Source organism: Gouania willdenowi, chromosome 19, assembly GCF_900634775.1.
Source record: "Gouania willdenowi chromosome 19, fGouWil2.1, whole genome shotgun sequence".
Lineage (NCBI taxonomy): Eukaryota > Metazoa > Chordata > Actinopteri > Blenniiformes > Gobiesocidae > Gouania > Gouania willdenowi.
The window spans coordinates 16,416,268-16,560,446 of NC_041062.1; the positions used below are offsets into that span (position 1 = coordinate 16,416,268).

Genomic DNA, 144,179 nt, shown 5'->3' on the forward strand with positions numbered 1-144,179 from the left:
GTCACCGCGAACACTTCCATTTGCTATTAATTTGTACACTTGATTGAAATGAGTGACGGTGACGGTCACATCTGCTGTCGTGAGTTGAAATGTGATTACTAGGTGATAACTTTGTTCCTCTTTTGCCTTTTTGTCACGAGGATGAACTGTTGCATTGATCAGAAATCCCACAGTGGACAGTTTGTGTTCGAATACAGATGAAGGAAAAAACCAAGTCATTGGGTTTGCATTTTATTTCAGATTCAGAATCAGAAGCCATTGGTTTATCATTGGGATTCAACCAAATAAAACTTTACTATAGGTTTTGGGGGCGAATACACCACACGTATTAATAAAATCCATTTAGAATAATTACTCGTTTTATTTGTAGTCCACGCTTTTATAGTGACCAATTAAAGAATAAGTTAAAAAAAATGATATACTCATACTCTTATTTTGAAGGGAAAAACCAATAATCAAACTTAATTAATTACTTTTCAATACAAGTTTTTTGTTGGAATTATTTTAAAATCTGTGGTTTAACACTAGTGAAAACTGTTATAAAAATCTACCTTTACTTTATCACCTTATGTTTAAACTGCAGCTTATTTTATATTTTTTAAAGGGTGATAAAGGGTCTCAAAAAAGGATTTGTGATTTCAGGCCTTAAATAAGGATCACATAGCCTTAAAAAAAAAAAAAAAAAAAAAAACTTTTTTCTAGCATTTCATTAAATAAGTTATTTCTAAAGTGGTTGCTAGCATGATAAGGGTGAAACTTCAAACACTCTTTCTAAAACTATAAAACTACAACTTCCATAATCGAAATCTTGCCAATGTTTGGCAAGGACCTGCTAACTCTTACTGAAACCATTTAGCACTAAATATCTTTCTGCAACAGGAACAGATTTAAACGCAACATTTAGACACTTCTGAGCAACAAGCAGAGTAATATTTAAAAAAGTGTGGCTTTTTTTTTATGTGGATTTAACATTAGTTGAGGCTTCAACTTCCCATTTCTGGTCCAACTTTCTTTATCCCACTAGGTTATTTAGCAAGAGACAACTCTGCAGTTTATGTTTAAAACCACCTCTAGCTCACTAAAGAAATTCTACAGCTGGAATTGAAATAAATCAACGTCAAACATATAATGAATACACAACTATTTCGTGGTGAAACATCGTCTCTATGACTGAGCTAATTAGCACATGTCACCTGCAGCTTCACTAATTGACTAAGCTAGTCACCTGTGTGTAAAGACAGCAGCTGTTAGCATTTAAAGGCAATCAAAAATTCAGTTATGAAGAGAAAAATCCATAAAAACACAAATTGCATCGAGTAAGCGTGGAGATGTTGGTCATTTGGCTCCACAAATGAAAAAAAATAATAATAAAGGTTTCAAAATGCCATTTTTGCATTGACTTCAATTGTGCATGAGAGAGAAATTAAAAGTACTGTAAGAACTCCAAAATTTTGTGATTTTTTTTTTTTTAAATGAAACTTTAAGAATGTATTGATTAAGTATTTGTATTTATCTTACTGTTTACGGTGAAACATTTCAATGCGCTCTATAGCCTCCATTTTTGATAAATCAAAGATACATTCATGTGTGGATTGTTTGTGTCAGAGGTCAGTCAGCTGTAGCAAGTTTGGTGTCAATTGAAAGAAATTGAAAAAAAACAACAACAAAAAAAAACCAGATGTAATGGGGTTCACAATTTGCACTCGGTTTAAATGTAAAAAAAAATAAAATAAAAAAAATAATATATATATACATTTTGATGAAATTTGAAAAATCTGTAGGAAATGTGGTTTATTTGTTGTGAATTTAGAAAATGTTAAATTATAGAGGAAGAAATAAAGCTATAATAATAATAATAAACAATAATTTATATATATATATATTTTTTTTTTTTTCTCGATGGGAAATTCTCAGTATCCAAATCCTCCAATGTGCAATAAACAGGAGCATAAAAACAAAAATAAATACAAGTTATTATTATTTATTTATTAATATTAATATAATAATATTTTTTTATCCGGTGTTTCTGGTCACGTGACTGTGAGCTCTGCCAACATGGCGGCCAGCGGTGAGACAACAGACAGCTCAGTGAGGAGGAGACGTGTGAACAAGAGCGAGACAGACACCGACACAGGCTCAGACTTGTCCCCGGGTGAAGCGGACCATGGAGCGGACTCCCGCCTGGAGCCTGACACGGAGAAGCCGCTGCTGTCCGGCTCTTACTGGCTCACTCGTATCGTGCTGCTGCGCTGCGTCGCCTTCATTTACTGTGAGTCTGACTGACAGACAGAGGTTTGATGTGTTCCTAAGGACTGCCTTATGTGTAATGTGTTATTCTTCCACTCCACTTAGTGGTGGCAAGCTACTATTGTAGCCACAACTGCCCTGGGGCAGACTGACAGTTTTGATGCTGCCTCAGTCGGCTTTACCGACTACCACACACTCATACTAGTGCCTAAGGACACGAAAATGACAAATGCCACTAGAACAACTTTTATTTTGAAGGAACCGGAAGTACAAATCAAATCAAACTTTATCTATAAAAAGTGCTTTTCATACAATAAAATATAGCTCAAAGTGCTTTTACAAAGATAAAAATGAATAAAACATCCACCCCGTACAGACCCCGTCCACCGCACACAGACACAAGTTAAAATAAGGACAAAATATAATGTGTTGACGTAGACATAATGAAATGTTGATATGTTATAACCTTTAAAAAATAAATAGAAAATGACAGCTTTCAACTTACTCTCCTATCTGAAGCAGCACATATTGATAACGTCATATATATTTCCCGTGTTTTCTGGGGTTTTATTAACTAAAATACTTCATCATAAGGCACAGACAGCACGCAGACATACCATTTTTCAGAAATTATTATTTTTATGATATTCTATATGATGCTAATGGGAATTTTTTAGGTACAGTTTGAAAGATGGCTGCTGCATGGTTAATGCATTCACAAATGAAGTAGGCTACGACTTTAGCTGTGTTTGTTTTCTGTGCATGTGTTAAGTTTGCAGAGAGAAAAGACAAGGTGAACATTTGTCCTTTGTACTATTGGCACATTTCTATATATTCTGAGTCGTTTTCCTCAAAATAAAGACAAAAACAGGCCTGGCTAAAGGAACTGTTGACACTTCTACTCACTCTAAGATCTTTAAGCTAACCGTACTATAAAGTTGCTTCAAACAGGTCTGAGTCAGACACCGAATGCACTTTTTTTCCTCTTCCCTTGTTTGTGCAGTGGTGGCGTTTTGCGTGGCCTACAACCAGAACAAGCAGCTGATCGGTGAGCACGGCCTGATGCCGTGCAAGAGCTACCTGAACAACGTGAAGCGCTACGTGGGTGGAAAGATCGGTGCCGCGGCCTTAGCGTACACCCCCACTATAATCTGGTTCCTGGACTGGAGTGACATGGATACCAACCTGGATGTCATGGCCCTGGTGGGGATGGCCCTGTCCCTGTTTGTCCTGGTGACGGGAATGGCCAACATGGTGATGATGATCACCCTGTGGGTGCTTTACCATTCACTGGTCAGCGTGGGGCAGCTGTGGTGAGCGAGCTGAAACTAAATATCATGCTTTTAACTGATACGTGACCAGAAATAATTTTAAGATAGATTTGAATTTGTTTCAGGAAAATATTGTTTTCTTCCACCAATTAGTTGGACATTTTTAACTATTTTGTCTTGTGTTTTTGTCCTCACAGGTACTCTTTTGGTAAGTCTTTCCACGTTATTTGACACGTTAATAATTCATTGTTATGTTTTTTGTTTCCATTCCAGATTTTCGCAAAATAAAAGCGATATTTCTAAATGTCGACAAAGTATAATTGCGCTTTGAACGTGTTTCCAGAAAGACGAACGCTCAGAACTTTTTTTTATAAAACTCTGTATTCCTTTGTTGTTTCACGACAAATGTGGCAGTAATAATTTACAAGCATAATGCTAAGAAATGTCCCGGTTTCCTCTTCTGTTTACACGTACCGCGCCACGTTTTCTTGGAGAGAAGTGGTCATGTGACGTGTATTTGCCAGAAAAAGTGTTTCCATAGCGCTTTTGCAACACATTTCAGTATCATAATGCCTGAAATTCCTCCTCATGGAAGTGTAAAAACGTTTGAGCGATATTTGAGTGTTTTTTCTTAATTCAGGTGTTTCCATGACCAGTTTTTATTGCTCTATTTAGAGTTCGATATACCAACATTCTATCCGTACACAGCGCCCCTCACTGGCCAGTTTAGATCACGTACCTCACTTGCATGTCAATATTACGCATTTACACGCTATTTTCCCCAGGGAAACGGGTGACTCAATGTTTAGAAATGTCAAATTTAGCTCCTAATTTCTTTCAAAATTTTGCACTACGTAATCGCGAGGCTGACTTTGTACAAAATGAAATTGAAATTGAAATTAAGACACTCTTAACCCTCACTTTGATATTTTGGGACCATTTCACACATTTCCTTGTATAGCAAACAGACGTCAAATTTCTCGTGAAACAATCCCACGTGATTTTAACATAACTCTTTGCTAGATATAAAATTAACAACAGTAGTTGACTCTATTAACCATATATATCATGTTTGGTATGAGTTCAGGATGTTTCTTAGCCAGTAAAGTCATCTAAAAAGGGAAAAACGATAAACGTTATTAAAACGTAAAATGGTAAAGTGACGCTGAAATCGGTAAACCCTGAAACGGAATTGGAGGAATTTTGAAATGGGAAATCGAAGCCTCTAAGTGAATACTTTTTCATTCCAAAGTGGGTTTTCTATGGCTGTCATGTTTCCTCATTCGCCAGAACATCTAGTGATAAACTTTCTATTTAGTGTCCCGACCCCGGCTTTATTTCTTATAAGATACAGATTTACAACATTTTTTTTTACCATTTCGTCATCTTTTAGTACAAGCATTGCAACTGGTGGTCCAAATATACTGTACATTTTGAGCGGCCCCTGAAGTAAATACAAAAAATGAGTTACGCAATGAAAGTACAAAAAATGACTCCAAAAAACACACAATGGCAACACAAACAAAAAAAAACAATTCCAAATGAGAGAAAAATTATGAAATTACAAACCGAAAACACAGAAAATGAATACGCAAAAATCGTCTCTAAAATCACAAAATGACAGCAAAAATACACAAATTGGATCATAACACAAAAAACAAATGAAATGAGAGGAAAATACGCTAAATTACTTCAAAAACAGAAAGCGTAAAAAATGAGAAAAAAATTGCACATAACGACCACAAGAAACAAAAAAAAAAAAATTACACCAAAAATCCATGAAATGACAACACAAACTTATTGTTCCTGTATTCGGATCAGAAAATTCCTTCTTTGTGGCCCCGCTGTGATAAAAGTTGCCCACCTTTGTTCTAATATCACCTATTTGAAGTTGAACGTGCTCATTTTTGATTTAAATAATGTTGAGAAATAGCAAACATGTAGCTCTGTTATTATTAGCTAATAACACTTAGTATTTGGTGACGCCGTGACTGCAATCTGATCATGTAACTATCAGCTTTTATTTGGAGGTCAGCTTTGTTGCATCAGTTTCTTGTTGGGTTCATGCAAATATTTGTTCTGACATGTGACACACACACACACACACACACACACACACTCTATGTGTGCAGGGTGGGAGAGTCAGCTGTTAGAGACGGGTTTCCTGGCCATCTTCCTGTGTCCGTTGTGGACCCTGTCCCAGGTCCCCCGCCGCTGCCCCCCCTCCATCATCTGCATCTGGACCTTCAGGTGGCTCATTGTTCGCATCATGCTGGGAGCTGTGAGTACTGGTTAGCTCTCCATGCTACCCTTTTAACTTAGGAAAACAGGCTCAAGACTAAAGACTCATTTCAGATCAAATGTGTAATAGGGCTGGGCGATATGGACCACAATGAATATCTACATAACTTTTTTCTTAAAATGGGGATACACGAGTTCTTAAAAAGATGAGAGGCCTGTAATTTTCATCATAGGTATACCTCAGCTATGAGACATAGTGTACAAATGTAATTACTACTAATGTGAAAATATATTTTTAACATGTCAATATTGTATTCCAGATATCTGAAAAATCCTCTTTCCTTTAAATTCTCATTAATTTTAGTACTAATAAACTGATCCAGAATCAATATATTGATATGAATGTAATGGAATATTCCATGGTGTAAGGTACAGCATATCGTTAATGATTCAGATTTCCATTGATTATTCCTTTTTGTTATTTTGTTCTCAACACATTCCACTAATTAATGGATAAAGATTTTCAGCAGGAATATTTTCAGAACGAGGATGTGTTGTTTGTGTTCCCTTATTTTTTCATTTTTCAGTTTCAGTCCTATGATCTTAAAATTAGTTGTTTTTCATGTGTCTTCTTCAAAATAAATCAACAAGTGCAGGTCACTTCTAATGAATACTGCGTCAGACGCTGAAATATAGAAACCTGGAGGAAAGTGAAACCTAATGAGATTGTTCTGCTGATTTCAGGGTCTGATTAAAATCCGAGGGGACAAATGCTGGCGTGAGCTGACGTGCATGGACTACCACTATGAGGTGAGTGGACTTTAACTGGGCTTCTCCAGATGACACACACTGCTTAGTCTGTCGTCTTGTTTGGTTGTCTAAAGCAGGGGTTCTCAGCCTTGCGGTCAGAACCCCATTTGGGGCCGCGAGACACTGGGTGATGCCTTCAAGGAACTAAGAATATTTATTTGTAACAATTTGAGCCCATTTTTTAAAAATATTTTTACCCTTTTTCTGCAACTACACCAAACTGGCCATATTTTAACCCATTTTCATCACTTTTTCTTGCCATATTTTAGCTTCTTTTAAAGCATTTTTGCGACATTACTCCCATTTCTGCCACTTCTACATCACATTTCAATGCCTTTTCTGCTAATTTTTTCCACTTTCGAGACATTTTCAGCAATTAAAAAAAAACCCTTTCCACCACTTTTCCACCCCAATGTTGCATATGTTGACCCACTATTGTCACTTTTAACATTTTTTCATGCTTATCTTGACGAATTTAACCACTTTCACGATTTGTCATGACCATTATTTGCCAGTTTAAACTATTTGTTCCAATATTGACACTTTGAAACCTTTTTACCACTCATTTTTCAGTTTTTAGCCCAAATCCAATAACTGTTGTTTTTAAAATTCCATTACACCACCTTTTGCACCATTTTTGGTCACTTTCAACCCATTTTATTTCTGATTATGAATATTTTTCAGATCAATGAATAAATGTGGTTAACACAGATTGATAGAACAATGGACCATCATTTTGCTGATTTTAAGGATGGGCCCTAAAAATCTCTCCCCTTTATTCCCCCTTATCGATGGCCCTGTCTTTACATGGCTGTTCTTTAATGTTCATGTCTGTCTTCAACCACCTTCAGGTACAGTGGGGGTCCCCGGTCTGTGGTAGCTTTATTTTGGGGCTGAATATGATGAGAACCACTGCTCTAAAGTGACAGCACTTTATCCGTCATCCTTGGTCAGGGCATAAACTTCTCTTCCTGTGCAGACCCAGCCTGTTCCAAACCCCATGTCCTACTACATGCATCGCTCTCCGTGGTGGTTCCATCGCTTCGAGACTCTGTCCAATCACTTCATCGAGCTCATCGCTCCGTTCTTCACCTTCATGGGACGGCGGATGTGTATGATAAACGGGGCCCTCCAGATCCTGTTCCAGGTAAACTACTAACTAAGCTGCATTATTTTCCTGCACAGAAAAAGCCTGATGATGAACTATTCCTGCTCGATGTGAGAAAAGCCAGACGCACAAACTTTACAACCTTCAGATGCTTGTTTTTTTACTGTAATGTTTTATGATATATTTTTGGATGAATCAATAATATTCAGTTCTTGGTGACCCTGCTGAAATAATCTACTTTTTTGTCTTAACTGTTGTTCAATGGTTAAAAAGTGTATATGTCATACTCATAGTTAGGGGTCACAGTGGCAGAAGCAGACTGATGAAATTAGCTACTATAAATAGTCACAGTTCACTACAGTTCTCATAGTTTCCACTCACTGTTGTTCCTCTCAGGTGGTTCTAATATTGAGCGGTAACCTCAGTTTCCTCAACTGGCTGACCATCGTCCCAAGCGTGGCCTGTTTTGACGACGCTTCGCTGGCCTTTTTGTTCTGCTCTGGGGGCGGAGCTAAGAGAGCCGTTCTGAAGATCCAGAGCGAGGACGCATCGGGGCGCACCATCAAACCAACCAAAGGTGAGGAAACATGAGTTCTAGGTTTGGTCACATTGGTCCAGATTTATCAACCTTGCGTGAAAAACAAATTTTAATGCACATTTGGTCCAACGACAGGACCAACGTGTGATTCATGAAGCATTTGCATCTGGCCAATCCCAGCGTACAAATGATCAGGTGTTAATGAATGCGGCGGCTGAATTCGATCGTCATTGACATGTTACGCCCTCCTGTTTTGAAGGCCCCGCCCACTGAGGTCAAACAAGATGAAAATCAGTGTCCTCACATCTGAGGTGGAGCAAAACAAAGATGTGCTTTTTGACAGTGTGAAAACCGGGATTAAAGAATCTCAATTAAAAGCTCTGTGGGAGAGAATCAGCTGCTGAGCAGGTGAAGTCTGCCCCCCTGTGTGCTCTGCCGACAACTTCACAACAGAGGTCCTGGAGGCACACACGGATATGATGTTCATATTGACCTCAGTCCACACGCTTTAGGCAATAAATATTAAATTAAACAAAAAACAAAACAAAAAACCTTACTTTGTAAAAGTTTAAGGAACTATTTACATTCAAAGGCATAAATAAGGTTCTATTTCTTCCGTACAGCCCCCAGTGATGTGTTAAATGACAGCTCAGGCTTATTTAATGCTTTATTTACAGTGTCTGGTTTTGGCTGTGCTGAACCACAGATTCACAAACTCAGATTTGCGTACACGAGGTCCGACATGACGTGAGATCTGATCGTAGCATACGATCACGTACACGTCAAAACTGATGAATAACGAAGCTTATGTGAATATGGTCGAAGGCACGTTGTACGCTCAGATCTGAACATACGAATGGTTGATAAATAAGGGCCAATATGTGGTGGAAGTGTGAGAGTTGCCTCTGTGTAATTGGTAGAAAATTTCAAGTTCAGGAACTCGGTCTAGATGTTTGGAAATATTCAGAAATTTTAACTTTTCATGGAAATTATTTATTAGAATTACCCAGAAATTGGGAATAATTTTAAATAACTGTAAATAACATATTTTACAATATGTATGATGTGATAGTGCTATTTAAAGTTACTCCTATTTTCCAGTTAATTTTATTAAATAATTTCCAGTGGGAAAAATTAATATTTTAATAACGTCTACTCCTATAAAGAAGCATTGAGCTGATTAATGTCTGTTGTTTTTCTTGACGTCTGATAGGAATGATGATTCGGCGAGTGGTGAACATTTCCCTGGGTGTCCTGATCGGCTTCCTGAGCGTTCCCGTGGTAACCAACCTATTGAGCTCTCGCCAGGTGATGAACACCTCCTTTGACCCGCTTCGCATCGTCAATACCTACGGGGCCTTCGGCAGGTTGGTCCTAGAATCAGTCTGTGGGCATCATTTCCAAAAGATAATTGATATTAAAATGAAGTTTTTGTTGAAAAATCACATAAAAAGATCTTCAGTAATATAAACCCTGAGTGTACTAAACCTGTGTGCACACAAAATGTTCCATTGAACCTACTGTATCCCTCCACTGTCTGCCCCTCTGTGCAGCATCACCAAAGAGCGGACTGAGGTGATTTTCCAGGGAACTCTGAGTCCTGATCCCAAAGCCCCTGAGGCTGTGTGGGAGGAGTACCAGTTCTACTGCAAACCTGGAGACGTGTACCGACGCCCGTGTTTCATCTCACCGTACCATTACCGGCTGGACTGGCTCATGTGGTTTGCTGCCTTCCAGGTCAGATACGGAACCGAGTGGAACATTTGTCCCAAAGTCCAAATCTCTTTCATACTATTATAATCCTGCCTCGAGTCAAAGGAAACACCTAAAGACAAGCATCAGTCGCCTCCTGCATCCTCACTATTATCTGTTTTTTGTTATGTCAGTCATTAACTCCTCCTACACCGTTAGGTGTTACGTCTATAATTTGTAACCCTTCAACTTTTTGAGTTATTACATTTTTTGTGAAACTGAATTGACTTGTCATCTCTGATCTTGTTTTTTTATAGTGGACTGCTGGTTAAGCTAGAGTGGAGCTGCTCCAGTTTTTATCTTCAAATCTTTGCAAACAAATTACAAACCATTTAACTTTTACCATGTTCTGATAATACGATCAACACATTTGAACCTTTTCAACTTTTTTCAACGAATGTTCAGCTTTTGCTAGGTTAATGTTTAGCTAATGCTAAGTTAATGTTATTCCTTGGCTAATGTTAGCTTAGTGTTAAAGCTAGGTTAATGTTATTGCTAGGTTAATGCTAATGTTAGGCTAATGCTAGGTCAGTGCTAATATGAGGATAATGCTATTGCTAGGCGAATGCTAATGCTAGATTAATTCTAATGCGAGACTAATGTTGATGCTAGGTTAATGTTAACATTAGGTTAATGCTAAAGCTAGTTAATGCTATGCTAATGTTACGTTAATGTTAGGCTAATGCTAGTTAATGTTAATGTTAGGCTAATGCTAGTTAATGTTAATGTTAGGCTAATGCTAGTTAATATTATTGTTAGTTAATGCTACTGCAAGGTTAATGTTAAAGCTAGCTCATGCTATGCTTTGTTAATGCTAGATCAATGTTAAACTAATACTATGCTATGTTTAATGTTAGATTAATGTTAAGCTAATGCTAAGTTAATGCTAAGCTAATGTTATGTTAATGCTTGTTAATGTTAATACTAGGTTAGGCTAATGTTAATATTAAAGCTAGCTAATGATGTGCTAATGCTATGCTATGTTAGTGCTATATATTGTTAATGTTAGCTAACGCTAGTTAATGTTAATGCTAGTTAATGCTAATGCTAAGCTAATACAGTGCGACTCGGGCCAGCACCTACATTCTCACTTTTATTTTCTTCAGGAAATGCAAATCTTGTGGTTTATCTAAGTTCTGTCCCCTGTATGATACAGACCTATGAACAGAGTGAGTGGGTGATCCACATCGCAGGACGTCTTCTGTCCAATGACAGCAGCGTCCTATCGCTGCTCCAACACAATCCTTTCCAAGGCCCAGACCCCCCCAGGTAACCATGGAGACCAACCTTGTTCCTTTAGCTTTTCCCACTAATGCTGAGGCTCTGGTACTAGTTGTTCCAGTTCACTCCTCTTATGAACCCTGACTGTGGACTTGTTTTCTCCACCCGTGTGTTCCTCTCAGGTGGGTTCGAGGAGAACATTTCATCTACAGGTTCAGCCAGCCTGGCAGCAGCAGCGCAGCAGAGGGAAAATGGTGGATCAGGAAACGTATCGGAGCTTACTTCCCCGCTGTTGACCTCCAGGGACTCAGAGGCTACTTCCAGTCCAGGAACTGGCCCCATCCACACATCCCAACTCAAAAACACTGACACTCAAATGATGTTCCACCAGAGGTCATTTCATTGTTGCATGAAGTGATTAAAAGTGATTATATTTTCTACATTAAAATGGATTTTTCAGATTGTTCCGTTGTTTTTCTTGGTGTTTATAAACCCTCTGATTTAAGATCTTTAATTAGTTAGATCCAATCCTGATTTGCTCAGAAATGTCAAATCGCTAAACATCAAAAACATGTAAAAGCTGGTTTATTCTGCAATGGATCAGTCGTTTGAAATCTCTAAGCTGAGTGCATTATGGGATTTATTTACTGGATGACACCTAGTATCCCTGCAGACACGAATGCAGACTTAAATGCAGTTTTTTTTTCAACCTTGGGGTTGGGGAAACTATGTAGGGTCCCCTGAAAAGTTTAGTAATTGATAAAAAAAAAAAAAAAAAAACTGATTAGAAATGCATTTTGGATTTTTTTTTAATTATTATTCTTTTTCAAATTAAAACAATCCACAATGTTAAACAACTATTCTTTACTTTTAAATGTAGTTAACATTTTTCACCGCATATTTGTTAAAATGTTCATCAGGCTAGGTTTGTATGAATATTCTGATGGAAATAAATATAAAGCTACTTTGAAATCTTATACAGGACTATAATAAAACTAAAAAGGGCAGAAAATAAATTTGAATAGATTTAGAGTAATTTTGAAGATTTTTTCAAAACAGCAGTCATGGCCAGACAATAGAACCACATGATATTTTAAAATTAAAATAAATTACTCAAGTAATAACTTAGAAAAAAAAAGTTAAAACATATTTGGTATTTAGGAATTTAAACCTAGTTTTTTTTAAGCTAAAATAAATGCAGTTGGACAGAATATTTAGGTGTCTTTGACCCAATATAGTATAACAAACATGATCAAAACCACTGCTTTAGAGCATTCCCATCTAACTAAAGACTAAACCCGCTTGCTTAAATGTTTATTATAAAGTCATATTGTAAAATATGTCTGATGTACATAACAAATAGTGGAATACAACTGTCTGTTTTTGGCTGGAAACAGTTCCCCAAACAATATGCAACAGTTGCCATGGTAATGAATGATGTTTGTATTGTGTGCAACAAATGACATAATTTATCATTTTGATGTCAAATAAAAAAAAGTTACATTTCTAAATGTAATATTGATATTTATCATAATACAAGGCTTGAATTATTATTGTTTTGGTCCTGCACTAACACACACTACCGCTTAGTGGTGCTGTTCATCAGTTTATCTGCTTTTTATTTTGAACTATAGATTTATATTTGAGAAAATGAAAGTAAAGAATATAGTTGTTTGAGATTGTGTGTGGTGTTTTCATTTGAAAACTATTATTATTATTTGCTTTCTGCCTCTTCCTGCAATATATGTCTATTTTTGTGATATTATGTATTGTTTTTATTGTGCAAAATAGATAAATAAGTAAATAAATAAGAAAAAAATACAAAATTCATTTATTTTAAATTTTAAGAATTTATTTGATTATTTTGTTTATTATTACTAAACATTTCAGGCGAGCCCATTTTATTTCTAGGCTACCCATACGGGGTCACGACCCCAACGTTGAAAAACCCTGTGCTAACCCCATATTGATCTCCTACAGAAACAATAAATTAAACATAAATAATAACATTATTATTTAAGCTCTTTGAGCTTTCTGCCTCTTCCTGCACTGTATGTCTATTTCTGTGGTATATATATAAATTTTTTAAATGTGCAAAATAGATAAATTAAAAGAATTATATATTTTTTAATAAAGTAATAAGTGTATTTATTTCGAATTTGAAGAATTTATTTTTAAAAATTAAAATGTTAAAATATTATTTCATTTTATTAAATTATTACTAAACATTTCAGGCAACCCCATTTTATTTCCAGGCGACCCCACATGGGGTCACGACCACAAGGTTGAAAAACCGTGTGCTAACCCCATATTAATCTCCTATTTTAAAAAATAAATCAAATAAAAGTTTATTCATTTTAAGTAAAATAAAAGTTTATTCATTTTAAGTAAAATAAAAGTTTATTTATTTTAAGTAAAATAAAAAAGTGTAATTATTTAAAATTTAAAGAATTCATTTAAAAATAACGTAAAATGTAAAAATATAATATTAATTAATTATTAATTTATTTATTTTATTTTATTATTGCTTGACATTTCATCTGACCCCATTTTATTTCCAGGCGACCCACATGTAGTCATGACCCCAAAGTTGAAAAACCCTGCGCTAACCCCATATTAATCTCCTACTTTTTTAAATAAATATTTATTTTTAAAAATAAAATTAAAAAATGTATTTATTTTAAATAAAATACAAAAGTGTATTATTTAAATTCAATAAAAAGTGTATTTATTTAAAATTTTAAGAATTTATTTAAAAATAACGTAAAATGTAAAAGTATTATATTGTATTTTATTTTATTATTGCTTGACATTTCAGGCGACTCTCATGGAGTCACGACCCCAAAGTTGAAAAACCCTGTGCAAACCCCATATTAATCTCTGACAGAGACAATAAACACACGGACAAATATAACATCCCACAGTGAGAATTGAATTGAATAAAACCCTCATGATTTGATCATTTGTTTCTACATTGTGGCCTATGGTGGACACAGTGTTGTGATGGGTGAATGTGAGATGGACAGTGGTGGAAGGCCTGATCCTGCTTGTTTTTGCAGCTCATTAGCTTTGACAAAGCACTGCTCACACAGCAGAGGCGTTTTTTTAATAGCTTTCCTCATCAAACGCATCTGCTCAGCCCCTCGCCTAGAAACACCCCCCCACTGAATTAGCTTTGGCAAGCTTTTCTTTGAATTTCACTCATAATATCCGTCTTTAGTTGATTAAGAAGACAAATTTGGGGTTTTATAATGTTTATTTTTTCAGTTAAAAATGATGATAATACTAAATATTACCAGCAACTCACAAAACGACAACAAAAACACAGAAAATATGAGAAAAATGTATTGAATAATTAAAAGAACATGACAAAACAACAACAAAATACACAAAATGACACTAAACACACACACAAACGAAGAGAGAAATATAATAACTTTTGGCAGCAACACGCAAAACGACAACAAAGACACATACTAGATAAGAGAAAAACATAGAAGACTACTACAAAATACATAAAAATAACATAAGGAATAACCAAACGACACCAAAAAACACGCACTGAGAATAATTTACAGTAAATAATACCATCAACACACAAATCAACAAAAACAAACCCCAAAAACATATAAAATGACCACAAAAAAATACACAAAAAAACAAAAATACACAATATACAGTGTAGCCCCAAAGTAGTAATAATAATAATAATGATAATAATAATAATAATAATAATAATAACTAGAGTATTTGCATTTCCTGAAGAAAATGCAAGTGAGGATGTAGGTGCTGGTCCGCGACCCCACTGCATTAGCTTAGCATAAGCTAGCATTAGCATTATCTAGCATTAACATTAGTTAGCATTATCTAGCATTGGCATTAGCCTAAAATTAACATTGACCTAACATTAGCTTTAACCAAGCATTAACATGAGCCTAGCATTGGAATTAACCTAGCAATAGCCTTAGCCTAGCAATAGCATTAACCTAGCATTCGTTTTTACCGAGCAATAGCATTAGCCTAATATTAGCTTTAACCTATTTATTAGCTTTAACCTAGCATTAGCTGCTCTATTTATATACTAGTTTCCAGTGTTGTCACAGTGTTTTAAAATTTTTATTCATGTACCCCCATGACAATTTGTGTACCCCTGGGGGTACCCGTACCCCACTTTGGGAACCTATGCTTTGGAGATTTTACCTCTTGTCAATCGACAGAATGTGAAAAAGAAATCCAGGAAATCACATTGTATGATTTTAAAAAAATGTATTTGTATATTTATTAAAAAATAATATTAAAAAAAAAAGAAACCCATTAAAGTGTGTTGGTTTGGTTTAGTCTTTATTTCATTTCATTTAAATGGAAGATGGGTGATAACATTTCAAGTCACAACTTTGCTGTGGGAGCGTGTGTGTGTGTGGGAAAGCACAATCTGAGATAAAATAAAATAAAAAAAAAAAACTAATTTATGTTGCTATATGAGCTCAATTATGCCAGTGTAAATTACTGTTATTTCATGTATTTTGTTAAACCCTTCTATTATCCATGGGGTCAATTTGACCCCATTCAATGTTTATGATTAAAAAAAACAATATTTTTTAATCATATTTCATGACTTTTCCTAATTTGATGAATACAATTGATTAAGCAAAAAATGATCATAATAATATTTTTTCAATGTGCTGAGAGTGCATATGCTAGAATTGGTTTCCATATAGGGTTAATTTGACCCTAAGCTGTTTTTGTTGTGTAAAACGTGTGCAGAGTTAATTCATTTGCAGGAATGCTCACATCATAGTTCATACTCCTGTGGTTATTAATGTTATCTGTACATTTTGAGAAGATTTGAATGAAAACTCAAAATGAACTAATTCTAATTTAAAAGGTTGGCCCGATGGTGGCGCTAGGGAACAGGTCCAGGTTTTCATCATCAAAGGCCTGACACAAAAACTTGGTCGTCAATTTTCAGAAGATTATTTTCTGGCGGCAAAAACTCCCTGGCGTCAGATTGACCCCAATGGTAAAATGTGTTGGTAATATTTGAGGATAATAGGAGGGTTAAAAATAAATAAATAAAAGTCATCTAAGACAGTGTATGGACAGGAAAAGCATCCTGAGGTAATTGGTGACCCAATAACATATAACGTATTTACCTTGGAGATCCAGGAAAGTTTGTGAGACTGTATAAACTGACTGGCCATCTGGCATATCGGGCATTGTCCCGGTGGGCCATCAACCCAAAATTGGCTGGTTCGGTCCGCTACGTTTTTTATTTACGAGCTAATGCAGGCAGACATTGTAACAGGTTGCTAAAAATAGTCCAAAGGAGGCAAAAACGTGGCAAGAAAAGAGTGTATTGTGACTAAAATTGACCAAAAGCAGTCAAGAGTGGCATGTACAAAAAAAAAAATGTAAAAAAAGTGAATGTAACCATGTCGGAAATAAACTGAATAAATAAATAAATAAATAAATAAATAAAGGTTAGGGTTAGGTGTAGGTGTAGGGTTAGGGTTTGGTTATAACCCAATATCGCAACATTTTTTAGAGCTAGAGTTAGGGTTAGTCTTAGTCACATGACCTAAACTGGCCAAATAGAGGCGCTGCGTACAAATAGAATGTCGGTATATTGATATGGCAACCGTACAAATAGCCACTGACTAAAAAGTTTACCCCCTTTTAAAGTTTTCATTGTGAATACTAATTAAAATTAGGACATAAAGAGCCACATGTTGAACATTACTGACTTAATAACAACTTCTACGTGGTGTCACTGATAATGTAGTCAGCTGGTCTGGACAGAAAATGCCAGGGATTCATTTTTGTCCCAGTCCACCCCTGACTGGCTGAGAGGCACCTCTTTCAGGTTGTTGTTGTTCTCCTCCTCCTCCTCCTCCTCCTCCTCCTCCTCCTCCTCCTCCTCCTCCTCCTCCTCCTCCTCCTCCTCCTCCTCCTCCTCCTCCTCCTCCTCCTCCGGTTTGGGAATCATCCTACAGTTTTCTGAAGAGCCAAAGTAAAGTTTTCTACACGGCAAGTTATGCATGGCAACTGTGTTTTGTTTGATTCTTTCTAAAGCTAATTTGATTTATTTTGCCCTTGAAGAATGTATTCACCCCTGCTTTTTGGAAATCATGTTCTTTCAAGACTTTACTCGTAAAAAGGCTTCAGGTAACCCAATGCCATTACACTACATTATATATCTCCAGGGCTTGTGTGTGAAGGTGCAGTCTGAATATTTGAGATTGAATGTTTCAACCTTGAATATCTAGTGTCTGCAGAAAAGTAACGAAGTCTGAAAGGAAAAGAGAAAGAAATAAATGGTGTTATTGGAAGAAAACTGTTTTCAATTGAGCTCCAGGTTTCTTTACTTTGTACAACTATTTTTTTTTTGATACCCTACAGACTCTGTAACCCTGGGAAGATGCTTGCCAAATTTTCCTTTTGTGTTTTGTTGGCCATGTCTCTCTTGAGGTTAAAAAAAAATGTTTAAAAAACAACACTCGCAAAACGCTAAAGAGTTGTTTAGCATAATAGGCGGTCTTTTATTAAAAAACATGCTTTTAGATTGTGTTAGAATGAGTTATACACATGTAGGAATCCATTTGTGGCAAACATTGTTTGAGACTTATGCTGCGTTCACACCGAATGCGGCACAGGATGTGTTTCCTGCACGAAACGTTCCGCAGGTTTCGCAGGATCCCAATTCGCTTCTGAAGCGAAGCACCGCCCGCCAGACTCCCAAAAAGGCGGCAACCGGATTCTGTTTCTTTTCACACTCAACTATGGAGGACCCCAGGCAAATCGCTGCTTTTTACCTTTTTTTTTTTGAAGAGGAAGAACCGTATCGTACAGCTCGGGTCGGTCACAAACAGCTACAATAAGTTTATCCTACATGCTTCAATCCGATATCTATGAATAGTTTCTTCTTCTTCTATGTGGAGTTTTTTTGGCGGTAAAGAACGGTTTTCTCGTTGACAGCCTGATGTCACGGTCAAGGCGTCACGCGAAACAGTCGCTGGAGTTCAATATTTTCAATTCTTGCGAATGTGCGAATACGACAAAAAATCGGTAGCGCGCTCGCATGGCCAACGCACTTGACGCGCGGATTGGACCGCACCGCTGCACAGGAAAGATTTTGCCTCTGGGACGCATCTATTCATTGACTTTGTATGTAATCAGGACGCACAAACATTTCGTGACGCATCCGATGTGATCGTGGCATAACATTTTTTTTTTTTTTTTTTTTTTGAGTGTCTCTTTTTTTCCATTTTAAAATTGTATTTGTGTGTAGTTGCATGTCTATAGCTTCATTCTAGCGCTGGTAAACCAGTTTTAGATACATCCAATATACAGACATATGGTGCAATTTCAGGATAGTTAAATAGTGGGTGAAACAATGTACAAAGTTCACAAAATGAGATGATATATAATATTAGAGCTCACAATAATGATACAAAATGATATTTTTGGAAAGAGAAAAAAGCCAATAAAGGAAGCTTTTAAATCCGTGTACCCTTCGTTCTTTGGTGATTTCGTCTCAAAACCAAATAAAAACTTGAAAAACTGATTGTTTTTTTTTGTTGTTTTATTACAAAAAGTGCAGTGGATTCTATATCTATATCTTAAACTGCGCTTTTTAAAAAAAGACAAACAAAACAATATATGTCGCCATTGTCATTTTGATTAATTTGTTTTTAAAACCAATCACAAATACACCGTTTTTTTGGTATTTGTTTTTTCCGTTTTCCTGTTTCTGGTTTTAAATTAATAAAAAAAAAAAAAAAAAAAATCTATCTATTTTTTCAATTTTTTTTGGTTTTGAAACAAAATGACCAAAGAACGAAGGCTACATGGATTCTTTTATTTGACTTAAATGCTGCATACTTACTTTGGGTATGATATGACCTTTAATAATTTAGAAATGAATAACAAGACCGTGGGGTGTCCAGTAACCAAAGGGTTGGGGGTTCGACTCCCGCTCTATCCAAGTCATTTTTATCCTTGGGCAAGGCACTTTACCCATATTGCGTTTTATGATTGGGTATGAATTGTGCATGAACGTTGGTGGTGGTCAGAGGGGCCATAGGCGAGACAGAAGCTTCTGTCATCACGTCCCAGGGCAGCTGTGGCTACATTGTAGCTTACTACCTCCGGCATGACTGATGTGAGTGACTGGTGTGAATGAATGAATAATGGTTTCTGTACGTGCTTTGAGATTCCTTGGAAAAAAAAAAAAAAAAGCGCCATATAAATCTAAGCCATTATTAAAGTACAAAAATGCCACTCGGCACATAGAACACAATATCGCAATACTATTTGACTCGTGCTATGTTTTTTTCTTGTGGCATTTTAATAGTTGACTCTTTCCCACCCCTTCCATTACCCCACCCCGACTCCCTCTTCCCTGTTCCCTTCCCCCCTCACCAAGGTGTAACACTGCCCTCTCTTTTTATATTCCCTCTTTAATAAATGTGTTCTCACTCGTTCTTAGGGAGGGCTGGAGGGGGTCACAATTACGCAATAAAATAAATGCATTTATTTGAGGAAGTGTCTATTGATACAGAAACATATCAATAGCCCCCACCTTTTCTACATAATGTGCCTGTGTTCCCACCGTATCAGGATGGCCGAGTGGTCTAAGGCGCCTGACTCAAGAATTCTTTCTTCCGCTGCCGTGAGATGAAATTCCACTTTTGACATACATATATATATATATATATATATATATATATATATATATATATAAATATTTATTTTAACATATTTAACACAGCAAATTCCACCTTTTTAAAAATAAATATACAAAAAAATAAATAAATAAATAAACATTTTAGGGTATTTTCCGGGTTAGGGCTAAAATAAAAGGGTTAGCGGGGTTGCTAAAAATAAATATGAGCTCAAATAAAACTGACGGAACTTTAAGTCACGTAAACTGGCCAATGAGGGGCGCTGCAGCATGTGCAACAAAGTAATAATAATAATAATAATAATAATAATAATAATAATAATAATAATAATAATGCGATATCTTGTTTCAGATGTATCGTTCCACTTTTGTTAGATAATTAATGTTTTTCCCTTCACTTCTATATGGCTAATGAAGTTATTTTTCATTCGTTGAGGAAACTGAGTCCGTTGTATGGAGAAACACACGATAAGTTACACACTTTAAAGTTGTAACTTTGTGCATTCATCTGTTCACTATAAATCACTTGAGGGATGGAGAAGGTGGAGAGAGAGCCGTTCCTACAGTAAACACACTTTCCTTTCCTTTCCTCTCCCACCGACTCCCGCTTTTACGCACAGTCATGCTTTTGACGCACAGGTGAACTTGTTGTTCGCCTTGACGCGCATAGACCGGCTCCACATCCTTTGGACACCGAGCCCCGTTCCTTCACCACTCACTGAACAGGTAAACACAGCCATGTCCAGGAAGAAGGCAGCTAGAGGCAAAGCGAGCCCCAGGAGCCCCAGGAGCCCCAAAGCGTCCCCGAGCAGCAGCAGCAGCGGCAGCGGCGGCGGTGGCAGCAGCGGGAGGAGCGGCAGAGGACTGGCCGCTGCAGCCGCTCCGTCCTCCGGACTGGTTTACCCCAGCAGACCGTCCATCAGCCACAGCGGAGAGTTCTACGACATGGCTTTTAAGGTGAGCCACAAGTGCACTTAATTCACTAATGACATAAGAAAAGAAAAACACAGAACTATATGACAAAGTGACTGTATATCGTCTTTTACTTGTTTTGTGTACTCAAAGTGTTTCTTTGGTCAAACATATGGAAACCAAACCAATAATGCACAAATCAGATAACACGTGGTTTGAGCCCATATTTGATCTGTTAATAACACTTAATAACCTAATCAATATTATTGATTCACTATTTGTTTGACTTCAGTGGGCGGGGCCTCCGAAACAAGAGGGCATAACAAGTCAATGAAGTTTAACAAGCCTTCTTGTTAAGTGAGAGGAAAACATTTACTAGATTTAGGTTATTGAGAATATTTCTTCTTTTTTCCTCCTTTAAAAAAAAAAGTTTAAGGTCCTTGAAAGTGAATGAGTAAAGAAATAAATATTGATTGTAGTTTTGTGAATAAATCAAGTTTCCTATGCTGTTCAAAGTATATTGATAAAGAATAAAAATTGTTACTTGGCTGTACATTTTATTGTGAATTCAATTCAATTCAACTTTACCTATATCTATAGCACCAGATACAACAATCTCAATTCATGTCATAGCACTCATTACAGATTATAGAGTTAAGATGAAACAAACACAATATTTCTACTTGAGAATTTTCCACTTGAAAATAATAAATACATTATATATATGCATAATTTTAAGGCAGTGGCTATCTGTACGGTTGCCGTATCAATATATCAACATTCTATCCGTACGCACCACCCCTATTTGGCCAGTTTAGGTCGTGTGACTAAGACTAAACCTAACTGTAAACCTAAACTTAACCCTAAAAATTGTTGCGATATTGGGTTATAACCTAACCCTAATCCTAACCCTAACCCTAAGACGCTACGTACTTGTACTTCGGTAACCGTACCAATAGCACCGGGGGTTGTCGTCACCCAGCGCTTCATCGCCGCAAGTCGCACATGCGCAAAACAACCGGAATTAACTTAAAGTAGAATTAAGTGTCGTTAACCAAAATAGGAATTATTTAATTCGGAATTAAAAATGGAATAAACCAGTCACCTAATTCAGCATTAGGTTTAATTCGGAATTAAGTTGAATTCGGAATTAAGTTGAATTCGGAATTAAGTTGAATTCGGAATTAAGTTTAATTTGAAATTAAATTAGCATTAGGAATAATTGTTTACAAGGTCAAGTTAAAGAGGAATTCACTTTTATTCCGCTTTAAAGAGGAATTAAAGCTCTCATGTAAACGTAACCAATGTTTTGGTTGGGGGTCAGCTTTTTCAATTCTGAAAGTTAAACTTTTCTAACTCACAAAATAAACATGTGCTAACACGGGTCATGTATAATTGAGAGGAGGAGGAAAAAAGCTTTACCGAGCAGATGCAAATCTGAATTTGCATCGTGTGGGTGGCGGCTGGGATTTATTTCTCACCCTGACGAGCAACTGTTTGAAAGGACCAGCGGCATCGCATCACAAATGTGACCTCACGCACACACCGTAACAGCCGAGTGTCACAAATGCTACCACAGTTGAAGGAGTTCAGAGGCAAGATACATTCTCACTAAGCACTGCTATTAGTGAGTTGTTTAGCTCACATTCCTCCACACATTCATAGCTGTCCTCCCACCCATCCTCTGTGTTTCTGTCCCAGGTGATGCTGGTGGGAGATTCAGGTGTGGGAAAGACCTGTCTGCTGGTGCGGTTTAAGGACGGTGCTTTTCTAGCCGGGAGCTTTATCTCCACTGTGGGCATCGACTTCAGGGTAAGAAAGTCTGCATTAAGATTTGTTGCGGTTTGTATTCATCTATAATTTTGCTTTCATGAAAATGACATACAGATACAGATAGTTGCGTGTACGCACTTGCTGCTTTATTTATAGTTCCAAATGAGCTGTGACAGCACTGTGAAGACGTATAAAAATGAGAAACCATGACAAAAAAACTGGATAGTTGGCTAAAACGCCCAATTACTGCTTCTCCAGACTCAGGAGAGGGTTGAGTGGAGCCTGCTGACACACAAAAGCTGCACACAGCACTAACAAGGTAGGGCTCAACAGTTTTAGAGGGTAAACCAGAAGGAAATGCATAATATGGGCTGTGTTCAAAATGGCATAGCCTGTACTATGCACTACAAACGTAATTAGTATATACTGTCTACTATATACTAAGTATGATTAGGAGGATTAGGATGATTACCTTTCTCAGTTCCCACTGAAGTATACTTCAAAGTTTCCCAAGATGCATTACAAACCTACAACAACAAAAACCTGAAGCAGAATATCTCCGTTAATTGTCCACCTTTGAAAGTTATGAAAGCATTTTAAGCGAGACATAAACCAAGTAGAATATCAACATATGGTCATTTGATACATTAAACTTGCAGAAACACATTTCATGCCGACATTTTTGGGATTTTCAGAGACTCGCCATTGTGCTGTTGACGAAACTCCTAATTAACTTCAAAACAAGAACCTTATTTACAAAAGCATTAAAGAGGTAATGTTATGCTATTTTTGTACCCATCTCCATTTGATCTAAGAACCCCCAAAACATAGTATTTGAGGTTTATTTTCCCAAGCCCTCTGAAAAGTCCCATATTTGACCAATTCTGAAACTGGGCTTTTTGAGTGGGTTTGTCTATGCACATGTACTCCACACAACAGTTAATCACTAGCGACTTTCTTTTGCTATCCACACACCTCTTGTTATTGTTTTCAAAAAACTGCACATTACACAGTAAACACATGGTTATTTAAGTGGCTATTGTGATTGTGAGTCAGAAAAACGCTGTATGCGCTGTGCAGCAACAGCAGCTTCAACAGCAAAAGCAGCTTTTTCAACTGCTTCAAACACTTACCGGAGCTGCTACGTTGCTTTATTGTCATCATCTCATGTAGCGATGACAGGAATAGTTCATTCAAGGTGATAGTTGACTCTTTTGTGCAGCCACAGCGGTCGCAATGTGTCACAAACACAGGGTTGCCAGATTCACTGTTCGTGTTTGGGCTGTTTTTATTTCAACGGGCGGGTTCTAAGATGTTCTGATCTGGCAACACTTTTACTTGTGATGTCACAAATGTAGAAAATTTGAAACAGAGCAATTTTCTCTGTGTTATAAGACTTACACAGACCACAAACAAATGACTGGATGGTTTTATTTCATATTTTGTGTGCTGGTGAACACTCAAGTTACCTCATATGTGATCAAAAATACTGCAAAGGTAGATTTTCCACAATACGTCCCCTTTAAAAAAAAAGAAGTGATGCTTTTGTTTTGAAAAGGGGTTGTTTAATTGTTAACTTGAAGCCGGTCACAGGACAATTTTACGTTCTGCTCACAATGCATCATGGGACGGTTGAGTATGACTAGTGTGCCCCCTGGTATTTCTTGCATACTCAATCTTTCCATACTATCTAATGTGAACGCACTACATGCTAATTCTGACGTCAGACTAAGTATGAGTAGTACGTTAGTATGACATTTCAAACACAGCTACGATCCCAATTTTTTGGTGAAACCTTTAATTATTGCCAACTGGTGAATCACCCTCACGTTTTGCACCATAAACCTGCACAGCTGTGTGATTGTAGATGCTTCTGGTGTGACGTATCACCAGGTAAACTCATCATCACCAGTTGAACTAATACACCATCAGTTGAACTTGTCTGTGTACCAGTGCCTTTTCAGATTTGAATGCAATCATAATAATTTTCACAACTTTTTCATCACATCACATTAAAAACACACTTCAGATGAAAGTCTTTCCTTCATTTTCAATCACAGGACAATATGATGACTGCTCAATTCGTTACACCAGACCGTGAGATTATGAATGGGATTGTGGGCAGAATTGGATTTATTAGTCTGTCTGTCACACTTTCTAGACTTTTAATCATCCTTTTTTCCAGTGGAAAATTTGTGTACATGTGTGATATTGTCCCAAAACACAAAAATGAGGCATTTCTATTTCATTTTGGGGCCTCATTTTAAATAAATAAATAGAGAGAGAGAGAGAGAAAAGAGTCAGATTGCCTTTTGCAGTTTTATATTGTTTTTTCTGTCAGTTTTCTTTGATCATAGAAAATTTGGAGGCCCTAGTACTTATTATAACATTTAAAAAGAGTTAATGTCAAAGTCTTGCTATCAAAGTGTACCCGTAGTGAACTTTAATTGCAAGCGCTATTAAAATATCACGTTTAACACTAAAGGTTTTCTTTGGTTAAGTTCTTGTCAAGCATATAACTGCTTTGTCAGCAAGACATGGTCAGCAGGATGTTGCCATGGGCTGGTAGTAACACAACATTGTTGTATTAGAGCTGCCGTGGTGCACTATTCTGGTTGAATTATCTTCCTCGAAATCACGAGAACATTCTATCCGTTTCCTCCACTAGGACGTTTGGCAGCTTCAGAAGTTGCAGTGATTACTCCAGTATAGGGATGGGTACCGAACTCTCTACTTTTATGCTGCGTTCACACCGGATGCGTCACGGGAGTCAATGGATAGACGCGTCCCAGAGGCGAAATCTTTCCTGTGCGGCGGTACAGTCTTATTTGCGCGTCAAGAGCGTTGGCCGTGTGAGCGCGCTCTCGATTTTTCATCATATTCACACAGTGGTATGAGTTGAAAATATTGAACTCCTGCGACTGTTTTGCATGACGAACGCCAATCATAGCCTTTGCTGACGATGATGTCAGGCTGTCAACACGGACACTGGTCTGTTCACCCATTCAACCATGGAGTAGAAGGTGTGTGTGACCACCTGGAGCTGTATGACACGGCCTTTATAACCGGGAGCGGACGAGGAAGGATTTGGCGTGGAGGAGAATCAGCGAGGAGGTGGTAGAAACAGGTAAAAGTTCTCTCTGTAGCACTGAGCTAGGATAGCATTAGCCGCTAATCGCAGCGGCTCTTTTCACTGGTGGTTTATGTTTATTAGAGGAGAAAAAGGAGCACAGCTCCTCTCTCCCGCAGGCAGTAAAACTCACCGAGTTAAATGTGTCGCTGGTGGGCGGGGCTTCACTTCAAACATGGATATGAAGCGAATGGGGACATTTTTGATCCTGCGGAAGGTTTCATGCATTCAGAATCAGAATCAGAATCAACTTTATTGACCAAGAGTGTATGAATACACACGAGGAATTTGTCTTGGTGACCTGTGCTCTCTCAGATAGTGTAACATTAAATAATAACAATCAACTAGAATAAAGAAAAATAAATGAAAAAAGAAGTATAAACATAAATATAAGAGTAGTTAGACTAATATGTGCAAACTAAATAAAATAACAAGATAATAATAATAGTAATAATAATAATAATAATAATAATAATAATAACGAAAGAAAATAAAAATACAATAATAATAATAAGATTATAGTGCAGTAGTGCATTGATGAGTAGTGCAGGTGAACATTTAAATGAAAATATTATGTCCATGAACATTCACAGTGACAGGTTGATCCAGGGTTGTTATGTTTAGTTCCATGGTTATTTCACAGTAACAGAAACAGGTCTGACACTCTATGACTGTTTAGAGTTGATCACAGTGACAGCCTGAGGGAAGAAACTGTTTTTATGGTGGGTAGTTTTTGCGTACAGTGATCTGTAGCGTCTGCCGGAGGGGAGGAGTTTAAACAGATTGTGTGCAGGGTGTGAGGGGTCTGCAGTGATGCTACCTGCCACATATTCACACATTCGGTGTGAATGCAGCTTTATTGTTGCCAACTGAATTCTGTTGGTACTACCTGGTACTGATTCAAGTGAAATCAAACCTTGTGACTGAGGGGGTGGAAGAATAAAGGACTTTCCATTCCGCACATGAACTGAGCTTTGCAAGTTAAGCAAGTATGGCTGAAAATATGGAAAGCTGCAGAAAATATGGCTCCGCTTTTCAAACTGCAATACAGATCTCACTCGCTGCAACATTGGCAACGTTGCGGAAGCTCTTGAAAACTGAGGAAGCACCTGGTTGAACACACGTCAGCGACTCGTTGTTTGCAGCGACCAACATGGCAGAAGAAATATCCTTAACATTTGGTGACGCAGCAACGACAACGCAATGATGATGCAAATAAGGCCTCGTCATCTTCGTCTCCTCCAGTGAAATAAGCCTTGTGCTTGGTATTTTAACTTGCATTAGATACATCTTCAGCTCGGTTCAGAGGGCTTATAAGTGACAAAATTTGTGAAACGAATGCGACATACCCATGAGTACGGATTCCGATTTTTCAGGTCAAATGTGAAAGATCTCAAAAGTACCTCCAACTAAAGTATCTCCAACATACATCTTTGTGTTGTCCATAGTAATAAATAAAAACAATATCAAAGAAAGAGTGAAGAAAAGCTCTACAAAAACAAAAAATATAGACAAAAAAAAATCAAAGATAGATAGTGAAACACTGCTCCAGAATAGAGAAGGCAACGTCACAATCTACCAAAAATGGCGGCTTCCTTTTAGTTTATAATTCAAGAAGTAAAATTATTTTAAAAAGTACTTTGAGGGTGTTTTATTTGAATGAATGTGTACTTCTTTTGTTCATGGATGGAGACATAAAATGCATATGATTTTTGTTAACGTCACTAGTACAGATACCCTTAAAGTAAGTAAATTTATGATTTAATCTAGGCTGACAATGTAAAATGCTATTCAAAAATCACGTAATGAGTGCAACATCAAAAGAATTTGCTGTGCGCTCAACAGAAAGTAGAAAAAAGAACGTTTTTAAAGTATAAGTGCTGCATTGGCTCTCCAAGAGAAAGAACAGTTTGAACCTTGTTCAAATTGTATGAAGTTATTCTGAAAGGTAATTTAAATCTTTTTATTGTCTTCCATCCTGTAAATGTCTGACCTGCTTTCTGCCCTCTACTCCTGTTATATAAATGCATATCATTACAGTCTAAAGCCACACAGTAAAATAAAGAAAAGCTGTGTCACAGTCACAGACGCTGACTTTGGGCAGTGACCTGTTTCAATTCTTTACTGTCTTGATTCTCCCTGGAGTTCTATCTGAACAACGCAATCAGCCACAGCTGTGTGAAGAACCTTTTCCCTGTGTGTGCTGATTCACTGAGGCTATTATCAGCACAGCCATTGGTTTTACTACATCTAAAAAGAGTAAAAACTAATTTGTCATTTGATAGATTTAGCTACAAAAGCTTTGAAACTTAAAGTAAAAATATAACCTTTAAAAAGTAGTGTAAAGGATTAGGAAAGTAACAGTATTTTGGTGTAATTTGACATCACCCACTTTATGTAAATCACTAACTTTAACTCAACTTGCAAAATAAATAAAATAAAATCCAAATTTCCTATAGATACTTGATTACGTCAACAGAAATGTATGTTATCTTAATATGAGTGATGCATCTTAACTTTGAGGCCAAAAGAAAACTGTTTACATTAAAATAATGTATTCGATGTACATACTGTAAGCCAGTGGTTCCCAACCTTTCTTGTCTTGTGTACCCCTTGAGACTTTCTGTCATATCATGAGCACCCCCTCACTCATACGTGTTCATAATTCTCCAAAAGTAGAACATAAGACAACTGAATATTCAACGCAAATAATTTTATTTCATCTTCTGAAATTGAACAATTAATATTCAGGCATTATTTTCTTATTTAACTCAAATTAAACATAAAATGATGTTGCCTTCAAGGCAATAAAAATGATAAATATAAGAAATAATGTTACAGTAAATAATATACTATGATTATATTGTTATAAAGAAAAATAATAAAGTTGAAATTAAAAATTTAAAAAAAAATAAGAATTAAAATAATAAGTAATATAAATGAATAAATACAAAACATATAATTAACCTGCCTGTATTATATATAGGTTTTATGACATTTACCACAAAAGGAGCTTCTTTGAAGATGTCCCCTTTAAACAGGCATTTAAACTTTAAAAACAAGTCATTGCGCACATGTATCATTTTATTGATGGACTTATTAAATTATTATCTTGGAAATAAATTCTTAATTTCTCCACATTCCCCTATAATGTGCTCACGTACCCCTAGGGGTACACGTACCCCTGGTTGGGAAACACTGCTGTAAGCTGTCAAAGTAACTTACACATGAATGGTGAGACACAATGGCCATTAGAGTGGTTCACAAAATTTAATTTCACCAAATTTCACTTTTTGCCTTGTTCCAATTGACATTGCGAGCATCTGTACCAAAAATGGAAAAAAATTGTGCAATAATAATTGTGAGAACGTGTGCCACACCTAACGGTAGGGCTGGGTCATTTTGCCTGAAAAATTTGAGTTTCGATTCGATTTTCGATTGTTTGTCTTAAATGCAGACATCAGATATGTTGTCAAAAGTACAACTTTATTGTAGTGATTGTCCTCAAGAGTTAAAATGCATAGAACAATCCCAAAATAAAAAGTAAATGAGGTTCTGTCATTCAACAATTTCAAGCTTTAACCCAGGTTTAAGCAAAAGTGCAACAGCAACTTCACAGTAGCTTAACATTTCTGATTAAGAAATCAGATAACTACATATTTTACAACATATAACATTACAATAAAAAAAGGTGTAACTCTTCCCTTAGCATCTCAGCATGGTGCGAATAAAACATTAAACATGCCTGTGGCACACATATAGCCTACTCAAAGGATAAACACATGGAAACAAAGAGTGGGCTGGCTCACATCGCTATGGTAACCCACAAGGACGGAACGCAAAAAAGTCAGAAAAAAAAAAAAAAAATGACATTGAATTTTTTTTTGTTTGGAAAACTCGAATTTTAAAAAAAATCATTTTTTTAATCTACAAATTTGATAAATCAATTAAATCTATTTTTTTGTCCACCCCTACTTTACGGACATTATATTGGCTCAATTTTTTTTTTACAGATGTTCAAAATAATAATAATAATAATAATAATAATAATAATAATGCATCAATTTTATATAGCGCTTTATCATAGATACTCAAAGTCGCTTTACAGAATTAAGGTATTATTCTTTCACTCCACACTTAGTGGTGGTAAACTACTATTGTAGCCACAGCTGCCCTGGGGCAGACTGACGGAAGCGAGGCTGCCATAGTGCGCCATCGGCCCCTCCGACCACCACCAACACTCACTCACACACTACATTCATACTAGGCAATGTAGGTGAAGTGCCTTGCCCAAGGACACAATGACAGATACCACTGGGGTGACTGCCACCCCACTGTGGCACCTGGAATTCTCAGTGGTCTCCCACTCCCACTCCCACTCATTCAACAGCTTACTAACCAGGCCCAGACCTGCTTAGCTTTCGAGATCTGACGGGATCGGGCAATGACAGGCTGGTGTGGCCACGAATAGTAATGAGAAAAAACAAAACAAAAATAGTAATGAAAAAACAAAAACAAAAAGAAAAATAAATAATACAGAGAACAAGGCAAAATGTGATCTGGAAAAAATTTTAAAACTTTTTTATACCATTATATTGTGAACCACCTTAATGGTTGTGTTCGAAATGTCATACTAACGTACTGTACTACTCATACTAAGTTTGACGTCAAACTTACTATATAGTGCGTTCACATTAGATGAAAATGAAAAGATTGCGTACAAAAAAAATACACAGACGTGTACTATATTAGGTCGTTTTTTAAGAATGCACAGTGGGCACACTAGTCATACTCAACCGCCCCATGATGCATTGAGAGCGATCACATCTCCTTTTTCAAAACAAAAGCATCTCTTCTTGTCTTCAATCAGTTTTTTATCGCTTATGTAAATAGGGCTCTTGTTTTGAAGTTAACCGGAAGTTTCGTCAGTAGCACAATGGCGGACAATATGGATCAAATGACCACATGTTGATATTCTACTTGGTTTCTTTCTCACTTAAAATGTTTTCATAACTTTCAAAGGTGGAGAATCACTAGAGATTTTTAGTCTCAGTTTGTATTTGTAGGTATGAAATGCATCTTGGGAAACATAGAAGTATACTTCAGTGGGAATGGTTACCATCCTAGTCATACTTGGATACTCATTGTTTGTAGTGTATAGTACGTTAGTGAGTGTTTACACTGTTTATTTTACCTGAAATTAAAGCAAAAATAGAGATTTTTCTATAAACTTAAACCCTGTGATAATTTTTAGAAATTTTGGATCAGTCGTCAGAAACAAAGTCTGATATAAAGATCTTCTTGTAACTCTAAATGTTAACGTGACAATAAAGGCTAAATGCTAAACTACAAGCCAACTAAAAGACATTATGGATTCAGCAGTTTGAAATTAAAATACAGGAGCTTTTCCTGCAATAATCACAAAAAAGTCAGTTGTGCACCATAGAGGACGCTTTCACTCGAGGGACACAAGTAAAAATAGATAAAAGGACTTTTATTATTTTGCGTTCGTTGAAGAAGGACTCCAGTGGGAAGAATGGCTCATTATCAAATAGAGCCCAAAAAAAGACTTTTATGTAATCATTTGCCTGAAAACAGCCCAGCTATTGGTTGAGTGTGCAGACGCTTTGTGTTGCTTCTGTCCTTGTCATTGATCCGTGCCAAGGCTGAGGGACGACAGAATGAACAGATCATTCTGATAAAAAGCTTATCAATAGACTGAAAAACATACAGGCTCAATTTAACCAGAAGTAACTGGTTCTACAAACCAGTATGTACTTATGTCAGAAGCTATTGTTGCTCTTTCTGGTATCAACAGACCAGACTTTATGGTTCATTAAATTAACAGATTAAAAAAAACAAAAAAAGAAACATCATGACCATTGTTTGTTCCAAATTAGAGACCCATTTTACCTTAAAAGTGTAGCCCACAACTTTCAGATTCCTCTCTCCCCCTCCCTCCCCACTGCTCTCTGGCCCTGCCTCCAAACTTTCCAAAGTCCCTCCCTCAGAGGAGCTAACAAGCTAATGTTAGCCAGACAGCAACATCACAGTAATATAACATGCTGTGTGAAAAGCATATTACTGCAGCGCTTCTCTCTCTCAATGTGCACACAGTACACCAACCTAGCAGCAGCAGCGACAACACAGTGTCACTTACAGCAGCTCAAACAGAGGCTGCTGCACACACACATTAACAACACACACTACAGAGTTCTAGTGTAACAATTACAAATCAAACATAATGTAAATCAAGCAGCAGTAATTACCTTTCAAGCAGAAAAGTCACCAATTCCATCTTCTACCCCTCCAGACCATACACTGTAAAAAAGACGGCGCTCCAGCCCCAGGAAAGGGGCGGGGCCTGTGAGCAACAGCTGTCAGACAGTCCATCAAACACAATCCTGGCTCTGATTGGTTCTTTTTGCCTGGTCGCGGTGCATTCTGGCAATCTGCCAAAGGCTGCAGGAGCAGCAGTGGGGACTCAATGAGTCTGTTTTTTTCATTTATTTATTTTTCATAACGTTTTCTGCTTTTTCACTAAAATGTGCAGGTAGGTCTTCACAGAAATGTTGTCACTGTTTGTTGAAGGAACCAATATATTTTTTACTGTAATATTGCACTGTAATGGTGTCACTGGTAAGAAAGAGACTATTTTTTTTGTTTACAGAAAGCACTATTGGAGATACTTATTCCTTTACATTAGTATGTTGACACTTATTTACAGAAATGTTGCACTAAAATAGTGTCACTGTTCATAGGACACTTTTTCAATTTATTGTCTTTCAGAGATATAAAATAAAAATTGTATTTTTTCACTTCATCTTTTTTTCTTTCTTATGTCATAGATTATCGGAGATTGATTTCTGACCAATAGGGATGTAACGATTCACTCAACTCCCGATACAATTCGATTTACGTTACTGGGTTCACGATACGATTCTCTCACGATTTATTTTACAAAATGGGAGAAAATACTGTATTATTTTCCTTTTATTTTTCATTGTCAAAATAATCCTTTGATAAACTATTCAAAACAATGCAATTTAACTAAAAATAAATCTTGAATGAAATAAATAAATAAAATAAAATAAATAAAGGAATAATACATATGAAAAAGAAGCCTATTAATTTAAATTTTGGTTCTATAGTAAACAATGCAAAATAGTTTTTTGTGCCTTAACAATTTGACTTTAAAAAAAAAACCAGTCATTGCATTGTATTTACGTCAGATTTTTGTTTGGACCAGCAGAGGGCGCTGGTAACACAGTGGTCGGTTGGCATGCAAATATTCATGCAGTGAAGAAGAGATTATATGCGCTAGCAGACAGGGCTAATAGAAAAACGTGACTTTTACAGATATTCACGTAATATAACAGATATTCTTTCGGTGCTAAAGGGGTAAGGATTCATTTATGAACATGTTTAAGAGTAGAAGGCGGCCAGAAAGAAAGTAGTAGCAGATTCCGCCCGCCGCCAACACTTTTAAACAAGAGAATGATAAATATATTTTTAAAAAAAGTACTGCGATTCAATTTTCAGAATACCGATGTGAACCGTGATACCTATGAATCGATTTTTAACTGCCTTACGATTAATCGTTACATCTCTACTGACCAATATATTGATAATCGCAGTATTGTCATATCGTGCAATAATCGTTATCGTGAGCTTTGTATCGTGTATTGTATCGTATCGTGAGATACCCAGAGGTTCCCACCCCTAATATAAATTGTGAGGTTTAAATGGTTGTGGATCAAATCAATGGTCTATTTCTGCTGTTGTAATTTATCCTTTTTTTTTTTTGACTTCCCAAAAATAATGCACTTTTTTTTTACATTTTTTTTTTAGTAGTTGATTTAAATTGTGAGCAACATTGCCATGAAACAGGCAGTGCGCAACCAATTGTTTGGATGTGATATGGCTTTTTGCTTGGTTCTGGTTCTGTGCAGCATGTTGTCCTTTCAAGATAATGAGAAATAGGAACCGTAGAAATCACTTTGTTTTGGTTTGGTGTGTACTGCAGTGTTTTGATTAGGCAGAACGTTGATGAATGAGAAACTAGTCATCAAACCCTGCTCATGTGATATCCTTTCTTTTTTTGACGTGAAGTGTGAAGTTTATTTTCGTTCTGGGAAAGGGATGTCGTTTATTTGTTTCTAATCCCAATTTTGTGGAATTTGTTTCTTCCTTGCTGTCATTTCATGTGCCAACTTTGGTGGTTTAGTCCAGTGGTTCCCAACCAGGGGTACGTGTACCCCTAGGGGTACTTGACCACATTGTAGGAGGTACTCGGAAACATTGATGAATCTATTTCCAACATGCTGAGTCATTTTAAGCCATTTTCAGACACTGTACATGCTCATCCAACAGCTTTTCCACCCGTTAGACAATAAACTGCATTAATGAAATAAACGATATTGTGGCCTTAATATCCTACTAATTGTTACTAACATGTTATGCACATGACTGAAAATTGAGGTAAATATATTCTCTGATATACAATAATTGTAATGCACAAAATTGATATTTAGTGTGCGTTAAACGTACAGGTTGACATTTTTAAGCTATTAACAACAAGGTAAATGAAACAAGAAAGGTTCTCCTAATCAGAAGAAAGGCCTCGGGGGGGGGGGGGGTAGATGAGACAAAAAAGGATGGGAAACACTGGTTTAGTCGACTAATTGGTCAATGCCATCGTGGTCGACCAGCAACGGTATCAGTTTCAATATCGTTTAAAAAAAAAATGCAATGCACTTATATAGGTGATAAGATTTAAATATCAAATATAATTTTATTGCGTTTGTTTCCCCGTGCGTAAACGTAAATATGTCGTTTGTATGAGGAAAAAATAGGTTTTAATTGTCGGTTTCGGGTCGGGCACGGATATAAACACCTAATGTCTGTTGGACCTGTTGGTTTCACTTTTGCTTTGTCGGGTTCTGGTCAAAGCTTGAATAATGCTCATGTCATAAATGGTCTGTGTTTAAAAGCAAATCGGCGCCACAAAATTCCAAAACATGATTTGCCTTTTTTCCTATTTTCTTTTAGTTTTTTTGTTTTTTGTTGGACTAATCGCTACGTGTGCCATAGTCTTGGTCGACCAACCATTTCCTTGGTTGGCTGCAGCCCCAGCTCGCACTCACTTCCATGTTTTGGCTTCTCACTCTTTTCTCCAACTGTTGACGTGCTGAAACTAAAGCAGCTCGACACTGTAAAGGCTAATCATTAAACAGAGCTCTGCAACGCGCGTGTGCGTGTGTGTGTGTGTGTGTGTGTGTGTGTGTGTGTGTGTGTGTGTGTGTGTGTGTGTGTGTGTGTGTGTGTGTGTGTGTGTGAGCAATCACTGTCACCTACACAGGAGGGAAAAAACATCTGATATGAGGCGTGTGTTGCATCATCTTCACAAAGGACAAATTTAGGTTAGAAGACCCTGAACCTAGCCAAAAGTGAATAGTAAAAAAAAAAAAAATAGTTTAAGTATGTAGTCCATAAATGTCTTCAAAAATCATCATACTACTGCAGTTTATTAGAATTTTATTGATTATATTTTGTTGGAAATTGCAAGAGGCAATTAAATGATTTTTAAGCCAGACTTGAATATATATATATATTTTTTTTTTTAATTAATTTTTTTTTTAATTAATTTGCCCCCAGGAGTGACATGAAGCCAATTGCTTCATCCACTCTTGCCACTACTTCAGGTTCAATAAACCCCTGAATTTCTGCTAACGCTGTTTTAACAAGAACGCCTGCTACATAAAATGTACATTATTGACTGAGCTAACAGGAACTTAGTTAGAAAAAGGTTAGCATTAGTGCTAGATTATACCCTTAAAGCTGCAGTATGTAGAATTCTCAGACTTGTATGGAATCAACTACGCTTCCCACTAAAGGTGTCCCGATCCGATATTGATATCAGATATCGGTCCAAAATCAGCCAGAAAACGAATATCGTATTTTATCGGACTGCATCTAAAATCACCGATATACTGTAAGTGCTCCAATAAAATGTTCCGCTCCAGCGCTTCTATCCATAGGTGACTGTGGTTTACACTCCAACAAAGCCTTTTCTAACATTCTACACTACAAAATAGGTATGATTCATGTTGGTATTGTATCGGATCAATATAGGTATTGGCTGATACGCAAGGCTTCAATATCGGTATCATATCAAACGTGACATCACGTTCCCCCTACCCTCCCTGTTTTGAATTCACCGGTATCCTCCTGATAGCGCATCGACTTAAGTCAGGCCGCCAATAGTAACTAAAACCGCTCATGGAGCACTCTGTTTGTAAAAAGATCTCTGATTGGCTGAAATAAAACGTCACACTCCTGGATTTCTAAAGCTCAAACACAGGGCCAAGAGAAGAAGAAGAGGTCCAGAGCCCTTGCAGAACACTTTGAATTACAATATGCTCAAAGGCGAGTATGGATTTTTGACCAATGAAACTTACATACTGCAGCTTTAAACAATTCTAGTCACAGCTCGGCAAAGCTAACCCAACCAAGGTATTATTAAGGTTGGAAATGTAGTTCATTATTTAAAAAAATGGATCTTACTCAAAGATATTTAACTTAATTTCAAAATAAGTTTATATAGGAAATAGTTTTATGCTTGATCAGGGCTCTTAAGTTTTGAGGTCAGAGTGAGATTTATGGTTCACTCCAACTCACCCCATTCCTAATTTTGGTACAAAACAACTTTTTTTTAAGTAAAACAGTAGACAGTAGGGGTCTAACGATTTATTTTAGCAATGATTCGATTCAAATCACGATTCGCACGATTCGATTCGATTCAAGGCTGATATTGGTTAATTTAGAAAGATTTGATCGGAAACGATTCATGACTTGAAATCGATTCAGTGACTTTTTAGTCAAAATAATATTTCAACCAGTGTGACTGTGAAATAAATACCTGAATACTGGACAGGTGAGGTTTCAACACTTTAAACAGTTTAAATTAACAGGATGTTTACTTTTCTGCTCTCATTTTCAATACTTAATATGTTTTCAATAGAAATACATGTTAGGCTTACCTGACTATTCTGCTTTGTTTTTTATACGTACATATATGAATTATTTGTATGTGTATTAGATTTATATTAAAAATAAATAAAAAGAAAATATTCTGGTTTATTTTTCCATTACTTTCTGGCCAAAGTACGTGACCCGGAAGTGAAGCGTTACACATTCCGTGATATCTTTAGCTCTGCAACACTTAGGAGTCTCTAAATCCTCTGAAATGTCCGTGAGGAGGTTCTGTGCCCAACACCAGCTAAAGCGAAAAGGACACGTTTCGGATGCACAGTTGGAAGCAGCGATCTTGTCATGCCGAACTGTCGTTAGCATAGCCGTTAGCGTCGGATGAGAGTACACTTCCGGGTCACGTACTTTGGCAAATTGGTAATGGAGAAAATGAATAAAGGTGTTCGTTTTCCGTTTTTCGTTTTCTGTACCAAAGCAAAAGAGCTTGAATTTGAAAAACAAGGCGTTTTCCTTTTTTCCTTTTGGTTTTGGAAACAAATATCAAATATTGAGTGTTTTGTTTTGCTTTTTATGTTTTTGTTACATAATGAAAAACGAATGAACAAATGACACACGGATTCAAAGGGGGTACTTGTATTAAAAGAACAAGAGAAAGGGGGTTTAGAAGATGCCCAATGTGAGAAAAACTAAACTAAATTTCTTTCAGAGAAAGGTTTTTGAGCCCAGTTTGTATTTCCCTCTTCAAAGCATGCATTGGTATAGCATAATGTGCATAATCCAAGACGTAAAGCACCTTCTTCCCTGATTGAGTCAGCTCGGACAGGCTCCAGCACATTGATTATGGATCAATGGATTGATGGATGGAGGTCTTAAACTGGTGTTCACCAGTAAAACACGCTGGTGAACCATAATGGTAACTGCATTGATTGGTCAGGCCAACAAAAAGCTTGACGGCCGTTTTGAAAAGCAACTAGACATGAAAGCAAATCAGTCAGGAAGATAATAGATACAATGGAGCAAATGTAAATGAGGTGTAATTATGAAAGCTTTTAGTCTCAAGCATGGACTCAGCTGAATATCTTTAGTATGTAGCTCGGCAAAATATATGCACACGGATGCTAATAAGCTGCCATTAGACCAGCTTCAAGGCAAGTCCAGAGTCATTCTCCAATCTTCTTCTTCTTCTTCTTCTTCTTCTTCTTCTTCTTCTTCTTCTTCTTCTTCTTCTTCTTCTTCTTCTTCTTCTGCTTGTATCGATCACCTCTCCAGTTGATTTACATTGATTATAAATAATATCATACAAGCCATGTGTTTGTCCCAGAGAATGGATTTAAAGGTCAAGGTATAGAAAAAAACAGTATGAGTCAAACATTTTTTTTCCCCCCCCTTTACGTCACACAAGTCTTTGAGTTCCTGCTCCGTTCCTAGGAGACCGTTGTTATGGACTGGTAACCGTGACAACCAAGCAAAGCCACGTGTGAGTGGTGAGTGCGTCCGCTGCGTCCACATTCTGCTCTCGGGCTGACAGATGGCTCTAGTGCTTTTTTGAGCGATTGGGTCGACAAAGGTCTTCATGTATGAAAACAGTTCTTCAACTCTATAGCATAGGCGTTCATAAGCAATCACTGTTCCCTGAAGCAGATCTCAGGTCTCACTTATTGAAGCTCATTTTCGACCACATATGCAATTGCAACACACTTTATTTATTTATGAAGGACATTTTGCATAAAAGTTTATTCCTGGGCTCGAGTTTGGACACTTTTGTTCTGGTGCAATCACTGATGTAGCCATTATGGAGAGATGAATACATAGTGATTGCTGTAAAATATTCTTGCAGTTGAAAACATGCTTGGACTGGGATCTGTGCACTATGGATATTTACTGCAGCTTCAGCAGTTTATCTGATATGGTTAGAGGAAAGACAGCTGTTCTAAATAACATTCTGTACTAACACAATGTGGAGTTATCAGTAGGGTGTAGGTAATATTTTCTGAAAAATTTGATCAATATTTCTAAAAAAAAATTGAATAAAAAAATAAATAAATAAAATGATGTGGAAAACAGAATTTGGAAAAAATAATGTATGAAATATTTTTTTAAATCATAAATCGAATCTAAATTGCAATATCTGTCAGAAAATTTGCAATTAGGTTTTTTTTTTTTTTTTGTCAAAATCGTGCAGCGACCTTAACCATCATCAGTTCAGTCAGGAAGCTGTGTTATAAATATTCACTTTATTCAATGTGTTTAAAGGGCCTAATATTAATAATCTTATTAATCTGCTGGCTTCATCAAACAGTGTTATGAATAGAATAATGTAGCAGTGTTGCAAAAAACCCTAATATTTATACTGTATGTTGTTGACGAGCCCCTAATCCTTCTGGTCCCTCTACAGTAAATTACGCCCCAGCATAACATCATTAGCTCACAAATATTTCTTCACTATGCTGTAAACACACACACAGAAGGTAAATCATTAGTTATTTTGCAGGCTTTTAAAAAGAGGCTTTATTCTGATAAACCCAATTACTTGCCTGAGTACTCAGCAGCTTAAATAAGAGCTATTATTAGGTATGCAGAAGATGTTTACTGTCGTTTACTGTCTTTAAAACAGTCGTGGAATCAAAACCGGAAAATGTGCTGCTCTTATGGTGTTTTACTATAGGTGGCTTTGCACAGTATTTAAGCTTTTTAGACCTGTGTGTGTGTGTGTGTGTGTGACTTGGTAGGGGTCCTAGATTGTTCCCCTACAATAACGCAGTCAGTGCCAGAGATTTTATTTATAATTATAATCATACACTGCAGTGAGCAGGCGGAGCAGGGGACTAAATCAAAGGAATGGCCGTCATAATTTCAAAACTACTGAGGGAGTGCAGAATAATCCACTTCACTTGGTGCATGTGTTTCAGTGAGTGTGAAATGCATGTACAGATTTAGTTGTTGAGCATATTATTTTGTTCATCATGTTTGTGTGTGCGTCTGTTTGTGTACACGGGGGTGACCTCAATTTTTGACGAAACCACTTCAATTGCTTTCTGTTAATTGGTTTCTGGGCACAGATGAGTCCATTCAGGTTCAGATACGTTCAAGATTTTTGCCGGATGATGTAAGGCTATGACATGCAACATCTGACCAAACGGGATCCGGATCCGATCCAGATTGCTGACTCAGCGATTTTTGGAAACGAACATTGGAAAGCGCATTTACGACTTTCAAAACTTCCTATACAGTGTAAATAGGTTTTGATTTCATTCAAATTTGGTGGATTGATGTTGAGTTGAGACCTCTATCAAAATGTGGAGTTTCGTACGGATCCAATCCAGAATGTGGATTTGGCAGCAGGTTGAAGTTTGGCGATTTTGACATGGAAAACCCCATTTCGCTGTATTTTATCTGACGTCGGCAGATCCAGTAACTATGATTATGACAATGTTTGTCAGTGATGGAAACAGCTGAGAATAAAATTAGGCATTTTCAAAAATCCAGCGCTTTCATTTATTTATTTAATTTATTTATTACCTCCACCAAGTGCAAAGCACAGAAGTATGGGTGATGTGCTCCTTTAAGCTTATGGGTAATGTAGTAGTGGTAGGGAAGTGCATTGTGTGTATGTCCTGCCTGGTACTCATGCTGTACTTTTTACATGTTTGTGACAAATCTTAAAAATAATAAATGTGGCACCATTTAAATAAAACAGTGCACTGTGGTTTAATTAATCACTTGGCGGAGCTCCGACTGCTTTCGTAGTTTATTTTTATTTTTCAAATCAAGCAGAAATTGCTATACGACACCGAATATACCCTCACAGGCATGTTTTGGGACAATATCACACATTTACACTCAATATTTCACTATAAACTGGTGTGTAAAGAGACAAAAATGTCAATTCTCGTGCAAAAATGAAATATATTGATGCGATAGGATGGAGTTCGCCTTCTGAAATGCAACAGAAATAGCTATATTACACAGACTAAACCCTCAATGACATATGGTGCGAAAGTATCACTCATATTATTTACACACATATTTTCCACATGTGGTCTAATGTGTAGCAACTCCAGCCTAGCAAACAAACCAACATAAAATCTCACTTGATATCAGCACATTCAGGGAGGAAATATTAAACTAATGCTAAAAGTTAAGTCACTTTACCGTATTTAGCATGTTTGACGTGATGAATGGAAGTTTAAAAGCCAGTAATGACGTCTGATTAGGGAAAGCTAATGAAAACGATACGATAGACGATAATGGGCTCACAATCATGATATGATACATTATTTTGTAAAGGGAAAAAAAAAATGCAGTTGTAAAATGCAGTATTTTATTATAGGTAATATTATTTTTTATTTGACTTTAACTTACACACTTTTGGTATGACCCTTTTCAACTCAATAGAATTATGAAAGAATGAAAAAAAGCACAAGTTAGACCAATTTTTCCTATTTAAAGTGCAAAAAGTGCTAATAGAACACAAAAACAGAGACTGACAGTTCATGCCAGTCTAAAAATAAAACCAAATCATGTCATCATCTTGACATTCTTTAAAGTTATATTTGCATTGTGCATAAACTTTGCATAACAAGTCTACACAGCCCAGATTTAAGATATAGACATGTTATTTTACAACAATTTCAGCATGTCGAGGACATACATATACAGAGATGGAAAGGTACACATTTTAATATTGAGATATATTGTCACACGATATATCGTCCTACCTTTAGAGGTTTATTTATTCACTGAGGCTCCAATAGCTATGCAGCTTCTCAGTAAACTCAATGGTTTGGTAATGGTTTCCATTGGTTCAAGGCTAAAAAGCCCTGGATGTGTGTGGTGCCTTGTAATGTTTCTGATGAATATCCAATTATAAGCACCATTGATTACATAAATAGTTAAGTGAACACACTGGAATCTGTCAGTAAAATGTAATTTTTCTCAAATATTCATAATGAAGAGGTCCACTGTGGTTTATAAGGGACTATTATAGTAAATAAATACTCAGTGTGGGAAGCCATTGCTGTTTCTCAAGGTTTTCGTGGCCTGTACAGTGTATATTGTTCTCATTGACTTTTTCCACGTCATTATTATATAAGATCAAGTTTACATATTAATGGCAGGCCTAGAGGTAGAGCACAAACCTGGGAGTTTTGTAGTTCTTATAAAAAGGAATAATCATATTGGTTTTGACAAACATGAAATAATCAACTATAGTAAACAAAGTTAAGTATCACTAGAACTGAAATACCTAAGGTTCCTTTCCAGACTAACCATATGAGCAGTTCTTTGAGTACACATGAATAACTTAAAGGCGCTAGTCGACCATTGGGAACAACGAATAGTCCCTCCTATCTCCTTTCCTATCCATTTTTCCTTAACCCCCGGAAGTGTTTAAGTGGCGGCCCCTGATAAGGAGTGTTCCAATTCTCTAAAAGCTAAGGAAAGGAGGCTCAATGCTTCCTTTACTGTATAACCTCCTTTAGCCTAGGAAACACTGATGCATCCTTTACCAAAGTAGACCAGATTATGCTGCCCCACAATTCCTTGCGGCGACAACATTTAAAGGGACCCGCTCATCTGAGTGTTCATGAAACTCACAATGACTGAAAAGGGGACGTAGATCATGTAAGTTACCAATGCATTAATATGCCTTGAACAACTTTAAATGATCGTTGTAAAACGAACACAGTTAAAGTTGCGTTCGTTATTTATTCATTGAGATTAAAGTTGATTTCTGAGTGGAAGGTGAGTGTGAGCAACCATTCTGTTGTGACGTTCTTCTAGTTTCACTTTTCTCCCTCCTAGCCTTTGATTTACATTGAAATGTTGTGATAGTTGAGATTATATCAGCAGTTAGAGGCACAGGGGAAACTGTTATGAATGTACTTTTTGTAGTTCATTCACCATGGCAGACGTCACGAACCATCACCGCCGTCGGATTATTACGTCACCTTGTGGAAGTGCGTCTGATCTTTCCGTGACTCCTTTAGGAAGTCTCCTAACATCTTTCCTTAACCCTGTGACGTCATCCACGAGGTTAAGGAAAAGTGGATAGGAAAGGAGATAGGAGGGACTATTCCAATGACACAAACACGTTTCTGGGATCTGTTCTGGGATCGAACCCCGACCTCTCGATCAGAAGACGACCCCTCCACCACCTGTGAGTAAGTAATTACCCAGTGACAACATTAAAGTTTACATTATGTGGAGTTGTAGATGAATTAAACGTTATGTAGTGGAGACTTTGCATGACTGTGCGCAGGGTCACCTAATGGGCGAACAGCTGGAGCAACATAAAGCCTCTGGGAAACATCTGTCTCAGCTGTAATGGCATGAATGAAGAACTGCCTCTCTGCCCTTTTCATAATGGGGTTCAGAAGAAACCTTGAGATTATTCTGTTTTATATAAAATTATTTAATAAATGGTGACATTTTAGAAAAAGTTCTTGAAGATGTATTAAGTGTCACAAACTTCATTGAAACAGGAGCTATCTCTAAATGAAACTTTGTCATGTTTAAATGTTCACATTAATTTAGTGTATCAGGAATATTGTACACCGGTGACTAATTCATGCTTCTACACGTCGCTTTAGGAGCACCTTTAAGCGAGCCTATTCTAACAGTCTTAAGGCAGCTATTATTCCAAAATGTTTTACACAGATACACAGACACCTTGACTGAAAGAAATTCACAAAATAACAACAAAAACACAGAAAATGACTAAAAAAAACTCACAAAAATTGAAACGAATACACTGAAAATGACTCCAAAAACACACAAAAATAATAAAAGTAGAGAAATACCACATAAGCAGACGAAATGACTCATAATTTAAAGAAAATGCAAAGCAATACATACTGTATATAATACATATTAACACATTTTTTAACCAAATTAATGTTGGCCTTAACTATGTCAAAAAAGCAGATAAGCTACCTGTTTACACAAATACAAATTTACGTTTGCGAAAAAAAATATTTATGAAACTTTATAAACATATTGTATATGCACATACTTATGATGGTATACTGTATAAATATTGTCAATCAATGCAGTTTTTGATGACAAATTACCAAAAATCCCAATTATGTCACTAGGAATCAATGGATTTGAATTGCCCGCCAATAACTTCCGGGAACAAATTCAGTCTTATATGAATCACGTGACGGTGAAGCATTTTGGAGTTCTGTTGTCGCAACTCTCTCTCTGTACGGCTCAGGAATCAGAGTTGTAGGAGCATTTTCAGATGGGATAACCATGTGTTGAAATACACAGTTGATAACTAGGTTACAGCTTACTTTGTTTACCCAGTTTCCAGTTTGTAATTCTTTCCCAGTTTCAAAGACTTTCCCAAGCTAAGCTCCTTATACTGGCTGGATCCCTGCAGCTTTTTTTTTTTTTAGCCCTAATTAAACTAACCAAACATCTACCCATGCCTGTGATTTAATTTCAAGCCATTGCTGTTTGAATATCACAGGTCGTGGTCCCAAAGTGAAGGTACGAGGAAGCAGGAAATAGCTTCTAAGGGAATGTTTGAAGAGGAGCTGAGATCCAGTACATAGTAGAGATTTTGACAGCTGACAAGAAAATGAGATATTCATGATGATTACCTCTTCTTCAGATCTTGCATTTGTCAGTTCTTTTTTATCTATATGATTTATATATCTATATATACATATGATCTAAAACATTTTTATGGGGAAGAGGCAAAATTGAATTTATGGTTGCACACTTAAATTTGTTATAAACAAACCTCCTCCAGCCTTTGAAAGATGAGAGCAGCGTGTAAATATTCTGTGGATGAGTGAGACTTGAGGGTACGTAGGTGGGAAATGAAGGTTTTTGATCAGAGGGCTGAAAAGCCTCTGACAGCCTCGTCATTGCTGTACGGCTTAAAATAGTGTGCTCTCGTTTGTTGTTATCTTCAGGCTAATGCTACTCTCCTTTTCGCAGCTCCCTGCAAGATTCAAAACAAATATGCTCAATTTTTTCGGCAAACACCTGGTATTCTTTCCAAATCCTGTCGTAATATTTTTGTTTACAACCTTTAAAAGTCTAAAAAAAAGAATGTGCAATATGTTACCGTTTACGATATATCGTCAAAAACATTCCCACCTTTAAGAATATTTCATCCCACGATATAAACGATAAATTCCCATGTCGGAAATTAGCGAGGGCAAGAATTCCCCTAAAAAGCTTGTTCCACGGACCAAAATGTCCCCATATTTTTCGTCAACATTCTGGAGCGTAGCGCTGTTCACGGAAACTCCACCGCGGAAACTGGACTAAAGCTAACTAAGCTATGCTAACTCATCCAAACATAAGACTGGGCTAAGAGCTAATGCTAACGACTTCCTAAAGGGGAGAAGAGACCAGTAAAAAGTACACGTCTTACTGTCATCAAACCACAAAGAACCACCAATTTGCTTATGGTCAGATTTAACACCATATGGAATGATAAAAGCTAACATGTCGCACGTTGTGTGAAATAACCGTTAGCATAAACTAACATCACTATTCACCCGCCGCAACTTGTGAAATGCAATATTTTTTAATTATATTTCACGTTTTCACAGACAAAGCTGGTCCCATTAGACAGTCATGTAACTATTGAGATTATTACACTAAAATATCACATATAGATATTTATGTAACTCAATATCAGACATAACAAACATGATTTAGCAGCATTAAAAACACTATTGGAGTTATTTTTGCTTTTCATGTGCTTTTTATTTAAATAATTTAATTTTAATTGAGGAAATAAATTAACTGCTTACAAAAATACTAATAGAGTGACCCATATAACCAAATAAAATAACCATAAAATACCTGGCCATGTCCTGTTTACACTTTAAGTTGGGATTTTTTTTTTTAATGTATTGTTTTTATCGTTACCGTGATGAATACCAGAAATGATCAGGATAGTTTTTTTCAGTCTTTATCGCCCATCCTGAATCAGGACAGTTCTGGATGTTAAGCTAATTTTGTGGCTAATTGTATCAACAACAAAATAGATCCCGAAGCCAAGATCGGAATCACTGAAACTGTAGACAGGCTTCATATTGCATTTCCAAAAGATGAAATACATTATTCTTATAATTATTTATCATTTAATGAGACTTTTAAGTGTCTTCTGACACATTTAATTTCATCGTAGACCAATTCACTACCTTTTGCATAGTGTGTTGTTCTCTTTGCACTGATTAACCGTGAAATCCCCAACAACTGACTGATACATGAATTAATCAACCCCTAAATAGTCCAATGACCTTTAGTATTAAACAATCCTATTTGTCATGCTCTACATATATTGACATCTTGAGACAATGGATTTAGGATGCATATTAAGTGTTTGTTGTGGTTCACCCAAAGGTAGGTGCATTCTTTGTCATTGTACGCTTAATTTGAGGAATTCAGAATACAATATCTATCAAGCTATTAAAACATCTGACTGCAATGAACAAACAAAAGGGGATTGTAAAATAATTTTGTGCAAGTGTTTAGGACAGAGGTGGTCAACTTTTATCACAGTGGGGGCCGAAGGGCCCCATTATCAACATTGATGTCAGCATTTAGAATAATGACCAATCAGAACATTAACACAGGAAGAAACAAAGAGTTTTTATAGTCATTTTGTGTGTTTTTCTGTCATTCTGTGTATGTTTGTTGTTGTCTTGCTTGTTGTGATTGCATTTTGTGTATTTCTGTTGTCATTTTGTGTATTTTACCTGTAAAATATATGTTTTTTGGAGTCCGATTGTGTATTTATGACATTTATTTTGCGTTTTTGGAGTAATTTTTTGATTGTTTGTTAGTACTGTGGGTTTGCAGAGTCATTTTTGTGTTTTTCATGTCTTTTTACATAACTGTCATTTTCTGTAATTTTGTAATATATATATATGTATTGCTATTTTTTTTACTAATTTTTTGTGTTTTTCTTGTCATTTTGTTTTATTTTTTTGTATTACTATTGTCAGTTTGATCATTTTTGTAATAATTTTGTCTGTTTTTGTAGTATTTTCTGTTTTTCTTTTGCTGTATTTTTCTGCAAAGGTATAATTTTTTGTATTTTTTTTTTTTTAAGTATTCTTGCTTTTCTTTTGTGTATTTTTCCATAATTTTGTACGTTCATTTTGGGGGGCCACAAAAAATGAGTCTGAGGGCCGCCAGTTGCCCATGTTCAGGAGCTACATTTTCAAGAGATTTGAGATTGAACAATGTCTTCTGGAATGTATTATGTGTCTCTGAGAATTCAGAGAAGAATACAAACCCATTGTGGACGCGTCTTACGCATTGTGTTGCCGTGGTAACTTCTTTATCATGGCGCAGCAGGGCGCCACACAGCCTGGAAAATGACAGATAAACAACACAAGTGATTGTTGGGAAAGACAGAGACGTAATAAATCACTCTGTTTCATCTTTCAGAAGGAGAATATTCTGAATTTTTATTCGCTTTTTGATGTTTTCATGAAGATATCATCCTGTGTGTCATTCAACATACATCATTGCTCCCACAGACAGGGGGAAAAGCACTACAAAGGTCACTGATACTATCCAACACTTCATTTCCAATCCAACATTTGACCATTGACCAGTGATTCCCAACCATTTTATATCACAAATTTCAAATATAATTCATTTTTCGTCTTTGTTATACTTTATAACAAATACAGAGTATCCAGGATTAGATACTTTAATACTGTATTTTATTTATTTATTAATTATTCTGCCTCTTTTCTCCTTCTTTTCTTTAGACTGATTTTTTTTTTTTTTTTATATCTAGATTTACATTTGAGAAAGTCTAATAATACAATACAGTTGTTTAAGATTGTGTGTTGTAATATTCATTTTAAAATGTATTTTTAATCGGCAATTTTTTTAATATTAATAATTACTTGACGTTTCAGGTGACCTCATTTAAATTTCCGACGACCCCACATGGGGTAACGACATCAAGGTTGAAAAACGTATTCAACATAAAATATAATCTCTGCAAACTCAGAAAACGAATTGAATTTCAGCTATGAACAAAGTAATGTAATATGCAATAATAACATGTGGTCTCAAACAACAGCACATACTGGAAAATAAACTCCCTCCCTCTTTAGCATTTTCCCACTAACAAAACCAAATAGTTTCATATTATTCTTCCCTAAGGAGGGCTAGTGTAAAGTTTAGTGTAAAATAAAAAAAATAAAAAACATCCACATTTTTTAAGAAAAGATTGCAATACATGTTGTATCGACTGAAGACAACAAAAGCTGACATTGGGCAAAATTATTAATTAAAAATTAAATCTCTGCACAATAACCAATATCAACTGATATTACATTTAATGGCAAATATTGGCTGAGAATATCAGCGGGCTGATACCCTAATTTCAACCCCTAAAACCACTAGATCCCTCCACCCAACTCAAAAATTCCAACATAGCTCCAAAGGTGCCATAATTTAGCAAACGACACTTAATGTCAGCCTTATGACACGTTCACACCAAACGCGTCCGAAAGTTTACATAGACATTATATGGTGGACGCGCTTCTAGGGGCGTTGAAGTTTTGAGATTTCAAGCTTTTGACGTGCGTTCGCTGCCTCAAACGCGGGATTGTTGAACTTTTGGGGCATATCAAGGCGTGTCGACCAATCAGGAGCTTTCCCCAACTGTGACGTATTCAGAATAATGAAAAAAAAAAAAAAAACCACTAGGCAGAGACAGATGGACAGGCGCTCTTCTGCTGGAATAGAGTACCTGTAATTGGTGTACTGGTAGGAGATGCGAGCGCCGATGCGGGTGAGCAGGTTGTCAAACAGGGCCCGGGAGAAACGGAAGTAGCTCTGAAAGTGACTCTCGTCCGAGTTCAGCTCTGGTAAATCCAGAAACGGCGCCGAGGTGCAAATAAAGGCAAACCACTCTCTGGATAATGTAGAGCTGATGAACGGGAGTCAGAGGCGGCGTGTTCAGCAAGGAACATTATTCTCCATTCAACCACACTTCTCTATAGCCCTCTGACATCACAGTGCACACACTGAGTCACACCAAAATACATCCGACCGGAAACACCGCCTTCTCAACACAATAATGTTCCCCACCACTTCACGGTAACTGGGTGAATTATCAACATAACTGATCACCACAATATAATTTATTGTATGAACACCACCGACAACAGAGAAGCCCCTCCCCTAAACGCGCTCAACGCACTCTATTCCCAACTTGTTTGGACGCGCGTCTAGAGCGTCTTCAAGCGTCTGATTCTATGTCTGATTCTATATCCAAGCGTCCAACTAGGGGTGTGAGGCACGATTTTGACGCCCGAAGTGCATTTGGTTTGAGCGCAGCGTGACGTATGAAATTTCAAGTAAAGTGTCACCCAAAGTTTTATTCTTTAATTCATCAATACGCTGTTGTTCTTATTATCAATAGTTCCCCCATGATCAGGCCAGAATGGTTTTTTCTGACTGGCCTATGGGACTGGAGTAAACCAGTGGTTTAAAGGGTTTGGCTTTTTATTTACAATTTGTTGTGTCATCACAAATGCAAACTTGATCATTTAAACAAAACAAAGATGTACAGTAGCTGACGTAGACATAGACTCAGTATTAGTATTTCCAGGTTTAATCTACCACCCAGCTTTCCGGGCGTCTTCCATTCTAAAGACCATTGTGATCATCTAAAAGAAAAATCAGAGTAAAGTAAGGCAACCGTATAATAAAGTTATTAAGATAGCAAACAACCTTCCTCATCTTTTTCAAACTTCAATTACACCAAGTAATTTTTTTGCGAGTAAGCTTCTTTACCCAAGTGTCTCAAAGCCTCAAGGAAAAGCTTTAACATCACTCAAAGCTCACAAAATCCTTCATAAAACCTCTGTACTGTGTCCTCGTGAATATACAAAGATAATACCGCAGCTAAAGAAGCCTTTTTAAAGCCTTGTAGGTTTTGTCGGACAAGCACAGCAAGCTGTAATAGGGTTTGTAATAGTGTCTATTGTATTGGATTGTTCTGTGACTTTGGACCAAGGACTGAATGCTAGGAAACTTAGGCGTTTGATTCTGCACTTTGAAACCAAAGCATTCCTGCAGGGGTTCTCATACTGCAGAATTGGTGCTGGCTCCAATCCCTAAAGATTTGTTTTCACACAGCTTTATTGAACCCAATAGTTCCCTGAATGAACTTTAAAGTGACTTTAATCAATTCCAAAACAAATTGATGAGGAAAACCATTTCACACCAGATTGCTTTTCTTGAACTGCAACTGCTGTCAACAATAGCCAGTGTTTCAGGGTCTTATTATTGTTTTTTTTTGTTGCGTCTTTTGAATAAAAAATGAACTACTGTTTAACCTGGGGTAAATGTTGCCAAACGATTCATAATCATAGACATTTTTGGAGTGTTTAAATCAACAGTTTATGCCTGAAAGTGTAACCTGCAGATATTTGCCAAAGAAAGGGAAAATGCCAACAATCTAACGTTTCTGGCAATGTTTAGAACAATGGTTAATAATGTATTAGTATTGATTGAAAAGGGACTGTTCTGCTTACTTGATAGAAAAAAAAAAACTCTAAAAGATCCAGTAGGTTTTGTCACAAAATCATTTTTGTAATCCTGTTTTTCTTGAGTGCCGCAAGGTCAAGGACCCAAAACTCTTCTTTCTTTCTGATAGTGAATTCAAATCTATTCCATTTTTTGAATGATAATATGTAGTTTTTGTCTTAGTCTTTTGACTAAAATGCAACTTAGTTTTAGTCAAAATGTAGTCATCAGGATTATATCATTTACAGTCTAGTTTTAATCAACTAAATGACATTAAGATTTTGGCCAATTAATCTGTTACTACAGATATAGTCGAGTCAAGTATAAAACATGAGTTTGTGCGTTTTTTAAAGATTCAATTATTATTGATCCTCCTGATATTTGACAATATTAATGTTAATATAAAGACACACTGATAGATTTGATGTGATCAATGTGTAACATACATAATCCCATGAGTTCTGATTGAAAACAACGTTTTTATTACATTGATACAGCTTTTCGTCAACATGTTAATTTTCGGATGAGTCATAGTTAGGGCTGAACAATTTTGGACAATAATCTAATTGTGATGTTTTTCATCAATATTGCGATTTAATATGCGATTTTATTTTGAAAGACCTCTTGTCATGTGTTATTCAATGAAAACAAACAATAAATTAATCTGTTTCATGACAAATTTTAAACTTTACAAAAATGTCAAATATACATTTTAAATCACAGATTACAACAATAAAGCAAACAAGTCTGTGGTCTTTACCTCTTCAACATATATACTGTAACTAACTTCACATTTCATGGAACATGTAAACTGCACTTGTTAAACACTCTGATCTTAACAGGACAGTACGAGACAGGACAAGAAAAAATAAAATAAAATAAAAATTTGCAGCCTTTGCGATTATAAAATCGCGTTTGATATTGCGATAATATCGCAAATGCAATTCATCGTTCAGCCCTAGTCATAGTCACTGAAAAAATGTCATCAGCTCTTTCGCACTGACCATTTATGGTAGAATGAGGGCGTGTCGAGGGCGGGATCTGAAGTGAATTCACCTCAGCAAACTTCTTAGTAGGCTGTGATTTATAAAGGGAAGAGTACGTGCAGGTGAGTTCAGCAAAGTTTTATAAAGTAGGAAAAAGTTTTGGTGCTTCACATTGTCAGAATTTAAGCTTTAAGCTGTTTTTTTTTTTTTTTTGACTGTAGGGATGCTCCGATAAAACCTTTTCACTTCCGATACGATACCGATATTGCAGCCTTGAGTATTGACTGATACCAATATGATATCAGCACGAATCATACATACTTATTATTATTATTACTTATTTTGAAGTGTGGAATGTTCGAGTAGTAATCATTCTGAAGACCTTGATCGGAGCACCCTTACTCTATAGGTTCATATGCTGGCCAGACCTATCCCAACAGATGAACAACGGTTCTGTAACTTTTGTGATTGTAAGAGAAAACAACAACTTTTGGCAAGACTTTTTTTAAGTGGACAGGTCAGATTCAATGATGCCTCGCAACTAGGGATGTAACGATTCACTCAACTCCCGATACGATTCGATTCACGATACTGGGTTCACGATACGATTCTCTCACGATTCTTTTTACAAAATGGGACTGTACTTAAATGACTGAAAAATATTCCTTTATTTTTTGGGGGGGAAAAAATACTGTACTATTTTCCTTTTATTTTTCATTGTCAAAAGAATCCCTTGATGAACTATTCAAACAATGCAATTTAACTAAAAATAAATCTTGAATGAAATAAATAAAGGAACAATACAAATGAAGAAGCCTATTCATTTAAATTCTGGTTCCATAGTAAACAATACAAAACTGCATAATATTTTTATTTTTAAAAGTGCAACTGAAAATGTATTTTGTGACTTAACAATTGGACCTTAAAAAAAAAAAAAAACAGTCTGCACTGTATTTGCGGCAGATATTTGTTTGAACCAGCAGAGGGCGCTGGTAACCCAGTGGTCGGTTGGCATGCAGCTAAGTGCAGTGAAGAAGAGATGTTATGCTAGCAGACAGAGTTAATAGAAAAACGTGACTTTTACAGATATTCACTTAATATTACAGACATTCTTTTGGTGCTAAAGGGGTAAGGAATCATTTATGAATATGTTTAAGAGTAGAAGGCGGCCAGAAAAAAAGTATTAGCAGATTTCGCCCGCCGCCATGACTTCTGGATAGCGCCCGTCAAAAAAAGTACTGCGATTCAATTTTCACAGCATCGATGTGAACCTTGATACCTATGAATCCCTACTCGCAACAGCAAGAAAAAGAAGAAAAGAGGCAAACCACAGTTTTGCGTCGCTTCCAGGGTGAACGATGTCAGGGAGGATGTTGAGATGCCATGTGGGGATGTATAGTTGTATATATGTATATTCTGTGCTTACTTTTTTTTTTATAAACAATTTTGTTTAAAACCAGTGAAACAGCAAAGATAATCACGCCAGATACCAAAGCTATCTTCGTCGACTGTCAATAGGCCGAGTGTGCATTCATTCTGCTATGGAGTGCATTTAACACTCTGCTGTTTATACTTTAGAACAGTTCACACATCACTGTTGACTGAAAAAAGGGCAAGCATTAAACATGCCAGCATGACTCTTTTTTTTTTTTTCTTTCTGTTATCTCGCCACAATACACAATCTTCAAGTTAATGATAGACCAGAAAACACACATGCACACAGGTAATGGATTTTAGGTGTTGAATATGTTGAAAACGTTGCCTTTTCATCTAATGCCATATTTGTGTCACAATTACATTTTATACATTTTAAATTTCAGCATGATTTCTAACTTTTCTCGATTTTCCAATTTGGGGTTTTTAGTAGTTGTAGTTGTTGGCGAGGCAAGGAAAATGTATTTGTATAGTACATTTCACATACAAGGCAATTCAGTGTGCTTTACATGCTCAAAAATCAAAAAGTGCAACAGAAAACATTCCAACAGCTTAAAAATCAACAAAAACATTAAAATCAGCAGTAAAAAAAAAAAAAAAATGACATCAACAATAACATGATTCAAAGTTGTAGTCATTCTCTTGTAGCTTGTAGTTGAAAACTTTATCATTTTTGTTCATTTACTGCTTTTTGTCACTTATTGAAAAGTAATACACCTTTTCGCGTGACATCAGCACTTGATTTAGCAACGCGCGCCGCCATTTTAAGAGTGGTAATCATTTGCCTGACAATCGGTATTTACCGCCGATTTTAGAGTCTGGCTGATTTTTATCGTATAATGCCCAAATCCTGCGTAGTAGTTGGCTATCATAACCACGCCTGACTGAAGGAAAAGATATCATTTACAGAATACCGACAGAAAAAGTCCAGAAACGAAAATTATGGATCCAAGCACTGAGGTGAATAAACGTAGATGGAACTACATGGAGCCCAAAACTGACTTTTGTTAATGATAGGTTGTGTATTTTGGGGATCTATTTTCTTCCTGACTGATTTTACGACATTGATTATGAATTAGCCTACATTTAAATTGTAATTTATTCAGTAATGACTGAAATGTTCATGGCTAGTATGTCTAACTTGAAGACAATCAACATGAAATTAACAGTAAATATGCAATGTGTTGACTTGTATATGAACTGTAATTAATGCATATTAAATAAACAAATGTGATTCATATACTCATTTACGTTTCAATTCAGGCTCTATTATTATTATTATTATTATTTTTATTACTATAATATTATTAGCGGCACTAATCTAGCATAGCCACATCGCGTAATGAGCCAATTATCGTGATGACACAGGCCTATATAGACACAAAAACACATACATAAGCCTACCTTAAAGAAAATATATGCATCCAAGCTTTTGTAAGTCCTCATGTTCTCCATTGTGTAGACACCAGGGCCAGTAATGAGGTTCTCGTAAATAGCAGACCATTGGAGATCTGGCCTTGTTGTTGGGTCGTTTTTCCCTGAACCTTGAGGTGCTTGTTATGGACAAGATTCCAAACCAACCAGAAGTAACTTCCCTTCATATCAGTGCTTGGCCTTTGGCTCTAATCTGCTGAAATATTCGTACGACATTGAGTAAAACCTTCGTGTTGTTCGCGGTAAATAGTGTAAATAGCGGTTGTCAGGCAAATGTCAACCCCTCTTAAAATGGCGGAGGGCGTTGCTAAGGCAAATGTACCGGATGATGATGCCACCGCGAAAAGGTGTATAGAATGAATCATCTTATTCACATTATTTAAAGACACGTTATGTAAACAGGCCAATTGTTGTGTTTGCATGAATAAATCTAATGACAGTTTCAAAAGTGTTGGCTGATTTGTAGAACTTCTGATTTCCTTTATTTTGCCTTTGTGAAAAGCATTGGCTTGTAAATGTATTGACACTACTTGATACTTGAACCTTTCAACTGTTAATCACACTACAACCACAAATGTAGCAGTATTTTATTTAGTTGTTTTTTTTTTTTAATCCAGTGCCACAAGTGACCTCGGGAGTCACCTAATTAGCAAATGGAGTCCATTTGCTAATTATTGCATTCTAGAATTGCATTCTAAATACTTTTGCACACCACACTTGAGTTTTTTATATATATTTAAAAAAAAAAAATTATACTTTTTCTGTTACTTTACAATCATGCAACACGTTGTGTAGGTCTATGACGACGGTTTCCACTGAAAAATAACTTTTAAATGTGTTTTTTATATGACAAAATCTCGTAAAGTTCAAGGGTTACTATTATAACCATTATTTTCCTTTTTTTTTTCTGAGGTCCTGATTTTAGTAAACACAGGTACATGTTTTTAATTATTAAACAAATGCATAAATGTTCTTTAGCTCAAAATGTGTCACTCCTTTTCTTTGTTTTTCCTTGACAACTTGAAGAACTACCAAGCTGCGATAATTGCCTCTGATTTGAGACACTGATTCAAGATGTTATTCACGTAAGAAATGAGTCATGTGTATTGCTCTCTATACAATATGTTCTGTAAGGTATTTCCTAACAGCTGAAAGTTTCGGCCAAAGAAAAAACACTTAAAAAGTTTAACGGTAAAACAAGTTGTAAGCATTATCTTAGAAGAGGGGATTTTATTTTTTCCTTGTCACTGTTTTTTAGCTTTTCAAGAAGTCTGAATGACAATGATGATCAAAAAACACAAAAAAGTTTAATCAAGGAGCGACATTTCATTTGTACCAATGAAAACCATGTTATAGTCATTAACTTGAATTTTGACTTTTTTTTAATTTCTTTTATATTGCTTAAAAAGTTATCCTTTGCCTCAAGCTTCACATTTACTTATTATTTGTTACAATGTAGATATTTTTTCATTTTACATCCTCTGCACACGCTGCTCTGGACCCCTTTAAGACACCTGGAAAGTTCTGCTTTCTTTTCCTACAGTCAGGACCAGACACAGCAAAGCAAAGCAAAGCAAAGCAAAGCAAAGCAAAGCAAAGCAGCATTACGCTTTAATGCAACTCATTTATGTAACAAACTACCAGAAAAACTGTAGGTGTGCTGATCCTCCTGAATCTTTGAAATCTATTTACTTCCTTTTCTCAGCTGCATTACATTATATTACAATCACAAATCATTGCATGACATGCCGCAGCTTTTTTCCCACACCGGCATAATCAGAAACATTGGCCAACTTCAGCCAGGGAACCATTTTCGCTTTGCAATTTCATCTTTACTGATAGGGATAGGCATTAATATTCTCGCTAAATAGACATGCTAAATTGGTGAGAATCTGGTGTTTATCAATTTTAATTTAAGGTCAATGTTTTTTTTGTTTTTTTTTTACACGTTATGCTCAGAAACAGTTTCAATGGTGTTTTCTGCATTTATTTATTTATTTTTTTCTCTTTGTCTTTAAGTTTTGTGCTGCCTTTAGGTGTTGGACGGTATTAATATCAATATATGAAGATCAAAACAAGAGACTGGGACAATAAAAGAGAGGATTGTATAAAAAAAGGTATTCGTAGTGGAAGGACTGGAGTTGGAATGAGTTGGTTAGTTTAAAATCATTATCATTATCGATTTTGGTTTTCGGCCTTATAACACTCAAGGTGACCTAAGTGCTTTACAGTAAAATCAGAAAATAATAAAAACAATTGCATAAACAAGTAATAATAAATGAAAGCAACTTTTAGATAAAACACTTGGAGTTACAGTTTTAAAAAGTAAGTTGTAGTTTCCATTATCTTATGTGCTCTGAAAAAGGAACGAAGAAAATCCATCAACTGGAGCAGCTGTAAACCTGTAATAACTTCGACCAATGGAAAAAAAAAACAACCGTTTTTTTTTTTAACCAATCACGTCTCCCTGTCTCCCTGCTCGTTCTCGATCCCTCGCATGCACGAGCTCACACTGAAAGCGCGTCAGTTAAAACAGAGTTTTTGGTCACGTTTTTTAACATATATAATGATAAAGTTTATTTTTTACTTACTGCTGAATGAGACATGAGACAACAGCGTTTCTACACAATACAAGCGATGAGCTGAGCTCCTCTATTGCAGCAGCTGTGCGCGTGCATGTGAGTGAGACGGAGCACAGAGGGGAGGGGCAAGGGGGGTAAAGGCGGAGCCATCAGGGAGGCTACATTCAAAATCGTGCTCGCTTTTGAAAATCGCCTACCCTACCTTTAGGGTATGTGGGCTTTACGATTAAGTAATTATGCTCTGTTGATCTGTTTTTTAATTGCACCTAAAAATTGCAGGGAAATGCCATCAACTTGAGGTATTTTCATTTAAATCACATTATTGTGGCAGATCAAAAGATTGGTATATAACAAAGTGTGTGTATAAAGTCATTTATTGTTTTTGAACAGATGCAGGTATAGCCATTTACATTCCACTGTATTTACTAGTCCCAAGGGCTTTCGTCAATCTCCAAATAATAGAAAATACAAATAAAGTAAAACATCAGGACTTATTAATTTTGGCTCTGAACCCTGTCATCTTGTACAATTTTGGTAACACGGCGTGTAGCATGTAGCAGTTAGCACTGTCCGGGTGTCTGCACTACCTATCTGTGCGAGCTGCTACATGTTTAGCATTGAGGTTGTACAAGGCGCTGCATCGGCAAACTCTTTCTTGCTCGATTTTTACACACCTAGGCTTGTGTTTTCCATCCATTGTGTTTTTATTAACCAAAATGAACGCAAACGAAGTTGAGAAGCTCGGTAGTCTCAGGGTAGTCACCTGGCTTGTATAGTATTGTAGCCCGTGCATCAGTATTATGGGTATACCGAGAATTCCGCGCGGTTTGGAGTGCTAAAAAAATTGATTAACGGCATTATTTTTTTCGCGCTTCATTTTTCCCTGTAATTAATTTATCGTAATTAACGGGTTAAACTGACAGCCCTGGGCTTTACACATATAGGCCTCATACTTTACACTGTTGGTTTAAACTTGTTTCACAATTTGTTGCTTGTATTTGTGGACTGACCATGAATGGTCAAAGAAAATTAAATGTGCAGTTGAATTTGCAGTTAAATGATGTTCCATGGCATTTTAGCTATTTAGTTATGCAACAGTAATTTATTTTAGTTTTGATGTGTGCACCTTGTAAAAGCTGTTTATCTGTAATATCTACTATGATATGATCTAATGAGTTCCTACTTTACTCTCAGGACCTCCGCAGATCGACGATGGGGGGAAGCTTTAATGGTAATTTGTTCTAACAAGTAATTGGAGCTCCATTAAGAATAAGAAGAAGCCTATTTCTTAGAAAAAAGGTCAATTGCTCGCGGCTGTAAATCCACTCTGCTTCTAGATTGACAGGGGAGATCTTTTCTGTGAATAAGATAATCTTTATATACAGTAGAAAGCATACGTTAGGTCTTATGTTATATACTACATATATTAAAGTTATTCAAAGAATTGACCACCTACATAATTGCTCCTGGCAGTGATTGGGGACTCATTTTCCACTGAAAACGAATTTCTAAAAGAAGAGCATTTGAAGAAAAATGAAGCAAATCACTTTGCTTCCAACTTTCCACTTCCTACCATCTACTTAACTTGCAATGGGGATTTATTAATACTGTATGGAAAAAGAGCACAGTGTACGCTTCATTTTAACACTGGCAGTGCTTAGCAAAGCAGAACAAGCTAAATGTTCTGTTTCTTGTCATTCTTTTAATTGGCACAGGCTACTTTTGTAGATTCAGCTGTTGGTCCTGTATTAGCAGCTCTGTGTGAAACTAAAACATGGAAGTATTTTTCCTTTAGAGATGGATTTAAACCAAAAATTTAATTCAGGGATACATCTGTCTCTATATTTACTTTTTTATTTTATTCTTTTAAATTTTTTTACAGTATCGATCATTAAAACTATACAATAAAGCCCAAAGTCAAAGGTTTAATAACCCTCCTATTATTCATGGGGTCATGGGCTGAACGCACATTGCTTGCGTCGGTGTTCCTCTGGGGTCAGTTTGACCCCAAGCTGTTTGAGCTGTGTAAAACATGTCTGTCTGTGTGTGACCATACATTTCCACACATACTTTTGAGTTCATACTTGACATGGCGGGAGAGGTGGTTGAGGAGGAGGAGACAACAATATCCTCATTTTGGAACAGCTCTTTCACAGTGAAAGTGATGTAGAGGAGGATGTATGTGAGACAGAGGACTTTATAGTGAATAACCCCAAATATGTTACAAAAATGCAAGTTCTATCAACCTCACCCTTCTCTTTAAAGTTGTTGCGAGTTGTATAGTTATAGTCACAGTTTCAGGGTAATGACCATTTTGTAATAATGGTATATATATTCAATCAACAAATGTATGGTAGAATTATTTTTCTAAAAAACAGATACTTGTTTCTCACTAAAAATGCCATTAAGCTAATTAATTAAATAAATCAAGTGATAAATCTAAATACAGGGATGTCCAGAAGCGTAGGCGATGGGCGGAATCGCCTACTACTCTCTTTCTGGCCGCCTTCTACTCTTAAAGCTGCAGTTCTTAGAATCTTCTCTCCGCTCTGTATTGAAACCAAAACCGAAACTGAACCTCCCTTGTTGGCATATTTTCTGAATGCTCTTTGCAACTTTTTTCTCAATATAGACTAGTGACAAATGTATGGACTTTATCTTGTGTTATTGAAGATTTTTTTCTGGTGTTTTAGAGACGTGTTTGTAGAAAGATCTCTGATTGGTTGAAGTCCAGCGTCACTGTCCACTCAGAACACTTTGATTACAATATGCACAAAGATTTAAAGCTTTAAACATGTTCATAAATGATTGCGTTCCCCTTTAGCACCGAAATAATATCTGTAATATTACGTGAATATCTGTAAAAGTCAAGTTTTTCTATCAGCTCAATTCTTTGTCATTCATTATCATGGATACCAGATTTCAACTTGCAAATGCATCATGTAAACAAAAACTTGAAAATACATCATGCTAAGAAAAGTCCTTCAAAATAGAAGAAAAACCACAATTACACTAATATAATGCACCAAAAGCCACCATATAGCAGCATTTTTGCAAAATCTTCCGGGGGGGCATGCCCCCTGACCCCCCTTGGTGTCGCGCGACAACTAGCCGCAACTGTTAGCCTTCCACTATTTCTTTTAAACCGACTCAATTTTTTTCTGGTCATCTCTGTAAATAACATTTTCTTGTGTGCTTACAAATTATTATTTTATTTTTTTATGGGGCTGTGAAAAGTAACTTTATGTGCTCTAGTGAAACCACAGGATGACACAGAGCTAAGGTTCAAACTGTTCTGTATCAGCATCCAAGCTCAAACAAGTGGGGAGTGTTGATATGTTTGCATCAAAGTTGCAAATATCAGTAAACTTGATTAAAGACCAGAGACAATCAGCTGTGCGCCTCAGAGATGCTGCGTCATAATTCTTCTCTCTTTGTATCATTTTCAATCCCATGAGATAAAGGCTGTTACTGTATCCTGACGCAGACTGTGCAGTGCACTCATCCATCTGTTTGCTAGTATCACCACCCTCTAGTTTGATGGATGGCTCCATTAGACTCTGCTGTGTTGATATAATTTATAGCACCAAATTTTACTGAGCATACTTTCATTGCAATACAGCAAGATGGTGGAATTTGAAGAAATCCGGTCAACAAAATGACATTTTCTCCCCAAAAGACGCATGGTCTGTTTTATGTTTTGCACACATGATTTAGCTGTAGGTGGACTAAAGGAAGAGTTTAAAAGGTAAACAGTAAAGCTTAAACTTCACTGAATAGTAACTTATCGCCCATGACTTTCTTCACCTTGAGATTTTTGTCTGTATCCACATTTACAAATGAACAGCTGTTGATTTTGCTGGTTTTTGTGTGTCTTTCAGAATAAAGTCATGAGCATTGATACTACAAAGGTCAAATTGCAGGTAAGAACCAATAACCTACTGAGTTAAAGTGTTAATCTTAATGAAGTTTGTTTGATGAACTCATAGCAGTGATAATCGGTTGTTGGTTGATTCTAATCGATGTATTAAAACTTCTCATGGCTCCTTTTAAAGCTTTTGAAATGCGAAAAAAATAATTCCACTGGTACAAGCAAACGCCATCCAGTCAATGCTTGCGTTTCTCTCTGAACTAAAGATGTCTCATCATAATTATTTAATATTCAAAGGATAGTTACTCAAACTTTACAGAACAACATGAGTTATACAGATGTTTTAGCTTAAAGCTACTAATAATATGGGGTGATGCAAGTATAAAAAAGCAATGTATTTTGCAATAAATATTTACATGAGTAAAACAATTTAACTTCATCAATAACTAGAAAAGATTCATTGGAATTTTCAAGAAAATTGATAAATGGAACAAGGAACAGGTGATTAAACTGGTTTATTATTATTATTATTATTATTATTATTATTATTATTATTATTATTTAGTTAAATTTAATATATGAGAGTTTTCCAATTGGATTTACTCAAATATTTATTTAGATTAAAAACAACAACAATAATATGCAATGTCATAATTTTTTGAACATGTAATTCACTTTTTTGTGCCTTTTACCTGATTTTGGGATAAATTCAATTGAAACTTATTTAATTTCTGAATTAATTTACTATTATATATATGTACAAATGTCAACTAGACTGAAAAGCTGAAAGGAAACTGTTTTTTATGGCATATTAGGTTCATATGTCGCAGAAATAGTGTAGCTTTTTTTTTTGCCCTTGTGTGCTTTTGGAGTATTTATCTTTTCTAGTACAGTATATATTTCTGTAATTTTGCATGTTTTTTTTTAACTTATTTTGTGCATTTACTTTAGGGGCCGCTCTCAATTAGAGCAAGGGGGCCACCAGTTGCCCCTCTGTTTTACACAAATTTACACTTTGTCCTTAATTGTTCCTGCACAGATATGGGACACTGCTGGTCAGGAACGTTTCCGCAGCGTCACTCATGCTTACTACCGCGACGCTCACGGTAAGGCTCTGTGGATTACAAGTACTCACGTTACTGTGAATAAGTTGCTTTTATGCGTACTTTTTGACTTTATTTCTAAATCAGTAATTTTACTTGTACTTAAGAAAGTTTTGCAAGAAGTAATGTAGTTTGTTATATTTCTACACTATTTCTTGCCCAGCTCTACATGGTCCCTTCTTAAACTGCTTATGGCACATGGCACATTTTAAATGGTACTCTTTTAGAGTTCATAAATGTAGCTATACTTTTTTAAATTTTTTATTGAATTCATTAATGTTATTATTATTATTATTTTTTTTTTTTTAAACATTTTGACAAACATTTTATTTTAGACTTTGTGGAAAATAAACTAAGTTCCAATTGTGCAAGATTTGGTCTCTGCCTGTTTAACTTTATACACGAGATGTTTACTGTATGCAAGGGAATCGTGGCAAGATTTATTACCAAAAATAAATAAATAAATTATGGGGAGTGAAAGTAACTTTTACTTTGAGTACTTTTTATTTGTACTTTAGTATTTTACATATGACTTACTTTTACTTGTACTTGAGTACAATTTGAATCAAGTAACAGTGCTTCTACTTACACCTCTGTATGAGTGTATGTGCCTCACACACCTGACAAGAATTTCCCCACAATGTGTTGTAAAGGTCATGTTTATGATTTATTTAAATGTTAAGCAAGGAGATGGGGTGAGGAAATAAATGGAGGTCAACACCAATTCAGAAGTAATAGAGTGTGTGTGTGTGTGCGTGTGTGTGTGCGTGCGTGTGTGGATAAAGGTTCAGTATAGCTTCCATTTAGCGAGCGATGGCTAACCCCTTGGTGAGTGAGTGAATGAATCCATTTCTCACACAGTGGTGCTGCAGGGTGAGGTGTGCTGTACATGTGTGTTGTTTATCAACCAGAGATAGACGTGCACCTGCTCTAACTACATATCATACTCTCATCTGTCCACGTGTGTTTACAGTATCTCTGGAAGCACGTGGGTTTTTTCTCAGTGAGTGATGGAAAGTTGTCTGGTATTATTTGGATCCGCCAGTGCAACGCTTTACCCTCAATGATCTTTAACAAGGCACCGAGGGAGCCCTGGACTTCCTCTGCCACGTTTACAATCCACTCCTCCAACACTTATTGGATAAGGCAGAACGGACAGGCGAGATGAACCATTGAAGCGCGGCCTCCATAACAGCTGTCAGATTCTTGCTTTTTTTACTCACACTTTCAGCTGTAAAGATTAGATGGTCAGAACTATATGGCTTTTTGTCTGGACATAAAGTACATGAACAGAATAGCTTCTCAAACATATACAGTAGCGTAGCGTAGATATCTGGATTATTTTGGCCGATGCAGTAATTTGCAAACACCTGGTCAATGAAAACATGTCCGTTCTGTTCCCGCCACAATGGATAACTCACATTTAAATCCAACTTCAGCTAGAATATGTTAGCTTTTGAGCTACCTGGTTGTGCAGTGGTTAGCATTGGCTCTCAGTGTGATAATGTTGCTTGAAGCACTGCTATTGGACCACAGCTTGTGTCTCAGGGGCGGATTCACTAAAACGTGTGCAAACGTCACTCCACGCGCTAATAAGCCATACAAACCCAAGAGAATCAGGAATTCACGGCTGCCACATGTCGCAATGCACCCTCAATTCATTTATTGCGTTTCCCTCTAATGAATATTTAAAGCAGGCGGAGCTCACAAAGCGAGCAAAAAAATGGGAGGAGGACATGCAAATAAATTAATGCAGTGGGTGCAATGCAATTTGTCAAACTACTGTAGGTACAGTTTGCGGTGATTTGTTTTATGCGCCAAAAATAGTACAACTGACAAGCAGGTGCAAACACATACGTAGAGATCAGCTGAACTGAATAAACACAGCGGAGGCTCCAGTTAACCTTCCTAGTTTAATAAAATAATTTAAATAAAACAATAGTCAATATTAACAGCTACTGAATAAGAAAATACAGATAGAGAAACAGCTGGATGTGCACCCGCGACGGCACGTGTCGAGTCCAGTGGCTTCGGTAAAGAGGATGCTAGATAGATGGAGAGATCCATGGATGTTGCACACATCCGATGAGCTCCTGTGTCTTTCTCTCCATGTTTTGACCGAAACTGTCATGTCGCTTTGATGGCAGGAGCGTCAGGCCAGAATTTATGCAGCAATGGCACAATTTTCAAAAATGAGAGTGTGTGTGACTACTTAGGAGGTCAGACCTTCTGGATGATGGTCAGTAGATCATCTTCAAATGGTGCAGACTTATTGACAGACTGTGTTGCTGCATTAGCTCAGATCAATGGCAGATCAATAGGACGGTTTCTGTCCAAATCTGCTTATTTCTCATGGACTGATCAGAGCAAAGTTACAGGACCTGACGGAGCAGCCACATTAAATTGTGGGGAAAAAATATAATTAGGTTTTAATGTTGTTTTTAAAAAATAATTTTGGGATTTTTTTTTTTTTTTTTTTGTTTATTTTTATGTACGATAAATATATAATGAATAGCAATTTTCGATTAATTTCATGTAATTTCAAATATATATATATATATATACATATATATATATTTTTTAAATCACTTTTCTTTTTCATACATTTGATTTATTTTTGTTACAGTTGCATTCCTTACATGTCTGTTAATGCTTTCTTTCCCAGTCACAACTTACTGTACATCTTTATCCACTCCTCTTTACAATCACTGAACAGCTCCTCTACCATCTGTTGTTTGTGGCCTCATGAGGAGCCACGCTGAAGTATCCATTTGTCCACATGAAATCTCAAGTCAACAGAGCACTGATGTTTTTCAGATGTCATCAGTATCTGCAGACGGCTAATTATGTCACTGCAAATGTGATAGTTAGTCATAGTTTTGAATCATTTCTGTTTTCATTTGCTAGACACTGACAAATATTGAGGAACAACCTGTTCATAGATCATGTCTGACATATTGTTTATTATACTGAAGGCTCAGCTGAAAGTAGAGAGATTAAAGGTGAAAACTGTTTTGCATTCAAAGCACTTAATTCTTATTTTGGGGCCTGTCAATTAAAAAAAAAAACATTGCTTTTTAAAAACATTTTGAAGAATGTAATTAATTTATTTTTATTTATTTTTGTACAAAAAAAATCTATCAAACATTTTTAACACAACTGTGTTGGTAGAGGTTAAGAAGACTACGGGGTCTTCTTAAGCCCCCTCATCAATTCTAATTACAAGTAAGCAATTTACATACAGAAAATGTAACTTTTCAGAAAATTAACAACATTTGCAAATGTTTTTTAAAAATGTTTAAAGTGGATATAGATTTCAGAGTCTGAGGTAAATTGTTCCAAAGTGTTTGTTGTGTATATATATTAAGAGAAAGCTTGTGATGTTTGAACCACTCTGATACATTAGATAATTCATCATTTGCTTCTCTTATCAAACTGTCCAAATTCTCGTGAGATAATAACGATGTGTCATTTTTTGAATCAATAGCGTAACCAATAAATAATATACAAAAGTGGTCCTAGAATGGAGCCCTGAGGGACTCTACAAACTAGCTGAGCTCTCTTTGAGTTATGATTATGAATGCATACATATTGTTCATAATCAATTAGTATTGCACATTAATTACAAAATATGCAGTACATTTCTCTATCACTGTAATATCTCATATACAGTATTTTGCCAAAATCTAAATTAAAGTGATACGCAACCCATCACATGAATGAGCTTTAGATGAAAGGTTTAAAGCTGTATAATTAAACATCACAAAATTATGTAAAAAAAATGTCTTTGGTGTTATTTATATCAACTTTTAGCCTCAAATACACTTAAAATCCCCTAATATGTCGGCATCACTATTTTGAAGATTTTAGTGAATCCTTGTTCGCGTCAACATTACTCTCTTAATCGGACATTTGAGCGCTTCGTAAAGTTTAGTCCAGTTACTTTGTCATTATTCCTAAAAAAAAAACAGGAACAGAGAAAGTCCAACAGATGCCAGAAACTGCAGGAGACTTCATTTTTCTCTCTTGCTTTGTCTTCTCTCAGTAATTTAATTTCTCGCGCATGAATCAAAAGTATAGTAGTTGAAAAACAAGAAGCAAAGCCAGCTCTAATTAATTACAGGAGGGCAGATTTAAAATAGGGGATTATTTGAATACACAGCGCAAGGTTAAGAAGCTAAAAATGGAAAACAAAGTCATGAGAGGACTTGAGAAATAATACCCATGTTATCAAAAAGGAATCACTGCTAATGATTAAATGTAATAAACAGAAACTGGAGGAATGAAAAGGAGGCTTCAATAGAAACTCAGCCATGAATGAAGTGGCATCTGATGAGAGGCTATTAGCTAGAATGGGACTTAATGCTGCTGTTCAGATTAGCTAAACAAAATGGATATGAAGGTTTTTGGGGAAATGAGTGCTATTTTTGGACACAATTTGCTGTCACTCTTGCAAAAGTTGGTTTTGGTCCATTAACTTACTGCTCTAAAAGCATTAAAACGTCAAGTCAAGAGAGAAGAAATGTAGTCAATTGACTTCACGGGAAAGTTCTGTTTAGAACACGATGCTCTGGCTGTTTAATTCCCTTCTAGTGACATTTAATGCTTTTTCATTGGCGTGACCCACACAAGGTCAGGAATATTTAATCCAGAAACTATTTTATTGTTTTCTCCTGTTTACAAGTGAATCTTGTAAAATCACTTGTTCATTATTTAACACTAAATGCTGAATTAATAAGTTCTGCTGTGCTCCAAATTATTAAGTATTAAGCTGTCAAAATAAATTCTGGTATTTTATTTCTTTTTTTTTTTTTAATAGTCACTGTGTGCAGAAGTAATTCTCTCTAATCACATCTGAGCATGAATTCCTAAAACAATGAGAGTGACGGACCTGAACCACCTTGAGGCCAAGGAAGAGCGAGCCGAGCCTTGCAGGAAGTTTATGGACACGTAGAAGAATCATTGCGAAGCAGTCATTTAAAATAGAAATAAAAGCTGTGCAATTTATTGTTATGGGTTGAAAATAAGACCACTGAATTATTTCCTGGGGGAGATGGCCATCAGCAACAAGTTTGGCTTAGAACGGTTTGCTGCTTCAGATGAGGACATTAGGTTTTATACAAGGTAAGAAATGCTATCAAAACATAGCTGTAGCTACTGTATTAAAGTAGCATTAGCGCCTAGCTAAACGTAAAATAAGAGGAGCAACTAGCTTATGCAAATGCCTAAGATGTCCGTTGCTTTTTACTGCGAAAACTATAGTCATTTGTCATAATACAGTAGGGTTAGGAACCAAAGTTCTTTCACGGTCTTCACTCAAACCCGAAGCGTGCATTTAGCCTATTATTATTATTTTGGACTCACTAAACCTAGGTTATGAATAGATTAGAACATGACATTATTTATTTATTTATTGAAACTGAATGAATAAAATACCCCTGAAATAAGAATTTCTTGAACAACAAGGGTATGAATCATTTTGTGCTTAAACATATGATACACTTTAGGCCTTGTAGCTGAATATCTAACTCAGGGTTCACCAACCTTCCTGAAACTGTGAGCTACTTCATATGTACCGAATAGTCTGAAGGGCTACCAGGTAGAAAAGTACTTCTTAAAGGTAGGGTAGGTGATTTTCTCTAGATACACAGGGGAGGGCGGAAGGGGGGGGAAGGCGGAGACGTCGGGGAAGCTACATTCAAAATCATGCTAGCTTTCGAAAATCACCTACCCTGCCTTTAACTACCAAATGTTCACGGTTTCACTTTAATTAGAGGGTAAGATCTTAAGGAAGGCTAGCAGTAACTTAAAAAGGTAGGAAATGTTGAGGTTTCAACACGAAACACTTTATTTCTCCTAATTCATGCAATTGTTTCATTTTTATTACATTTCATGGAATAATCATCATGTTCCTATTTTATTAGCCACTAACAAAAAACTTCCAAGTAATCGTGAAACATGTAAAATTTAACAATTATGTCATTTTACCAGAATCCACCATGTGTTTTTGAAAATATATGGTTTTTAACACACCACTGACCATACACCAAATCTCTGCAACACTTAAAAACATTTGTCCCAATGTTTCTGTGAAAATAAACTTTAAAATATGGTTGATTTAATAAAAAAACCTATCAGCAGTATTTAATTCTACGAAGTGCTAACTACATTTGTATTTATCTTTGTGAGTTTCAAGCCTGGAAAGTAAATCAGATTTTAAATGGAGCTCATTGGTGACTACAGCTCCTGAGGGCCCCTCACATGGTCCATGCGGGATACCTGGGGCCCGCGGTGACCCCTGATTATTAGTCAAAATCATGGAAGTTTGTTTAATGAATATCTGGCTTTCTCAGCCAAAGGAAGTTAATAAAAACTACACTCACTAATGATCTGTAATCGTTCTAGGGTTCACATTCAAAACCTGTTTCATTAATAATTCCATTGCAATTTGTTTCTAGTTGTCCACTTGTTGTTTATCTATATTAACCCTGGTCTGAATCTAGCCCTGGTTTGACTGTAGGGTAATCGATGTAAAGTTCTAGAGCTTAAAATAGTAAAACACTGTGTTACCTTATTCTTATACTCAGCGTATCTTTGTTTCCAATATCAATTATTATTCAATAAAATAATGTGTATGCCGACACACCTTACTTACCTTTAAGGTAATTACGCACTATCCATTTTTAAAGTTTGTGGGCCTTCTGTTTGCATTTAAGTTGTATGCAAATGTAAGAAAAAAATTAGCAAGGTTATCTTCAAAAATGTTGTTGAAACTTTATTCAAAGCCAGTTCTCTTTTTTTCACATTTGCTCCCAAAATAACTCCCAAGTACTTGTTTGTAGACTGTGCAAGGAAAAGGAGAGAGGGGAAGAGAAACCCAAGGTTGACTTTAGAGGAGCAAACACCAGTGGATGTTATCTCACTTTTTTGTTTACTAAAAACCAATTCAGGTACTATCTGTACACATGGGTACATCACTGGTCCTTTGCACTATCCACTACAGTGCATATGTAGACTTCCTTCCATTTAAGGTCACATGTAACGTAACGGTAGGCGATTCATCAAATACACTCGATATTTTGGGACTTGGTCCAAGCGAAACGTATGAAATGACTAGATCGCGACCATCAAGTACAAATTGTCACATACAAGCTTTGTTTGGGTTCTTTCAGAAAACCCTTGTGTGCACGTGTAAGAAAGGGGCGGACAAAAGTGAAGAGCTCCAGTAAGTTGGCAAGTTACGAGACATTATTGGAAGATGGACCAGGATGACTTGGTTCAGAAGAAAAACAGCACAGGCTTTATTATTCGGCAGTGGTTTGGGTTTCGGAAGGAAGAAATTAACGAAAAAAAAGGTTATCTAGAAAATATGCCGCAAAAGGTAGCAGCACCACAAATTTGTTGCCACCTAAAATGTCATGCACTCCAAAACAAAAACAGCCTCCTCATGGCCGCATCTCTACATACACCCAGTGATGGGCAGATTACAGTAACGCGTTAGAAGTAATGCCTTACTGTAATCATGTGCAAGCAGCTTTTAATTCTTGGAAGTACCAACCTTACTTTGAGTTTGACTCTGTAAAAGACGACAAAAATGTGCACTCTGCGTGGGAACAAAACTTGTATATACATCGAAGAAAAATCTGAGGAAGCACCTATCAAGTGGTGCAGGAATGTAAAAGTCATTGAGAAAGATGTTGCCAATTTCTACCGTAGACTCCGAATCATTGCGATGCATAGTAAAAATACCAACCAAAAACGGCATCAAGCTGCCACAGAGAAAGTCAGACATATAAGTTAATAGAAGAAATAGTTATTTTATTTTATTAAAATTTGGTGGAATGTGCAGCTATTTCCAAGTAACTTGACCAACACTGCATGCACCACAAAAAAAAGTCAAAAGGACCAGTACCAAAGTAAATGACACTGGCTTCCTTATTTGCCAATTTGTTCGTTCTGTATGACAAATAAATACATCGCCAAAGACATGGCCCAAGTTAGTGTTGTGGAAAAGCCACATTTGAAACATCTCATTAAGACGCTTGACCCAAAATACAGGTAAAAGCCAGTGAATTAGAATATTTAGAAAAACTTGATTTATTTCAGTAATTGCATTCAAAAGGTGTAACTTGTACATTATATTTATTCATTGCACACAGACTGATGCATTCAAATGTTTATTTCATTTAATTTTGATGATTTGAAGTGGCAACAAATGAAAATCCAAAATTCCGTGTGTCACAAAATTAGAATATTACTTAAGGCTGATACAAAAAAGGGATTTTTAGAAATGTTGGCCAACTGAAAAGTATGAAAATGAAAAATATGAGCATGTACAATACTCAATACTTGGTTGGAGCTCCTTTTGCCTCAATTACTGCGTTAATGCGGCGTGGCATGGAGTCCATGAGTTTCTGGCACTGCTCGGGTGTTATGAGAGCCCAGGTTGCCCTGATAGTGGCCTTCAACTCCTCTGCGTTTTTGGGTCTGGCATTCTGCATCTTCCTTTTCACAATACCCCACAGATTTTCTATGGGGCTAAGGTCAGGGGAGTTGGCTGGCCAATTTAGAACAGAAATACCATGGTCCGTAAACCAGGCACGGGTAGATTTTGCGCTGTGTGCAGGCGCCAAGTCCTGTTGGAACTTGAAATCTCCATCTCCATAGAGCAGGTCAGCAGCAGGAAGCATGAAGTGCTCTAAAACTTGCTGGTATACGGCTGCGTTGACCCTGGATCTCAGGAAACAGAGTGGGCCGACACCAGCAGATGACATGGCACCCCAAACCATCACTGATGGTGGAAACTTTACACTAGACTTCAGGCAACGTGGATCCTGTGCCTCTCCTGTCCTCCTCCAGACTCTGGGACCTCGATTTCCAAAGGAAATGCAAAATTTGCTTTCGTCAGAAAACATGACTTTGGACCACTCAGCAGCAGTCCAGCTCTTTTTTTCCTTAGCCCAGGTGAGACGCTTTTCGCGCTGTTTCTTGGTCAACAGTGGCTTGACACGAGGTATGCGGCAGTTGAAACCCATGTCTTTCAAGCGTCTCTTGGTGGTGGATCTTGAAGCACTGACTCCAGCAGCTGTCCACTCCTTGTGAATCTCCCCCACATTCTTGAATGGGTTTTTTTTCACAATCCTGACCAGGGCGCGGTGATCCCTATTGCTTGTACACTTTTTCTGACCACAGTTGTTCCTTCCCTTTGCCTCTCCATTAATGTGTTTGGACACAGAGCTCTGAGAACAGCCAGCCTCTTCAGCAATAACCTTTTGTGTCTTTCCCTCCTTGTGCAATGTGTCGATGGTCGCCTTTTGGACAGCTGAGTATTGTACATGCTCATATTTTTCATTTTCATACTTTTCAGTTGGCCAACATTTCTAAAAATCCCTTTTTTGTATCAGCCTTAAGTAATATTCTAATTTTGTGACACACGGAATTTTGGATTTTCATTTGTTGCCACTTCAAATCATCAAAATTAAATGAAATAAACATTTGAATGCATCAGTCTGTGTGCAATGAATAAATATAATGTACAAGTTACACCTTTTGAATGCAATTACTGAAATAAATCAAGTTTTTCTAAATATTCTAATTCACTGGCTTTTACCTGTATGAATTTGCCAGTCACAATTATTTTGCAGAATAACTTTGATGGAGTTAGAAAATGAGGAATTACTTTTCTCCAGAGTGTTTGCCCTTGATCCATTGTTTTTACTCTGTTCGAGGTATCTTCAAAGAGGACAGCTTTTCTTAGAAACCGTTTAAGATAGGATAACCAAATACGGTGTGTGGCTTCAGGGTATCAATACCTTGATGGAGTTCGAAAATGAGAAGGGCGCAATTATATTTTCAGGAGTTATTGCCCTTGTTCCATTGTTATTACTCTGTTTGAGGCATCTTCAAAGGGGACAGCTTGTCTTACAAAGTGTATAAGATAGTTAGTAATTTTATATTCTGATGTGATGATATTTTCTTATGTATACCTCTAAGTTCTTCGATTTAGGACATTTAGGAAAAGGTTGTGAGTTATAATGACAACCAATCTGGCGGGGGATGTTGATGACTTTTTCCATTTGCGTGCAAATTAAAAGAAATCCGATATAAGGGTCTACTTGAATCACCATACTGGTGTCATTTTATGCACCAAAGAGTTGAATTTAACATTCATACAATGATTGAGTGGATAAATTCAAATGTGAACATGTATATTGTACATTGTGATTTAACCTAAAAATAGTGGAGATATTGTTATATTATAATATTGATATCTCCCGACATGTTTCGACCGTCAACTACTAGCCTTCGTCAGAGGAGTTCTGCTGATCGCCTTTGATGGTTGACGTTTCACATGACTTCCCTTTTATAATGTCCTGAAAAACCTGGTCTGAATAAACAAAACCTCAGCTTAACATAAAAGAAGACAAAATTAATCTTCCTGGAACTATTACATGGAAGTCAAGTGAAACTTCAAAGGAACCATCAAAGGCGATCAGCAGAACTCCTCTGACAAAGACTGGCAGTTGACAGTCGAAACATGTCGGGAGATAAAAATGTCCCGAAAAACCTGGTCGGAGTAAACAAAACCTCAATTTAGCATACTGTTAAAAAAGAAGACAAAACGAATCCGATGCATCTGAAAGAAACAACATTTTTATCTGTCCTACATCTGCAGCTACGCAACAAGTGCCAACAAAACACTGTGGTTTGTTTGTAGGGAAATTATCCTTAATCATTCCAGCATTTAGAGATATTGGATTATTCCAAAAATAAAATCTCTACTGGAGTCTGATGAACACAAGGGAGAGGAAATTACTTAGTAATGCTGATGGATTCCATCTCTTTTGTCTGTTTTTCTAATCTTTGCCCACTTTTTATTTCTCCCATGTGTTGTTTCATTCTGACGGGAACTGAACACACAATAATTACAATTCATTAAACACCCTTCACGCTCTTAGCTGGCTGTGGTAAACAAAATAAATAAGAAAGGAAATTGAAAAAAATGGATTGGTCTCAAAAATATCAAGATAATAAGAGCAATTAGAAGGGGGAGATGCATTGCTAAGGCGTTAATTAGTGTTTGCTCAAACCCTCCAAGATAAGATTGATCCAGCTGTGAAAATTTGTCAGTTTTCCATCTGAAAAAAAAAGAATTAAAAAGAAAAATACATTTCACACAAGTTTTACTGTATGTAGTGCTGGGCATTGCTCCACTAACTGAGTGGTTACTTTAAAGGCAAGGCAAGGCAAATTTATTTGTATAGCGCATTTCATACTCAAGGCAACTCAATGTGCTTTACATGATAAAACATTCAATTGTTTAAAATCAATAAGAACATTTAAAATCATCAGTAAAATCAATTAAAATCATCAGTAAAATCAATTAAAATCATCAGTAAAATCAATTAAAATCATCAGTAAAATCAATTAAAATCATCAGTAAAATCATCATGACATCAACAACATGACCAAAAATCTCTCTCTCAGTCATATGCAGTAGAGAAAAAAGTGCCTTTAACTTTGATTTAAAAATGTTCACATTGGATGCTGACTTCAGCTCTGCTGGCAGTTTGTTCCACTTCTTTGCAGCATAACAACTAAAAGCAGCATCACCATGTTTACTGTGAGCTCTGGGCTCCACTATCTGACCTGTGTCCATAGATCTGAGAGACTTGCTGGGTTCAAACCTGACTAACATGTCACTGATGTATTCTGGACCAAACCCATTCACAGATTTATACACCAGCAGCAGAACTTTAAAGTCTATTCTGAGGCTGACTGGGAGCCAGTGTAAAGACTTTAAAACTGGAGTAATGTGCTCTGACCTCTTTGTTCTGGTTAAAAAAAAAAAAAAAACTTCACTATATTCCTTAAGTTTTTGGCCAAGCATCAAACTTTGATAATTCTAAGAAGTCTCTGCAGTGTGAATGAATCACTAGCAGAGTTAGGGTCATTATTTTTTTTTTAATCATTTTCCAGCAGCAGAGAAAGGGCATTTTCGTGACATTTTCAAAGGTGAGCTCGTTTGTAGTGTGATAATGCTTATTAAAGAGGAAAATTAAATGATAAAATGATTTCGACCGCAAACGCACTGTCAAGCTGCAGCATTTTATCTGGATACCTGGAGCTTCACACTGTGTTTTTTTATTTTAACCAGGGATGATCATAAATGGTGCACACCCGCATACTGTATACTGTATGTTATAACATGCACTGGCTGCATCGGCTCCTGATTGGGAGAGCTGATACAGTGTGCCGTAAAGGTGAGGGAAATTAGTGAAAGAAAATAAAGTTTCGGACACATTTCAACGTAACAGTGTTCCCGTGTGTTATGAACAGGCGACACAAACAACCTGCAAAGAAACATAAGAGCCAGCCGTTCATCAGTGGTATTACTGTAAGTGTATTTATTGTATTTTACGACATATTATTGTCGCACTCTTTTCGAGGTAAAGCATACAAACAAAATTTTATAAATATTAACTGCGTCATATCATTTAGATGTTTTTAAATCATTTTTTTTTTTTTCCTTGCAGAAATTTACCAATAAATAGAGTAAGAAATGAAAAATCTGGGGAACCACTTCTTTATTTTGTGCAACATGCTTAGTTATTGCGAAACGATTGCACGACATGCAGCGTTAACGACATAACATTAACGACAAACATGGTGGAAAAAAGGAAATGAAAATAAGTTTTGCTATTTCAGGACATTTGTAACAATATAGAAATATATTTTATTTCATGATGATTCATGTAAGCCAGTGGTTCCCTTAAACTTGATGGATTCTGGGAATGAGAGAAATGCCTTTCGACGCAATAGTACAAATAATGCACAAATAACCAGGTCAGCATAACGATGATGATCTTGATTGTTTTATAACCAGGAACCTGATTGTTTTTTTTTTTAAATAGTTTGAATTAAAACCATGTTTTGTTTTGGAGTGAAAATGATCTTTAAATCTTACCCAAAACGTAACGTAACACCATGACTCTGACCTAACTAACAGCATAGGTAGATTAAACACTGCATAAAGTAAGGGCCTATATTCATCATCAGTCTACACAGGTAGAAAGGTGTACTGAGTGATAATAAAAAACTTGAATCAACCAAACATGAATGAATTGGTTTTCTCTTTGGTTCCTTTGATCGGATTGTTACAAAAGTGTTGACCAAAAGAGAACCAGTATGATCTCATTGTAATATTTCTGCTTGCTTGTCTTCTCAGCTCTCCTCCTCCTGTACGACGTCACCAACAAATCCTCTTTTGACAACATCCGGGTAAGATCAAATTCTTTCACATTATTTCCTGAATCTTCACTTTCATTATCCCACTTTGCTAAAGTGCTGAAATAATGGGCTGTAATAGCCATTCCTAACCATAAATATCGCGATATATCACAATAATTCACTGTGCGATATATCATTTTTCCCAAAAAAAAGATAAATTAATTGCGATAGCATATGCATAGCATGTAAACGCCCTGTCACTAGGTGTCAGCGAACCACATCAGACCCTGTTAAACTACCTCATTCAATGTAATTAGACATTTTGATAAACATATCGCTTGTTTTTGATATTGATACTTGACTTACAGTTAGTTACCATTGTTCTCACGCGTTTCAAAAAATGAAAAAAAAATTGTATTTCATATAGAGGTGTCCCGATCCGATATTGATATTGAATATCGGTCCGATATCAGCCAGAAAACGAATATCGGATTTTATCGGACTGCATCTAAAATCACCGATATAAGCACTCTTTTTTAGTTTTTGTTGTTTTTGTCCCCGCCCTCAGTTGTTGCCACCACATACTGAGTGACGGTAAACAATTACTGAAGTGAACTTGAATTGTTTGCACTTTAAAAGTATAATTTGTTTTTATTGGATTTATTTAATTTTTCAGGTTCTTATTTTTTTTTAATATATTTTATTCAATTGTAGAACACTGCAGATATAGTTTTGAAGGTTAAAGTTTATAATAATAATGCATTTGATTTTATATAGTGCTTTATCATAGGCACTCAAAGTCGCTTTACAGAATTAAGGCATTATTCCTTCACTACACACTTAGTGGTGGTGGTAAGCTACTATTGTAGCCACAGCTGCCCTGGGGCAGACTGACAGAAGCGAGGCTGCCATAGTGCGCTATCGGCCCCTCCGACCAACACCAACACTCGCTCACACACTACATTCATACTAGGCAATGTAGGTGAAGTGTTTTGCCCAAGGACACAATGACAAATACCACTGGAGTGGCTGTCCCCCCCACTGTGGCCCTTGGAATTCTCAGTGGTCTCCCATCTAACTACTAACCAGGCCCAGGCCTGCTTAGCTTCCAAGATCTAATGAGATCTGGCAATGACAGACAATTGGTTAATAATAAATGGGTCAGTTTGGGTAACTTTATCAAGCCTTTTCCACACTACAAAATAAGTAATAAAAGTATCTATGATTCATGCTGATATCGTATCGGATCAATATCGGTATCATATTGGAAGTGAAAAAGTTGGATCGGGACAATCTTAATTTCATACCATTTTGAAGTTGTTAACTCATTCAGTGCCAGCCATTTTCAAATTTTCGACCCCCCTCAGTGCCAGCCGTTTTTGAGCATTTTGACTGATTTTAAAGACCCACAGAATATGTTCTACTATGACTATCTGAAATATGACACCAGATTCTGAAAGATTGAAGCCTCTACTCTCATTCCGTTCTTTTGTAATCAGCCATTGAATTGAGCAAGTTTTACACAAATCTTCAGTTTCAGAGCAAAAAGCTGAGAAAACAGCCTTTTTGTAAAAAAAACCCTGTCAGTGACTTTAAAGTTATTATTTGTTTTGCTTTAGTGACAACTCTAACATCTGAACATTGTTTCCTTATATAAAACATTAAAAAAAAAAAACACTGAGACCGGGCTTTTGATGGCAAAATTATTATTATTTTGCTGTCTATGTCAGAGTTGAATGGATTTCTTACTGTATTTTGGCGTTCCTCCAACATTCCCTCCCGTCAGTCTGCACACAGACGTAACTTCCTCTTCCTCCCGACATGCAGCAATGACCCGTTCAGCCCGGTTAGTTGATGGTTTTATCTCACGATCACAACATTATCAATAATCCACTCAGGTCCACACATGTTCTGTGTAAGTATGTGGAGCTGTGAGCTGCTGGATACGTCACAATATCACTTTGTAGCGCCATAATCTCACTCGTTACTGTTTCTCCTCCCCAGCTAATGGTAGCATCAGTGGCTAATCTCTCATCTAAAGGTGCACCGCTGCCATCGTCAGCGGTGCACAGCTTAGATATTGATGAGGGACCTCCGCCAGGGTGTTTTCAAGTAATCCCCGTGAAAAAACGCAAATGACGAGTTTCTCGTGAATGGTGCTGAGCGTTTGGATTTGAAATGACGAGATATCTCCTCGGGGGCACTGAGTGAGTTAAGGTGAAATTTGTAATTATTGATATTGCGATGTATATCACATTGTTTAGTATCGTACAAATCGCAAATCGTGTATATTGACGTGCATTATAGAGAGTCTGAAGAGTTAAACCAGAATATCATCAGTGCATAAAGTTAAACATTCTGATAAATGACCACAACGAATTGTAATGACTGGGAAAATTTGAATTATAGATACAGTATGTAAGACAACTTAAAGTAGTGAGGTCTTTCAGAAGCCTTGTATAAAATGGAAACGTTTGGAAACAGATGTGGTGTTGACTGCAAATGTGCCAGTTCCTGTGTCGTTAGGTCACAGTCCTTTTGAGATACAACTGCTACAGAAACACAGGCTGTACCTTTCTCTCAAACACAGAATAGAGGACATTCAGAATGACTTTCCCAAGTTTTTCTTTCTTTGTTTTTTTCTCCCCATTATAGCGTTAAAACATGGACGATTCAGTGGAATGACCTTAAGACTGCAACGATCACAAAAATTGATTTTCTTATTGGTTGCACTGCATGTAAATGCTTTGATGGGAACAATCACAAACAAATGGAGGCTTAACAAGAAAGATTGCATCTAAATGACAAGAATGTAGGAGGGTTTCCAAGGAGACGGTAATTTTCCTATCACAGAGAAAGTAGCCAATTCTTTAAACTGAAAGTCGACTCCGAGATTCTTTGCTTTTAATGCCATTTATTTCCATGTGCAGGTAAATGTAGGCTTCCTTTTCACAGTTTTTGTAGATTCATTATGTCTCACAGAAAATTAGTTTGTCCATCCATCCATCCATCCATCCATTTTCTTCTGCTTATCCGTTGCTGGGTCGCGGGGGTCAGCATCCTTAGCAGGGAGGCCCAGACTTTCCTTTCCCGGGCAACTTCTTCCTAAATAATTAACATAATTATAAATAATTATTAGCTTTTATTGTCATTTACAATGTTTTTTTCTCTGCATTTGACCCATTCTGAGGAGCAGTGGGCGGCCACGGTGCGGCGCCCGGGGTTAAGGGACTTGCTCAAGATCCCCTGGTGAGACTGGAACTGGTGACCCTCTGATTACAAGCCACTTGCCTCTTTTTTCTTAATTTTTATTTGGATTGGGGTAGAGTCAGAGAACTTCATGTCCTGCAAGAAGTGGTAAAGTGTCGATTTGGTGTGTTGCCACGACAGCAGGTGTCATGTCATTATAACAACAGCAAAGTGTTACCAACTATACTAATCCTGCGTTAATTAGGCTTACACGCCCTCAGTTATACCAGGAGATGGAATTCATTACCATAAGAACACAGTTGCGGTTGATGAATCTGAGGTAGAGTTTTCTTAAGAACCTTCTTAACCTAAGATTATTTTTTAAATTATTCTTTCTAACAACAATCCTTGCGTCCACCAAATTGCTTTGTGTCTCAAATCAATTTCTTTGTGTTTTCAGGTGTTTATAACGAGAAGGAGGAGGAGGACAATAACGTGGCCACAATTTATCGTAACAATTAAGAGTAGAATGCAAAACAACATGGAGGTCCAAATGAAAGGGCTCCTTTGTCTCCATCTGGCAGAGCTCTTATTCTTTATTCTGCATTGCTTTTGTGTGCATATTATGGATGTGCGTACGAGCAGGCGTGTGAGTGTGTGTGTGTGTGCATGTGTGGACTGTGTGTGTGCTAATGCTGGTTTATGTAATCATCATTAGCAGAGAAATGTAGTCCCTATCGATACAGAGTTGAGCTTCTGTTCAAACTGATGTTTCTCATGTTTGGATGTTTAGTAGTTTTTCAAGAATGTGTCAGAGACACATTTTTTTGGTAGTCAGGGAACCAGTATTTTCTCATTCTAAAATGTCTACTATTCAAGCATTGCTAATTGGTTGGTAAGGAGAATGCTTGTTGGTATGTTTTCTCTAAAGTAGTGGTGACTTTAATGGTGGATAATTAGAGCTGTATGAAACATCTGTAATACTGAGGGGCGGATTCACTAAAATCTGAAATAAAGGGTGGTAAACCAGTTGCGTCCCCAAATCCTTTAATGACGTAGTTTCCTCATCTGCTGCGAGGAATTCAGTAAGATTGCAGCAATAATTAGTGCACGTGCAGAAGTGGTGGAGACCGCCCCTATTTAAATGAGCGTTTTGCTCGTTCAATGTGGAGACGTGAGTGCACAGAAGCACACAATGACATTTGAAGAAGTTAAAATGGAGGCAGATGGACTTCTCTGTCTGCTGCACAAGTTAATGCAGCAACACAGTCTGTCAATCAGTCAGCATCATTTGAAGATGATCTATTGACCATCATCCAGCAGGTCTGACCTCCTGAGTAGCGCTGTGTCACCACACATTGTGCCATCACTGCGTAAATTAAGCATCTGATCAGCTGATTCTGGCCTGATGCTCCTTCCATCAACACGACATCAGAGTTTGACGGTCAAAACGTCACTGAAGCAGTGCGTCACTTTACCGTAGCGTCACCAGACTCCACACACGCACCGCTAACACTTGCGTACTCACATTTGCTGCTATTCAACTGCCTTTGATTAACATAATAGCACCTTTGTGAATGATTACTGTGTTTTACTTTACATGCCAGTGATCATCATGTTATGGATGGTCACATGGTATCTGATGGAGCACCATATCATTCAAAGATGTTCTTAGCTATCATTTTGACCTAAACGAAAAACGCATTTGATTGGATCAGGTTGCCCTTTTTCATTCTTCTACATCCAAACCTTTCACGCACCAAAGGTCCTGTTAGAGAAATACTGCAGCCCTTTAACGCAGGACGCTCTTATAAAAAAATATCACTGTTTCTCAAACAAAAATGCCACAGCTAATACTAGGGGTGTTGAAAAAAATCGATTCGCCGATATATCGCGATTGATTGGATTGATTCAAAATGCATCCATATCAATTAAAAAAAATATATATATATATATTTGTTTTTATTTTTTTTTACCTTTATTTAACCAGGAAAGTCTTTTCCACTGCAGGAAACAAGGTAACTGTACAAAGAAGTGCGCTTAAACCTGGCCATGTTGACCAGCTTGTGTTTTTTTCTATAAAATCTAAAAAGAAAGTACTAACTTTCTGCATTTATTTGTTGTTCTAGTCGTATACCTCAGTTAAGTTGCACTAAAGCCAAAATTGGTTTAAAAGCCACAGGCAGATTGTTTTTTTTTTTTTTTTTTTTTTTTTTTTTTTAAGTTGTTGGCACATGACATGTTAAAGCCAATGTTTTGCGTGTAAAATTTGCAAATAAAATATATTTCATAATGTTCTCATGAAGGTGTACACAGTTGTTTCTTAAGTCATATATTAAAAAAAGAAATCGCAATAGCCTTATACTTAAATATCATTATATATCGTGACCTAAGTATCGGGATACAAATCATATCGCCAGATGCCAGGCAATACACACCCCTAGCTAATACTGACTATTTCAACATTCTTTAGCTCTGAGAGTTATCAGCCAAACAGGACATTATAATTCTAGTAAAATGAAGACAATGCTTGGATTAAAGGATGAAAAGTCAACCTGTCGAGACACCATGATGAAGTATTCCCAGATTGCTCAATAGAATATTAACGACGGGTCAAGAAGGCACAATATTAGAACTCACAGGTGAACTAAATGCCTTTTCTTTTCAGCCTTTAAAAGGACTTTTGAGGCCAGAGAAATTGACGCCCTGTGGATGTAAAACACACTGAGAACCTATAGCACAATGATTACTGCTCAGGCTACCAGGTGCTTCTTATATCAATCAGCAATCAGGAACAGAAGAAAAATCAGGAGCTTTTGTCAGAATGACACTCTGGTGTTGAATTTGGGACTGAGATGTAGAAAAGTGACTCTGTAGTTTTCAAAGATTGTAGATCTTGCTTCAATGTTAGAAAATCCCAGAAAGTTTTAGACTATAAATACTGTTTCAAGCAACGGGAGAAGTTACTAATACCTTTCTGTGTGATGTTCAGTTCTACACAAAGACAGGACATGTACACACCATGTAACAGCACATAAGTACAGACAAGGTTCTTATTCGTGTTTGAAGGATGGAGCCTGAGCATCTGTCCAAGTCGTTCCCAGAGAGACAGAGAATGATTGATAGCTGGTGGAGGAGTACGATCGCAAACCAATTAAATATCAAGCAGCATATGTTGGCCTTTTAGCAGGAGAGCAGAGTGCTCACACGTATGAAAACATTTAAAGCACGTTCTATTCACACCCAGTTAAAGTTAAAGACACGGCCCGTAAAACGGCCTCCTACTTATGCAATGCAATTACTTACAGTATAGAGCAGGGTTTCTCAAATGGGGGTACGCATACCAGAAATGATGAAAATTATAGCAGTAAATCTATTCAGGAGCCATTAAATCAGTGTTTTTCAAACTTGGGGTTGGGGCCCCTTGTGGGGTCACGTGGAGTTTAAATGGAGTCGCCTGGAATTTCTGAAAAATTAAAATAGCTCTTTTTTCATTTAAAAAAACACAAACTTAAACAACTGTATTTCTATACTTTCATTTTGTGAAATATAAAATCTAGTTCAATTAAAATGCAGTGAAAAAAAAAAAAAAATGCATATATATATATATATTGAATCCAGTTTATTTATAGAGCATATTTAACAACAAACAAGGTTTGACCAAAGTGCTTCACAATAAAACATAAAACCCAGATGTACAACAATGTCAAATACCAGTATTTAAAATAAAATGTCTAGTGATAACATGACATCGACTCACACAGTGTCAAGAGCCACAACAAATAGATTTAAAAGGCCTCTTACATTTAAAGGTACAAGATATATGATCAAAAAGTAATTCTAGAAAACAAAATGTCTTTGGGGTCGCCAGAAATGATTGATATTAAAATAGGGTTATGATCCAAAATAAGGTTGTGAACCACTACACAAAATATTGTTTCTTTCACTTATTTACAAACCGAGTCTTTAAAATGTGTTATCACTTCATCATTATGCGCTATAGTTGTTTTTAAATAGTATTGTAAGCAACATGTTGTAGTGGGACATGTGTGGGGGGGGGTACTTGGATTCAGATATAAGAGAAAGTACTGGTATAGAGAACAGGAATAATACAGTTTCCCATTAAGAATGGGGATGTGATGATGCTTGGTGTTTTCTTTAGCTATGGCATATGTTCTTTCTTACCGTAGGAAGTATGTTATAGTTCATTTTCAGAGTAGATTTAATGTAATGAATTTGCTGTCTAGTGAAAAAGCTCAATACATTGGTGTAAATGAGGTATAATCCTGCACAGCATCTCGAGTAGCTTCCAATATCTGCTGAATCACTCCGATAGTGACAGCTTTAGCTGGAAGAAAAGACAAAAAAGCTCTTTGATAAACAAATCCCACACAAAACTGAAGAATCTGATTTGTCATGTTTTGGCAGAGATGCTTTTTTTTTTTTTCTTCAAGGTTTTTCCTGCTTTATTCTGTTCATAAACTAGAATCCAGCAACATACCTTTGTCCTTTCCTGTCCTTTCTTTCTCAGACACTTGTCAGTTGAGCTTTTGTCTTCTGTTTATTTGCTCTGCCTTCTGTTAAGCCTGCATTTCTTAAAACACTCCGTTTTTCTTCCTCCTCCTCTTTGATACCAGTGGCATTTTCTTATTGTCAACAATAAGAAAAGCTTCTTTCTCTCATCGTACTAAACAGGAGAGAGGAAACGGTTTGAAAAGGCCAATGTGGAATTTAAAGGATGGGATGAATAAGGTAACACTAATTGGATATTCAGACACTCTATGGAAGCTGTGTGTGTAATGTCATAAAATGGTTTGCAATAAAAGCCACAAAGGGAAGATTTTGTGTTGACTTTAGGTCATTTTCATAGCTTTAATACAGCTCTCCACTGTAAACCCTCTCTCATTGACATTGTTGGAAAAGTTTTGCGCTTTTCATTTTGGGATGTGGAAAACCGTAGACCAGCGGCCCCTTAAATAAATACACAAAAAAAAGTTAAAAACACATTAAAAAATTACAGAAACATACATTAGACGACATAAATACTCCAAAAACACACAATGGCAACAACAACAAAAAACCCAAATGACACAAATGAGAGAAAAATGATAAAATTGCAAAACAAAAACACAGAAAAAAAGAATATACAGAAAAATGTTTTCAAAATGAGAATACAAACATACAAATTGGCTCATAACACACAAAACAACAAAATGCAAACGAAATGAAAGGGAAATACGCTAAAAACAACACAGAACAGCTCCATATACACACAAACTGTCAACAAAATGGCACAAAATGACAGGAAAATACAGAAAACAACAACAAGGATACAGAAAGTGACCCCAAAAATGCACAAATCAACAACAAAAATGCATTAAATGGCAGAAAAATACACATAATTACAATAAAACACAAAAAATAACAAAAACACACATAATGACTCCAAAAACACAAAAAATGGCTAAAAACTGGCCAAACAACAACACCACAAAGACAGAATTGAAAGGAAAATACGCTAAATGACTTCAAAAACACGTAAAAAAACAAAAAAACCTGTGAAAAAATACACAAAACGACCACAAAAAACAAAACAAAACAATAAATTACACCAAAAATACATGAAATGACAACTCAAATATATAGTTCTTCCCTGGTTTAATGCTCAGATTGGTCATTATTCTAGAATCTAGATGCTGACATGAATCCCTTTTTTATGGCCCTGCTGTGATAAAGTGATAAAAGTCTGCCGTAGACGGATGCATCGAAGTGTTTTTCATAAATCTTACCGTGATTTCTTGTGTTTGCCCCCAAGCACTCTGCCAAAGTGACCTCCCAACACATTTCCGGAGTTTTCACGGACGGAAAGTAATGGCTATGTCAGGACAGTTACAAAAATATACTCAACAGTGCTCAGCCCGAGAAACCCTGATTCTTACTTTTTAAGTCGCTAAGTAAAGGATTATCAGACAACCAACCTGCGAAAGCAGCAATTAATCCTGGAGCTTTGTGTGACCACATGAAAATATCACCAATAATCAACGTTAACTTTAGGTCAAAGAACGCAAGATCACTGATGCAAACAAGGCAGGTAGAACTTTATGTTCTTGGTTATTTTTGCCATCATTGCCTAAGTTGAATAACGGTCGTCATCGTCACGTGTGGCAAAGTTCTAGAGCTGGAAGTGGACTGTCGTTTTAATGCTCCTTACACTGCAGTGAACCTGTATTTGAATCACTCTCAATGTGCAGAAAGGCTGTGGTACACAACAAGCTGAATGACTTTATAACCTTTTAGTGCAGTTAGGCATAATAATAGACTGAAATGCAAATACAAATATTGAGTACTTGATAGGTAGGGGATGTTCTCAGTGAGGCAAAACTGTGGTTCTAGTGCAGACATGGGCCGCTGGTGGCCCGGGGGCCACAGGTGGCACTTTTGCGGGCCCCAAAACAAATCCCCAAAACTTGTATTTCAAGAAGTTGAAAGGAATATAAAGCCCGACATAATACACAAAATAACTCACAAATCGACAGCAAAATGCACAAAGTACACAAAAACACACGCAAAAACAAAACAAAACAAAGACAGACACAACAACCACTTAAACAAAAGCACAAAAAAACCACACATTACAGAATAGCTCCAAAAGACACACAGACTGTCAACGAAATTGCACAAAATAACAAGAAAATACAGAAAACAACAACAAAATACAGAAAATGCACAAATCAACAACAAAATGCTATAATTCCAATAAGAACACAAACAATAACAAAAAACACACACAATGACTCCAAAAACACACAAAATGACTCCAAAAACACACAAAATGGCTAAAAACTGACAGAACAACATCACAATTAATGCTCAGATCAATCATTATTCTAAATGCTGCCATGAATGTTGATAAAGTGGCCCTCAGATCAGATACAATCAATTTCTGTGGCCCCTGCTGTGATAGAGTTGCCCATCCCTGTTCTAGAACGTTCTATGTCTCTATCCTTCTCTTTTACTGATAAACATTCAACATATTTACTGAGGGGATTGTAATTATTCTAGCATTAGGAGAAGAGAAATGGTGCCTCAAGTTTGAAGAATCAAAACCGCGATTGTTGGTGATTGTGGAGTCAATCAGCAATGCTATTGATCGAAGCCGGAACTTCCAACCAGCTCCTTACGGATTACAGTCATTTGAGCCTCAGAATGTCCTAATCTAATAAAAAAGGCAGTAAAAAAAACTCCTTGGGAACATCACGGCGAGCAGCTGTGAGAATAAAGTGAAGTTACTCTAGTTGTTCAAACCTATGAAGCTTTAAGAGAGACAGAGTCAGGGTTTTTTATTTATTTCATTTATTATCCCCCGCCTCAAAATGTGGAAGGGGGATATAGGTTTGCGCTCCATCCGTTCGTCCGTCGGTCCGAGATAAAGGGGACAGCTTTTTCTTAGAAACTGTTTAAGATAGGATAACCAAATGTGATGTGTGGCTTCAGGGTATCAATACCTTGATGGAGTTTGAAAATGAGAATCGTGCAATTATTTTTTCCAGAGTTATTGCTCTTGTTCTATTTTTTTTACTCTGAGGTATCTTTAAAGGGGACAACTTTTCTCAGAAACTGTTTAAGATAGGGTAACCAAGTTCGATGTGTGGCTTCAGGGTATCAATATCTTGATGGAGTTTGAAAATGAGAATCGTGCAATTATTTTTTCCAGAGTTATTGCTCTTGTTCTATTTTTTTTTACTCTGAGGTATCTTCAAAGGGGACAACTTTTCTCAGAAACTGTTTAAGATAGGGTAACCAAGTTCGATGTGTGGCTTCAGGGTATCAATACCTTAATGGAGTTTGAAAATGAGAATCGTGCAATTATTTTTTCCAGAGTTATTGCTCTTGTTCTATTTTTTTTACTCTGAGGTATCTTCAAAGGGGACAACTTTTCTCAGAAACTGTTTAAGATAGGGTAACCAAGTTCGGTGTGTGGCTTCAGGGTATCAATACCTTGATGGAGTTTGAAAATGAGAATCGTGCAATTATTTTTTCCAGAGTTATTGCTCTTGTTACATTTTTTTTACTCTGTTTGCGGTATCTTCAAAGGGGACAACTTTTCTCAGAAACTGTTTAAGATAGGGTAACCAAGTTTGGTGTATGGCTTCAGGGTATCAATACCTTGATGGAGTTCGAAAATGAGAAGTCTGCAAATGTTTTTTTTCTGGAGTTATTGCCCTTGTGTCATTTTTTTTTAACTTTGTTCGAGGTATCTTCAAAGGGGACAGCTTTTCTTAGGAAATGTTTAAGATCGTAATTTTATATTCTGATATGATAATATTTTTATCTAAGTTCTTAGATTTAGGACATTTAGGAAAAGGTTGTGAGTTACAATGACAACCAATCTGCCGCAGGATGTTGATGACTGCGTCTTCCTGTTAACAGATTTTAAATGAACAGAATGAATCAACATGAATATCAAGTCAAGATCAGCACTCATCGAACACAGCTGTGGTCTGGAGTTGTGGACACCCGTTCTGAATGTGCAAAGGCATTGTCTGAACCAACAGGCTAACAACAGCCCCGAATGTAGTTTTGCTCAGCATTTTATCTCGTCGTCGTTATTGATCGTCCTTCCTACATGTGGCATGGAGCATGGTGTCGGCCATGTGTCATCTTTCTTATGTTACGTAAGACATTTCTGATTTTCAGAGTGTGAACATTAGCTGTCCTTGAGGTTGTTTTATCTGACATGTCTCATCGCTTACGTAAAGCTTGTGTTGTTGTTAGATTTAGGATTTAGTTGAAATCAGAAGTTTTGAAACGCTTTGTCCTTGTTTCAGAAAATAAGCCTAGAATATATTTTATTATGGATTATTATTATTAAGGATTATTTAAGGTTAAGTACATTTAATTATAGGATATATAATTATAGTATGTCAAAAAAAGAAACCATGAATAATTCACATTAACACAGCTGAAATTTAAATTTCAAGACTTAACCAAAAAATGTGTCCAAGTGCTTGCTGATAGGAGGTATTATTTGATCAAAAACTGTTTTGATTTAATTAAAAAAATCAAGAAATATTTTTGCTGGAATTAGATTTTCCCAATACACACCAGCCCTTTAATAAGATATCTGTTATTTTAATGTTTATGTTTATTTTATCACATTTTCTTCTTTTAATTATTCCTTTGAGAGATCTGGTTTCCCTCCGTTGCATCTGACTTTTGTTAGAGGATTAGTCGGCAGTATTTATTTTTTTATCTTAACGTCTTGAAATGTGTGCACGACTGTGTTTGCCTAACAGCCTGCAGCTTTGCTTGTGGCTTGTAAAGCAGTTCTCTCTATTCTGCACAAAACTCAGCTGCTCGTCTCAAAGGACAAAACCCAGATTCACACTTCAACAGATTCCACCCAATGTCCTCCGTCTGAAACAAGTGTGTTTCCCACTTCTTCGCTTTCCTTTCCCCCCCTGGCCTCCACAAAAACAGGGCTCGCCCTGTCAAACAAGTTGCCGATGCGGTAAACTTTTGTACTAGGGGCGGTCAGAGGATGACACGGCTTTTATCATAGGGCATATATGGGCAACATTTATCACAGTGGGGGGGCACAAGATTGTCTGATCCAAGAGCCACATTATGAAATCAGCATTTAGAACCAAACAATCTGAATCTCATTACTGTCATTTAGATTTTTGTTGTTGTTTTCTGTGTTTTTGTTGTCGTTTTGTTGGTGTTTACCATCATTTTGTGTGTGGTGTCATTTTGTATATTATTCTCTCATTTTGTGAGTTTTCTTCTCATTTTGTAAATATTTTCCTGTTGTTTTTCTGTATTTGTGTGTTTTTAGATTTATTTTGTACATTTAGCCTATTTTTAAAAATTAAAAAAAATTAAACCCTGGGCCGCATGTGGCCCCCGGGCTGCCAGTTACCCATATCTGTCATAGGGCATATATTTAGGGTGTTTGAGGTATAGCAGCATTTACTGAATCTCTTCACTTGTACCACTGTTACTTGATATACAGTAAGTTGCAGGACGTAATGGCTTGTGTCTGTTCAATTTCTAACCTCCAACAAAATATCAGTACTCTTTTGATGCATTTAATTATGATACCTGATAATTAAAGTAAATGGGAAATGCAAATGTTACTTGAAAGTCAGGTTATTGTTGTGTTGTTTTTTTTTTTTTTTTTTTTTTTTTTTTTTATTGATGGTTTTTTCTTCTGGTTTTTAGCCAGGCTTTGATTTTACAATTGTGAGCAAGAAACTTCCTTCTGCCTAAAATTAGTGGCAACATTTGTCAAATCAGAAACTCTGTGTTATTACAGGCTACCTGCAGGGGCTGCAAACATTTTTGGAAAATAGGTTTTTCAAAAAAAATAGAAATCATGGCTCTTGTTTGTCTTTTGTCGTGTTAAACACATATGCATTCATTACTAGTTAACTCATAATTTCCTTTTAAGCGTTAATGTCAATATTAAAATGTACTTTTTCTGCTTCCGGTAATAAGAAACTGCATATTTTTGAAGCAGCCAAAAAAAGGTTATTTCCAGGGGCACATGTGCAACCAAAATAACAAATGCCTACCAAGTAAAATGTAAAATGTTTTAGTGCACAGACACATGTGATATATGTAGTTAATGTATGACTTTTATTCATATTGCAGTGCATTTTGAATAAAACTTGGCAAAATACATTGCGTCATTGCTACATCGCAAATTTACTTTTGCCGTGAGTCAAAATTGTAATTCTTACGATTAAATGCAGTTTTAGTGCCAACAAACAAAGAGGTGGGATGTGGCAGTTACGTGCAGGTTACTCGTGAAGCATTAATTAGCTGGAGACTTTCTACTTATCAAATTTGTATTAACAGATTTTCCTTGTTATACTTGATTATGGAAGTCGTACACAACTAAAAGACCAGAAAAACAAAGGTCATAGAATCATGTCCAGCAGTTGAAATTTGAGGACAAAGATGAGACTTCATCTGGTCGTACCGTTATTTACAACTGCTGCAGAGCTCCACGGCAGTAAATACAATTGTCATTGACTGACCCAGTTCAACCCCGCTTTCCCTCTCAGCACATAAGAACCAAGATCAATCAAAACTTAGTCAAGATGGAGGACACTTGATCTTTTTCATGTACAGTATTTCAATACAGTTATATACAAACAGGTATTCACAATCACATTTCTTTGCTGGAAACTTCATTCTCAAGCAGAATTCCAGGTCTCTTACTTTTTTTTTTTAACTTCAACTGTAAAAGGAAGATAAAAACTCATGAAATGGACATTGAATGTAGAATGGGGGAAAGTAGTGAAATAAAACAAGCACAGTAGTTTGGCAATATGCACCTATTCAAGGTTGTTGCAACACGCCAATAACCAAAGAAGAAGAAGACCCTAAGGAGGTGACATCACCATAATAATGTCAAAGTATCTTTACTTTAAGAACATAATTAAAACATTTACCTGTACAAATGGAATTAAATGGAATGTAAAAATCTACTACTGGATTGGTCGTAGTTCATTCATTGCAGGCCGTCTCCCTTTGCCAATCAAAAACCCAACAGAAAGAATCAAAAGAAGTGGCTGTGTGTGTCTTGGTCCTTATCCAAACCCTTGATCTAAATTCCATTGTCCATGTTTGAGCATTAAAACCAGACTAGCTCATTCCTAGGTTTATTTTATTGGCGTTCACGCTTCTGTCCTTGCTCATTTTATCTGTCACAGGAGGTTTGCTTTGTCGTGACAATGCAATCACTTGCGCTGCTTGCCTAGCCTTCATTGTTTTCTCTGGAACATTTGGTGGAATTTTACGGGATGCAGGCTTTTCCAACTCAAAGACGTTGTCAAGCACATCTGAAGGGAGGGTCGGATGGAACGCGGCTGTATTGAGTTCATCAAGCTTTACCTCTCGAGATCTGAATGTCACCAAGCTGTCGGAGTTGTGGCGGTACGGTGGTTTGCTTTCTGGCGATGTTTTGGGTGTTGGGAAGTTTGGATCCGGAATGACGGGGAGAGGAACCTGAAGGGACAGTCTCTTCATACGATTGCAAGGGGTGGTTAAACTGGACTTAGGTCGCAGTTTCCAACCTCGAGGATCATGGCCAGTGATAGAGGATGTCTTAATAGGAGAAGAAGATGAGCACGAAAAAGAAGATGATCTAGAATGCCGACTAAGGGAAGGGAAAGTGCCAATGGATTGACTGAGGGATGTATTTGAAGGTTGAAGAGGGAGATAGTTGAAGGATTCTCTACGCTGAGGAGGTTGCGGTTCCTTTTTGTTCTTCTTTACGAGAATTTTAGAAGTTCTATCTCGGTGCAAGTCAACCGACCACCGCCGCTGAATAGGGTGAGGTGAAGCACAACCCTCATCTCTGGTTCGGCACACAGTGTCAGCTCTAGTTTTGGGTTGTTGAGTCATCCTCAATAGCAGTTGTGTAAAATTACTGTGAAGAGAAATGTCAAACATCAAGAAAGCAACAGTTAAAAAAAAGAGGAAGAGGTGACACCCATCTTGACTTCTTTTTTCACACAGAAACTAAAAGTGCTGCAAGAAGGTATTTAACGAATACTTAAGAATACTTTTCATTTATATATTTCTGCTTTGGATTTGAGTGTATCATCACCAACATACAAAAAACATTGCTCCCAAGTTGCTTGATGATACCCTGGTATTCCAGCTCAAAATAACAAATTGAACAAATTAATCAGAGGAGAATTACAGTTTTGACCATTATTATACATTTTCAAATAGCACGTGTATCTAAAACATTATTAGAATATAAGCTGCTAAATTATCTTTACCGTTGACCCTGTGCACGTCGTCTCTCCGTTCGTCCTCATCTCTGTCACTTGTCTGAACATTGCACAGTTCTTTCCTGCAGATACACCAGATTCTGACAACCACAACTTCCCCAAACTAATGCCTAGAAACAGTCTTCAGTTTACCCCCACCCCACTCCCATGAGCTGCTTTCACAATTATTGCCGCAACATTACACAGAATGACATCAGGCTGAATTTTTCCAGCTTTGAACAGCAACAAGCTTTGCAGGACCAAAGTCTGAGTGGAATAGCATAAAGAGTCTCATGATGACTTCCCGTTAAATAGGGTACTGCATCAATGCGTTCCATTCTAATGAAATCCTCAATGGCTATTTAGATGAAGTGCTGCCTCTTCACTATAAAATATCTTTACAATTACTAGTAATTGTAAAGATATTCATACTGTGTTCTGTAGCCAGAACGCAGATAAATGCAATTGTAGACGCAGAGAAGAGAACAGCCTGGAGGGATTAAATGTCAATCAATCCAATTGTCTGTTTCTTACATCTCGAATGGCTGAACATTTGGTCCAGTCATAAAGGTGCTCAGACGATGAGTCACTGAAGCGAGAGAACTGTGATAAAGTATCTGCCTTATTTCAAGTGATTTAGCTAATAGGGTGAAGATGATGCATTTCAAACTACAGACTTGCAGAAGTGTATGGACTCTAACTACTCCTTTTACCATATTTTAAATCATTGACAAGTATTTTGATGATATATGGATGGTGATAGACTTAAAAACATTCAGATAGCCTCAGCCTACATCAATGGCTTTGTTAGCCTTTACAAAGATTGCAACCTGAAAGAGGAAAAGTTGGTAACATCTTGCACTGAGCACGAAAAGCTCTTTTTCCCTTTTTGATAACATCAAAAAACCATGAAATCATACTTTAACAATCGTGATTATCTCCTGAACAGAATGACCCAAAGGCTTGTGCTTTACTCAATACACTGTGTTAAGGTGACAAATGTCAGTGAAACAAGTATTTTTATCTATTCATCAGTTTTTTTTTGTAACCAACAAGCCATAGTTTAGCCCAGTGGTTCTCAAACTTTTTTGGCTCAAGTCATCCCCTTCCTCTCATTTGTGAATCCAAGTACCCCCTTTGTCCTACTACAATGTTTTACTTAGAAAACTATTTAAAAACAATTATACAGCATAATGATGGAATGAATGAGTGTTAACACACATTTTAAAGAATCTCATTGTGTAAATAAGTGGAAATAAACAGCATTTAGTGCAGTGGTTCCCAACCTTTGTTGGATTGTGACCCCATTTTGATGTCAAGAATTTTGGGCGACCCCAAAGACATTTGTAGACTTAGCTTTTGATCATGTTTGAGCATTTTAGTTGTACTAGATTTATATTTCACAAAGTGAAAGTATAGAAATACAGTTGTTTAAGATTGTTTGTTGTTTTAATTAAAAGCACACTGTGTAACTTTTGGCCACTAAGGGGCGCTAGACCTGTAACTTTTACGTCACGTGCCCCCTAATGGCCACAAGCGCACTGTCGCAAAATTCAACAAACAGTCAGTCGGGCCAGCCTCCGTTGTCTTTCGATTGTGTATGCAGACAGTAGTTGAACTGTTACTGCGGGATAGGGATTGGCTCTAAAGGCTGGGTCGGTTGAGCTGGGGTGCAAAGCGGGGCTGGGCTCGCGCCGCGGCTGGAAGAGCAGCCGCTGCGTTGGTGGTGGTCCCCCCCCTACTCCTTGGCCTTGCCACCGTCATCGACCCCCTTTGCCGGGAATCGGGGCAGACGCGGTGCGGCGTCTTTTTAGCCTCTTCAGAAGAAGTTTTAAACTTTTTGCTTGCCTCGGCCATGACCAGGATTCAAACAGGCGGAAAAATACGGGCAAAATCCTTTAGCCCAATGAGTATATCCGAGCCTGTGGTCACGTGACTGCTGTAAAGTGATACGTTGTCCAGGCATTCTCCAGGTCACATGACCTGGCCAAAGACGGTCCGTCTCTCCAAACTCACATGGGCGGTATTTCAAGAGGGAAGCTCCACTCGGAACATTGATACTGTCAAGCGCTGTATATTGGCCTGAGGAATTATTTAAAATAACTCATATGGGTCAACTGTGCCTTTAAAAAAAAATAATTATTAAAAAATTTCAAAAACCTATTTTCATTTTTTCAGAAATTTCAGGTTACCCCATTTAAACTCCAGGCGACCCCACAAGGGGTCCCGACCCCAGTGTTGAAGAACACTGATTTAGTGGCTCCTGAATAAATTTATTTATTTTTATAGTCATTTCATGTCTGGTGTGGGACCAAGACTGACACTTTATTTGTACATTTTCCACTCCCTCACAAGTACCCCCCCTATCGTGCCATCGCATACCCATAGGGATACACGTACCACCAATTGAGAAACACTGGTTTAGCACACTGCTTACATTTTAAAACAGCTAATTAAGTACAACATGTTGTATTAGTTGACTGTAATAGAAATATGTAATATTACAATACAACTGTGTACTGTCGACTTGTACACAATGTGAAATTATCAAAAGTAAACTCCGCTGATGAGCCTGGCCTGGGTGTTATAAGCAATCGCAGATGGATCAACCCTTACATGTGTTTTCATTACACTCCAACGCTCCGTGTCAACACTGAGCCCTTGGAGGTTGGATCGCTTCCTGTTCAGAAGCCATGTTACTTCCCACAGGCTGCCGACATCTTTCAAGACAGCGTGAGTAATTGGCGCGGCTTGCACGTAGCTGTGAGTCGTGTGCTTAGCGAGGGCTCTGCACATTAATCTTGGGTTAATGAAGTGATGGGAACCTCACGGGAAAGTATAAACCTGCAGACGAGAGGAGGGATTACCACTGATGTGATGAGGCATACAAATATAGAGATGGAGGGAGGAGGTGGAAAGGCTCGTAGATTGTAAATAATTTCATTGTGATGGAAGCGCTGACCTTATTTTCCTCCAGTAGCATTGTGATATATTAGTGTTGGTTTCCTACTAGCCTGGCACAGTCATTACATGTTTATCAATGCTGAAATGTCTTCATGAAAAGGTGAAACAATAATGTTTTATTAGTAAATACATTGATGGCTGATATTCAATGGGAGCCTACTGTTAAACTGAGGATCACAAGCATTGCAGATTTTAAGGTGAACTAAAGTCTCCCATAAAGTTCTTGTAAAAACCAACTTTTTTCAGATACCCAGCATAGCACTCTTATATACTGTATATTCACAGCTTTTCAAGCTTCAAAATGATGAAAAAGTCTGCCCTGGAGCTTATCTGCTCGTCGCAGACTGACAATCTTTTGAGGACTGTTTAGGAGAAGAAGGTACATCTACTTTTTTTTTTTTTTTTTTTTTTTTTGGGTGTATTTTGTTGTAGCAAGTTGTACTATCTGCTAAAAATTGTGTTTGGGTTAATGTTATCATGTTATGTAGGACAAGAAAACATTTAAAATCTCCAAAATGCTTAAGAACTTGTGTTCCTCTTTTCTGAATAATACCAGGAGAGATTAAAAATGTTTTTTTTTTTTTAAATCTAGTTTTCATCACAGTGTGGCCTGGTTTGCCCTACATTGATAAGCCATAGTTTTGATTAAATTCTATTTTATACAAGGAGTTATTAAAACAAATTTCTAAGCAATACAGTAGATTAAAATGGTCTGGTCTTGGTATTTGGTGTAAATAATATATTTTTCAGAAACCAAAGCTCATTCCATTCTATATTCAGTCACTATCCTTCATTCACAGAACAGTAAACAGGAAGCTCCCTGGTGGAAATACAAACAGACATTTAACACTTAGTAATTCACACATCCAAATCTGTAACCACTGTGATCTTAAGTAGGCTGGGAATTTTTTTTTAAAGGATTAAATGTAGGAAAATAAGCAATTTCAACATTTATGTGCCCTTGTTTGCGCTTCCATGTATAATTGATACAGTATGTAGGCACTGACAATATCCAAGCACTAAGTGACAGATGTCAGTCCAATCAGGATTCTTTACTCACGTAAATATTCCCAATTTATGTGAAATAATTTGAAGAAAAATGCAGAATTCTTGTAAAAATGTAGATTTATTTCAGCAATTTTTCTTTTTTAATCATTGACTGCCATTATATGACATATGCACCAAAATGGTTCATGTTCATACTGTAGTTAGCACTATAGTTATCTAATGTTCATGGTATCGATGATCCTTGACGAACAAATGGACATTACTTGAATCAAATAATGACAAACGTCCCATTACTCTTTAATTGGCACTAATGTCTCAAAATATTAGTTCAAAGGTATTTAGTTTGACTTTTAATGATCATACGTATAAAAATTGAAAACGTGCAGTTTTTGAAAGGCTTAAAGGCCTGGATGAATGATAACATACTGTAAGTATCACAGATAGATGGCTTAGTCACGTGTGTCTTTGTAATGATTGAGTTGATGAGTGTTAATGAAAAACAACATGCCATCATTTGAGGGTTATTTACACGTTTGGCCAAATCTAACAAATATACTGTATATTTCGGCGTCTCTCTGCTTGCTTCTTCTTAACTGCATCCATCAATGGGTTTCATAAAACTCCAGCTGCTCAGTGATTGGTAAAGGTTTCCATTAAAAAGTTGTGTGATGGACTGTAAGCGCATTTTGCACCCAGCAAACAAATAAAGAATGTTTCTGAGGACACTCCAGATCACACCGAGGGCTATAAGCAAACCAGTTGACAGAAAGCCCAGACAATCACTGGCTTGTAATTGAGATGAGATTGATGAAAAGAGACGTAGAAGAATAAATCAGCGACGAGAGACTGATCTCAGGAGAACTGAGATGAAGTCAAGGCCCTTCAAAACAAATAAATCTTTTTTTTTCTTCTCTTCTTGTCTTTCCAAGTGGGTCCATTTATCACCTCTATCAACACTTCTCACAGCCTTTCTACCACCCTTAGCTCTTCTTTTCCCTTCCCATTCAGCAGTTCCTCACCAATCTGTATTGTCTCCATATCTCCAGGCATGGCTTACTGAGATTCATGAGTACGCCCAACAGGACGTTGTTGTCATGCTGCTGGGCAACAAGGTAAGACCTGACTGCCAATGCTTGGAAATTAATGGACATGGAGTCATGGATGTGAACAATATCAGGTTTGGCATCAGTAAAAGAGACAGTCATCAATGGATCAAAGCCTATTCAACATTAGATTAGAGTTTGTCTTTTGATATTTGCTTTAAAGGTCCAGTATTATGCTATTAATAGTATTTGAGTTTTAGCCCTGGTCACTTTCAGAGGGCTCCTTCGTGAATATGCATGAGTGGGCGTAAACACTGCTCAGCGCTGCTTCAACGTGTGTTGATTACGGCAGCAACAGTCCTCCTTCTCCTCCTCACCTCTACTGACCACAGAACTAGTCCATTTAAGATGATTGTCCATTGTCTTGTCCAACCGCTGCATTGCATTGGGTCACAAACACGACAGATCATACCATAAAAGCGATACGAGGCGGTGTAACGGCTACTAAAAATGGAACCGCTCACGCTGCACCGTTCTTTTAGTGTATTTTATAGCTGATTTCAGACATGGCTCAAACTGACCCAATGAGATACTGACAGAATGCTAACACAAGAGGAAGGCTACATTTGATAAGGGTTATTTATTAAAGGCTCACTAGGGTGATTAACTGAATTTGAGCTTAAGTAATTGAGAACATAATTGTAATTGACTTTCAGTGGAAAAATATCAATTGTAATTTTATTTGAAAATGGGAAAAATGGCTGGTCACCGTAATCATAATTGAGTTGTAATTGAACATGGATAATTGAAGACGTAATTGTAATTAAAAAATGTAATTGACTTCGACCCTGCCCAAGGCACTTGATGAAGCTCTTCCTGGGAAAAACCGAGGTGTTCCCAGGCCACCAGAGAGACATAGTCTCTCCAGCTTGTGGGCATCCTACTAAACGGAGCTTTCCCAAGGGATTAATAAAGTCTATCTAATCTAATATAATCTATACAACTATGGTCTCGTCCACACGGAGATAGGTTTTAATGCAAACAAATGAATGAAGTTTTGAATGAAATTAATGAAGTTTTTTTATTGTTTACACCTTGCGTCCACACGGCAACGACGATTTAGAAGCCAAATACAATAACTTCTGAAAACGGGTCCCAAAGTGGGAAAGTCTGTAAACGCCACCTGGTGGGTCGCCGTGCCTGACGGCATATACGCGTACAATGACGCCATAGCCCCACCTTTCTCTTCACCGGCATGCGTGACCCCCCCCCACAACAACAGTAGCAAATCACTGTCTTTTCTTTATCTCCATCTCCTTCCATTTCTCTTTGTATGTCCTGTTTTTTCGTCGGACAATTTTATGCACATGCTGGGTGTCTTCTTCCCTGTTTCGGTATACTTCTGTGGCAGCGTTACAGTGCCACATACAGGCCTGGTATGTTTACTACAGTGTTTTTCGTCTTTTTTTGGCCTTGTGGACACACACAGTTACCAGTTTTAGGGGAAAGCATTTTAGTTTTCTGTGAACAGATAAGTCACTTTAGTAGTAGGATAATCCATTAGATTTAAATATCAAACTTTTCCTTATTGGAACAGGTAAAAACCAAACTAAATAATAGTATCCGTCTACATTGGCATACAGTATATGTAACAGTGAAGTGATGGCAAGATATTTTGAGCTCAGATGAGGAGAGATCTTGGGTTTGGTCCTCCATCCACAGCTGGTTTCTGTCTCATTGTGCATGTATATGAAGAGAGTATATGTCAGAATGCTATATTTACCCTTATCAGGGTTAGACCCCTGACATGAGTGACACTGTATCACCGTACACTGTCAAACCTTTGTATTGTTACGTCCAATGTTTTCTAGGCTGACTCCACACATGAACGAGAGGTGAAGCGAGAGGAGGGAGAGAAACTGGCAAAGGTGAGATTATTCTAACAAACCAAGCACATTCACATGTGCTGTTTGTCACATAGAAGCTGTGAAGGAAAACATGCTGGGCTCAATGTGCCTACGCAGCCACAAGGACCCTGAGAGCCCGTCTCCCGTCTGCTTCCCATGCGCTGCTTAGTGCGTCATTGTATATTCATGGCTGCCCATCATTACATTGTTTGGAATTAATGACTTTGTTTTTGAGGCTGCCTTTCCCAGATAAGCTCAAAGATGCATGTTGGAGGCAGTGTGAGTTGTAAAACGGCAGCTGTTGTATTATTAACACATGGTGCACTTGGATTAATGTTGACTAATAACAAATGTCGCAAGCATTTCTCAAACGGAGAAGTACGAAACAACGATGTGTCGTTTTGTCCCAACAAGTAAAGTTTCAGTGTGCAAGAATGCCAAGTGTTTCTGAAGGACATATGCCCCATGTTTCTGTGTGCAGGAGTTTGGAGTGCCCTTTATGGAGACGAGTGCTAAATCAGGCCTGAATGTGGAGCTGGCCTTCACAGCTGTGGCCAAGTGAGTCATTCGCACAACAAAGAATGAAAATCCAATGGCTGTTGATGGGTTCATTTCTCTAGAAATGATTGAATTTCTAGAGAACTTATATATTTCTGCACTTTTTTTTGTCCTTTCGGGTTATTACATCCGCCAAATTGAATCCAGGTATAGCCAAATGTGTCCAATTACATATCACAATACTGTAAGTAAACCCTGAGATTTTGGCTGAAGTGCGTCTCGGCTGAAATGTCAAAAAGTTCCTTCATTATGGGTGGGGCTTCTGGAGCAGTTAAAGGTATAGAGGAGGATTTTCCAGAAGTTTAGAAAAGAAACGACATCTTAGCTTTTTGGAAAAAATGCACATGCGCAACACCGTACCTGCTCCCAAGAGGAAACGCCCATTAAACGTGTGCGAAAGGCCGCGCACGAGCCCAGTTATCCTCATGCACAGCTCTGTTTACAAGTTGATGTCTGCATCGCTCATACAAGCTTACTTTCCAAAAGAAGATTTTTACTTTCCCCACTAAGTCAGACACCGGTAAGTAATAAGTGTGCATAGCGAAAACTAGCTAGGGACGAGCACTTATGACAGACATATGTAACCATATCACCAGAATGATTGACAATTAGGAGGACCAATAGTCTTGATGATCCACTCGGAATTTGAAGCCAAAATAACATCCTCTACAATACCTTTAAGTCTATACTGTAAGATCTCCAAATAACTATCTATGCTATGCTAACTAGCTACTGGATATTCACTACAGCTCTCTATTCTCAATTCTCTCAATCCATCCTCCTCACCACGGATGTCAAAGTCCAAAGGTGCTAGTTTTTATAGAAGGGGCGGAGCCTACAGTGCTAGTTCATGACATAAGAAGCCACCAAAACATCACAAATCCTCATTCTCAGCCAATAGCAAAATTGGATTGTAATAGCCAGGTTTCAACCCATAGAGGGCAGTAGCTCTTACTTTTTTTACAACAATATATGCATAATACTTTGACTAAAATGTCAAGAGTTGGACAAGAATCAATCAACAACACTATTTGATACCAGATATATGTGTTTTAGCAGAAAAAAAGTGGTTTAGGGGTTTGGATACTCTTTAATTCAATCTATTGCCAAAACAAAAAAGTTTTGCATTAAATCAGTCACATTTAACAAGGACATTTTAATGGTTCCCAAACTTAGAACATGAGCCCAACAATTTTATTTAATTTTTTTTAATAATTTACTGTTTCTGTCATGCATGTGTAGTGTATAAATGATACATCAGTTTTTTTTGTTTGTTTTTTGTTTTTTTTATCATGTCAATCACTTTGTGTTGCACTCTCTGTGAAAAGTCCTGTATATGTATAAGTACATTTTTCCAGATACCCATAGAGATGTCACAAAGATAAAGGTTAATAGCAAAATCTCAAGTCTTAAATAGATATTTTTGGACTTTCAAACTGCAGATTTTTTATAATCATAAATCTGGAGCACTGGAAATATGTATATCCTTCCTTTTAGAACAGGAGAGGTCATCATGTGATCATTTATGTAATTGACTGCATTTTGCACCCGACAAAAGCCTGCAGAATAATCTGCATAAGTAGCTGACTACAACAGAATACCATTAGTTCAGGGAGATTTGAGCAACAGTGATCATTTGAAAAGATTATTGACATTTTCTGAGAAAACATCAAAGCAAATAATGGTTAAATCAATCCTAATAGTGTGATTTCCTTTATTGAATCCACATAGACTGCATTATACGATGCAGTCTATGCACACTGCATAAAAACAGCAAATATCTTGTAATACACATTTGCATAATCACAATTTGATTGGTTTGATTTCAAAACAATTACAAAAACACCTTTTTAATGTTATTTTTGTTTACTTTTAAGTAAAATCAATGTAGTGATCCTTCCACGCAATAATGTCTATTACAGAATATAAATGGTTCACTATCACCGTAAGATCGTAGCTTGCCATCACTTACTTTCATTTCATTTATGTTATTTATCGTTCCATATTTAACACAAGAGAAACAAACACTGTACAAAAATCTAAATGAATTAAAAGGCTGTCAGTGTGAACATATTTGGTAGTCAATAAGCCATCATTTTTAGGTGCTGAGAAAAGAAGGTGTTTGTGTCGAGTTGTCTGATGTGATCTGGTATTTGGTTCCATTCCTGTGAAGCTTTGGCCGAACAAGCAGAGTGACTAAAGGAACTTTAAAAAAAAAAAAAAAAAAAAAGCAATATTTCTAAATGTCGACAAAGTATATCTAGGCTTTGAACGTGTTTCCATTGAAGGTTGTTTTGGGGAGGAGCCTCGTAACTCCTGTGAATTCTCATCCCACGAGACTTCGCTGCAGAAAGACGGACACTCCAAACCTCCTTATAAAACTCTGTATTCCTTTGTTCTTTCACGTCTAATGTGGCAATAATCGTTTTTAGAAAGTGTCTATTTGTGCGGTTGCCGTACGGACAACCCCCGGTGCTATTGGTACATTTAATGAAGTACAAGTACGTAGCGTCCTAGGGTTACGATTAGGTTTAGTCTTAGTCACGTGACCTAAACTGCCCAATGACTGACCTATCACGTGACCTAAACTGGCAAATAAGGGGTGCTACGTACGGATAGAATGTTGGTATATTGAAACGGCAAAAGAACGGATAGCCACTGCCCATTTTTTATGAAAGTGTCTATTTGTACGGTTGCCGTACGGACAACGCCCGGTGCTATTGGTACGGTTACTGAAGTATGTAGCGTCTTAGGGTTAAGGTTAGGTTTAGGGTTTAGGTTTAGGGTTTAGGTTTAGGGTTTAGGTTTAGGTTTAGGGTTTAGGTTTAGGGTTTAGGTTTAGGGTTTAGGGTTTAGGTTTAGGGTTTAGGTTTAGGGTTTAGGTTTAGGGTTTAGGTTTAGGGTTAAAGTTTGGTTATAACCCAATATCGCAACAATTTTTAGGGTTCTGGTTAGTGTAAGGTTTACGATTAGGTTTTGTCTTAGTCTTAGTCATGCAACCTAAACTGGCCAATGACTGACCTATCACGTGACCTAAACTGGCCAAATTGGTGCGCTGCGTATGGATAGAATGTCGGTACATTGATACGGCAACCGTACGGATAGCCACTGCCTTTTTATAGTAGTATATTGCTAAGAAATGTCTCGGCCTTCTCTTCTGTGTACACGTACCATGTCATGTTTTCTCAGTGAGAAGTCGTCACATGACCATGTACGTCACGTTCTGTGGAAAAACTGTTTCCATAGCGCTTTTGCGACACATTTTAATATTGAAACGTCTGAAATTCCTCCTCATGAAAGCATCAAAACTTTTTAGCGATATTTGAGCGTTTTTTCTAAATTCAGGTGTTTCCATTACTAGTTTTTAGTGCGTTATTTAGATTTTTCACATTTCCAAGGGTAATAGAAACACAGCTTTATTCTGTGTGATAAATGTCTGAAGAAATGGGGTGCAGAATTATTTAATTTTTTTTAAAAACATGACAATGTAATTAAGCTATCCCAACTTAAAACATTATATTTACTTTTGATAGCACAGCAGTGATATGTATTTAAGAGTTTGTTTATACAGAGTTGAAAGTGGTTTGAGTGTTTGTGCCAGACGAGTTAAACTGTACTTTGAACCTGTACAGTAAATGAAGGATATTTGGGCTCACGAGCGCCTCCTACATGAGGCAAGAGTACTGTTGGCCTCACATTCTGTTGGTACTAAACAGAGAACTGGAATCCTAATCTAATTTCACATCACGCAGCCCAGTCTGTGAGGGATTTCTCCTCTCATTCCAAGGGGACATTCACTGCCTCACTGTGAGTCTCTTCTCTGAATTTAAATAGGAAATGTGAAAATCCAGCAAGTTTTATTGAGGGGGGAAAAAAAATCACGAAAATGGTTTAAACTATTGACAACGGTGTGTAGAAGAGCCACAGAGCAAGCGTGTTTCCTTCTCTGACATGACGATGAGCGATTACACAGTGCAGGTGTCACACTCACTCTGTGAATGCACTCGCTCCGCAGGCTTTCTGATGTTTTCATCATCATCATCTCTGCAGGTGTCCTTGATGAGACACGGCTCCAATCAGGTGTAGTGGAGCAGTGCATCATCTAAACTGCTCCGTACATTCATCCAGTGCTAGCATCACAGTGTGAGATCCAGGGCAAAGGTTAACTGTTCAGGCCTGTGAAGGATGTGTTTACGCTGGTAGAAGATCCAAAAATTCTAGAAAGTATTGTAAAGTAACTTTTACCGAATGGGATTATTTGTACAAACGTTTGAGGGTTTTTGTTGTTTTTTAAAGGCAAGAGGAAAAGATCACTGTAGTCACGTAATGATGAGCACATATATATATATATATTTAAAAAAAAAAAACAGTTTTAAACTCAGAACTATAATTTTTTTTTTTTTTTTTCTTTTTTGTGTGTGTAAACCTAATGAAATAATGTGTTTTCAATATTTACATTTTAACCTGCAAACCACTACACACAAAGAAACATTTATTTTTATTTTATTACCTTATTTTATTCTATTTTATTGTTTTGCACATCACAAATGTAGCCATTTATAGTTTTTTGTGTGTACATCGTTCTATGTCACACTTGCTTTGACAATGTAAACTTGTTTCCCATGCCAATAAATCTGTTTTGAATTGAATTAAAGTGAAAGAAGAAGAAAAAAAAAAAACCCAGAAAAATCAGGAGCAAGTTTCATCATTTTTGGCACACTGCAATAAAATCAGAACTGTTTTTCTGGTATCAACCTTTTTTATATAGAGTTATTGCCATTTTAAGAGAAAATATAGATTTTTAGGCTCTTATCTCCCAACTTTAAATATGATATTTTCATTGCTTATTGATTCATTAGCTGTAAAGGATCTAAAGTTAAATATTATAATAAATACGTACTTCATAGCATTATAATATGGCTTTAACCATTCGCAATTTGGGGAGTAACAGTAGTTATTTCCTATACCACCATGTGTGGACGTACAATGGAAGTAATACTATACTATGAACAAACTAAGCAGCACTATTTAAAAGTAATCTACTATATACAGTATATACCATGTATAAAAGAACTGTCTTTAAACAATGTGGGGAAGCCCATATGATGATGTCATTGGCTTTGGAAGCTCCTGATGACTAACTGACAACATGTGGATTGATTGAAGGCACACCTGGGGATGTATTTTATGGCCACACCTCAAACACTTTGCTTCCTTGTTTGAAATCATGGGAAAATCAAAAGAAATCAGCCAAAAAATCAGGAAGAGAATCGTGGAGCTTCACAAGTCTAGTTCATCCTTGGGTGCAATTTCTAGATGGGCTCTGTGCTGCAGAGATGAACGTGTTTTGGTCCAAAACGCCCTCCTCCCACCCACTCCGTAGCTGAGCTCATGCTGCTTTATAAACACGAGACAGAGCGTGTGGGCGGGGCGTTCACCGGTACATACATAGACTGTAGAAAATACATACATAGCACTGCGCGAAGGACGCTGAAATGCTCACCTTCGTGGGCGTGTCTGTTTACATGTCAATCACGACAGAGAGCTTCCTTGAGGCGCGGCTTCTCCAGCTCAGTGCTGCGTTAAATATGTCATCAAAGTGGGAACGAGTCATCAAATTGGAGCGAGGTGTTTGGGCTCACCCTGAAGTAAGAAAGGAGCAAATCACCAAAAAAACACTTTGCACATGCGTATGAACCCTAAATAGCACTTTTATGATGTTCAAAGCACAGAAAAGTTGACTTAGCGTAACATGGGCCCTTTAACAACATTGTTCTGAAGTATCTGCAATACCCAAGGTCAAGGTCAACCTTCAAACATCTGTATCTATCAACTTTAGGAACTGAGTCAATCATTGATTCAGTATTGACCAATTTTCCGATGACGTAAATAGTAAATATTTAATTTTTTGACCAGGGGTGTACATCTCATATAGGGGAGAGTGGGGGTAAAATGAGCCATTCTTCATATTTACTACTTACTACATCAAGTTTTGTCGCTAACTAATGTATATCTGCATATATTTCAGAATGTTGTGCATCCCTTCAAACAAACAGAATGACTGTAAACATGACTGTTTGGAAAATATTGCATGTTAAAAAAAAAAAAAAAATTGTCTTGTTGCACAATTTAAAGTTGACCTCAGGAACGGTGTAAATTGAGCCGTATCTATTTTTGTGTAAACACAATTCTGATGAAAGATATGATCGACTATATCCATTTTCAAGAGTGAAAAATGTTTTTTTTTTTTTTTTTTTTTGCTGGAAATAAATGTCTAACCGTTTACCCATGTGGTTCATACCTTCTCAGACTCCATGAAATAATGCCTTCCTCTTAAATATGTGGTCACATGATCAATGCTTTTACCGTTTCCGAGCAACAAGGGGTGTCTCAACTTACCCCAGTCTCCCCTTTCTCTTTAACTTTTGATACGATGCACGATACAATAATATAATAGTAGTAGATATGAGAAAAACTGACTATTTTACATACATTTTAACCCTTAAACATAAGAATATCATACAATTGAATAAATACAATAAAACTTAAATATATCCAATAAATTTCAGATTTTCTGAAAGTAGACAAAGAGCTAATATTTATATATATATATATATTTTTTTTTTAATTACTGTCTTGTATCTTCCTTACTCAGAGAACTGAAGCACCGGACCATGAAGGAACCGGAAGAATCCAAGTTTCAGCTGCAGGAGTACGTGGACAAAGAAATGAGAACCGTTGGCTGCTGCAGCTCATAGATCACATCTGTGTGTGTGTGTGTGTGTGTGTGTGTGTGTGTGTGTGTGTGTGTGTGTGTGTGTGTGTGTGTGTGTGTGTGTGTGTGTGTGTGTGTGTGTGTGTGTGTGTGTGTGTGTGTGTGTGTGTGTGTGTGCGTGCGCGTGCGTGACCTGAACCAGAGTCGGGGTCAATTACATTTTTCAATTACAGTTACGTCTTCAATTATCCCTGTCCAATTGCAACTCAATTACGATTACGGTGACCAGCATTTTACAATTACGTTCTCAGTGACTAAAGTTATATTCCAATTAATCACAATTACGGAGCCTGTGTTAAAAAACCCCATGAAACATAAGCTTCCTCTTGTGTTAGCTTTCTGTTAGCATCTCTTATGATGATTAAATCAGCTGTAAAATACACTAAATAATATGAGCTATTATCTAATTTATTTTCCATCTATTGGGTACTTTGTTAGGCTTCCTAATCAATGAAAATATTGGTATTAATAACTACGTAAGCCATAGAACTGTAACATAGTTCCCTAAGGGACAGGTTTTGTATAATGTCTATGCCCTTTACAATGACAAAGTCATTTACCTGAACCCAATTACAAATAAATTATGGTTACAACAGTGAAAAAAAAAAAAATCCATATACAATTATAATTAACCCCAACCCTGACCTGAACTATTGAATGTCTGTTATATTTGTCATTATTACTTAATGAGCTCCACCTTTTATCTGCAACTGTGAATGTAACATAGTAGCACCATCCTACATGCATGTCCAAGCACCGCTATATTACTGTATTATGATGTCATAGGCTCTATAAGTGAATGTAAACATAATTTGTTTTATGTATCTTGTATGGTCTTAAAATACTTATGTAATGGTAAAAACTATTTAACCACAGTTGTTTTTATTGTATCAGTTGAAGAGAACACGTGTACAGTACCACACTTGATGTAAACTGTCATAGAGCATTGTGTGTGTGTTTTTATATAAAAGCATAGCATACAGTGGTTTGACTGTTGTGTCTGTGAAACACTGTTAAAGCCTTTTATATATAATTAACTTTACTTGTGTATTTTATTACAATAGTAATTTATTTGACTGCATTAAATATGTTTGACTCTTAAGACTACAGACTTCCACACGTTCTGTTTTTTAGGTATTAAAAGGAAATGGAAGTGAGTGAATAACTTGTTTTTTTTTTTTAAATGAAAATAAAACCAAGTTTACTTTTTACTTTCCGACTAATAATGTGAGCTATAAAAGCTTATGTTTCCCTCAGGCTTGTTAGGCTTAGAGGATGAATAGCTGTAAACTGAACCGTCTCCTCTGTTTTTTCTTACACACCCATCAATTTGTAATCTCCATTCTGTATCTTTCTCTATTGTATCCGTTTCAATAAAAGGACCTGTCACACAGACTACATTTCTTTTCAAATGTCGATGCGCAGCACTGTTTCAGCTTGTGACGGCCAATCTAGTATTAAAAAACGTAAATAAACCTCGACTTCTTGTTTTAGAGGGTGTGGATTGAAGCATAAATGTTTCATCGGGTCTTTGTAAAACATGTAATATAACTGTTTCTCTCTTATGGATGTTAGTGTATTTTCAGTCTATTTTACCATTTCCCGAAAACTCACTGTTTTATGTATTAAACCATAAGTTTCCTCCTAATCTCCTAATGCATAGTGTCAAACTCACGGCCCAGGGGCCAAATCCGGCCTGTTGGAGCATCCATTTCGCCTCACAGGAGAAAGTAAAAATGACAGAGAAAACATGAACCATTGTGAAAATGAAACTCAACAGTATTTTCAGCTGCTCACAGTTTCCAGGTGCTTATATTGCATGATTTTTGTGCTTAAACAGTGGGAAAAACTCTAAATTCTTACAAAGTCCTTAAATGTATAACATGATATTTCCTATTGGGACTATTTATCACTTATTGTTGGATATGGTCAGACTCATATTTTATATATATATATATATATATATATATTTGTATGTAGAAGTGCAAACGTGGACCCAATAATATTGAAATTACTTGTTTTCTCCCACATAAAGTCTGTGGTCCACGTGAGGTCAAACTGCTCTGTATTTGGCCCCTGAGCTAAAATTAGTTTGACACCCCTGTCAATATCTGTCTTAAAGTACACTTACTATACAACACTGCCACCTGCTGTACTGATAGAGCAACACATCTAAATAACGCTTTTTTTTTTTTAAAGAGTAACTAAACCTCTGCTTTGTGCTGAGCTGCCACAATGGGGGGAAATGCAAAAATGACGCAGTAGGACACGCCCAATTAGGCCAATAGTATGTGTACATGTGAGAACGCACAAAGGGGCGGATTCACTAAGATCTGAAATAAAAGGTGGTAAACCATGAGCGTCCCTAATTCTTTTGGTGATGCTGTTTCCTCGCCTGCTGTGGGGAATGATAAGTGCACGTATAGACGTGGTTCAGACCGCCCGATTTAAATGAACATTTTTAATAAAGTGTTTCTTACCCTTCCTTACAATAAATCAGGGGCCTCCAACCTTTATTAGGATGAGAGCTACTTTCGAAAATATAAAACGAGTCGCTTGCTACTTCTACTTCTACTTCCCTTATTTCTGTTTTGTTTTTGCAGTGTATATTAGCACATTTTAATATTATTATATGCTAACCTTTAATGAGATTTCATGCTGTTGACTACGTATGTACTGTATATGTATCTGATGCAGTCATCGAGGTGGGCATTGGGCCCCAGATGCAGCATGATTTTCTTCCAGCATTTTGAGCACAGATGGAAAGTTCTGCATCTTCCTATTCTTCACTTGTTGGAGAAACAGGCCCAGTTTTGCCTTGAAAGCCTCGACAGCGCTAATCGTGTCGTTGACTGTCTTCCCCTTGCCTCGCAATTGACAATTCAGGGTTGTTTGAGTTCTCTGTCACATCTGCTAGAAATGCTAGGTCCAGTAGCCATTCAGTGTCAGACAGCAGTCAGAGTTTTACCCTCACTACAAAAAACGATGCAGGACTTTTTTCTCTGCTAAGCTATCTGATTTCTGTACGCAGCAAAAGATCGCCATATTCTGATGACAGTTCTTCCAAAGATAACTTGAAACTTCGGTGTTGTCTGGCCTTTGCTCGGATTGAATGAATCTTTTTAGGACAGGTGTCGTAACATGTTCAAACCTCAGGACTGTTGGTGGATGATGCAATGATATTCTTTTGCCAATTTTTCTCATGGCACGTTCTTTTCGGTAAAATAGTTCTTCACTACATTGTAAATGTCCAGACCTCTTGTTGTTGTTTTCAAAGGTAGCTGTGTGAAAATTTCCTCTTTAACGGCGAAGTCATCAAACGCCATTCTTATGAAAACTGCCGACTGAGCTGTGTCGCTTGAGTCCACTGATTCATCACATTGAATTGAAAATCATTTGCGCCTACCTACTGTATGTCATGTTTCAATGCCTTTTGCGTTCTCTGAGAGTGCAGAAACTCTCCTTGCCATGGCATTCGCTCCTAACTACAGCTCTGATATAGCAGACAGGAGTTATTGGTCTGGAAAAGCCGAATCTGTGAATATCTTTCTAACTTTACCTCAGTAGGATTTAATTGCCATTTTAGCGATCTTTGAACAGAATTAGCCACAAGAGTCATTGCTCCCTTAACAAAAACCCCATCTGTAACAGTTTTTTTCTTTTCTTAGATAGATCTAGAGTGTAAGTAGATAGAGTTTGCGATGAGTGAGGTTTTGTTTATTCAATTCAACTTTATTTGTATAGCGCAAATTACAACAAAGTCATCTCAATGCGCTTATCAAAATATAAAAATCATAATACGAAAGAAAAAAACCCAACAAGTCAGCCTGCCTTGGCCTTGGGTCTCACTCCCAGTGGCCTAGTCAACACTTATTATAAAGGTGACAAATCTCTTCCTGTTTATTGGTAAGATAACAGCGACTCCAAGGTCTGTAAATGTGACCGTTTACAGACGAGCCCATGTCCGCTCTAGTGGTTAGGTTATGTTATAATTTAATCTTGTTTATGCAGACTGTAAATCATAACCAGCAACATCAGAATTTGAATCTCTTCCCGTTTATACGCAATCGAACAGCGACTCCAAGGACTGGAAAAGGCGACGTTTACAGACGAGCCCATGTCCGCTCTAGCGGTTAAGTTAACGCTATTATACGGTATACGCTTCAGCATATAAGTAGGTTTTGAGTTTACTTTTAAAGGTGGAGAGAGTAGCAGCCTCCCGTACTGAGACTGGAAGCTGGTTCCAAAGGCGAGGAGCCTGGTAGCTGAAAGCACTTCCTCCTGTTCTACTTCTCGACACGTTAGGAACTTCCAGAAGGCCAGCAAACTGTGTGTGGAGTGATCTGCCCGGACGATAGGGCACTAATAGGTCTCTAAGATATACAGGAGCTTGATCATGTAGAGCTTTGTATGCTAACAGGAGGATTTTAAACTCTATTCTAGATTTTACAGGATGCCAATGAAGGGAAGCCAATACTGGAGAAATATGCTCTCTCCTGTTTGTTCAGGTTAGTATTCTAGCTGCAGTATTCTGGATTAACTGGAGACTTTTTAGTAAATTATTGGGACATCCTGAAAGTAGAGAGTTACAATAATCTAGTCAAGATGTAACAAATGCATGGATTAATTTTTCAGCATCACCCTGGGCCAAGATATTCCTGATTTTAGAGATATTACGGAGGTGGAAGAAGGCTGTCCTTGTATTGCCATCCAGAGACACTATTTGCTCTGATAATTTTACTCTGAGATGTTTTGGACCAAATAAAATCACTTCGGTTTTACCCTGGTTAAGAAGGAGAAAGTTACAGCTCATCCAGGATGTGATGTCTTTAAGACAAGCCTGGAGTTTTAATAACTGATGAGTTTCATCTGATTTAATTGACAAATAGAGATGTGTATCATCCGCATAGCAATGGATAGGGTATTGCTATGCGGGTAGGGTAGATTATTTTTATTGTCTGTCTTTTATTTTCTTATATTTTGGATTTGCTTGGTGAGCTACTTATTGAGGGCGGTAGCTCGCGAGCCCCCTGTTGGAGATCCCAGCAATAAACTCATTAATTTAATGAAAGTGTCTATTTGTACGGGTGCCGTACGGACAACCCCCGGTGCTATTGGTATGTTTACCAAAGTACACGTACGTAACATTTTAGGGTTAGGATTAAGGTTAGATTCAGTCTTAGTCACATGACCTAAACTGGCCAATGAGGGGCGCTGCGTACGGATAGAATATTGATACGGCAACCGTACGGATAGCCACTGCCTAATTTAATTTGGATCATTGCTGTTGTGAAAAGATGACACTACATATGTAGTATGTAGGAAAAAAAATTGTTGTCCACACTTAATGCATAAATATTTGGATCCCACACGCATTGTGTTTAATTTTGATATTCACCAGTTGAATTTCATGAGGAAAAAGGAAGCTAAATGTGTTTTTCAGATTGACATTTTAAGATGTTTAGACATAACACTATTAAAATGCCTGAATCCCTCCTTATATCTCCTCTACTTCCTCTTCTGATCATTATGACAACATGCTAGAACCTTTATTTATCTATTAGGAAAACTTAGAATGACCTGAAGTAACATGAAATAGTTGGAATGGCAGCTTTGTGCTTACTTTTTTTTTGTAGCTACACAATTGCTTTGTAGCTATAGTGTGAAGTGGTCAGCCAGAAAGCTTTTCTCTTGCTTGTATGTATAATTGATTTGTTCTGCGTAGGTGTTGAATGCAATTTAAAAGAAAATATCACTCGGGGTCTCTATTTTGATTTTCTGCCTCTATTTCATTGTTTGTTGTTCTTGGCACAGAGTTAGTAAGTAATGTAGGTTGAATGTTCAGTGTGTGGGAGTCTGAAATAACAGAGTGAAGGTTCAGGAACACATCCCAACCTTAGCATCTTCATTTTTATCGATTTAAAAATATGTTTTCACATTATGTTAAAATAAAATAAATTATATATATATATATATATATATATATATAATTTATTTTATTATATATTTATTAACGGTGGTGTGGGCTATACTTCAGCTGACCTATATTTTTCACTTCTTTAACAGAATGTGAAAACATATTTTATATATATATATATATATATATATATATACAAATGATATATATTTATTTATATATATTTTAGCGTTCTGAGTTAAATACAAATAAAAAGCACATCTATCTATCTATCTATCTATCTATCTATCTATCTATCTATCTATCTATCTATCTATCTATCTATGTGCCTTAAACTATAGAGAAAGTGAACTGTAATACCTAGATCTATCACTAGATGTTGCACTTCAATCACAAATCTATCTGCACAGCTCCTCCTGCACGTGTTTGCTTGAATAAAGTCAAACATTTCACTGTAGAACTGCAGAAATATTACTTATAGGTCTATTTTGCTGAAAATGTCAAGTTTTCAGAGGCTACTCAATATTCCTGGAACACAAAGCAAGTTTAAATCCTATGCTAACACCGTACAGCAGACACGCGGGACAACTGGCGGCCCAGGGGCCACATGTGGCCCTCGGTTTAAATTTGTGTGGCCCTCAAAACAAAAATTGGGATTCATGAAGTTGGAAGTTATATGAAAAACAACACAACACACAAAACTCCAGAAACACAGAAAACGGATAGCAAAATGCACAAAATGTGAAGAAAAGTGCAAAAACTAACAACAAAAACACAAAAAGATCTACATGAAAAAAAAATTACAAAAAAATGTTCATGAGACACACAAAATGACAATAAAGACACACTAAACAACCAATTAAACAAACAAAATTACTGCAAAAACAACAACAACAACAACATATACAAAAAGACTTCAAAGACACAAATTTAAAACAAGAACAGAAAAAATTTAACAAAAACACACAACTAATTAGCCGTATTGATGAGAAAATCTACAAAATGAATTTAAAATCAGATGAAATGTTTCTTTTCGAGCTTGCATTAATGCTCATATTGGTCATTCTTCTAACTGCTGACATGCGTGTTGATAATGTGGCCCTTGGATCAGAGAGTCATATTTTTGTGGCCCCACTTACAATGTAAGTGGAACTACTTATGTATTTAAATTACAGTTTATCTCAGTCACTTTGGTGCTTTTCTCAGATCAGAATGAAAATTCTCACAACTATTAGTTCAACCTTCACAACATTTAGTAATTTGTGCACATCATAGTAGCAATTCATCAGTTCCTCTGAACAAATTACAAATGTTTTTCGACGCGTATCGTTTGCTTTCATCCAATTCTCTGCTGTTTTACAACATTATCATTTGCTTATGTCATGTCAGTCAAAATCAACTATACTTATAGTCGTTCTACAGCATTGTGCAAAAGTAAAATACACTACAGTCACCTATTTAGAACAAACAAACAATAAGAAACACCCTTTTGGTAGAACTGTGCACAAATGTGAACAATATACTGTAACGGTACATATGGTAACTGAACATCCAGGCGTTCCCATCTGTCTGGTCACATATTTTCATCACAATGGACATCATCCCTTGTTCAATGTATTTCATTTTCAGGAAAAATAAAAATAAAAAAAAAAGGTAAAAATTTTGCTTGACTCGTTCAACAATTTTGTATGTAATAACTCAAGCAATGACATGAAGACTTGCAAAAAGCCTATAGAGTAAAAATGTGAAAAGTACGTATTCAGTGTCTTGTACTCACTCCCCTAAATACGGCAATGTATAACTTTACTGTAGTTTTCAAATGGCTGTACAAGTAGTGTATAGTGCTGTCTGGAGCATTTTCAGGTAGTGTCATTGAGTTCTGACCTTTTTTTTTTTTTTTTTGTATAGGAAAACACAGAGAATAAACTGTCATAATGAAAACATGACAAAGCCAGTAACACAAACTGTTGGAAAATTAACATAGGGGGGTGTTAAAAACATTGTTACTTACGTCAGCTCCATTTCTGTTAAACTCCACACTTTTTTGATGAAAATGTCCTAAAAAAAAAAAAAGTGTTGGCTTAAAAGTATGCTAATGGCCCTTTGGTGATCTCAACATCCCGTAATGAGGCAAGGAGCAGTCATCGAGTGGAAATGAATGACAGTGAGCTGTTTGATATTGGTTTTATAATCTTGTTTAAAAATCGAAGTTGTTACATGTCTGAATAATTTAGCGATAAATGCAGTAAATGCTCGTACAAGTTCAGGAACTCAATTCAGGTCAGGTTGGTGTCGTAAGTCATTTAAACAATATTGAGGGCTGGTACTAAGATGAATACGGCCAATTTTAATCACATTCAGAGTTCTTTCTATGCAAGTCAGATACTCACTGCACAAAGTAAATGTAGTAGGCTATATCGCTCAGATATAAAATGATGAGAATTGTAATGTTTGTTGTATTTTTGGGCCAGAAAAGTCAGCAAATGTACAAAACTGGCAATAAAAAGTTCCCTCCAAAATTAGCTATAGCGAGAGTGATTAGCTTAGTTTGTTTAGCTTAGTAAAAGCAAAGCTGCAGCAGTAAAAATATATTTTTTTTTAAATTTATTTACAGAGTGGTAAAAAAAAATCCAAATAAAAAGTTTAATAAAACCAAATAAAATCTTGCATTAAAGGTCCTTCAACAGTGCTCCATTTCTAGTGCTTTTTGAGGAGCTAGCGAGCTAGCTTGTGAAAATACAGTAATAAACACCTTTTTTTTAGCAAGAATTGAGAGACAACACAGAAAAGTCTGTGACATTAGACGTGATTTTCTTTTCTTTAGATGAGGAGGTGAAAGAAACCATGAAAATGTGGCTTAAAACATTGAATTTGAAGAAACATTCTTCTTTTAAAGTTTTGGGTTTTTATATCCCCCATTACATCCCGTTGACTCTAACTTAAATTCGATTTTTAATTTGGATGTTTAGACTTTTTCTTTTGAGGTTCCTTTTTTTAATCTTTTTTTTTTTTTTTTAACAATTACATTTAACATTTTATAAAAACTATTCATATTTATTTGGTTTCAATGAGTGTTTTTACTTTGTTCATTGTGTTTCTGCTAAGTAGAACAGTTCAGAGTTGGAAGCGTATTTAAAGGAATATCTTATGCAAATAAATTATGATTGGATTATAGGAAATTATAATTTATGAATACATTTAAAATCAAGCTATAACCATTTGTTGTATCTATTTATCTTCCATTAGAGTGGCTTTACATATATTTTATTTTTCCCTCAAGGTTCAAGTGGTTCTTCAGAGTTAAAGTCATTTAAAACGTTCGACACTAAGGAGCATGTTCATATAGGGAAAAAAAAGATATTTTAGTGATTGATGTAATTAAACTTCTGAAAATCCAATATGAATCAATCAAGAGCACCAAGATTTTGGTCTCGAGCTTTCTCGACTTTAAGATTTAAGGTACCGGTAATCACTAATAGTAGTCGTCTGTTCCTTATTACCAAAGACATTCATCTGTAACTTGTCGTGATTTAATCACAGAAGAAGTTGGTTGCGCCATTGATGGAGTATGAGATTATTGCCAGAGGGGGCAAAAAAAAAAAAAATGTAATTACATATATAGACCATCACCACACTGTGTGTAACATATACAATAATGCAAAAATGACTAGTAAGATAATTGATAATGTTGACGAAAAAATGTGCGTCGATGAGTCGTTGTAATGTAATGTTGTAAATTAATGATAAAAAAAAAATGCCTGCGACCGCTTTCTGCTTCATTTTTGCTGCAGTACCAAACATGAACTGCTGGGCGCAGTGTGGCTTCACTATTTACATTATGACGAAGAATCACGTAACAGAAGAACAGCGCCAAATGATAACTTGTATTTATAAAAGAACAGCAAATTAATTCATATATCGGTTCATTTTCTACAGTTACAGTTTTATGGCACTTAAAGTATTTGTATATTATTATATGTACGGTTGCCATATCAACCCTAACCGTATACCGACATTCTATCCGTACGCGGCGCCCCTATTTGGCCAGTGTAGGTCACGTGATAGGTCAGTCATTGGCCAGTTTAGGTCGTGTGACTAAGACTAAACCTAACCCTCATCCTAATCTAACCCTAACCCTAACCCTAACCATAACTCTAACTCTAAACCTAACCCTAACCCTAAGACGCTACGTACTTGTACGTCAGTAACCGTACCAATACCACCGGGGGTTGTCCTTATGGCAACCGTACAAAAAGACGCTTTTTTATTAAATTAAGAATAGTGTTTTTCAAATGAATGAATCTCCGCGTACGTTGCGCATAAGCTAACTTATTGCATTGAAACTTATACGCACCTTTAACAGTTAAATAAAACTGTAAACGGGAGTTCTTATAAGAAGTTGCGGCAAGGAAATAAACCTCATCAACTCTGGTTTCTGTATTTTACTTTCCTTGTTCCATTGCATAACTAACCTACTCATTTTATTTCCATGCACGGAAAAAAAAAGAATCAAGCAGTAGACAATAGATGCGTCCTAGAGTGCTCCTGTGGCACCAATGTGTGTAAATAAGTGCAATTGTGTGAAAAAGTCAACAGTAGACAGTCATGGTCATCCCGCTTGTCATATGACTAGTGGATGGCCATCTGTTGCACACGCTGCTGTCTGTGTCATTAGCTTCGCCTGAGGGCAACTTAACCTCGATGACTCTGCTGTGGTGGCTTCAGTGTTTATGTGTGACCATGTGTGCTCATCTTCCTCCAGTTGCCAAGAGATCTCCACTCAACAGCGTTAAAGTGACCACGATCCCCAAACAAAGCCATGTGTTGCATCTCCAGTCATATTGTCTAACGCGCCAGTACGTGGATGGATGTCGCCCAGGGTTGGGGTCAATTACATTATTCAATTACAATCATGCCTTCAATTATCCATGTTTACAACTCAAGATTAAAGTGACAAGTAATTTTTTCCAATTACAATTATTATTTTACCATGAACTTCAATTACAATTACGTTCTCAATTATAACATTCCTCTCGTGTTAGCTTTCTGTTAGCATCTCTTATGATAATGGGTCAGTTTGACGCATGTCTTAAATCAGATGTAAAATACACTAAAAATTACTTTCTATCATCTAATTTGTTTTTTACCATGTTAGGCTTCATTATCAATGAAAATATTGGTATTAATGTTTTTGGTGTGGGCGTCTGAGCTTTTTTTGTCAGAATACCCCTCGATTTATACATTTTTTTTTTTACATGGTAATATGATCCTGAGGAGAAGTGATAGGTAGTGGGAAAAGTTGATCTGAAACATATTTTAATAATTATTAACTACATATGTGTGAGACATTGCATTTAGTTAAATTATAATTGAGTTTTTATAGAAATTCCATGACAATTACAATTACAAAGTCAATTACGGTATCTGACCTAAACTACAATTCAATAATGATTACAACAGCAACAGATATTTTCAATTACAATTACAATTCTAATTACATCATAATTGTAATGAATTATAAATCATGCAGTTACAATTATAACAGACCCTAACCCTGATGCTGCCCCCTGGTATATTTTATATGACTGGTTTTAAGTCTGGGAAAAGGCGAAGCATGTGCTCATTAATAAACCACAAAGAGAAAATTGAGTTCTGCTTCAAGGCTTGTTGTGAGACGTGTGATGTATTTATTTTTGTCTGAGTTTTCTTTCTTTTTTTTTTGGCCTGACTCCAACTGAGTCACCAGTCTGCTCACTGAGTCTGATGACTGTGTCTGACTCAGCAGCACAATTACAAACTAATAGATCTTACAGTAATATTGCTAGAATGCCAAATTAGATAGAGATGGTTTGAGGTTAGCATCTAACCCTAAACCATCCAGGTTATGCAATAAAAGCCAGTGCTGTGATCCACTATCACAATCAATGAAAGTGCCAATAGCACTGGTATGTTTATATAATGCCAAACACATCATATTTGATACATGAGTTTTAGAACTCTCTACATCAGTGGTTCCCAGACTTTTCACAGTCCCGTACCCCTTCAGACATTTAACCTGCAGCCATGTGCCCCATACTCCTGCACACTTAAAATACAAAATAACGTAATGTCATACAATGTAGCCCTACAGTGAAAACTGTCTCTGAATTTTATCTATCCTGTTGAGGAAATATATGTAACTAGAATAATTGCATTTCTTGACGAAAATGCAAGTGAGGATGCAGATGCTGGCCTGCATCATTGAAGACTGCATTAGCATTAGCCAATCATTAGCATTAGCCAGCATTAATTAACATTAGCATTAGCAAAAATATAGCGTTAGCCTGGCATCAACATTAGTTAGCATTAATTAACGTTAAACTTAGTCTAGTATTAACATTAACATTAACATTTGCTATCATTAATTTTAGCCTAGCATTAACATTAGCATTAGCTAGCATTAGCATTCACATAACATTAGCATCAACATAGCATCAGCCAAGCAGTAGCATTGGCCTAATATTAGCATTAGCTAGCATTATTTTTAGCCTAGCATTAATATTAGCATTAGCTAGCATTAGCATCAATATAGTATTAGCCTAGCATTAGCGTAACCTTAGCAGTAACCTAATATTATCATTAGCTAGCATTAGCTTAGCATTAGCCCAGCATTAATACTAGTACCCCCATAACAATTTGCATACCTCACTTTGGAAACTCGGCTCTACCTGATCAGTGTGATGTTTTTTTTTCTTGAAAAACCTGATGTATATGATTATATACATGCAATACAAGGATCATCCACCATAGGGCAGTAATTAGTTCAGCAAAGGCCTTTCCAGCAACTCTACAAGATTGTTATTCATGATTAAAGATGCACAACTTTTTCAGAAGATTAAGGGAAGAAAAACATTCAAATTTTTACTGAAACATCAATAGGAAGAGTTACTGGGTTGATACAGCATGATATTAGTTCAAATCATATTTCATAATCTGTTTTAGTAGAAACGTGTTGAGAATGGTGCATCAGATTTGATACAGCAGGTATATGAGGTCATGTAACTCTACATCAGTCAATTGTCATTTTATTGAATTTCATGCATTTTGCATATCATCAAGCAACATAAAGTCTTTTTTTTTATTTTAAGTCAACTAAATAAATGTTGAAATTGCATAATTTGGTAACCGAAATGGGAAACAGACATAGATGTAAGCACTGTATGCAGCCACTTTCACCATGTGTACTGTGGGAAATGCCGAGTGCATCTCTATCTGAACAAGGACAGCACTAATAACACCATGAAAAATAAAAAAGTTTGTGATCCACAAAATGAGGAAAAATAAGTGTTGTATGTTATAGACTTCACCATGCCAGCTCCATTGGTGGATATCTCATTGTTGCATGAAAATAGCACTAAAAATATTCTTATGTATGTATGGAATTACCAATTTGTTGACATGTTGCATATTTATTATGTTTTTGTTGGTAAAAAAAAAAAAAAAGAAAACAATATTAGAGCATTGAGCATCAAATATGATACAAATTGATTGGAATTTATTTTTGGGGGGTTGTTAATAGGGACCAATAAAGGCTCCACTTTCAAAACATTGGAATTTTCTGTCAATTATTTCATGATTCAGGCTTTACAGTGTTACTGTAAGTGTTATCAAGACCACCAGTCTACAACCTACTGTATGTGATCCTCTTAAGATGAACTTTCTCCCCCATTGCTCTTCTGTTTGTTTTCATTTGTGCTAATACTTTCAAAGGAATGGTTAGGAGGAGAGGGCATACGTGGAGAGCAAGGCGAGCTCTAAGGACACAGAAAAGATTAAAAAAAAAAAAACATCCTAGAGCAAACAAGATTTCCCTCTCCCTAACCTCTGGTGTTACCCTGTGATACAGTGTCACTAATAGCAAAACACGAAGAAATGATGTAATAGTAGTGAGCTCGGAGCTGTAACTTCTAAGAAAAACACCCAAACAAATAGATGAGTTTAGTCCCATTTGACCTCAAGTGAAAGTTGCCACATCTCATTCATATGATCTAAATCGAACATACACACATGTTGCCTGACATGACTTCTCAGGAAAATAGCTTTTTATTATCTCTAATAAAAGCAAGGGAGTTCTGCGTGCGTGTGTGTGTGCGTGTGTTTGTGGAGCGAATTTCTGTTCTGTTCAGCTTGCACATGTGCAGCCGTTATTTCGGAGTAACACACACACATCTCAAATCACGACCTCACCACACATAACGTATTTATAATACAAATATGCTAAATGAGTAAAACTAAACAAAAAACTAACAAATATTTATACAAAAAGTACACAAAACGACAACAGAAATGCACAAAAATATACAAAAAAGCTCCAAAAACACACAAGATGACTCCAAAAAACATACATTAGATGAAAAATACACCGAATGACAACAAAATATGAGTGAGTCAAAATACACAAAAAATATACAAAAAATACACAAAATGACAACAAAATATGAGAGTGAGTCAAAATACACAAAAAATACACAAAATGACAACAGAAATGCACAAAATTACACTAAAAAATGGACAAAAATACAGAATCACACTATGGCGACAAAAAACAATCATAATACAAAAAAAGCACAAAAACACTACAGAAAGATACAAAAATACACATGACTCCAAAAAACATACATTACAGAAAAATACACCAAATGGAAAAAAATATGAAAATCATAATTGACAACTCTACTTAAGCTCCTCCCACTAAATGAATACATATTTCTGATGGGCACTGGACTAGTAAATAAGCAAATGGCAATATTGTCCAGTGTGTCAAATATTAAACACAAGATACTCAGGTTGGGACTTTTATTTTATTTTAGTATTGCAACGGTTATCGGGATTTTCACTTTCGTATTTGCCTGATTTAAAACCAGAAGCTGAATCAAATGCTTCTAGAAACAATATACGAGTCATTGTTCCAAAAAACAGTGCACATCACAAGTCAGATGGAACATGGTGCATATTATGTCCATAACACTTAGTAATGATTATTGTCATTTTAATTGCCTTAATCCAAAAAGAAGAGTTGAATCATTACGTCGGTTTGACATTTATTTTAACTGCACATGAACGTACACTACACTAGTGTTAACCTATGACCACATATGCAGACATGGTTAAAAAATATATATCATATAAAAAATCATCATGCATAGATTTGGACTCTCTGTTTAATGTCACAATTAAATGTAAAACACTTTTTTATAAAAAAATAAATAAAAAAACAAAACAAAAAAAAAACACCCAAAAGTGATTCTTCAGTCTATTGGAAATCTGCAAGATTTTCACATTTTTTAGACTTTCTGCCATAATGCTCGTTTAAATTATCCAACAAAATAATAAGTACTGAAAAAGATGACAGTGGACATCAATGGACCTGTATACAAACAGAAAAAAAAAAAACCTTACAATATACAAAAGACATTTTCACAGTGGAACTTAACTAGGTGGCTATTAGCTTTAGCTTGTAGCTACACCTCCGTTTTCATAAATTGGAAACTGGTCACCAGGCATTTATTTATTTTGTTAATTATGGATGCCGTAAAAGATTCATAGAAAAAAAAAAAAAGCAGTTATCATTCCATGATTTTTTTTAGTGCCGGCCCAACAGGATATTTTTAGCTCTAGTTTAAAACAAGCTCCTTATTACACATGCATACAGTATACATGTGATAACGGTAAAATCATCTTTGTTAGATGATGCAGGAACACATGGAACATGATGATTCCTGCAGGGGGCTGATGTATCCATTGTGCTCAAAATAAGTCAGGGGGGAAATCCACATGTAGCATACAGTATGTACAATAGGGAAGGACTGATTGGACCAGATGCATTCATAGCTGGTATGATTAAATATACTGTTCAGTTTATCTTGTATGATTGTAGACCAGCTTTAACCCTTTGCTTTTGATTTCCATGAGGCATTTGTGGACAATCGAGCATTCACTGCTTCATTTTTGTCCAGTACCAAAGGAATAGCATTCCACCTTCACTAATCCACAACCTCACAGTTATGAGGCTGTTTTTTCCCTTCAATTGGTGACATTCAGGTACCAAAAAGAAAGGTCTCCTCATGAATGATACATTGTTCATGTGTTGTCTACAGTCTATGTCTATCTGTTAAGGGTGTGTACAAGTTGTGCATGTTATCGGCCAACGATAGTCATTTTCTTTCACTTTGAACTAATGGGTACAGTATATAGCCCATATATCGATATGCAAGATATATTGAGTTTTCTATTTTAGTGATATAGTAAATTACAATATCGCCTATATCGATACACATATTTTTTTACAGCATGTTAAGTTGAGGTTTAGTTTATTCAGACAAGTTTTCTCAGGAAATTTTTTATCAATAAACCTTGTCTGTATATCAGTGCCAGTGACGTGCAGTCAGGTTAGGCAAGGTAGGCAGTGCCTACCCAAGGGTGAATTGATGTTTTGATTATTTATTTTAATTACAATATAAATCATAAATTATCTATTTTTCCATTTACGATAGCCTACAATACCAATACATTTGAAAGTGTCAGTATTTTGTGCTTTTCATAGCCCAAATGACTAAACATCACTATTTCCTGGTACGGCAGAGACACTGGACAATCTCACTTTGCTGTAAGGCAGGAGGAGGCCACACCCCCTCCCAAAGGTGTGTTTGAGCATGCGCAGTCAGTTCCCTACGATGAAAACCATTTACGTAAAAAGGCAGCTCTCTACGCTGCCTTTGGGCGTAACCGCGCTATGCTAAATGCTATACGTACGTTCACAGTGCATTAGTGAATTGATAGAGCGTGGTCGCTGCTACGCTCTCTAGCTCGTGGGCGGGCTAAATTAATGGTGTTTTACGATGTTGATTTTGTTTGATTAACACTTGTCAGCAGAAACATATGGAATTGTCATTGGTGTTGATATTGGTGGTCTCGATTTGAAACGCCCTGCCTACCCAACCCTAGCGCTCACGGCACGTCACTGATCAGCGCTCTTTACACCCCTGACTACACATCACAACACAAATTCCCAAAGGAAAGTCTTTTTTTTTTTTTTTTTTTTAAGATTCCTTTGCAACGTCACGACTCAGCAGCTAAACTTAGACCTGGAGAAGCATTTTAGGATTTTGTGAGGACTGAAGTCCAACATTCATGCACAGGTAAGTGGGTGCATTACTCACACTGCTGCTGAAGTCAAATTTAGACTTAGCCTCAGGTCTGTGGCAAAATGTGAGTCACTGACTGGAACAGAGCATGTGGGAATTTCTTCATCCTACGCTGCGTAGAAACCCCCAGCATCGTTGTGCTTCTGCATGAATAATGTGCATAAATCTAGACGCAGAATGTCGGGAAACGAGCCACGTCTCGGTTTAATCTCAGAATAATCATTTCAATGCAAAAAAAAGGAACATCCTTTTATTTCCTTTTTCGGGTTGTGACCTCATGACAAATGTCCGGTGACCCCAGAGACATTTTTTTCTTTCCAGAATTAGTTTTTGATCATGTTTATTAAAGTGTGTTAGTGGATTAGTGACAAAGTGATAAGTGCGCCACCTAGGACTGCATTTCAATTGATTTATGTTTTATATATATATATATATATATATATATATATATATATATATATATATATATATATATATTTTTTTTTTTTTTTTTTACTTTTTTAATTCCAGGTGAAAGACTGAAAAACACTGGTTTATTGCATGTAAGTCCAATTGATTTTTTTTTTTTTGACACCTACTAAACACTAAATAACATTATTATTATTATTATTATTATTATTATTATTATTATTATTATTATTATTATTATTATTATTATTATTATTATTATTATTATTATACTTTTCCTAGATTTGGGCTTCTGTGATAGTGTTTTTCTTTTTGTTTCTTACATTTCAAACATGTTATTGTGCATTATACAAACAGGCTGTGATATTTTCTCTTATCTTAGTATGGAAAAAATAATAAAATCTCCACCACTCGTACAATTTTCCCTTACCTAAGTGAATTTGTAAAACAACAAATCATTGGTGACTGCTAAAAATCAATGGGTAGCTGTACTAACAAAACCCCAGATAGGAAAGGTTTTTTTCTTAGTTTGGTTCTCATATGGCTTTGAGCATGAGGCCCAGTGAGTGTGTTTGTGCGTTGCTACGCACCAAGTGGTCCTTAACAATCAGTGAGTAAGCAGCTGCTCTGAGGGGAACGTGCTACTGATTCTCCACCTTAGGGTGCAGGTCTGAACACATGTTGGTTCATGTGCAGGGGGTGGGGTGGGGTGGGGTGGCGGGCGGGTTGGGGGGCGTAACTGTCAGACACAGTGAATCATCCCTGACTGATGGTTCACTGCTGATCACTGAAGCTACATCGTCTGGATCCAAGTTTGGGTGTAAATACAGACAGTTGTTTAAACAACGCCTGTACATGAACGCTGAGGTCATGGTCTGCACAGGTGAAAGTAATGGATTACAAGTACGCACATTGCTGTAATTTAGTTGCTCCTGTGGGTACTTTTTGATTATATTTCTAAATCAGTCATTTTACTTGTACTTAAGTACATTTCTACATCCAACCATTAATGAGTAAATTATTGTTTTTTTATAATCATTATTTCTGTTTCATGGTCTCACATTGAACATAATCCATGTTCTTCTTGGTCGTGCCAATTCTGTCACGCACATGGCACATTTGGCATGGCACTGTTTTGGAGATCATAAATGTAGTTACACTTAGAGCCTGATCATTTGTTTTTATTCATTGGTGTTATTTTTTTTTATTATTTTTTTTTTAAAGAATTGTACATTTTGACAAATCTTTTATTTTAAACAGATGCCTCTGTGGTTCAAGTTGTGCAAGATGTGCTCTCTTCCCTTTTAAGTTTATACACAAGATGTTTACTGTATGCAAGGGAACCGTGGCAAGATTTATTACCAAAAATGAACGTGGGGGGGGTGAAAGTATCTACCGGTAGCAACTTTTACTTTGAGAGTACTATTTAACTGAGCTACTTTTTACTTGTACTTGAGTATTGTATGTTTGACTTACTCCTCACCAAACACCCAACACCGTTTAGACGTTCTTTTTTGGGCTAAATCTGGTCACTCCATCTTAGCCTTGATTTAGCCTAAATATAGTCGTTGAAATTGAGGGTTTTTTTGGGCTGTCAGAGTTGATCCAAATGTATCCCCAAAATAGTCGTTGAAAGTGGGTTATTATTGGATTGTCCAACTTGGTCCAATTTTAGCCTAATTATAGTTGGTGGAATTGAGTTGCTATTGGGCAGTCCAACTTGGTCCAGATTTAGCACTTTTGGTCCAAGTGTGGCCCACAAATAGTTGACCACAAAGGTTCCCACAATTAGGTATTACATTTCGAGAAGGTAAGATTTAATACTTTTAATGAGTGAATGAATGAATGAATTAACACAATTCTAACAAAATTCATCTTGAGTGCATACTACAAATAGAGAAAGACGGCTTTTTACCTTCACTTTTCAACCATTTTTTGACTTTGTTTAGACGTGAGGTTGACGTTGCTGGATGAGTTGTACTTGTACTTGAGTACAATTTCAATCAAGTCACAGTACTTCTACTTGATTAGGATGCATCAGTACTCTTTGCCAGTGTTGGGAACGTTACTTTAAAAAAGTAATTAGTTACTTACTACTTGTTCCAAAAAGTAACTGAGTTAGTAACTGAATTACTCTATAATAAAAGTAACTCATTACCAAGGAAAGTAACTATTTGCGTTACTGGCTCTGATTGGCTAGCATGAAACATGACGCGGCCTAAGCCAATCATAATCGCTCACCTTGTTTTTAACCCGCCTCCTCGCTACAGCTGAGTAAAAAGCCATGGGTGCGTTCAGGTAATAGTTTATTCAATCAATGCATGTAACGCACCGCATTTAGCGTTCAGTAACGATAATGGCGTTGTAACGGCATAAAAAGTAATTAGTTAGATTACCCCATTACTGAAAAACAAACGCCATTATTTTAAACGCCATTATTCCAAACACTGCTCTTTACACCTCTGATGGTCTGTCATTGTTGTCATTGCTACTAGCTAGCACACTTAGCGTATAGCTACAGCACGCAGCTGTAACATAATGACCAGCTACCTAGTTTTGTTTGCATCCACTTGTTGACAATCCAACCACGTTACATTCCACTTTTCTCTTCATCATTCTAAACTAGCCCACACTGATTTTTGTAGTATTAGCCTAAATGCTACAATTTGCTAGCATACGCCCACAGAATGTGATTCAACAGACATTTTTCTGATGCTGAACTATCCTGAAAGCTGACAACGACTGCAAATGTTCTTCTCTTTTGCCATTTATTCTGTTGAACAATCTTAATCTATAACTTTTCATTACGTTTAAAATGAAAAAAGACTGATGAGTTGTTTTTTTTACCCAGCGTGTATCACTGTGATTACAGTAATCTCTGTAATGCTGCTGGCAAAGAGGTAGAAGAGAGTCCATCAGAAATGACAAATGGGTGGAAAAGTGCTGGAAATACTGAAATTCAGTGGCTTTTATGAGATAAGTATTGACTGAAGTGGATCACGTGAAGCCTTGAGGCCTGTGTGATTGCACTTTCGCCGTTGAAAGGTCAGGATAAGTTTGTAAAAGCCACGCAGGACAGGAAAAAGCCACTATTTATCCCAACGCCTCAGCTTAATAAGGCAGCAAAGAGGTATATTAAATATAATGGTGATACTATCGATTATATCTGATGAAATACTGGAATTTGTGGGTGAAATTAGTGTTATGTGTGTCTAGGCCTTGCTAATGATGTGTACAAACTGTACGACTCATGTGCAGAGCCCGAATGTGCGCAGCTCACGATTCATATTCTCACACTATATGGACCGACACTCTTTACACGATCTGACTGCTCACACTGTACGTTCATACACGACACATTGGGGTCTTGTTTCCAGAAATGCAACGTACAAATTAGAAGAAGAAGAAGAAGAAGAAGAAGATGAACTCTGAAGCGCCGCTATTAAAACAGACAAAGAAGAAGAACCCGGAAGTGCAGAGACACTCGCAAATCTCATCAAAAAGAGCTTTAAAAAAGAAAAGACGGCAATGTGATGGACCAGGAACTAGTTGGGCAGACGTGGGCAGTACAGTCCGTCAATTTTCGCACATGCGCAGCGTGAGGTAAGCCGGTCCGTGGCACTGCTTCAACTGTGAGATACCCTCAAGAGGAGCGACTGGATTTCAAACGTTTTTGATTTCCTTACGACCATACGATTGCTGATCGTGAGTTGGTCGTAACCCTAATGCTTCTCATCACCCCATGTATACAACACCATGTATACTACATGATGCACGACACACAATCTAGCAGAGACTTGCCCGATCCCATAAAATAGACGCACGAGTCGAAAATCGGCTCAAAATGGGCCAAAAATCACAAAGTGTACGCCTGCCTTTAGAAGAACAGAGTTGATTCAACCAGGGTTCCTACAACTTCAGTGAAATTAAATTCAAGACTTTTTAAGACTTTTTATTGCCATTTGAAATTCAATTCAAGACCAACTTCACAATTGGGAAACCCCACCCCCCCCCCAAAAAAAACGCCATATCAATGACATAGGTTTAGGGTACATTTTTTTCCAGTGTCGAGTGCAGACGTGCAACTGGCGGCCCTCAAAGTAAACACACAAAACTAAACAAAATGACAGTAAAGTACACAAAAGAGCAGACTAAAGTAATCAAAATGACTCAAAAATATACACGATGACTACATAAATAGCCAGAAATCTATAAAACAACAACAAAAAATGAAAACTATTAAGAAAAACCATTAAGAAAAAAATTTCATTGGACAGGCAATTTTTGTTGAATGTACATTTCCCCATGTTGATGAAAGTTGCAACAAGCTTGCATCTGCACAGAATACCACTGCAACCAATATATATATTTTTTTTTAAATGAATGTTATCATTTATCTTGAAATGTGAGACCAATTACATTCATAAAATCATACTGATGTTTGAAATATTGATTTAAGACATTTTACTGACAATTAAGGCCTTAAGGTTTTTAAATTCATGAATTTAATGTCTTTTAAGACTTTGTAAGGATCCATTGGAACCCTGTCAATAGGCTCCAGGTATACAATATACTCAGAATAAGATAAGAGATAAATAAGATATTTTAATAAGAAACCAACCCTTTTGAATTGCTGTAGGTCAACCTTAAGCACCTGCAAACATGTCATCTTTTATTGTATATCATGAGGATTTCAACAGCTCAACTTCCTCCCCCAAAAAAGTGAGAAAACATAAAAAGGAACAAGTTTGCCTTGATGATGCTGAACTCACATCTAAAGTCTTGGCATCAGTCAGTTCAGGTAACCTGATGCATGCAGAGAGAGATTACCCTGTGAGCACAGAGTAGACCCATTAACCTGAAAAACAACACAGTCTCCATTGTCCAGCTGAATATGAAGCACACGTTTGCTGTAAGGTTTCCAACTGTCACAAATTGCATCATGGCATATGCCGTTCCTGAGGGACAATTAAGTGCAGAATTCACTGAAAGACTCACGTGACCTTTTTTTGATCATTGACCATTGTGTGTCTAAAGCAGTTGGAATCCATGTCCTTATTTTACCTCACTGGGTCAAAAGCCGCAGTGGCTCAGGTGGTAGCGGGGTTGTCCTCTGATTGAGAGGTTGGGGGTTCGATCCGAGTCTATACCGGTTTATGTGTCAAAGTGTCTTTGGGCAAGACGCTGAACCCCAAGTTGCTCCCAGTGGTTGACTTGCATGGCATTGGTGTGTGAATGTGAATGTGAATGGGTGGATATATAAAGCACTTTGTGACCTCTGTCTGTGAAAGGTGCTTTATAAATGAACATTACTGACTTACTAGTGACTTGTGAAGTGAAAGTGATGATTTAAGAAGGAAAACCATTCCAAATGGTCCGTGGACGAGTATTAGTCACATACCATTGGTGTGCGATACGTATTCACAGTCTCAAGTACTGTAGCTATATTGGACTAATTTAATCACTCAATAAAACTTTTTTTTGTTAGTTTTGTGTTTTTTGCTAATGAACGCAATGCAGGCTTTTTGAAAACATCCACCATAAATGTGTTAAGAAGTCACTTTGGCAGAGTTTTGCGGGGCAAACACAAGAAATCACGGTAAGAATGACATAAAAACACTTCCATGCATCGGTCTACAGGACTCCACATCCCACAATGCAATGTGCGAAACTTTTCCGAAATTTTCATAAAGCAAGTGTTTACAGTGGAGACCAAGATAAACTTTCTAGTAAAATTTTAACTTTTTACCTTTCTTTTCAGAAAACATAATGTACAAACTTACACTATGACTGTAATAAAAATGATCACGGGTAGAATGTCTTTAAAAAGTCTAAAAGTGTGTAGATTTTCAACAAAATAAAGTATTTCTTCTAAATGGATGGCTGTCATCAACAGAGTCTTTGCAATGGACATCTGTTCAGTTTCCATGGAAACAGGGTACATGGCATCTTACCCCCTTAAAGACGAAGCCAACTTAAAATTCATGTGATGACTAAACATGTACATCTGTGCTGACCTCTTTATTTATCGCTCTTTTTTCCACTGCTTTACCTGTATTGACTTTTGGAGGTGTGCAAACAAAAAACAAAAAAGAATGAAATAACCTAGAGAAAGATTTAGGATCCAGCAAAGTTTATTCATTATGCAAAGCATCAAAGTACAGGGAAGGACTAAATTACACTTATATTATGCCAAATACAACAAAGTTATTTCATAGCACATAATAGCAATAATAAATGAAAAAAAAATATATACATTTCCACAAGAGCAAGCCTAGTTAAACAATAGAGAGGAAGAACTTTCTTTTTTAAGGATGAGACCTCCAGAAGGACTGGACTCAGAGGTGGCAGTCATCTGTAGGACTGCTTGGCGTTTCCGTAATTGGGTTTTGGTTTAAACTTCCATAGCTACGCTGATGACAACCAACTCTACTTGTTAAGTACTGTATACCAACCCCTATCCTTCCACTGCTTTGAAGTTAAAATGGTACGAAATATCTTGCAACAAGATATTGTCAAGGGTACAAGTGGTATTACGAGATGGAGGTGTAGTTATATATTTTTTTTAATTCCTACTGACTTAAAAGGTTCTCACCCAGACTAAGTATGTATGTCCAGAGTTAAAGTCAAATAGAAGCATGTTGATCTTTTCAACTGCAATTATTTTTGTGAGCCCATTATTGGTTATCATATCATCAACCCCTCCGACTTAACAAATATAAAGTCATGGTCTTCTTCTAATCTCAATAATTAAACTGAGGTCAATTTCATTGGTTCAAAATCAATTCTATCCAAAACTATTGATTGACAACTGTCAAGTCAAGGGTCTGGGTGTCATCCTCGGCAGAACTCAATCTTTCCAAACCTACATCAATAACACTACCCGGTTACCACATTCCCAACTGCACAACATCAACCCGCTTGGTCCTTCCCTCGCCCCCACACCACCGCCATCATTAACTGCTGTGGTGGTTCTGAATGGAACAAGACGGAGTCAAATTGTAGGGTTACTGGTCAGATGTGGACACAGGGTTTATTTGGTTAAAGGGTTTTTAGGCAAATTGGTTTGGGATTCAGAGGTCTCAGTGTGTGTGTCCAATGAATCTGTTGTTGTTCTGTGCTCTCAGGGTTCTTGTATGCTGCTGATAGCGCTAAGCATAACAATGACGAAGCCTCAGAGAAGAGGCCTTGGTAAATGTTATCAGTACAATAGTATCTGGCCTGCCTCGGGCAGAGGGACCAGAACTGACCAGGAGAGATTCTGTAATCACATATCATTAATAGCCTTGTTAGTTCTCACCTGGATTACTACAATTCCTTACTTTATGGCCTTTTTCCAAGATCCATGCATGAACTGCAACTGGCCCAGAATCACCACCAAAAAATCCTAATTCCATCACATCACACCCTGCCCTTCAGCAGCTTCACTGGCTTTCTGTGAAACATTACAATGACTATAAAATCATCCTATTTACCAGCGGTAAAAGTAACAGATTACAAATACTCATGTTACAGTAATGTAGTTGCTTTTATGGGTACTTGTACTGTTTTGAGTATATTTCTAAATCAGTGATTTAGTTTGTACATAAGTACAATAAGATATTATGTTTGTTTGAAAGCTAAAAGCTGATAATAATGACGCTAAAATGTAAATTTCTTACAGTGTACCAAGATGTAGAAACTGCAAATAAATAAATGCTGGTGAATATATAAAGTATAGCTATTTATCTTCTAAAATATCATATGTTGTTTACAGCTCCTACAAAATAATAATCATCTTTTTTTTTTAAATGCTTTGATGAAAAGTTTCTCACAATAAAGACACAATGAACTGTTTCAACAATCTTGGACAAGTTTCTTACGCTTCCAGAAAGAACATTACATCTGACTTTAATCAAAAATGTCCTTCTCTTCTGCCTATTTATACTGTATCCTGCTGACTCAGTGACTTATTTTGTTTTTTCTTGCTTATTCATTAAGTTGTTCTTCAAACATATATTAGTTATTTGTTTGTTTGTTTTTCCCAAATTTAGTATAAGACAAGTGAAAAAGAACATTTAATGCCACACAATAATGTTTCTCATTGACTTTTGAATGTATCTCATTAAATATATAAATAGTGGTTTCTAAATGGTAATGCATAGGGGGCATGTCAGTTGTTTTTTAAAGATTGAACTCTCGCTCACATAAAGCTCCAAAAAGGATTGAGAACAACGATAGGAACACTTTTCTAACTTCTGCAGTCAGAAAACATGAGGTAAGGAACAAGTTAGGTCATTAAAGGTAAAGTGGAAGGGACAAGCTGAAAGAAACTAGACGGAGGAAATACCACAAGGTGTTCTCAGTTGCTGTTCAGTACTTGATGAAATGCTATCCTGATATACCTTCTGCATGCTGACCTGGCTGGTGGGATCACAACATTATTTCGGTGAAATACTATCAACAGCTCTTCCTCCATTAAGAAATGATGACATGGACTCCATTATAGTTGGGAAAGACAGAACAAACTGAGGTTTTCTCACTGACTCATACCACTGGATACTCACCCTACAACTCAGGGTACAAGAACTGCTGGCAATACCATGATTATAATTTTTTTGTGTTTATTTTTGGTAATGACGGTTTTCTTTAATAATTGCTCCTATGGAGTTGACGTGTTATGTATTTATTCCAAGCGTGTTGATGTAAACTCTAATAGGAGAGCTAAATACTTCACAAATTGTTAATAAATGGGGGAGGAAAATTGCCTTTAATGGTTCACTGGCTATCTAAAACATCATAGACTATTAGCCGTGCTTCTGTTATTCACAAGGAAGTGCGTTGAGAATTCCTGGTTTTGCAATGGAATCCAGATCCTTGACCAAAGTAAAAAGAGATTTCTATTACACTCTACAAACTAGTCAATAATGAACCACATCCTGTTTTATGTTGTCTAACTCACACGTTGTCTGTCAATGGCAATGGCTTCCCTTAAGTCTTTCTTCTCTTCTTAATCTGTCCTGGTTGGTTTGATAGTAGTTTTCCTAGTCAGCCACAAGTTTAAAGGACTTACCTGATGTGCTTCTTTTGTTTCCCTTTTTCCACCTTTGGTGGATGTATGGTGTGTGGTCATGGTAACTGTCACTACACCAGGAGGAGAGGTTGACAGAAAATACTGGCCCATGTAGGTTCTGTAGAGCTCAATGCCTAGTCCAAAAAGGCTACTGGTGTTTCCTTGGTTTACGCTTAAATAGACTTGATGTTGCCGTCAACAGCATTGATGTACTAAGTCTCCACTTCTTGGAAAGTGACACAGATGTTCCCACAAACCTGAGCCTGTGGCTTGAAGCAGATCAACTGGGGAAATTTGTAATTTGATAGCACCGTCATGCTTCTGTCTGTAGATGTTTCATTTGTACTTGAAGCCTTAAACAATATAGTTAATCAGAGGCAAGGGACTTCCTGTATATCAGGGTGTTTTACTTTAATTTTGAATTGGTTGTGACAAGGTGTTGTTAAAAGAAGACCATGAAGGGACTCGAACCCTAAATCTTCTGATCTGCCTTATCCATTAGGACACATGGTTACAAGTTTAATATCAAGATACAACTGGGAAAATTGTCATTGTACTTTTCTACCTTGTGTTCTTACTTCATTTTGTGTTTTCCGTTTCTTGATTTTGACCTGTTCTTGCAGAAAGGCTTGAAGTTAGAGATTCAGGCTCAACAAAACGAATGGGTTGAATGCTTTGATCCACAAGCTGCTGGAAGCCAAATACAATCAGTCTTAGTTTTAAGTAAGCATTCTCATCAGTGCACCCAGAACAGACCACATTACTCCCATTCTATCTTGTCTTCATTGGCTTCTGGTCAAATTTCGCTTTGAGTTTAAAATTTTAGTCCTGACTTTCCTAGCGTTGCATGGTCAAGCCCCTCAGTATATCACTGACTTGTTGTGCCCCTACACTTCAGGGCGCATCCTTCAGTCTTCAGGCCAGTGTCTCCTAAAGATCCCTAAGACTAATTTTAAAAGCCGGGGAGACCTGCGTTCCAGGCTGTGGCCCCCAGACTCTGAAATGACCTTCACCAGTCCCTCTGGGAGCTTGACTGTGTGGACTCTTTTAAGAAACATTTGAAGACTTCACTTTTCAGAAATGCTTTTGGTTAAATTTTATGATGTTGCTCCTGTTGTTTTAATTTATCCTCTGTTCTGTACAGCAGTTTGTGATTTTTATCTGAGAAAAGCACTTTATAAATAAAAATTTGCGTACTTAGTGCCAGCTGTGATTCACTTTGAGTTATGTAACCGTAATAGCACAAGTACTGGATCTTCCTGTCTGATCTAAGTCTGATCTTGTGTATGTTTTCCTTCAATTTGTGTGCTTCAGACATCTTGTGTAATCAAAGCCTAATGGATAATGTCTCATGATAGGTGGGGTGAAGGCATCTTTCTACTCTCATCTTCTCTAGCTTTCCCCTATTTCTCTTCTCGTTGATCTACAGCGTTGCTTTTGTCCACTCAGAATTGATGAAATTACTGGCCCGAGCAGTTCATGTTTTCAATCACAAAAAATTATAAAAAAAATAAATAAATAAAAGAAAACCACTCATGGCAAAGACCAGAGGTGACATCTAAAAGTAATATGCCATTAAAAAGGTTTTATCACTGGTGCGGATTCACAAACTCTTTCATTTTCAAAAAATAAAAACAGTTATTACCTATAATTGATGACCTTAGGAGAGATAATATAACTTTATCCTAACCTTTGTCATTTTATTCCAAAGGTAGCTACCAGTAAGTGGATTTCTAGCTCATTCATATTATGTAAAGTAAAAATTTGAAAGTAATTACTTAGCTAAAGCATAGAGTAACAAAACCCTGAGGTTTTGGCTGACGTCCATTGTTTTGAAATTTCAGAAATGAAGAACTGAAGTAAGCATTACATTAGCATTAATTTTGCAACATGTGATAAACCTTTAATAATTTTAATTATTTTATCTTGCATTAAGAAAAACTTTTTTTAAAGTGATCCTCCACTGTTTTTACAATTTTGACCTAAAATCTTTAAAATATACTTATTAGAAAATCTATGCCTAACAAAACACTGCGTTCCCTGTTTTTTTTTATTGTTTTACCTCACCATCACCACACTATCCATGAGTTCCACACATGCTCTGGTTGTGTGTGCGCTAATGGGAACGTCAACTCCCGTACGTAGCGCCATTTTCTGTCTCGTAGACGCCTTTCCTCCTCTCCCTCTTAGCTCTGCTGAGCATGGATGATCTCTCATCCCAAGGTGCGCTGCTACCTCCTACGTGTCACCTATTATTTTGCTATCTGGCTCACAGGCTGGGGGTATTTTGGATTTGAAATGACGAGTTATCTTGTCAATGGCACTGAGTGAGTTAAACAGCGGCTGATGTTAGTGAGTAATCACAGACTGTTGAAGACACTCAAACCCTGAGGAAAGAAGGACTCACCGAAAAGTTTATTGTTACTGTTGTCTTTGGCATTTTGACTGAAAAAGCTGCTAAATGATCTAAAAAAAAACAGTGGAGGATCCCTTTAAGACTCATACACTCACTTTGTTCTTCTTGTTCTTCTTGTTGTTGTGTACTCTAGTTAAAATCGTTACTCCTCTGTTATTCGTGAATGAATCGAGCTGAAATTTGGTAGGTATAACCTATGGATGTGAACGCATCGACACTTGGAGTCCATTTCTCATTTATTTCCATGTCAAATCTTACGGTTGGTGGTAACTAATCATTGGCACAAGTGACTACTACTCCATTAGTTCTCGTTAGATGGGAATGCAGTTTGGTATGAATACTCTATGAATGAATATGATGAAAAGCTTGGACCCCTTTTTATTTGAATGGGGCCCGTGGGACCAACCCCTGTTTCCGGGAGTTTCCAAATTTATGGGAAATGGTCATGTGATATATTGTTTCAAAGGTAATTCAACATAGATTAAGATTTTACGTTGCACAATTTCATTTGTTTTACTCAGTGGAACCGAGTCATTTGGCTGAATTCTCGGGAACGTGGTACATGCTAATCAGCGCGGAGACGTTCCACTGGCCCGGCGGTAGTTCATCAGAACTTTAACAAAGTGATGAAAATGGAATCAGTAAACAAAAATAAAGTCTTGTGAGTGTAAAACATATATGAATGGTGGTTTATTGTGTGTGTAATGGGTGTGCGGCGACACATGGCATACTGCCCTTTGAGCTTCTGTGTGCATACTGGTCTTTATCATAAATCCCCACCTGCTGCCAGCCCCGCCCCCCCACGCTGCTGAGAAATCAACACTAAGTCTGCCAGAGAAAGCACAAAGCACACCCACCCATACTAATTCACCAATCCACCACCGATGTAGGCCACTGCCTTACAGTTTGTTCCTTCAGTTGTCACATGTTGATGAACTTGAGCTAATTTTACATGATGTATCATCAGTGCTGTTGTTCTTTTTCATATTTGCCTAATGTCTTTGCATAAATAGAACAAAGTGTTTGATTAGGAAACAATTAGAATCTGCCTTTTCTCTGTGATTGCAGAGTTCGGTTGCATTTTATAGACCTATTTTATTGCATGATTTCTAATCTGTACATTGACCTTCAGTGTCCAGAGAGACGCCCTGAAATAATATTCATTTTTGTATTTTTTCAAAATATATATATATATATATATATATATATATATATATATATATATATATATATATATATATATATATATATATATTTTATTATTGTCTTGAATGAAATAAACAAACAAACAAACAAACAAGCAAACATTTTCATCAAGCTATATAGAAGAAAATCAGCCATTTCTTAGACTGAGGCGTTTTAAAGCAGTGGTTCCCAAACTTTTTTGGCTAAAGTGCCCCCATTCTCTAACTTTTGAATCCAAGTACCCCCTTATGTCCGACTACCACATGTTCAGTAAGAAAAACAAGAACTATACAGTTGCTGGTCATAAATTAACAGAATATCATGAAAAAGTTGATTTATTTCAGTAATTTCATTCAAAAAGTGAAACTTGTATATTATATTCATTCATTACACACAGACTGATATATTTCAAATGTTTATTTCTTTTAATTTTGATGATTATAACTGACAACTAATGGAAATCCCAAATTCAGTATCTCAGAAAATTAGAATATTACTTAAGACCGATACAAAAAAAGATTTCTAAAAATGTTGGCCAACTGAAAAGTATGAAGATGAAAAGTATGAGCATGTACAGCACTCAGTACTTAGTTGAGGCTCCTTTTGCCTGAATTACTGCATCAATGCGGCGTGGCAAGGAGTCGATCAGTCTGTGGCACTGCTCAGGTGTTATGAGAGCCCAGGTTGCTCTGATAGTGACCTTCAGCTCTTCTTCATTGTTGGGTCTACCGTCTCGCATCTTTCTCTTCACAATACTCCATAGATTTTCTATGGGGTTAAGGTCAGGTGAGTTTGCTGTCCAATCAAGAACAGGGATACCATGGTCCTTAAACCAGGTACTGGTAGCTATGGCACTGGGTACAGGTGCCAAGTCCTGTTGGAAAATGAAATCTGCATCTCCACAAAGTTGGTCAGCAGCAGGAAGCATGAAGTGCTCTAAAACTTCCTGATAGATGGCTGCGTTGACCTTAGACCTAAGGAAACACAGTGGACCAACACCAGCACATGACATGGCACCCCAAACCATAACTGACTGTGGAAACTTTACACTTGACCTCAAGCAACATGGACTCTTCTCTGGGCCCACCGGCGGGCGCCCGCCGGCTGCCCGTTCCGCGCGGCTCTGGCCGTCTGCCCGTTCCGCGCGGCTCTGGCCGTCTGCTGGGCAGGGGCCTTGGCTCCTCTGCTGGGGTCTTGGGCGGGGGGCTCTCTGGGTTTTTTTTTTTTTGCACATATGCTGGTATACGAAGAACAGTCTATTCTTCCCCACCTTGAGTCTCTCCTCTCTGCTCCCTTTCCCCTCCCCTTCCCCCTCCCCCTCCACTTAGGTGTAACACTGCTCTCCCTTTTTATATCCTCCCTATAATAAAAGATTTCTTACCTTCCTTAGGGAGGGCTGGTGAAAAAAAAAAAAAAAAAAAACCCAAGTTTTACAATTAAATTCGGCAACATTCCCTTTTAAAAGAACTATTTGGACCCCATTCAAACCAATAAACTCTTTTTTATAAAGATAACACAACATATTACAACAGAGCTCTGATTGTTTTTGTTCCTTTTTCCTAAAAACATAATGTATTGACTATTCTCGGGATAGAAGGACCATTTCACCCAAAATAACAAAAAGTGTTTCTGAAAAGGTTTGCTGACTCCAAATCCAGCGAAACCGGAGGATATTAACAGAAAAGCACAGAGAACACACTGCACCAGTTTTTTTTTTTTTCCTGAATCCATCCCTCAACACAAAACAATAATATATGTCAAAGTTCAAAAGAATATACAGTATATCTCTAAAACAGCTCTAAATGTAGATAGATGTCTATTTATTTTACTTTATTTCATTCATGAAAACCATAAAAACAAAGACAAAAACACATTAAAAGGTCTAAAGCAACGTGTCATGTGATCAAACTGGTGAAAACCAAAGGACTTTTAATTCAATGTACCCATGCTAGGGTAATGGATGAATGTGATGTGCACACATGCGGAGTTTACAGAAAGATAATCTTGCTGATAAAGACTGACAACAGTGCTCACATGCTCTCTCGTGTCATGACTCATGTTTCTTTTTTTGAGCAGCACAAAAGAAGTGCTCCGTCATGACTGTATTGGCACTCATCGACGGACAAAATGAAATTACTGTGATCAAATGATAAGAATCCAGCTGATCACTTGCCCTGAGCCAGTGTAAGAGTCCCTCCTGTTGAGAGATGACGCATGTTTCAGGTAAAAGAATGGAGTCATATTCAGTTTTTATTGAGGGAGTAGATCTGCAGCAGTTGAATACTTTTTACAATGGAGGACCAAGCCTGCCAAAATTAATGAAAAATAACTGAATAATTATGTAAATAAATGTGAAAAAAAGCAAAAAAGAAAATTGGAAAGTAATACAAATAAATAGATAAAAGTGGAAAAAATACAAAAAAAAAATAAAATGAAATTTAAATTGATAAACAAAAATGGAAATAAAAAAAAAAAAAAAAAAAAAAAAAAAATATATATATATATATATATATATATATATATATATTAACTTGTATTCATTAATCATGTATTTTATATACATAAAAAATATATTTTTATTTTTACTTTTATTTATTTATTAATTTATTCTTAATTTTAGTAGGTTTGGGTCGCAGCAAAATATAAATGTAAATAAGGGGGCTGTCCTAAGTGTGCCTGTGTTAAACTGTTCACCTATAAATGATATAGTTATATTTTAAGTTTCTATTTTTTTCCCATTTATATTTAAATAATTGCAATTAATCTTAAATTTAACTTTTTTTCTATATTTTTTTTTTTTTTTTTACAATTATGTATGTATTTATTTAACTTTAATTTTGGCAGCTTTTGTCATCCATATTAGACTAGAGAGAGAAGCAGGAAAATAAAATAAAAAAAATATATATATTTGTGTGTTATGCTTCTCAGTTTTTTTTTGTTTTTTTTTTGTGTGTGTTTTTTGTTTTATTTTGTGGACATGAATTGTGTAAATACAGCACTATAAAATGAAGAATAAGGGGTTGGATTTCATATAAGTTCTTTAAATTTCCACCTACCTTTTCCTTCTGTATGCTTTGTTTTACTGATATGCTTCTCAAATCATTTGAATAAATTAATAAACTTCTCCAATATGTATTTATAGCTGATGACTTTGCCATGCACTGTCATATATCATATAAGTATGCGATTTTTACATTGGTTTCCTGTCCTACATTTGATAGAGTGCTTTGCTCAGACACAGGTCGGTGACTTTGTCTCGTCATTTCCTATCACTCACACTCTAACCATCAGATGCTTCAATCCACGTTGACTAAGAACCTTTTTGTTGACAAAGTTCTGTCTCGGCTCTTCCTATTGGCACTGCTCGGAGGGAATAGAAAATGATTTGTCATTTTGGATAATTATAGTCATTCAGTCCTCAACTGGATAAAAGGGTTCGGAAATTGCTAGATGATCATGTGACCCAGACTCTTAACAAGCGGAGAAAAAGATAAACAAAGAGAGAACAGTAAATGTAATCCAAAAATCAGTCAATAGTCAAAAACAACAAGACCATAATACAGTACATGTTTGCTGAATGGGATTGGCTATTGCAGTGTTTTTCAACCCGGTCGCCCGGAATTAAAATTGGGTCGAGTGAAATTTCTCGTAATTGACCCCAAAAAAAAACTTTTTTTTTTTTTTTTTTTATTTAAAGTTATTACAGGGTTCCTACAGCTTCCTACATTCAAGATGTTTTAAGACTTTTTATTGCCAACTTCACAGTAAACACATTTAGGGGGGCAAAAAAGCCACATTACAAATTACATAGGGTTAGTGAACATTTTTTTCAGTGTCGGGTGCAGATGTGCCACTGGCGGCCCCCTAAGTAAACACACAAAAATACACACACAAAAAAAAAAACGGACTAAAATAATCAAAATCACTCCAAAAACACACAAGATGATGACAAAAATAGCCAAAAATCTATAAAACAACAACTAAAATACAAGAATGACATGCATCTGCACAGAGTACCACTGCAACCATTAAAAAAACAAAAAAAACAAAAAAAAAACTGAATGTTTCCATTTATTTTGAAATGTGAGACTAATTACAATCGTAAAATTGAAGACTTTTGAAACATTGATTTAAGGATTTTAAGGATCTGTGGGAATTCTGTATTATTCTTTTTCAAATTAAAACACCACACGCCGTCTCAAACAACTGTGTTCTTTACTTTCTCAAATATAAATCTGGAACACAGTATAAAAACATCAGAGCTCAGCTGACTGGCGTGTCTTGTTACTAATCCAGGCGACTCGTAAGACAATATCACAAACTTGATCCAAAACGTCTCCAGAAATGTGTGATATCAAAACGAGGGTCACGACCTAATGCAAAGATGAGAAACTTGCAAACTGTGTATTTTTTGTTGTCATTTTGTGTATTTTTGTGCATTCATGTAAGGATGTCGCACAAAATTTGATTCGGGGCCGCATGTGGCCCCTGAGCTGCTGTTTGCCCATGTCTAGTCTAAAGCTTATGAATGTGGGTTGCCAGCTTGGTTGGAGAGCTGAATGAAGGAAGTAGAAGGTACAGCCAATCTCTGTATTAGGTTGATTACATATTTCTTGGGTTATCTCCTTTTTCTTTTCTTTTTTTCTGTTTTGTTTCAGTTTATTGGGTTTTCTGCGTAGATAAATTTAAGTTCGAGTATTGTATATTTCCTGCAGCTTTCTGAGTTTGGTAGATTTTTGTGAATGTGCCATGAGTGAGTGTTCATGTGTATATTTTAGGGATGTAACGATTAATCGTAAGGCAGTTAAAAATCGATTCATAGGTACCACGGTTCACATCGATGCTCTGAAAATTGAATCGCAGTACTTTTTTTAAACAGCAGAGGGCGCTATATATTAATCCTTCCAGAAGCGGACGTGACTGGCGGAATCTGCTACTATTTTCTTTCTGGCTGCCATTTACTGTTAAACATGCTCATAAATGATTCTTTACTCCTTTAGCACCAAAAGATTATCTGTAATATTACGTGAATATCTGTAAAAGTCACGTTTTTCTATTAGCTCTGTCTGCTAGCATAGCTTCTCTTCTTCACTGGTGGAATAACTGCATGCTAACCGACCACTGGGTTACCAGCGCCCTCTGCTGGTCTCAACAAATATCTGACGTAAATACAGTAAAATGACTGTTTTTTTTTTTTGTTTTTTTTTTAAAAGTCCAATTGTTTAGGCACAAAATACATTTTCAGTTACACTTTTAAAAAGAAAAATAACTATTATGCAGTTTTGAATTGTTTACTATAGAACCAGAATTTAAATTAATAGGTTTCTTCTTCATTTGTATTATTCCTTTATTTATTTCATTCAAGATTTATTTTTAGTCAAATTGCATCATTATGAATCGTTTATCAAGGGATTCTTTTGACAATGAAAAATAAAAGGAAAATAGTATAGTAATTTCCCCAAAAAAATAAAGGAATATTTTTCAGTCATTTGTCTACAGTCCCATTTTGTAAAATAAATCGCGAGAAAATCGTATCGTGAACCCAGTATCGTGAATCGAATCGTATCGGGAGTTGAGTGAATCGTTACATCCCTAGTATATTTTCTTCTCTCGTTCTTTAGGAAACACCAGCCTGCGTTGATTAATAGCTGTGAACCCGTTATTCTCGCTAAGCGACAGAACAACAACAACAAGCACGTGCTTCCACACATAAACACCACATAATGACAAACATCAGCACAATCACTAAATCTTTGTGGGAATAAGCTCTTGACGTAGGTTGCAGTAAGATTGATTAAGTATTTTGTACCCAACTAGTCTGGTAATAAGGCGGGCATTGGTTTTTAATTCAGAGCTTGATGACAGCGGTAGGAGGATTTTCCCAGGATATAAACAAACGTGTGCCTCTGCGTGTTATCTTATACTCACGAGACAGGAATAGCAAAATGTCATCGCAAATGACTTTAATGACCGTTCACAGATGGTTTGATGGATGCACACATGGAGTGAACGGGATAGATGGATGCATGGACGGATGGTTGTACAGTGAGGGTGGATAAGTAGCAGGAAAATACATTTAGCATGCTAAATATAGAGGCAGGAGCGAACGACTGGAAGAACTGCCTTGGTTTGTACTGTAGTACACACTGATCTCTCCGAGATACAGTATAGTGTGACGTGTTTTTCCGTAGTATTTCTTAGTATGTGAGTCATATTATCTTATTTTAAATAGATCGTGACTCTAAATTGGATAATTTGTCCATCTTTTTATAACTACTTCCTGTTTGTCGCACCATATATGATAATCTGTAGCGCATGCAATCAAATGAAACTCATAACAATATGCATTCATCAATAAAACTCAGTCACACTTTATTTTGTCTTTGCATTTTTGAGGGATTTATTTATTTATTTATTTATTTATTTATTACTAATTAGTACAAAAATTAAATAAGTATATACCTGTATTTTTTCATTCTTTTAATATGTATTTTTTTCTATTTATATTTCTATTTATTCGTATATATATCCTCTATTATTGTATTGTTTATTTTATCTTCATTGCGCTATTTTTTGGGAGTTTTTCTGTTTCTTCTTCTTTTTCTTGTTGTGTACACTAGTTAAAATCACTACTCCTCTATTATTCGTGAACGGACTGGGCTGAAATTTGGTAGCTATAATCTATGGATATGTACGCACTGACGCTAGGAGCCCAATTTTCATTTTAGGTCCCGGCAGGGGGCCCAAGGGGCTCCGAAAGAAAAGAAAAAAACAAAAAAAATTTAATTTGTTAAAAATGATCATCTAAGTATTAATTAAGGGTGTGCTTTGCCTTAAATCTGACAACAGAATGCGATTCACAATTTGCATGTCACGATTATATATATTCTGATAAATCCTGATACTAAAGAATAGAATATACATTGCAATAAATTACGCTATCATTAATTACAAATTTCACCTTTACAAGTACAAAATGGTATTAAATACATCTTCTTTAAACTTGCAAGAACAAGTACGTAAATGGTAACTAACCGTCATTCAAATACCAATATATATATATAAAAAAATTAAAAAAAACAAGTGGTATGTTTAACAAAACTGTCATGTTACATTTTTCAAAAACTTTCTGATTCTGTTAAGTTCTTAAATTCTTAAAAAAATTTAAAAAAATGAACCACACGTCTTTTTTTTGCTAAAAAAACATGATTAAAAAAAATCGATTTGGACATTTTTTGGATTGATATGATAATTGTGCGGTGAAATATTGCGATATATCGTCATATCAATTTTTTCCTACACCCTTAGTATCAAGTACTGTTATTAAGAACTATTTTTGGAGCATCTTGACTTGAGTATTGCTATCAAAGGATACTTTACAATAGATTCCCCCCGTTTTCTGTCACGTCAGCACATGTTTTTTCATTGTTTCAGTTTTAATACAAATTAAATTTCTGTTGATCCTTGTACGGGTTGACCCAGTTCTACCACTACACCTTTAATACGTCATGTTCGCTGAGAAGTGGGTCGTTGTTGTTTGGACACTCGCTTAACAGAGATGATTTAACCCTTAGAAGGGCAAAGACACTCTGCCTGAGCATCAGTGGTCGTATTTAATAAAAATGTCAAATATAAATAAATAAAGGGCAATTTTTTAGGTTTTTGAAAGAAAAAGCAATTCCTATCATGCATTCAGTGTTTTAATGCTATATAAAGTTTAGTAAGCTAAGCAAAAGACAAACTGGACTTTGCATCCAAATGTGTCCCCAATACTAAAGAGACTTTTATACATTTAAAACTATTGCAAATTAAGAAGTCCATCATTCTGTTTAATTCAAAAACTGTAACACTGTAATACCATCTTCAGACTGTAAAATTGAGCCTACAGTGCATCAAAAGGTTTGATTGTTAACCGTAATGTAAACATTTACTTACAATTTCTTCCTAAACACCATCTTCAAAGTTTTTTTTTTTTTAATTTTGGAGTCATTGCAGAAGATATTTGGAAAATATCAGAATTTTATCTCAAAAGCTGATTTTTTTTTTTTTTTTTTTTAAAAGCATTTTCAACTTTGCTCTTATGTGAATATTTGGAGTCAATGCAAATACGTCAGTTTTTCATTTGAGCCTATAAATCATTGTTAAAAATAAATTACAGACATCTCCATGCTGTCTGGATGCAATATGTGTATTTTCAGATTTGTTTTTTTTTTTCTTTTTCTTTTTAACTTAATATTTTGACTGCCGTTTGAAATCTGCATTTATTTATTTATTTATTTATTTATTTATTTATTTATTTCAATAACATAAATTATTTTTTGTAATTGCAATAATATAACATATGGTGTTGACCTTCGACAGCATGTGCAGACAAGGTAAAAAATAAAAAAATAAATCTGCCTTTAAACGCTAATGGCTACTGTCTTGTTTTGCCAAAAAATTGCCTGGCCCCAATCATTGCTGCGCAGTAGCTATATCAACATTTGAATTTGGTAGATCATTTAGATCGAACCACCATATATAATATCTAATATTACATGGTAACCTATAAACATGATGTGAGCACTTGATATGATATTTTGTGTAAATATATAGCAAATATTGTACACGTGCTATGCTTGATCATGTGTTTACCCTGTAACATTACATTTTAAACTACGTCAGACTATTTTTTTTTCTATCCATCCTGGGAAAATTGCATCAAATCAAATTGTAGTTGTTGTTCTCGTGGCCTCTGCCCCGTCTCATCCTATTTAAGTGCGTATGACGGGTGACAGGACAAGAAACGTAGGAAACAAGCTTGCAGAGCTGTTGTTGTTATGACTGACAGCTTATCTGAGTGTGTTTTGCTGAACGTGCAGTAATTGGGACACTTGATATAAAACAATCAGCTCTTGTGCTGCTGCACATGCAGAGCGTTTCTGCTATTCTG

At 36.6% G+C, this 144,179-nt stretch overlaps 2 protein-coding genes and 1 long non-coding RNA gene across 4 annotated transcripts; 2 read left to right on the forward strand and 1 right to left on the reverse strand.

Annotated features, from left to right (window-relative positions):
- Nucleotides 1–2,039: 2,039 nt before the first annotated feature.
- Nucleotides 2,040–11,652, forward strand: lmf1 (lipase maturation factor 1). Its single transcript, XM_028476537.1, has 11 exons — nucleotides 2,040–2,269; nucleotides 3,251–3,560; nucleotides 3,716–3,726; nucleotides 5,651–5,799; nucleotides 6,504–6,569; nucleotides 7,549–7,716; nucleotides 8,074–8,254; nucleotides 9,429–9,582; nucleotides 9,769–9,952; nucleotides 11,124–11,236; nucleotides 11,371–11,652. The coding sequence occupies exons 1-11, from the start codon at nucleotides 2,056–2,058 to the stop codon at nucleotides 11,555–11,557; spliced, it is 1,737 nt and encodes a 578-aa protein (XP_028332338.1). The 5' UTR covers nucleotides 2,040–2,055; the 3' UTR covers nucleotides 11,558–11,652.
- A 5,656-nt stretch (nucleotides 11,653–17,308) lies between these two features.
- rab26 (RAB26, member RAS oncogene family) lies at nucleotides 17,309–105,177 on the forward strand. Of its 2 annotated transcripts, XM_028477168.1 has the most exons (10): nucleotides 17,309–17,353; nucleotides 20,492–20,828; nucleotides 22,485–22,595; nucleotides 60,529–60,570; nucleotides 61,558–61,624; nucleotides 74,850–74,902; nucleotides 95,850–95,915; nucleotides 97,718–97,774; nucleotides 98,235–98,311; nucleotides 104,967–105,177. In XM_028477168.1, the coding sequence occupies exons 2-10, from the start codon at nucleotides 20,610–20,612 to the stop codon at nucleotides 105,067–105,069; spliced, it is 795 nt and encodes a 264-aa protein (XP_028332969.1). In that variant the 5' UTR covers nucleotides 17,309–17,353; nucleotides 20,492–20,609; the 3' UTR covers nucleotides 105,070–105,177. The 2 variants fall into 2 exon arrangements, with proteins under 2 accessions (XP_028332969.1, XP_028332968.1); XM_028477167.1 differs by lacking the exon at nucleotides 17,309–17,353 and having other exon boundaries at nucleotides 20,220–20,828.
- On the reverse strand, nucleotides 88,663–90,952 carry LOC114482009 (uncharacterized). Its single transcript, XR_003676296.1, has 2 exons — nucleotides 90,841–90,952; nucleotides 88,663–90,482 (listed from the first exon to the last, which is right to left on the reverse strand). It is a non-coding gene; the product is annotated as an uncharacterized LOC114482009 (long non-coding RNA).
- Nucleotides 105,178–144,179: the final 39,002 nt, after the last annotated feature.

Coding starts and splice junctions, on each gene's coding strand:
- lmf1 (XM_028476537.1), top strand. CDS start 2,056: ATGGCGGCCAGCGGTGAGACAACAGACAGCTCAGTGAGGAGGAGACGT. Junction 7,717..8,073: donor CCCTCCAGATCCTGTTCCAG/GTAAACTACTAA, acceptor TGTTCCTCTCAG/GTGGTTCTAATATTGAGCGG. Junction 9,583..9,768: donor ACCTACGGGGCCTTCGGCAG/GTTGGTCCTAGA, acceptor CCCTCTGTGCAG/CATCACCAAAGAGCGGACTG.
- rab26 (XM_028477168.1), top strand. CDS start 20,610: ATGTCCAGGAAGAAGGCAGCTAGAGGCAAAGCGAGCCCCAGGAGCCCC. Junction 61,625..74,849: donor TTACTACCGCGACGCTCACG/GTAAGGCTCTGT, acceptor TTGTCTTCTCAG/CTCTCCTCCTCCTGTACGAC. Junction 74,903..95,849: donor CCTCTTTTGACAACATCCGG/GTAAGATCAAAT, acceptor CCATATCTCCAG/GCATGGCTTACTGAGATTCA.